General features: G+C 40.6%; 6 protein-coding genes across 10 annotated transcripts; all 6 read right to left on the bottom strand.

Moving 5' to 3' along the window:
- Window positions 1-84: 84 nt before the first annotated feature.
- Window positions 85-13,765, bottom strand: LOC129846464 (zinc finger protein OZF-like). The gene is made up of 3 exons (XM_055914404.1): window positions 13,531-13,765; window positions 10,274-10,522; window positions 85-4,377 (listed from the first exon to the last, which is right to left on the bottom strand). The coding sequence occupies exons 2-3, from the start codon at window positions 10,374-10,376 to the stop codon at window positions 3,227-3,229; spliced, it is 1,254 nt and encodes a 417-aa protein (XP_055770379.1). The 5' UTR covers window positions 10,377-10,522; window positions 13,531-13,765; the 3' UTR covers window positions 85-3,226.
- Window positions 13,766-18,474: 4,709 nt separating this feature from the next.
- LOC129846462 (zinc finger protein 658B-like) lies at window positions 18,475-34,518 on the bottom strand. Its single transcript, XM_055914401.1, has 3 exons — window positions 30,300-34,518; window positions 29,465-29,714; window positions 18,475-22,343 (listed from the first exon to the last, which is right to left on the bottom strand). The coding sequence occupies exons 2-3, from the start codon at window positions 29,568-29,570 to the stop codon at window positions 20,938-20,940; spliced, it is 1,512 nt and encodes a 503-aa protein (XP_055770376.1). The 5' UTR covers window positions 29,571-29,714; window positions 30,300-34,518; the 3' UTR covers window positions 18,475-20,937.
- A 9,300-nt stretch (window positions 34,519-43,818) lies between these two features.
- Window positions 43,819-75,034, bottom strand: LOC129846463 (zinc finger protein 501-like). The gene is made up of 3 exons (XM_055914402.1): window positions 74,956-75,034; window positions 50,791-51,039; window positions 43,819-46,930 (listed from the first exon to the last, which is right to left on the bottom strand). Exons 2-3 carry the CDS (start codon window positions 50,891-50,893, stop codon window positions 45,552-45,554), a joined length of 1,482 nt encoding a protein of 493 aa, XP_055770377.1. The 5' UTR covers window positions 50,894-51,039; window positions 74,956-75,034; the 3' UTR covers window positions 43,819-45,551.
- LOC129846460 (zinc finger protein 239-like) lies at window positions 63,426-92,658 on the bottom strand. 3 transcript variants are annotated; one of them, XM_055914396.1, is made up of 4 exons: window positions 91,808-91,904; window positions 85,500-85,557; window positions 84,662-84,910; window positions 82,708-84,002 (listed from the first exon to the last, which is right to left on the bottom strand). In XM_055914396.1, exons 1-4 carry the CDS (start codon window positions 91,850-91,852, stop codon window positions 83,275-83,277), a joined length of 1,080 nt encoding a protein of 359 aa, XP_055770371.1. In that variant the 5' UTR covers window positions 91,853-91,904; the 3' UTR covers window positions 82,708-83,274. The 3 variants fall into 3 exon arrangements, with proteins under 3 accessions (XP_055770369.1, XP_055770371.1, XP_055770370.1); XM_055914394.1 differs by lacking the exons at window positions 82,708-84,002; window positions 84,662-84,910; window positions 85,500-85,557 and adding exons at window positions 63,426-66,719; window positions 71,894-72,145 and having other exon boundaries at window positions 91,808-92,658; XM_055914395.1 differs by lacking the exon at window positions 85,500-85,557 and having other exon boundaries at window positions 91,808-92,649.
- On the bottom strand, window positions 72,067-115,005 carry LOC129846461 (zinc finger protein 658B-like). 3 transcript variants are annotated; one of them, XM_055914398.1, is made up of 3 exons: window positions 112,117-114,989; window positions 105,838-107,438; window positions 72,067-72,145 (listed from the first exon to the last, which is right to left on the bottom strand). In XM_055914398.1, exons 1-2 carry the CDS (start codon window positions 112,442-112,444, stop codon window positions 105,871-105,873), a joined length of 1,896 nt encoding a protein of 631 aa, XP_055770373.1. In that variant the 5' UTR covers window positions 112,445-114,989; the 3' UTR covers window positions 72,067-72,145; window positions 105,838-105,870. The 3 variants fall into 3 exon arrangements, with proteins under 3 accessions (XP_055770373.1, XP_055770375.1, XP_055770372.1); XM_055914400.1 differs by lacking the exon at window positions 72,067-72,145 and having other exon boundaries at window positions 104,505-107,438; window positions 112,117-112,363; window positions 114,917-115,005; XM_055914397.1 differs by lacking the exon at window positions 72,067-72,145 and having other exon boundaries at window positions 104,505-107,438.
- Window positions 115,006-120,683: 5,678 nt separating this feature from the next.
- Window positions 120,684-124,591, bottom strand: LOC129846465 (zinc finger protein 658B-like; the record flags this gene model as incomplete). The annotated part of the gene is made up of 1 exon (XM_055914405.1): window positions 120,684-124,591. A coding segment is annotated over one exon (1,437 nt), but the record flags the coding sequence as incomplete, so codon positions are not given.
- Window positions 124,592-130,172: the final 5,581 nt, after the last annotated feature.

Raw genomic sequence — 130,172 nt, 5'->3', positions numbered from 1 at the left:
GGCACTCAGCCCATAAGAACCATTCATACTGTCAGATCTAATATGAAGAACTGAATACTAAAGAGAAGAAGAGGTTGACCAGTACATATTCATGTAACTTTATTTTTCATTGGCAGATCAATAAAAGTTTGCTTCAATGCAGTTATCCAAAGACATTCATGATCAGTAATTAAAATAACTAATCTAGTTTTAAAGACAATTAATAAACACATGTATTCATTTCATAAACTGTGTATCATTAAATAAAGTTGTAAAACAATCCCCCCCAAACTAATGGTGAAAAGTGATCATCACACCATCTCTATCTGATACATGTTAGGGGCGGAAGGTAGCCTCGTGGTTAGAGCATTGGGCCAGTAACCAAAAGGTTGCTTGATCGAATGCCCGAGCTGACAAGGTAAAGATCTGTTGTTCTTCCTCTGACCAAGGCACTGTTCCTTGGCCATCATTGTAAATAAGAATTTGTTCTTAACTGACTTGCCTAGTTAAACAAAGGTTCAATTAAAAAAAAAAGTGTATACTAGCTCCTTCCCACAGAATACTGCAGAGGGACAACCTGGTCTCAGAGCAAAAAGTATTATATTATATAAAAAACATCCATGCCACTCCATTTAGTATGTTAGGTAACATTACATTGGACTACCAATATAAACTGAACTAAAATATAAACTAAACATGTAAAGTGTTGGTTTCATGAGCTGAAATAAAATCCAGCAATGTTCCATATGCACAAAAAGCTAATGTCTCTCAAATGTTGTGCACAACTTTGTTTATATCCCTGTTAGTGAGCATTTCAGCCTTTGTCAAGATAATCCATCCACCTGACAGGTGTGGCATATCAAGATGCTGATAAAACAGCATTATCATTACACAGGTGCACCTTGTGCTGGAGGACAATAAAAGGCCACACAACACAATGTCATAGATGTCTCAAGTTTAGGGAATGTGCAATTGTCATGACTGCAAGAATGTCCACCAGAGCTGTTGCCAGAGAACTCAATATTTATATATCTACCATAAGTCACCTCTAACGTCCTTTTAGAGAATTTGGCAGTACATCCAACCGGCCTCACAACTGCAGATCACATGTAACCACGGCAGCCCAGGACCTCTTCACCTGCAGGATTGTCTGGGAGGGGGGGGGGGGGGGGGCGCCGAGTAGTATTCCTGTCTGTAATAAAGACCTTTTCTGGGGAAAAACTCATGCTGAGTGGCTGGGCCTGGCTCCCAAGTGGGCCTATGCCCTCCCAAATCCCACCCATGGCTGAGCCCCTGCCCAGTCCTGTGAAATCCATAGATTAGGGCCTCATTTATTTCAATTGACTGATTTCCTTATACGAACTGTAAATCTTTGAAATTGTTGCGTTTAGATTGTTATTCAGTATAATACGACGTATCGTATGTTATGAATTACAATTCGAATGTTATTTTACGCATTGATATTCATACAATATGTTACGAACTTGTAATATGTATGATATGTTACGAATTCCAATTTGTTCTTGCTAACTTTAGCTAGGTTACGGGTGAGGGGTTTAACTTCTTGTGGCTGCAGGGGCAGTATTGAGTAGCTTGGATGAAAGGTGCACAGAGGTGCCCAGAGTAAACGGCCTGCTCCTCAATCATAGTTTCTAATATATGCATATTATTAGTAGTATTGGATGGAAAACACTCTGAAGTTTCTAAAACTGTTTGAATTATGTCTGAGTATAACAGAACTCACATGGCAGGCAAAAACCTGAGAAAAAATCCAAACAGGATGTGGAAATTATTAGGCTGGTCGATTTTCAACCAAGATCCCATTGAAATCACAGCGAGATATGAATGAGTTTTCACTTCCTACGGCTTCCACTAGATGTCAACCGTCTGTAGAACTGAAGGGGGGTCGAATGAGAGAGGAATTAGTCAGGTCTGCCACGACCTGACCATTCTTTGACCATGCGCGTGCGTTCACATAAAAGAGGGAGCTCTGATCCATCGCTCATCTGAAGTCAATGTAATTCTCCGGTTGGAACGTTATTCAAGATTTATGTTAACAACATTCTAAAGATTGATTCAATACATCGTTTGACATGTTTCTACTGACTGTTACGGAACTTTTGGACATTTCGTCAGCTTTTAGGGAACGCGCTTCGTGACTTTGGAATTGTTTACCAAACGCGCTAACAAAAGTAGCTAATTGGACATAAATAACGGACATTATCGAACAAATCAAGCATTTATTGTGGACCTGGGATTCCTGGGAGTGCATTCTGATGAAGATCATCAAAGGGAACATTTATCATGTAATTTCCGGTTTCTATTGACTCCAACATGGCGGCTAATTTGACTATTGTTCTGAGCGCCGTCCCAGATTATTGCATGGTTTGCTTTTTCCGTAAAGTATTTTTGAAAATCGTACACAGCAGTTGCTTTAAGGAGAGGTATATCTATAATTCCATGTGTATACCTTGTATAATCATCTACATTTATGATGAGTATTTCTGTTGAATCGATGTGGCTATGCAAAATCACTGGATGTTTTTGGAACTAGTGAATGGAACGCGCCAATGTAAACTCAGATTTTTTTATATAAATATGAACTTTATCAAACAAAACATACATGTATTGTGTAACATGAAGTCCTATGAGTGTCATCTGATGAAGATCATCAAAGGTTAGTGATTCAGTTTATCTCTATTTGTGCTTTTTGTGACTCCTATCTTTGGCTGGAAAAATGGCTGTGCTTATTGTGGTTTGGTGTGACCTAACATAATCGTTTGTGGTGCTTTCGCTGAAAAGCATATTTAAAAATCGGACAATTTGGTGATATTAACAACAAGATTACCTTTTAAATGGTATAAGACATGTATGTCTGAGGAATTTGAATTATTAGATTTGTTTTTTTGAATTTGGCGCCCTGCACTTTCACTGGCTGTTGTCATATCGATCCCGTTATCGGGATTGCAGCCCTAAGAAGTTTTAAGGTAGAGTTAAATGGGTTTAGGGAAAAGATTAGATAACATAGCTAAAAAGTAATAAGTAGTTACAAAGTTGCTATGAGCTATAATGCTAAAGTCCTCCTTGATAAGATTCAAACACGCAGCTTTTGGTTAGACGTTTGACTTACCCACCCCTCCACAGAGCAGGAGTAAGGCTTCTCCCCTGTGTGTATACATTGGTGTGTTAAGATGCTATGGTGAGAGAAACTCACCCAAAAGTCAGAGCAGACGTAAGCAGGCTTCTCTCATTCGTGTGTTCTCTGATGAACTTTTAGCTCATTTGATGTTTTGAAGCATTTTACACAGTCAGAGCAGAAGTAACGCTTCTCTCCTATGTGTATACGTTGGTGTGTTTTTAAGGTGCCCAGATGAGAGAAACTCGCCCCACAGTCATAGCAGAAGTAAGGCTTCTCTCCTGTGTGTAAACGTTCATGTGATTTTAAGGTGGAAGGGTGAGAGAAACTAGTTCCACAGTCAGGGCAGACGTAAGGCTTCTCTCCTGTGTGTGTTCGCTGATGAGATTTTAGCTCATATAATGTTTTAAAACATTTTCCACAGTCAGAGCAGACGTAAGGCTTCTCTCCTGTGTGTATACGTTGGTGTTTTTTTAAGTGGGTACGTTGAGAGAAACTCGCCCCACAGTCAGAGCAGAAGAAAGGCTTCTCTCCTGTGTGTATACGTTCATGTGTTTTTAAGCCGGAAAGGTGAGAGAAACTAGTTACACAGTCAGGGCAGACATAAGGCTTCTCTCCTGTGTGTGTTCTCTGATGAACTTTTAGCTGAGCGGATGTTTTAAAACGTTTTCCACAGTCAGAGCAGGAGTAAGGCTTCTCTCCTGTATGTATACGTTCATGTGATTTTAAGTTGGAAAGTGTAGAGAAACTAGTTCCACAGTCAGGGCAGACGTACGGCTTCTCTCCTGTGTGTGTTCTCTGATGAACTTTTAGCTGAGCGTATGTTTGAAAACGTTTTCCACAGTCAGAGCAGGAGTAAGGCTTCTCTCCTGTATGTATACGTTCATGTGTTTTTAAGTTGGAAAGGTGAGAGAAACTAGTTCCACAGTCAGGGCAGACGTAAGGCTTCTCTCCTGTGTGTGTTCTCTGATGAGATTTTAGCTTATTTGATGTTTTAAAACGTTTTCCACAGTCAGAGCAGACGTAAGGCTTCTCCCCTGTATGTATACTTTCATGTGATTTTAAGTCGGAAAGTTGAGAGAAACTCGCCACACAGTCAGAGCAGGAATACGGTTTCTCTCCTGTGTGTTTTCTTAGGTGTATTTTTAGCTTCGATAGAAATGGGAAAATCTTCCCACAATGTGGGCAGTGGTGAGACCTCTTAGCTCTGTGATCTTCCTGCTGTTGCTCTCTGGATGTAGAGAATGTCTCAACATGGTATCCTGTGTGAAAATCAGAAGAACCAGTCAGTTGGTGTGATATACATGTCAATGAAATGTAGTTTATGAAGCACTTTCTACATCAGTAGTTGTCACAAAGTGCTGAACAGAAACCCAGCCTAAAATCCACAAAGAGCAAGCAATGCAGATGTAGAAGCAGTGGCCACAAACTCTCTAGAAAAAAGGAACCTAGGAAGAAACGTAGAGAGGAACCAGGCTCAGAGCGGTGACCATTCCTCTTCTGGTCATATCGGGTGGCTAGAGCAACCGAAAGGTTGCAAGATCAAATCCCCGATCTGACAAGGTAAAAATCTGTCGTTCTGCCCCTGAATAAGGCAGTTAACCCACTGTTCCTAGGCCGTCATTGAAAATAAGAATTTGTTCTTAACTGACTTGCCTAGTTAACCTGTTTGGGCGCATGTCCAAACGCTAGAGGGACACCTACGACAACATCCGGTGAAATTGCAGAGCGCAAAATTCAAAATACAAAAATCGTAATATTAAACATTCATGACAATACAAGTGTCTTACATCATTTAAAAGCTTCTTGTTAATCCAACTGCGTTGTCAGATTTGAAAAAGGCTTTAGAGAAAGCATACCATGCGATTATCTGAGGACAGCGCCCCACGTCAAAATACTTTTTCAACCAGCACAGGCGTCACAAAATCAGACAGCAATTAAATAAATCACTTACCTTTGAAGATCTTCCTCTGATTGCAATCCCAAGGGTCCCAGCTACACAATGATAAACGATAAAGTCCTTCATTATATCCCAAAAATGTCAGTTTAGATGGCGCGTTTGATTCAGTAATTCACTCATTCAACATGCACACAAACCAATCCAAAAAGTGAAAGTCAAACGATGTTTCCAATTAATCCTCGGGTATTCTAATATCTAAATAAACAATAATATTTAGACGGAGAATAGTGTGTTTAATAGCGAAGATAAATAACGAAGAGCGCACTGTCGTTGATGCACGCAACATGACTACTTTTCTAATGGGGGACACCTTGGAAAAACTACAAATACCTGAAACCCATTCTAAAGACTGGTGATATCTAGTGGAAGCCATAGGAACTGCAATCTGGGTCCTATCTATTTGTATATCCCATAGGCAAGCACTGAAAAAACCTGTGACCTCAAAATAAACATTCCGAATGGATTTTCCTCAGGTTTTCACCTGCCATATCAGTTCTGTTATACTCAGACATTATTTTAACAGTTTTAGAAACTTCAGAGTGTTTTCTATCCAATGCTATCAAGTATATGCATCTCCTAGCTTTTGGGCAGTTTACAGGCAGTTTACTTTGGGCACGTCAGTCATCTGAAATTCCGGACAATAATCAGTATGCTAAGAAAGTTAAAAAAAGGTAAAAAAAATAAATACACTACCATTAGTGGTGAAATAAATGAATAAATTCTAAAGATTGGGGTCACTTACAAATGTCCTTGTTTTTGAAAGAAAAGCATTTTTTTTGTCCATTCAAATAATGTCAAATTGATCAGAAATACAGTGTAGACATTGTTAATGTTGTAAATGCCTATTGTAGCTGGAAATGGCTAAAGATCTCATACAACGCTGTGTACTACTCCCTTCACAGAACAGCGCAAACTGGCTCTAACCAGAATAGTGTCTAGAAGGCCAGCATCCCGGAGTCACCTCTTCACAGTTGACGTTGAGACTGTTGTTTTGCGTGTACTATTTAATTAAGCTGCCAGTTGAGGACTTGTGAGACATCTGTTTCTCAAACTTGACAGTCTAATGTACTTGTCCTCTTGCCCAGTTGTGCACCGGGGCCTCCCACTCCTTTTACTATTCTGGTTAAAGCCAGTTTGCGCTGGTTAAATTAAAAAATATATATATTCTCATCAATCTACAAACAATACCCCATAATGGCATCACAATACCCCATAATGACTGAAATATGACATTTACGTAAGTATTCAGACCCTTTACACAATAGTTAGTTGAAGCACCTTTGAGTCTTTTTGGGTATGAAGCTACAAGCTTGAAACACTTGTATTTGGGGAGTTTCTCTCATTCTTCTCTGCAGATCCTCTCAAGCTCTGCCAGATTGGATGGGGAGCGTCTCTGCAAAGCTATTTCCAGGTCTCTCCAGAGATGTTTGATCGGGTTCAAGTCCGGGCTCCGGCTGGGCCACTCAATGACATTGAGACTTGTACCGAAGCCACTCCCACGTTGTATTGGCTGTGTGCTTAGGGTCATTGTCCTGTTGGAAGGTGAACCTTCACCCCAGTTTGAGGTCCCGAGCGCTCTCAAGTAGGTTTTCATCAAGGATCTCTCTATACGCTATGCGCTGACTGCAGCACATTTCCAGCCTAGATGAGGTTGAGGAGCTGCTGTACAAAGATTTAATCCATTGATTTGGACGCCTCCGTCGTCCTTTCAAATGTGTAAGGTTTCTCATTTCCGATTGCCCTGTCTTTTATGTAGATGAAGCGTATTTTGCCATTGAGATCTGGAAAGTATTTGCGTGGGCTGCCTGCTTCTCTCTCACTGCTAGCATCTGAGAAGATTAGCATCTGTCTGTTCAGCCATGCTTTGTCTGTTTCTGTTCTTTCTTCTTTCTGCCCATGAAGTCGTGCGGTCGCCTTCTGTTATAATCAACAGACACAGCCAGGGTTGCCAGGTCCAGTGTAAATGTCTAAGCGAATGACCACTCAAAACCCGCCCACAAGGCTTGAAAACGTTTTTATTTTTTTATTGCAGCAAATGAGTTGCCACATTTATCCAATAGGTGTCTCCATAATGACAATCTACACTGATTGCAAAAAACATGAAAGGACACCTTAATATTGAGTTGCACCCCCCCTTGGCCTTTGAACAGCCCCAACTCATCTGGACATGGTGTCAAAAGTGTTCCATAGGGATGCTTCGCCATCTGGCAGTCGGACGGACGGATCTGGGTTTGGCGAGTGCCGGGAGAATGCTTCCTGCCCCCGGTGCATAGTGCCGGCTGTGGGGTTTGGTGGAGGAGGAATGACGGTCTGGGGCTGTTTTTCATGGTTCGGGCTAAGCCCCTTAGTTCCAGTGAAGGGAAACCTTAATGCTACAGCATAAAATTACATTCTAGACGATTCTGTGCTTCCAACTTTGTGGCAACAGTTCGGGGAAGACCATTTCCTGTTTCAGCATGACAATGCCCCCGTGCACAAAGCGAAGTCCACACAGAAATGGTTTGTCGAGATCGGTGTGGAAGAACTTGACTGGCCTGCACAGAGCCCTGACCTGAGGAGCAGCCACAGACCGTTGTTCCTCGTCCACCGAACTTTGCAGTTGGCCCTGTGCATTGGGGCGGGTGGTGTTCTCCTGGCGTCCGCCAATCCCAGATTTGTCTGTCTGACTGACAGATGGTGAAGTGTAATTCATTACTACAGAGAAAGCGTTTCCACTGCTCCAGAGGCCAACACTTTACATGTGGTGTTTATATTTTTTTGTTCAGTATAGTATGATATGTTACCTTTGATATGGTTACATAAGACAGAAGGTGGAACAAACTCCCTCACGACGCCAGGTCAGCGGAGTCAATCACCACCTTCCGGAGACACCTGAAACCCCACCTCTTTAAGGAATACCTAGGATAGGATAAAGTAATCCTTCCAACCCCCCCCCCCCCCTTAAAAGAGTTAGATGCACTATTGTAAAGTGGTTGTTCCACTGGATATCATAAGGTGAATGCACCAATTTGTAAGTCGCTCTGGATAAGAGCGTCTGCTAAATGACTTAAATGTAAATGTATACTTTGCTACGTTCATCTGTCCCTTGATCCTGAAAAGTCACCCAGTCCCTGCCGCTGAAAAACATCCCCACAGCAAGCTGCTGCCACTACCATCCTTCACCGTAGGGATGGTGCCAGGTTTGCTCCAGACATGACGCTTGGCATTCAGGCCAAAGAGTTCAATCTTGGTTTCATCAGACCAGAGAATCTTGTTTCTCATGGTCAGAGTCCTTTAGGTGCCTTTTGGCAAACTCCAAGCGGACTGTCATGTGCCTTTTACTAGGCAGTGGCTTCCGCCTGGGCACTCTACCATAAAGTCATGATTAGTGGAGACCTGCAGAGATGGTTTTCCTTCTGGAAGATTCTCTCATCTCCATAGAGGAACTCTGGAGCTCTGTCAGAGTGACCATCGGGTTCTTGGTTACCTCCCTGACCAAGGCCCTTCTCCCCCGATTGCTCAGTTTGGCCGGGTGGCCAGCTCTAGGAAGAGTCTTGGTGGTTCAAAACTTCTTCCATTGTAGAATGATGGAGGCCTCTGTGTTCTTGGGGACCTTTAATGCTGCAGAAATGTTTTGGTACCGGTCCCCAGATCTGTGCCGACACAATCCTGTCTCGGAGCTCTACGGACAAATCCTTCCACCTCATGACTTGGTTTTTACTCTGACATGCACTGTCAACTGTGGGACATTAAATAGACAGGTGTGTGCCTGTCCAAATCATATCCAATCAATTGAATTTACTACAGGTGGACTCCAAGTTGTAAAAACTTCTCAAGGATCATCTCATAGCAAAGGGTCGGAAAATGTATGTAAATAAGCAATTCTTATCATTTTTTTTTTTTTTTTTTTACATTTGCAAGAATTTCTAAAAACCTGTTTTGGCTTTGTCATTATGGGGTATTGTGTGTAGATTGACGAGGAAAAACATGTAATCGATTTTAAAATAAGGCTGTAACGTACCAAAATGGGAAAAATGGGAAGGGGTCTGACAGTGCCCACGGAAAGTATTCAGAACCCTTGACTTTTTCCACATTTTGTTTTTTTACAGCATTATTCTAAAATTAAATAAAAAAATATCTTCAGCAATCTACACACAATACCCCATAATGACAAAGCCAAAACAAGTTTAGACATTTTTGCAAATTTATATATATAAAATAAAAAAAAGAGCCTCAAAATTGAGTTCAGATGCATCCTGTTTCCATTGATCATCCTTGAGATGTTTCTACAACTTGATATATAAAACATTTTAAATATACACTACTGTTCAAACGTTTGGGGTCACTTAGAAATGTCCTTGTTTTGAAAGAAAAGCACATTGATTGTCCATTAAAATAACATCAAATTCATCAGAAATACAGTGTGGACATTGTTATTGTTGTAAATGACTATTGTAGCTGGAAACGGCAGATATTTTATGGAATATATACATAGGCGTACAGAGGCCCATTATCAGCAACCATCACTCCTGTGATCCAATGGCATGTTGTGTTAGCTAATCCAAGTTTATCATTTTAAAAGGCTAAATGATCATTAGAAAACCCTTTTTGAATTTATGTTAGTACAGCTGAAAACTGTGGTGCTCGTTAAAGAAGCAATAAAACTGGCCTTTGCAACTCTGCCTAGAAGGCCAGCATCCCGGAGTCGCCTCTTCACTGTTGCCGTTGAGACTGGTGTTAAGTGACCCCAAACTTTTGAATTGAGCTCAGGTGCATCCTGTTTCCATTGATCATCCTTGAGATGTTTCTACAACTTGATATATAAAATATTAAATATATATGTATGAGATATAAATCATCAGGATGTGGTAGTCTACTGGTTATGTTCATCACTTCTCCAATCGTTGTTGAGATCTGATATTCTGTGCAACAAACAAATTATAATTCAATATTGACAGTGATGATGCCATGGCCTATTTTGAAATGAGGTATGCCTAACTTGGTGATTGAGGGTATTAAACATTTGCAACGTTTTTGAGACAATGTGTGGGAAAAGGCAGGCGTTACAAGTTTTAAAATGTTTTGCTTCGCTGTGAAGTCTTGAGATGTTCAGGGATGTGTGATGTCAGAATTACAGAATTCAACCTAGCAATAGACTGGGTCATAACTTATGGAGGTCTAATATATGAAGATAACTTATAGAGAGAACCTGCTCTTACCATGACTAACAGTTGTCCCAATCTTCTCCTCCTCTTCTTCATCTTTAATGTTGACATTCAGCTCCAGTGTTTGACTGCAGTCTTCCAGCTTCACTGATGCCATCTCTGGATCCTGCAGTGCAAACTGGGCTCCATCGTCACAATCAGGACCCAGTGACTGTAGGTTTCTACTCAGTGTGGAAGGAAAGTGGCAGGATGGGTTCGTGCTCACTGTTGATGTTACCGGCCTCAGACTTAATCTGAGTCGGCCTGTAGTAATAAAGACAAACAGACACAAAAGTTATTTTCTTGACAGTTCTGGCACTTTATTCTGTAAAAATATTTTCTCTTTTTTCTTATTCAATTATCTAATTTCAGTAGATCAGGTAGCTAATCCTTGACAAAACATTCATTCACATTAGACACAAAGTACACATTTTAAATTGCACAACATAAGAGCACTTAATCTATAGTAGATTTCTTAAATTCACATAAATGCATAAATGACTCAAAAACCATTTAGCACAAGGTTGCAGTATGTTTCAGGCAGCACTATGCACTATTTTCCTGAATAACCTTGTCTCTTACTACGGGACCAATCATGGAAGCTCCATTAGTCTGACAGTAGGTCCTCTTACTACGGGACCAGCCATGGAAGCTCCATCAGTCTGACAGTAGGTCCTCTTACTACGGGACCAGCCATGGAAGCTCCATCAGTCTGACAGTAGGTCCTCTTACTACGGGACCAGCCATAGAAGCTCCATCAGTCTGACAGTAGGTCCTCTTACTACGGGACCAGCCATGGAAGCTCCATCAGTCTGACAGTAGGTCCTCTTACTACGGGACCAACCATGGAAGCTCCATTAGTCTGACAGTAGGTCCTCTTACTACGGGACCAGCCATGGAAGCTCCATCAGTCTGACAGTAGGTCCTCTTACTACGGGACCAGCCATGGAAGTTCCATCAGTCTGACAGTAGGTCCTCTTACTATGGGACCAACAATGGAAGCTCCATCAGTCTGACAGTAGGTCCTCTTACTACGGGACCAATCATGGAAGCTCCATCAGTCTGCACTGTAGTTCCACCAGTCTGTCTTACAGCCTCTGCATATGATACATCATGACGGATTCTATATCTCTGAGCATCTCTCTGCACCTGGCATCCACCAAATGCTGCTCTGTGTCCTCCGCACAATTGCAACACTTAACCGTCACATTGCTCCAACATTCACCGTAATCATGTTCCCCAACACACTTGGCACATCTTTTCACTCAACAGCTACATGTCCCATTCTTTGGCATTTAAAAACACTGTGATGATTGACTGTTGCTGCTCCAGTTTCAACTGTTCTGTTATGGAACCCTGACCAGTTCACCGGACGTGCTACCTGTCCCAGACCTGCTGTTTTCAACCCTCTAGAGACAGCAGGAGCGGTAGAGATACTCTCAATGATCGGCTATGAAAAGCCAACTGACATCTACTCCTGATGGGCTGACCTGTTGCACCCTCGACAACCACTGTGATTATTATTTGACCCTGCTGGTCATCTATGAACATTTGAATATCTTGGCCATGTTCTGTTATAATCTCCACCCAGCACAGCCAGAAGAGAACTGGCCACCACTCATAGCCTGGTTCCTCTCAAGGTTTCTTCCTAGGTTCTGGCCTTTCTAAGGAGTTTTCCCTAGCCACTGTGCTACTACACCTGCATTGCTTGCTGTTTGGGGTTTTAGGCTGTGTTTCTGTACAGCACTTTGTGACATCAGCTGATGTCAGAAGGGCTTTATAAATACATTTGATTAATAGTTGATTGATGAGGCTGGGTCAACTTCTCTGACATGGAAGCTAAGGAATCCTATTCTGTACTTTTCCAGACAAAACCTTCTCAAACCTCAACAGCACTGATAAGCTTTCACTTCTTTAACCCTCTTCCTACTGATCAACCTTTAGGCTTCAACCACTCTGTCTCCTTCACATGTTCTTTAACAATATCATCCATGGACATAGATATTGGGACCTCAGAGATTACTCCCTTCAATTTAGCATGAGCTCCAGGGTCATGCCTTCTGAGCTTCATCCTATTATGATTTTCCAATTGAAGAATCTTCCCTTGCTGAACCTGACCAGCACAAGATATTAACAATCTACCATTTTTTATTTCACCTTTATTTAACCAGGTCGGCTAGTTCAGAACAAGTTCTCATTTACACGGATGCAGCCCAGTTTAACTTCACCTCTCTTTTTATGGCCTTGGTTAATCAGATAGGGTGTAAATGAGGCCCTGTGGTCTCCTCAAACACCATCCCAACTTTCCACTGTGACACATTATTACTCTAGCTCCCTACCTTGGGCCTCTTTAGAGTTTCTATACTACATGCACCTCTGCTTCCAGTACCATTATCTCTGTTCTTCCTATGTCTTTCCACTACAGACCATTCACATACTAGACCCTCATCCTCCCGCTCCATATCATCACAACTGTCCCCCACATTGATCGCATTCGAGCACAGCTGTTGCTTCTCAAACTCTCTCCATTTCCATTGTTTCAGGGGTGTAAAACTCATCCCATTGACAGCCGAGCCTCACAGGTTTTCGTTTCTTCATTCAATTAAAACCTAGACAATCAGACGAGGGGAGTTCCTTTCTAATTAGTGTCCTTAATTAATTAATCAAGTACAAGGGTGGAGCGAAAACACGCAGACACTTGGTCCTCCATGGAATGAGTATGACACGTGCTCCGATTCATCCGCATTAATCGACGCCATTCCATGCAGTTGGCCTCTCTCTCCAAATGGTGAAGGATAACTTCAGTTAGCTTCCCTCTATTTTGACACCACGAGCAAACTCCTAGAAAGACTACTGAAACCGTTGAAGCCGCCATTTGACGAGCCTCGTCCGAACCATCCTGATCTCGCGAGCTTACATTAACGAAACAGTGTATGTAAACTCGCGAGATCAGGATGGTTCGGACGAGGCTATTTACCAGCTCAGAGACAACATTTTACACAAAACCAAGAACATGTAAAAACTAACTAAAATAAATGGAATCTTTATGAAATGACTGACGAAATTATGTTCATACACTCATACAAATCCAAAGTCCAGCTACATGACTTGTAAAATCGTTGCAAATCACGTTCTTCACTCACTCGGTTTGACCCCAAAACAACACATACAATTTAAAACTTTACCAAACGTGTTAATACCTTCACGGACTTGCTACCTAGCATATTATATATTCTTTCGACATTAGAAAGTTTAAACGTGCTATTACATACCTACAATGATACAGTTGAAACGGACACAACCACCATCGACATAACACAGTTCTGTCGTTTTCAACCCGGAACTTCCTGTTCCCCTCTACCACATGGCAACAGCGTCATCTTCTTCTCTGGTATACTGACATTTACACAAATATAACGTGTCTACCGCCACCTACTGTACGGTTAGTAAACTGTAGAAAGAAATACATGTCCATTGCGGAAGCAACGACATCAAAACAAAATACAAAAATAAAAACATCCCACTGCTTCAGTCACAGTCCTATTCAAATCACATCCCTACACAGTCTCATGGGCCTCGTGGGGAGGAACATCTTCAGTCACAGTCCTATTCAAATCACATCCCTACACAGTCTCATGGGCCTCGTGGGGAGGAACATCTTCAGTCAGTATTCCCTGCAATCAGTGGTGTAAAGAACTCAAGTAGTATTTTACTGCGTGGCTTTCCTTAATAGGAAAGGACTCAAGTATCTTTACTTTTACTCAAGTATGACAATTGGGTATTTTTCCACCACTGTCTGCAATGCTTCCAATGTTAATTCCTGAACTCCCAAAAACCTTTCAGCTGCACGTACAATTAATCTTTACAATCGGTATCCTTCAACTGGTGAACGACGTCAGGAATCTCAACAGGTTGCAGGTCATCCACTGCCATAGCTTCCTCAGCACCAATCACTCTTTCAACTATTCCCCGCGCCTCCCAGTAGGAGAACTACTGTACAGTTTCTTGATGTGGACGTTCCTTGATATAATAAAAATGGATACATGCCATTGGTCAGTTCCGGTGTTATGAAACTGATGGAGAATATTTGTTTAAAAATATATATATATATTTAACTAGGCACATTGCATACATAACAGGTTAAGATTAATTAAAGTGGTAGTTAGGTGAATTAGCATGGCAGGTTAGGAGACTGAGGTTAAGGTTAGGAAAAGGGTTAGGCCTAGCTACAATTGTCAACAAGTGTTGTTCCCAACGCAAAAGAAACGGCCACAAACCAATGGGGAGCATCAATTGGTGTAAACTTGATATCATGAAACACCCGATATCAGAGAACGCCCCTAATTGCGGTCTGCAATTACACCCTTCTCGGATCAAGGGGCCAGGCTTCCAGTCTATAAGCATGCTTTCCACTGTGCTCAGAGGGCATTTTCCGTACTGCAGTTCAGCTGAAGCACGGCCCAATTCCCATTGAGGCCACATAGCAAAGTATTTTTTTTTATTTTTAAGACAATTTAGGTATCAAGTTAGTAAATAAAACATATTTTGAATTATTCAAGTAATTGCCTTAGAGTCAGATTTTTTCCCATCAATCACAGCCAAAGTTAACTATTTTAGATTCATGCTGTGAGGTGGGTGAGCTTATGCCACATGCAGATGCTGAAGGGAAAACACACCTCTTGATCTGCGTGTTTATAATGTAGGTCAAGGTGCAGCCTCGTCTCATAGACTAGATGTAACATAGTAAATATAAATCTGGGACTCTCAAAATAGTATGATATGTAACGTTTTTATGGTTACATAAGACAGACAGTTACTTAATAAATGGAATTTGGTGGTGCTGTACTGTAACAGCGAGCTGAGCCAGTTGAAAGTATTGACGCCAGGGATATATTGTTGGTGACTGTGTTCCTTCAATAGTTTTGTGTTTTTTTATTCATTTATTGCTGGTACCCTCCTACCTGAGAGGCATGAGGCCTGTGTGGCGTTGCACTGTTAAAATCATCCCAGTGTGGAGATGAAACACATGTGTGTTGCAAAGCCACATGCTCTGTCCTCTCTGATCTACCTAGGTGTTTTAATGTGGGTAATACAGAGATAATACTAATACCGAGAGAACCACTGCTCTACCTAGGTGTTATAATGTGGGTAATACAGAGATAATACTAACACAGAGATAACCACTGATCTACCTAGGTGTTTTAATGTTGGTAATACAGAGATAATAATAACACAGCGATAACCACTGCTCTCCCTAGGTGTTTTAATGTGGGTAATACAGAGATAATACTAATACTGAGAGAACCACTGCTCTACCTAGGTGTTATAATGTGGGTAATACAGAGATAATAATAACACAGAGATAACCACTGCTCTACCTAGGTGTTTTAATGTGGGTAATACAGAGATAATACTAATACAGAGATAACCACTGCTCTACCTAGGTGTTATAATGTGGGTAATACAGAGATAATACTAATACAGAGATAACCACTGATCTACCTAGGTGTTTTAATGTTGGTAATACTAATACAGAGAACCATTGAACATGCATTTTCCATTACGCCATTATGTTTATCACTTCAGTTCCTTAAAAGCATATACAGGGAATTATACAAGAGCCCTTGACTTTTTCCACATTTTGTTGCTTTACAGCCTTATTCGAAAATTGATTAAATGCATTTTTTTACCCCTCATCAATATACACACAATACCCCATAATGACAAAGCGAATTTATCAAATTTTGTTTATCAAATGTATAAAAATGAATAGCTTATTTGCAAAAGTATTCAGACCCTTTGCTCAGATTCCAAATTGAGCTCAAGTGCATCCTGTTTCCATTGATCATCCTTGAGATGTTTCTTCAACTTGACTGGAGTCCACATGTGGTAAATTCAAATGATTGAACATGATTGGATAAGAGAAAATCTGTAATTTCGATTAAGACATTAATGAGCGAGCTACGACGGACGTAGTCAATATAACTATTTGTGCGGCCCTTTTGAAATGCAAAGCGACAGAATTCAGAACATGGACTGTTCTTACAGTGTTCTCCCTGTACGCCAAGTCAGAACCGTAGGATAAATAAAAGGAATACACGCAGACAATGAAAATTCTTGCAATATTCAATGATTACATTTCTCAAAAACAGGTTATAGGCTACATGTGAACCACCAAGTCAGAACAGTAGGCAAAATTAAGAGGTGAAAATAGACCAAATTATTAAGGTGAGGCACATGGGCTACTAACATTTTACTACACAACATACACTTAGTATTACTTTCTTAGCTACAGTATACACATCTCCCTGGCATATTACATAATTTATGCAGCAGCAGACAAGACATTTTTTGACTCACCTTGTTGTGTTGTGCTCACTTGAACAGGAAGGTGGTGCGGCAGTCCTTCGTGGGCATATTTTGTCATCAAAGTCTGGCATTCTCTGGATTTATGGTGCTTTCAAAACTGGGAACTCGAAGGGAAAAAAATGGAATCATGATGACGTCAGTGATCTTCAGGTAGTAGCTGTAGAAAGAGGCCCGAGTTCCCAATTTACAATTCCGAGTTGGATGAAAGTTTAAAACGTATATTCCCAGTCGTGGATTGTTTTCCCCCCCGAGTTCCCAGTTGTCTTGAACTCACTCAAGTCAGATTTTGCAGTACCGAGTTAAGTTGATTTGAGGGCGGCACAAATCAAGCTTTATTGCCAGCATGCCAATGTTGAATGTTTACAATTTTAAACTAGGAAAAGAGCCCCTTAATCTTAGACTTGGGACCACAGAGCCACTCCAATGAATAGCAGGCTAATGATTGCTTTGCAAAGCTTGCAGTTAGCCACTGATTCCTTCCAAACCACTCATTGTTGAATTCGCCATTTCCAACTTGTGTAATGTTTGTCCAATGGCCGATGAGCACCGATACGCTTTATCTATAATTTCTCATTATTTCTCTTCATATGACAAAGATTAAAAAGGATTTGCCAGTAGATTGTCAACTTGATTCATGATGATGACTGCTAGCTCAGATTTTGAAAGTAAGATGTTGACATGATCAGTCCAATCAAAGCGACTGTAGATATCACATGATTTGACGTTATTTTATCTGTGGACAATGACCTTAAGGCTTCTTGGATGGGCACTTCTAATGTAACTCTATGGCAGCACCCAAGGGGCTTGAATTTTAAAGTTCTACCCTTAGACCTGGCAGTGACATATTGTCCCCATGAATGACAGAACACTGAGCAAATCACGGCACAATTCTGTCGAGTATTTTCTGCTAGCTTGCCCCACCTCCACAGAAGGCAATGAGCTAGGCTGAAACACCTGCATTTTGGAGCTGCCTTACTCAAGAAAACAAAAAGAGACCATGTTTGTATACGGCTTTATTAACAACTCAATTACATGTTTTTTACATTGGTTGCAAAAAGATCATTTTTTCTCACTTTTTTCTCGCTAAAACTGTGGGGCTCAAAACAGATGGCCCACCTGCCCTGAATGATGGGTCGCCACTGAACTTATCTAGAATACTGCAGTCCGTCTGGGTGTTTAACCTTCCCAAGTTCCCCCATGTCACCCTGCTCCTCCGTACATTCCACTGGCTTCCAGTCAAAGTTCACATCCACTACAAGACAATGGTGTTTACTTACGGTGCAGCAAGAGGAACTGCCCCATCTCTACCTTCAGGCTATGCTCCAACCCTGTATCCCAACCTGAGCACTCAGTTCTGCCACCTCTGGTCTCATGGCCGTCCCACTGCTACAGGAGGTCAAGCTCCCTCTCAGCCCAGTCAAAGCACTTCTCTGTCCTGGCTACCCAATGGTGGCACCAGCTTCCCTCTGATGCAAGGACAGCAGAGTCCCTGCCCATCTGACCGAAAAGGTCTGAAACCCTACGTCTTTAAAGAGTATCCCCTCAAAATACTAATACAAATAATAATAATAATGTGACACTGACTAATTGAGGAGAAATGTATTTACTGTGATATGTGGTTGTCTCACCTGGCTATCTTAAGATGAACAAACTTAATATGCTGGTGACAACACAGGGTCAGAGAGAACTCCTGACTGTAGTCATACAAAAACACTCCCAGCACTCAGCCCATAAGAACCAATCATACTGTCAGATCTAATATGAAGAACTGAATACAACCATAAGAACCATTCATACTGTCAGATCTAATATGAAGAACTGAATACTAAAGAGAAGAGGTTGACCAGTACATATTCATGTAACTTTATTTTTCATTGGCAGATCAATAAAGTTTGCTTCAATGCAGTTATCCAAACACATTCATGATCAGTAACTAAAATAACTCATCTAGTTTTAAAGTCAATTAATAAACACATGTATTCATTTCATAAACTGCGTATCATTAAATAAAGTTGTAAAACAATCCTCCCCAAACTAATGGTGAAAAGTGATCATCACACCATCTCTATCTGATACATGTTATGGGTGGAAGGTAGCCTAGTGGTTAGAGCGGGCCAGTAACCAAAAGGTTGCAAGATCGAATCCCCGAGCTGACAAGGTAAAAATCTGAACCCACTGTTCCTAGGCCACCATTGTTAATACGAATTGGTTCTTAACTGACTTAACTAGTTAAACAAAGGTTCAATAAAAACAATTAAAAAGTGTATACTAGCTCCTTCCCACAGAATACTGCAGAGGGACAACCTGGTCTCAGAGCAAAACGTTTTATATTATACAAAAAACATCAGTGCCACTCCTTTTAGTATGTTTGGACTATCACAGTAAATAAACTAAAATATAAACTAAACATGTTTAAAGTGTTGGTTTCATGAGCTGAAATAAAAAAATCCAGCAATGTTCCATATGCACAAAAAGCTAATGTCTCTCAAATGTTGTGCACAACTTTGTTTATATCCCTGTTAATTAGCATTTCAGCCTTTGTCAAGATAATCCATCCACCTGATAGGTGTGGCATATCAAGATGCTGATAAAACAGCATTATCATTACGCAGGTGCACCTTGTGCTGGGGGACAATAAAAGGCCACACAACACAATGTCACATTTGTCTCAAGTTTAGAGAATGTGCAATTGTCATGATGAATCCAGGAATGTCCACCAGAGCTGTTGCCAGAGAACTCAATATTTATATCTCTACCATAAGACACCTCTAAAGTCCTTTCAGAGAATTTGGCAGTACATCCAACAGGCCTCACAAATGCAGATCACATGTAACCACGGCAGCCCAGGACCTCTTCACCTGCAGGATTGTCTGGGAGGGGGCTGAGTAGTATTTATGTCTGTAATAAAGACCTTTTGTGGGGAAAAACTCATGCTGATTGGCTGGGCCTGGCTCCCAAGTGGGCCTATGCCCTCCAAAGTCCCACCCAAGCCTGAGCCCCTGCCCAGTCATGTGAAATCCATAGATTAGGGCCTCATTTATTTCAATTGACTGATATCCTTATACGAACTGTAAATCTTTGAAATTGTTCCATTTAGATTGTTGTTCAGTATAATACGACTTGTAGGACATATCAGATGTTAAGAATTACAATTCATATGTTATGTTACGCATTGCTATTCATACAATATGTTACGAACTTGTAATATGTATGATATGTTACGAATTCCAATTTGTTGTTGCTAACGTTAGCTAGGTTAGGGGTGAGGGGTTTAAGGTAGAGTTAAATGGGTTTAGGGGAAAGGTTAGCTAACATGCTAAGTAGTTGCATGCTAAGCTAACATGCTAACATAGCTAAAAATTAGTAAGAAGTTGCAAAGTTGCTAGTTAGCTAAATTGCTAAGTCGTCATTGATGAGATTCAAACACGCAGCCTTTGGCTAGACGTCTATAGTCTTTGGTGTGTTAAGTTGCTATGGTGAGTGAAACTCACCCAAAAGTCAGAGCAGACATAAGCAGGCTTCTCTCATGCCTGTGTTCTCTGATTAACCTTTTTCTCTCCCCTGTGTGTGTTCTCTCATGACCTTTTAGCTGAGTTGATGTTTTGAAACATTTTACACAGTCAGAGCAGAAGTAAGGCTTCTCTCCTGTGTGTATACGTTCATGTATTTTTAAGTGGGAAAGTTGAGAGAAACTAATTCCACAGTCAGAGCAGAAGTAAGGCTTCTCTCCTGTTTGTTTTCTCTGATGAACTTTTAGCTCATTTGCTGTTTTGAAGCATTTTCCAGTCAGAGCAGGAGTAAGGCTTCTCTCCTGTGTGTATACGTTGGTGTGTTTTTAAGGTTCCGAGATGATAGAAACTCGCCCCACAGTCAGAGCAAACGTAAGGCTTCTCTCCTGTATGTATACGCTCATGTGATTTTAAGTAGGAAAGTCGAGAGAAACTAGTTCCACAGTCAGGGCAGAAGAAAGGCTTCTCTCCTGTGTGTGTTCTCTGATGAACTTTTAGCTCATTTGATGTTTTAAAACATTTTCCACATTCAGAGCAGAAGTAAGGCTTCTCTCCTGTGTGTATACGTTCATGTGATTTTAAGTTGGAAAGTTTAGAGAACCTAGTTCCACAGTCAGGGCAGGAATAAGGCTTCTCTCCTGTGTGTGTTCTCTGATGAACTTTTAGATCAGTTGACGTTGTGAAGCATTTTCCACAGTCAGAGCAGAAGTAAGGCTTCTCTCCTGTGTGTATACGTTCATGTGATTTTAAGTTGGAAAGTTTAGAGACCCTAGTTCCACAGTCAGGGCAAGAATAAGGCTTCTATCCTGTGTGTGTTCTCTGATGAACTTTTAGCTGAGTTGATGTTTTGAAATATTTTACACAGTCAGAGCAGAAGTAAGGCTTCTCTCCTGTGTGTATACGTTCATGTGATTTTAAGTTGGAAAGTGTAGAGAACCTAGTTCCACAGTCAGGGCAGGAATAAGGCTTCTCTCCTGTGTGTGTTCTCTGATGAACTTTTAGCTCATTTGATGTTTTGAAGCATTTTCCACATTCAGAGCAGAAGTAAGGCTTCTCTCCTGTGTGTATACGTTCATGTGATTTTAAGTTGGAAAGTTTAGAGAACCTAGTTCCACAGTCAGAGCAGAAGTAAGGCTTCTCTCCTGTGTGTATACGTTCATGTGATTTTAAGTTGGAAAGTTTAGAGAACCTAGTTCCACAGTCAGGGCAGGAATAAGGCTTCTCTCCTGTGTGTGTTCTCTGATGAACTTTTAGCTCATTTGATGTTTTAAAACATTTTCCACATTCAGAGCAGACGTAAGGCTTCTCTCCTGTGTGTATACGTTCATGTGATTTTAAGTTGGAAAGTTGAGAGAACCTAGTTCCACAGTCAGGGCAGGAATAAGGCTTCTCTCCTGTGTGTGTTCTCTGATGAACTTTTACATCAGTTGACGATGTGAAGCATTTTCCACAGTCAGAGCAGGAGTAAGGCTTCTCTCCTGTGTGTGTTCTCTGATGAACTTTTAGCTGAGTTGATGTTTTGAAGCATTTTACACAGTCAGAGCAGAAGTAAGGCTTCTCTCCTGTGTGTATACGTTCATGTGATTTTAAGTTGGAAAGTGTAGAGAACCTAGTTCCACAGTCAGGGCAAGAATAAGGCTTCTCTCCTGTGTGTGTTCTCTGATGAACTTTTAGCTGAGTTGATGTTTTGAAATATTTTACACAGTCAGAGCAGAAGTAAGGCTTCTCTTCTGTGTGCATACGTTCATGTGATTTTAAGTTGGAAAGTTTAGAGAACCTAGTTCCACAGTCAGGGCAGGAATAAGGCTTCTCTCCTGTGTGTGTTCTCTGATGAACTTTTAGATCAGTTGACGTTGTGAAGCATTTTCCACAGTCAGAGCAGGAGTAAGGCTTCTCTCCTGTGTGTGTTCTCTGATGAACTTTTAGCTGAGTTGATGTTTTGAAGCATTTTACACAGTCAGAGCAGAAGTAAGGCTTCTCTCCTGTGTGTATACGTTCATGTGATTTTAAGTTGGAAAGTTTAGAGAAACTAGTTCCACAGTCAGGGCAGGAGTAAGGCTTCTCTCCTGTGTGTATTTTTAGGTGTATTTTTAGCTTTGATAGAAATGGGAAAATCTCTTCACAATGTGGGCAGTGATGAGACCTCTTCGCTCTCTGATCTTCCTGCTGTTGCACTCTGGATGTAGAGAATGTCTCAACATGGTATCCTGTGTAAACATCAGAAGAACCAGTCAGTTGGTGTGATATACATGTGAATCAAATGTATTTTATGAAGCCCTTTTTACATCAGTAGTTTTCACAAAGTGCTGAACAGAAACCCAGCCTAAAATCCCCAAAGAGCAAGCAATGCAGATGTAGAAGCAGTGGCCACAAACTCTCTAGAAAGCAGGAACCTAGGAAGAAACCTAGAGAGGAACCAGGCTCAGAGCGGTGACCATTCCTCTTCTGGCCATCCCGGGTGACAGGTAGCCTAGTGGCTAGAGCAACCGAAAGGTTGCAAGATCGAATACCCGAGCTGACAATGTAAAAATCTGTCGTTCTGCCCCTGAACAAGGCAGTTAACCCACTGTTCCTAGGCCGTCATTGAAAATAAGAATTTGTTCTTAAACTGACTTGCCTAGTTAACCATTTTGGGCGCATGTCCAAACGCTAGTGGGACACCTACGACAACATCCGGTGAAATTGCAGAGCGCGAAATTCAAAATACAAAAATCGTAATATTAAACATTCATGAAAATACAAGTGTCTTACATCATTTAAAAGCTTCTTGTTAATCCAACTGCGTTGTCAGATTTGAAAAAGGCTTTACGGAGAAAGCATACCATGCGATTATCTGAGGACAGCGCCCCACGTCAAAATACTTTTTAAACCAGCACAGGCATCACAAAATCACAGACAGCAATTAAATAAATCACTTACCTTTGAAGATCTTCCTCTGATTGCAATCCCAAGGGTCCAAGATACACAAAGAATGGTACTTTGTTCGATAAAGTCCTTCATTATATCCCAGAAATGTCAATTAGATGGCGCGTTTGATTCAGTAATTCACTCATTCAACATGCACACAAGTTACCGGTAAAGTTCATCCAAACAAGTCAAACGATGTTTCTAATTAATCCTCAGGTATTCTAATATTTAAATAAACAATAATATTTAAGACGGAGAATAGTGTGTTCAATAGCGAAAATAAATAACGAAGAGCGCACTCTCACACCTTGGAAAAACTACAAATACCTGAAACCCATTCTAAAGACTGTTGACATCTAGTGGAAGCCATAGGAACTGCAATCTGGGTCCTATCTATTTGTATATCCCATAGGCAAGCACTGAAAAAACCTGTGACCTCAAAATAAACATTCCGGATGGAATTTCCTCAGGTTTTCACCTGCCATATCAGTTCTGTTATACTCAGACATTATTTTAACAGTTTTAGAAACTTCACAGTGTTTTCTATCCAATGCTATCAAGTATATGCATATCCTAGCTTCTGGGCAGTTTACTCTGGGCACGCCAGTCATCCGAAATTCAGGACAATAACCAGTATGCTAAGGAAGTTAAATAAAGGTGAAAAAATAAAAAATAAAATAAATACACTACCATTAGTGGTGAAATAAATGAATGAATTCAAAAGATTGGGGTCACTTACAAATGTCCTTGTTCTTGAAAGAAAAGCAATTTTTTTGTCCATTCAAATAATGTCAAATTGATCAGAAATACAGTGTAGACATTGTTAATGTTGTAAATGACTATTGTAGCTGTATTATTAATTATCAATTTGATGTTATTTTAATGGAGAAAAAAAAGTACTTTTCTTTCAAAAACAAGGACATTTCTAAGTGACCCAAAATATTATATGGCATCACAATAACCCATAATGACATCGCAATACCCCATAATGACAAGGGCAAAAACAGGTTTCTAGAAATAACTGAAATGTTACATTTACGTAAGTATTCAGACCCTTTACACAATAGTTAGTTGAAGCACCTTTGAGTCTTGTTGGGTATGAAGCTACAAGCTTGAAACACTTGTATTTGGGGAGTTTCTCCCATTCTTCTCTGCAGATCCTCTCAAGCTCTGCCAGGTTGGATGGGGAGCGTCTCTGAAAAGCTATTTTCAGGTCTCTCCAGACATGTTTGATCGGGTTCAAGTCCGGGCTCGGGCTGGGCCACTCAATGACATTCAGAGACTTGTACCGAAGCCACTCCCACGTTGTATTGGCTGTGTGCTTGGGGGGGGGGGGGGGGGGGGGTTCATCAAGGATCTCTCTATACTTTGCTACGTTCATCTGTCCCTTGATCCTGACTAGTCACCCAGTCCCTGCTGCTAAAAACATCACCACAGCATGACGCTGTCACCACCATGCTTCACCGTAGAGATGGTGCCAGGTTTGCTCCAGACATGACGCTTGGCATTCAGGGCAAAGAGTTCAATCTTGGTTTCATCAGACCAGAGAATCTTGTTTCTCATGGTCAGAGTCCTTTAGGTGCCTTTTGGCAAACTCCAAGCGGACTGTCATGTGCCTTTTACTGAGGAGTGGCTTCTGTCTGGGCACTCTACAATAAACGCACGATGAGTGGAGTGCTGCAGAGATAGTTGTCCTTCTGGAAGATTCTTTCATCTCCATAGAGGAACTCTGGAGCTCTGTCAGAGTGACCATCGGGTTCTTGGCCACCTCCCTGACCAAGGCCCTTCTCCCCCGATTGCTCAGTTTGGCTGGGCGGCCAGCTCTTCCATTGAAGAATGATTGAGGCCCCTGTGTTCTTGGGGACCTTTAATGCTACAGAAATGTTTTGGTACCGGTCCCCAGATCTGTGCCGACACAATCCTGTCACGGAGCTCTACGGACAAATCCTTCAACCTCATGACTTGGTTTTTACTCTGACATGCACTGTCAACTGTGGGACCTTACATAGACAGGTGTGTGCCTGTCCAAATCATGTCCAATCAATTGATTTTACCACAGGTGGACTCCAATGAAGTTGTAGAAACATCTCAAGGATTATCTCACAGCAAAGGGTCTGAAAACGTACGTAAATAAGCAATTGTTATATATATTTTTTTACATTTGCAAGAATTTCTAAAAACCTGTTTTGGCTTTGTCATTATGGGGTATTGTGTGTAGATTGACTAGAAAAAACATGTAATCAATTTTAGAAAAAGGCTGTAACGTACCAAAATGGGAAAAATGGGAAGGGGTCTGACAGTGCCCTCGGAAAGTATTCAAACCCCTTGACTTTTTCCACATTATGTTTTGTTACAGCCTTATTCTAAAATTAAATAAAAAAATATCCTCAGCAATCTACACACAATACCCCATAATGACAAAGCGAAAACAGGTTTAGACATTTTTGCAAATTTATAAAAATTAAAAAAACAGAAAAACAAGACAGACTCAAAATTGAGTTCAGATGCATCCTGTTTCCATTGATCATCCTTGAGATGTTTCTACAACTTGATGTATAAAATATAAAATATACACTACCGTTCAAACGTTTGGGGTCACTTAGAAATGTCCTTGTTTTGAAAGAAAAGCACATTGTTTGTCCATTAAAATAACATCAAATGGATCTGAAATACAGTGTGGACATTGTTATTGTTGTAAATGACTATTGTAGCTGGAAACGGCAGATATTTTATGGAATATCTACATAGGCGTACAGAGGCCCATTATCAGCAACCATCACTCCTGTGATCCAATGGCATGTTGTGTTAGCTAATCCAAGTTTATCATTTAAAAAAAAGGCTAATTGATCATTAGAAAACCCTTTTGCAATTGTTAGTACAGCTGAAAACTGTGGTTTTCAGCAATAAAACTGGCCTTTGCAACTCTGCCAAGAAGGCCAGCATCCCGGAGTCGCCTCTTAACTGTTGACGTTGAGACTGGTGTTAAGTGACCCCAAACTTTTGAATTGAGCTCAGGTGCATCCTGTTTCCATTGATCATCCTTGAGATGTTTCTACAACTTGATATATAAAATATTAAATATATATGTATGAGATATAAATCATCAGGATGTGGTAGTCTACTGGTTATGTTCAACACTTCTCCAATCGTTGTTGAGATCTGATATTCTGTGCAGGCCAAAACGAGACGTAGGCCTATATCATATTTCTCAAATCCTTTTCAGGCTAAATTCCAGTCGATCACGGAGAGAACAGTAATGTCTAACTACACTGGAAAAAATATATAAACGCAACATGTAAAGTGTTGGTCCCATGTTTCATGAGCTGAAATAAACAAAATCTCAGAAATGTTCCTACACACAAAAAGCTTATTTCTCTCAAATTGTGTGCACAAATATGTTTACATCCCTGTCAGTGAGCATTTCTCCTTTGCCAAGATAATCCATCCACATGACAGGGGTGGCATATCAAGAAGCCGATTAAACGGCATAATCATTACACAGTCGCACCTTGTGCTGGGGACAATAACAGGACACTTTAAAATGTACAGTTTTGTGACACAACACAACGCCACAGATGTTTCAAGTTTTGAGGGAGCGTGCAATTGGCATGCTGACTGCAGGAATGTCGACCAGAGATGTTTCCAGGGAATTGAATGTTAACTTATATAGGATACGGGGCAGCATTCGGAATTTTGGATGAAAAGCGTGCCCAAATTAAACTGCCTGCTACTCAGGCCCAGAAGCTAAGATATGCATATCATTAGTAGATTTGGATAGGAAACACTATGAAGTTTCTAAAACTGTTTGAATCATGTCTGTGAGTATAACAGAACTGATTTGGCAAACAAAACTCCAAAGACAAACCATTCAGAATTTTCATTTTTGAGGTCACTCTCATTTTAATGATTTTCATTGGGAATCCAGATTTCTAAGCAACTTTCTTGCAGTTCCTATCGCTTCCACTGGATGTCAACAGTCTTTAGAAATTGGTTGAGGTTTTTCCTTTGAGATATGAAGAAGTAGCACTGTTCAGAATGAGGTTAGAGGGAAGTGTAATCTTTGTTAGAGGAGCTTAACCTAAAGGGTCGCTACACATTATTTTCCTCCGGTATTGAACACAGTATATCCCGTCTTAAATTGTATCGATTATTTACGTAAAAAAATACCTAAAGTTGTATTAGGAAAATAGTTTGAAATGTTTGGACAAAGCTTACAGGTAACTTTTGTAGTCATGTTGCGCGAGTTGGAACCAGTGTTTTTCTGGATCAAACGCGACAAATAAATGGACATTTTGGATATATATCGACGGAATTAATCGAACAAAAGGACCATTTGTGATGTTTATGGGACATATTGGAGTGCCAACAGAAGACGCTCGTCAAAGGTAAGTCATGAATTATATCTTTATTTCTGCGTTTTGTGTCGCGCCTGGAGGGCTGAAATATGATGGTCTGCGTTTGTTTGCTGGGGTGCTATCCTCATATAATAGCATCGTTTGCTTTCGCCGTAAAGCCTTTTTGAAATCTGACACGTTGGCTGGATTCACAACAAGTGTAGCTTTAATTTGGTGTATTGCATGTGTGATTTCATGAAAGTTTAATTTTTATAGTAATTTATTTGAATTTGGCGCTCTGCATTTTCACTAGATGTTGGGTATGTTGGCCGCTAGCGTCCCACATATCCTAGAGAGGTTAATTCCTCTACCATAAGCTGCCTCCAACGTCGTATTAGAGTATTTGGCAGTACGTCCAACCGGCCTCACAATCGTAGACCACGTGCAATAACGTCAGCCCAGGACCTGAGGTGGGTCTGTCTGCCAAGTGGGTGGGGCTATGCCTTCCAAGGCCCACCCATGGCTGCACCCCTGCCCAGTCATGTGAAACCTACAGGTTAGGGCCTAATTCATTTCAATATATATATATATTTTTTTTAATTACATTTAACCTTTATTTAACTAGGCAAGTCAGTTAAGAACAATTCTTACTAACAATGACGGCCTTCCGGGTAACAGTGGGTTAACTGCATTGTTCAGGGGCAGAACGACAGATTTTTACCTTGTCAGCTCAGGGATTCGATCCAGCAACCTATCGGTTACTGGCCCAACGCTCTAACCACCAGGCTACCTGCCGCCCCTTATATGAACTGTAACTCAGAAAAATCGTTGAAATTGTTGCATGTTGTGTTTATATTTATGTACAATAAACATTCAAGAAACTGGTGAAGAGCTACAAAAGGAAGTAAATAGCCCTATTAGACTGAAAGTTAATGGAATTTCATCAAACTTATGAGCTCCTGAGTGGCGCAGCGGTCTAAGGCACTGCATCTCAGTGCTAGAGGCATCACTACAGACACCCTGGTTAGATTCCAGGCTGTATCACAACCGGCCGTGATTGGGAGTCCCATAGGGCGGCGCACAATTGGCCAAGTGTCGTCCGGGTTTGGCCGGTGTAGGCCGTCATTGTACATAATAATTTGGTATTAACTGACTTGCCTAGTTAAATAAAGGTTAATAATAATAAGGCTCTCCATGAGCATTAGCTGCTACTTCACTCAATCCTGTTTTAAAAAGTCTCCCTGTGTGACATTCCTTGAGACCAACCAGAAATGTTTCCTTGGCCAAATATTCCCAGATTTTCATAAAATCAGCCAAACATGTTCTCTCATTTCTGCATCACCAAATGTTGCGCGAGACAAAAGAGTAGGCTAGGTGAGCATCAATCACTAGTTCGGTGCAGCAGACTGCAGGGGTGTAGTGCTGCAAGAGCGATGAGCCGCCACAATGGTGTTTGTTTAGTAAAGGCAGATCAATGTCTTGGACGATCACCTACTGATCACCTACTGATTAATTAGTAGTCCACATAACCAAATATTATAGCATAACATTACTGTTACAACAAAAACAACACCTCATTTCTCACGAGATTTTAGAATGGTTTGCTGAATCGTCTCAAACTCAACAGCGCGCCATTAGGCAGAATGTGCTTTAATTAAAACAAAATACAGGAAGTCTATATAATTTAACACCATCTGCTCTAATTTGCTAACCAAACAGTAATTCAAGAAGATTTAAATGCATATTCCCATGAAATTGATTGAGATCAAACGATTGGCATGCAGACACAGCTTGGTCATTTCACTGGTCATTTCACTGGTAAAACGCGAAGAATTATAATTCAATATTGACAGTGATGATGCCATGGCCTATTTTGAAATGAGGTATGCCTAACTTGGTGATCTTCAGACAATGTGTGGGCAAAAGCAGGCGTTACAAGTTTTTAAACGTTTTGCCTCGCTGTGAAGTCTTGAGGTTTTCAGGGATGTGTGATGTCAGAATTACAGAATTCAACCTAGCAATAGACTGGTCATAACTTATGGAGGTCTAATTTATGAAGATAACTTATAGATAGAACCTGCTCTTACCATGACTAACAGTTGTCCTAATCTTCTCCTCCTCCTCTTCTTCATCTTTAATGTTGACATTCAGCTCCAGTGTTTGACTGCAGTCTTCCAGCTTCACTGATGCCATCTCTGGATCCTGCAGTGCAAACTGGGCTCCACTGTCACAATCAGGACCCAGTGACTGTAGGTTTGGACTCAGTGTGGAAGGAGAGGCAGGCTGGGTTTGTTCTCACTGTTGATGTTACCGGCCTCAGACTTAATCTGAGTCGGCCTGTAGTAATAAAGACAAATGGACACAAAAGTTATTTTCTTGACAGTTCTGGCACTTTATTCTGTATAATTATTTTATATTTTTTCTTGTTCAATTATCTCATTTCAGTAGATCAGGTAGCTAATCCTTGACAAAACATTCATTCACATTAGACACAAAGTACACATTTTAAATTGCATTACATAAGTGCACTTAATCTATAGTAGATTTCCTAAATTCACATAAATGACTAAAAAAACATTTATTACAAGATTGCAGTATGTTTTATGTTTTATGCACAATGTACTATTTTCCTGAATAACCTCGTGTTCACTGTATTATTTCACTCACAAAAAACAATTATATTTCCTGTTCACAACACAGTAAGAATTATCAGGGGTCGTACAGTGGCAAGTGAAATTCAAGGACTTTTTCAGGCCCTAATATTTATTTACTTTAAGCCCCTTGTGCAAACCCTGAATAATAGATAAATATAGAAACTGTATGTGTCTGAATATTAGTACACATGTAAAAAACTGATAATCATTACATTCAGCTCCAAAACTGTAGAGCAACTGAAATGTTCTCTCTCTGATGAGGCACTACCTGCACTGAAGTCCGTTGATGCAGACCTCCTATGGTATCATGGCGGTCCGCAAACAAACATTTAAGGTCCATGTCTGTCTAATTCTGTACTAAGAAAATAAACCAAGAAATCCCTATTAACTTCTACCACAACCTCCCCTTCCCCAAAAACCCATCCCACACCCCCAATAAACTTTATCAATAGATCCCTTTCTGTGTTTGCAAACATTGGGGTCTATATCATGCTGAGACAATCCACCCCCAGGTTATCCAGCTTATCAAAAACCATACCGACAGTAACATCTGTTACCCCCAACAACTCTGCTGCAGTTTAAAAGATAACTTTCAAACTGGTATTTCTGCTTTACACAATCCAAGATGTTGATAACCTTACCAATGAAAGCTATGAAGTATATTTTATTCAATATTAAAGTATCCTTTGTCACAGCGTATTTATGGGAGCAAGATTTCTGAACAACCCTCGAAACCATGTCAGGACTAATAGAAAGAGCAGTTCTGACAGTAGGTCCTCTTACTACAGGACCAGCCATGGAAGCTCCATCAGTCTGACAGTAGGTCCTCTTACTACGGGACCAGCCATGGAAGCTCCATCAGTCTGACAGTAGGTCCTCTTACTACAGGACCAGCCATGGAAGCTCCATCAGTCTGACAGTAGGTCCTCTTACTACAGGACCAGCCATGGAAGCTCCATCAGTCTGACAGTAGGTCCTCTTACTACAGGACCAGCCATGGAAGCTCCATCAGTCTGACAGTAGGTCCTCTTACTACAGGACCAGCCACTTGGCACATCTTTTCACTCAACAGCTACATGTTCCATTCTTTGGCATTTAAAAACACTGTGATGATTCTCCGTTGCTGCTCCAGTTTCAACTGTTCTGCCTGCGGCTATGGAAGCCTGACCTGTTCACCAGACGTGCTGTTTTCAACTCTCTAGAGACAGCAGGAGCGGTAGAGATACTCTCAATGATCGGCTATGAAAAGCCAACTGACATTTATTCCTGAGGTGCTGACCTGTTGCACCCTCGACAACCACTGTGATTATTATTATTTGACACTGCAGGTCATCTATGAACATTTGAACATCTTGGCCATGTTCTGTTATAATCTCCAGCCAGAAGAGGTCTGGCCACCCCTCATAGCCTGGTTCCTCTCAAGGTTTCTTCCTAGGTTCTGGCCTTTCTAGAGAGGTTTTCCTAGCCACTGTGCTTCTACACCTTGCTGTTTGGGGTTTTAGGCTGGGTTTCTGTAAAGCACTGTGACATCAGCTGATGTAAGAAGGGCTTTATAAATACATTTGATTGGTTGATTGATGAGGCTGGGTCAGAATCTCTGACATTGAAGCTAAGGAATCCTATTCTGTACTTTTCCAGACAAAACCTTCTCAAACCTCAACAGCACTGATAAGCTTTCACTTCAAACACTCTGCCTCCTTCACATGTTCTTTAACAATATCATCCATGGACATAGATATTGGGACCTCAGAGATTACTCCCTTCAATTTAGCATAAGCTCCAGGGTCATGGCTTCTGAGCTTCGTCCCATTATGATTTTCCAATTGAATAATCTTCCCTTGCTGAACCTGACTAGCACATGATATTAACAATCTACCATCTTAAATGTCTTCACCCTTAACTCGGACACCAGCCAGCTTCAGCTCGGGCCAATACCTGCCAGTCTGCAGGCGCGACATCAACCCAGAGAATATAGGACTGCTTTTTCTCTACCACATCACCGGATTCCTGACGCAAGCTCTGGACAATTACACCGGATCATCGTCGCTAGCTAGCTGCAACCAAGTGGCTACTACTGGCTAATACCTCTGTCCCGAAACAAGCACCAGTTAGCCTTGAGCTAGCCTCGAGCTAGGCCCATCTGCCGGCTAGCCGAAGAGGTCTACCAGCGAATTCTTGGGCTACAATACCTCTTTTGCCAATTGGACTGGACCCTTTATTGCCGACACGGAGCCCCGCCGATCCATCACGACTGGTCTGCCGACGTAATTGTCCGAGGTGGTTTCAACAGGCTTTTCCATTGCGACGTTTCTGAATACCCATCTGCTAATTATTAGCTGTCTTATCGGCTGCTATCTAAATAAGTATACCGGACAATTTTTTTCTTGGGTCACTATATCTATTTTGCCAATTGGATCGATCCCCTCTACCACACGGAACCCCACTAATCTACCGACGGAAACGAACGAGGTGACCAAAAAAAAAAAACAGACCTCCATCCTATGTTATCTTGCTACCGATAGCCAGCTACCCGGCCAGCTGTCTGGATCGCCGTGACCCCAACCAACCTCTACTCACTGGACCCTTATGATCACTCGATTAAGCATGCCTCTCCTTAATGTAAATATGCCTTGTCCATTGCTGTTCTGGTTAGTGTTTATTGGCTTATTTCACTGTAGAGCCTCTAGCCCTGCTCACTATATATCCAACCTCTCAGTTCCACCACCCACATATGCGATGACATCACCTGGTTTCAATGTTTCTAGAGACAATATCTCTCTCATCATCACTCATTACCTAGGTTTACCTCCGCTGTATTCACATCCTACCATGCCTTTGTCTGTACATTATTCCTTGAAGCTATTTTATCGCCCCCAGAAACTTCCTTTTACTCTCTGTTCTAGACGTTCTAAACGACCAATTCTCATAGCTTTTAGCCGTACCCTTATCCTACTCCTCCTCTGTTCCTCTGGTGATGTAGAGGTGAATCCAGGCCCTGCAGTACCTAGCTCCACTACTATTCCCCAGGCGCTCTCTTTTGATGACTTCTTTAACCGTAATAGCCTTGGTTTCATGCATGTTAACATTAGAAGCCTCCTCCCTAAGTTTGTTTTGTTCACTGCTTTAGCACACTCTGCCAACCCAGATGTTTTAGCCGTGTCTGAATCCTGGCTTAGGAAGACCACCAAAAATTCTGACATTTTCATCCCTAACTACAAGATTTTCAGACAAGATAGAACGGCCAAAGGGGGCGGTGTTGCAATCTACTGCAAGGATTGCCTGCAGAGTTCTGTTTTACTATCCAGGTCTGTTCCGAAACAATTTGAACTACTACTTTTAAAAATCCACCTCTCTAAAAACAAGTCTCTCACTGTTGCCGCCTGCTATAGACCACCCTCTGCCCCCAGCTGTGCTCTGGACACCATATGTGAACTGATTGCCCCCCATCTATCTTCAGAGCTTGTGCTGCTAGGCGACCTAAATTGGAACATGCTTAACACCCCAGCCATCCTACAATCTAAGCTTGATGCCCTCAATCTCACACAAATTATCAATGAACCTACCAGGTATCACCCCAATTCCGTAAACACGGGTACCCTCATAGACATCATCCTAACCAACTTGCCCTCCAAATACACCTCTGCTGTTTTCAACTAAGATCTCAGCGATCACTGCCTCATTGCCTGTATCCGTAATGGGTCAGCGATCAAACGACCTCCACTCATCACTGTCAAACGCTCCCTGAAACACTTCAGCGAGCAGGCCTTTCTAATCGACCTGGCCGAGGTATCCTGGAAGGATATTGATCTCATCCCGTCAGTAGAGGATGCCTGGATATTTTTTTTAAATGCCTTCCTCACCATCTTGAATAAGCATGCCCCATTCAAGAAATTTAGAACCAGGAACAGATATAGCCCTTGGTTCTCTCCTGACCTGACTGCCCTTAACCATCAGAAAAACATCCTATGGCGTTCTGCATTAGCATCAAACAGCCCCCGTGATATGCAACTTTTCAGGGAAGCTAGAAACCAGTATACACAGGCAGTTAGAAAAGCCAAGGCTAGCTTTTTCAAGCAGAAATTTGCTTCCTGCAACACAAACTCAAAAAAGTTCTGGGACACTGTAAAGTCCATGGAGAATAAGAACACCTCCTCCCAGCTTCCAACTGCCCTGAAGATAGGAAATACGGTCACCACCGACAAATCCACTATAATTGAGAATTTCAATAAGCATTTTTCTACGGCTGGCCATGCTTTCCACCTGGCTACCCCTACCCCGGTCAACAGCACTGCCCTCCCCTCTGCTACTCGCCCAAGCCTTCCCCATTTCTCTTTCTCCCAAATACAGTCAGCTGATGTTCTGAAAGAGCTGCAAAATCAGGACCCTTACAAATCAGCCGGGCTAGATAATCTGGACCCTTTCTTTCTAAAACTATCTGCTGAAATTGTTGCCACCACTATTACCAGCCTTTTCAACCTCTCTTTCGTGTCGTCTGAGATTCCCAAAGATTGGAAAACAGCTGCGGTTATCCCGCTCTTCAAAGGGGGAGACACTCTAGACCCAAACTGCTACAGACCTATATCTATCCTACCCTGCCTTTCTAAGGTCTTCGAAAGCCAAGTCAACAAACAGATTACCGACCATCTCGAATCCCACCATACCTTCTCCGCTATGCAATCTGGTTTCAGAGCTGGTCATGGGTGCACCAAGGTCATAAACGATATCTTAACCGCTATCGATAGGAAACAGTACTGTGCAGCCATATTCATTGACCTGGCCAAGGCTTTTGACTCTGTCAATCACCACATCCTCATCGGCAGACTCGACAGCCTTGGTTTCTCTAATGATTGCCTCGCCTGGTTTACCAACTACTTCTCTGATCGAGTTCAGTGTGTCAAATCGGAGGGTCTGTTGTCCGGACCTCTGGCAGTCTCTATGGGGGTGCCACAGGGTTCAATTCTTGGACCGACTCTCTTCTCTGTATACATCAATGATGTCGCTCTTGCTGCTGGTGAGTCTCTGATCCACCTCTACGCAGACAACACTATTCTGTATACTTCTGGCCCTTCTTTTGACACTGTGTTAACAACCCTCCAGGCGAGCTTCAATGCCATACAACTCTCCTTCCGTGGCCTCCAATTGCTCTTAAATACAAGTAAAACTAAATGCATGCTCTTCAACCGATCGCTGCCTGCACCTGCCCGCCTGTCCAACATCACTACTCTGGACGGCTCTGACTTAGAATATGTGGACAACTACAAATACCTAGGTGTCTGGTTAGACTGTAAACTCTCCTTCCAGACTCACATCAAGCATCTCCAATCCAAAGTTAAATCTAGAATCGGCTTCCTATTCCGCAACAAAGCATCCTTCACTCATGCTGCCAAACATACCCTTGTAAAACTGACCATCCTACCAATCCTCGACTTCGGTGATGTAATTTACAAAATAGCCTCCAAAACCCTACTCAATAAATTGGATGCAGTCTATCACAGAGCCATCCGTTTTGTCACCAAAGCCCCATATACTACCCACCACTGCGACCTGTACGCTCTCGTTGGCTGGCCCTCGCTTCACACTCGTCGCCAAACCCACTGGCTCCAGGTCATCTACAAGACCCTGCTAGGTAAAGTCCCCCCTTATCTCAGCTCGCTGGTCACCATAGCAACGCCCACCCGTAGCACGCGCTCCAGCAGGTATATCTCTCTGGTCACCCCCAAAACCAATTCTTCCTTTGGCCGCCTCTCCTTCCAGTTCTCTGCTGCCAATGACTGGAACGAACTACAAAAATCTCTGAAACTGGAAACACTTATCTCCCTCACTAGCTTTAAGCACCAGCTGTCAGAGCAGCTCATAGATTACTGCACCTGTACATAGCCCATCTATAATTTAGCCCAAACAACTACCTCTTTACCTACTGTATTTATTTATTTTGCTCCTTTGCACCCCATTATTTCTATCTCTACTTTGCACCTTCTTCCACTGCAAACCAACCATTCCAGTGTTTGTTTTACTTGCTATATTGTATTTACTTCGCCACCATGGCCTTTTTATATTTTTATTTATTTATATATATATATCTTGTTTGCCTTCACCTCCCTTATCTCACCTCACTTGCTCATATTGTATATAGACTTATTTTTCACTGTATTATTGACTGTATGTTTGTTTTACTCCATGTGTAACTATGTGTTGTTGTATGTGTCGAACTGCTTTGCTTTATCTTGGCCAGGTCGCAATTGTAAATGAGAACGTGTTCTCAATTTGCCTACCTGGTTAAATAAAGGTGAAATAAATAAAATAAAAATGTTTTATTTCACCATTATTTAACCAGGTAGGCTAGTTCAGAACAAGTTCTCATTTACACGGATGCAGCCCAGTTTAACTTCACCTCTCTTTTTATGGCCTTGGTTAATCAGATAGGGTGTAAATGAGGCCCTGTGGTCTCCTCAAACACCATCCCAACTTTCCACTGTGACACATTACTACTCTGTTCTTCCTGTCTTTCCACTACAGACCATTCACATTCTAGGCCCTCATCCTCCCGCTCCATATCAGAAATGTCCCCCACATTGATCGCAATCCAGCACAGCTGTTGCTTCTCAAACTCTCTCTCAATTTCCATTGTTTATGGGGTGTCAAACTCATTCCATTGAGGGCCGAGTCTCCGCGGGTAATTTTTTTTCTCCTCCTTTTAATTATAACCTAGACAATCAGATGAGGGGAGTTCCTTTATGATTAGTGAGCTTAATTCATTAATCAAGTACAAGGGTGGAGCGAAAACCCGCAGACACTTGGTCCTCCATGGAATGAGTTTGATACGTGCTCCGACTCATCCGCATTAATCGACGCCATTCCATGCAGTTGGCCTCACTCTCCAAATGGTGAAGGATAACTTCAGTTAGCTTCCCTCTATTTTGACACTCCACCACACAGCCTCATGTCGCCATTTCACCGCGAGCAAACTCCTAGAAAGACGACCGAAACCGTTGAAGCCGCCATTTGAAGAGCCTCGTTCGAACCATCCTGATCTCGCGAGCTTACATTTACGAAACAGTGTATGTAAACTCGCGAGATCAGGATGGTTCGGACGAGGCTATTTACCAGCTCATTAACAACATTTTACACAAAACCAAGAACATGTAAAAACCAACTCAAATAAGTGGAATATTTATGAAATGACTGACGAAATTATGTACATACACTCAGGCAAACCCAAAGTCTAGCTAAGTGACTTGTAAAATCGTTTTTAATCACGTTCTCACTCACTCGGTTTGACCCCAAAATAACACATACAATTAAAACCTTTACCAAACGTGATAATACCTTAACGGATTTGTTACCTAGCATGTTATATATTCTTTCGACATTAGAAAGTTTAAACGTGCTATTACATACCTACAATAATACAGTTGAAACGGAAACAACCACTATCGACATAACACAGTTCTGTCGTTTTCTACCCGGAACTTCCTGTTCCCCTCTACGACATTGCAACAGCGTCATCTTCTCTGGTACACTGACATTTACACAAATATAACGTGTCTGCCGCCACCTACTGTACGGTTAGTAAACTTTAGACAACGATACACGTCCAATGAGGAAAAGGGCAGGGGGAACAACATCAAAACAAAATACAAAAATAGATAAGTAAAAACTTCCCACTCCTTCAGTCACAGTCCTATTCAATTCACATCCCTACACAGTCTCATGGGCCTCGTAGGGTGGAACATCTTCAGTCACAGTCCTATTCAAACTACAGTGTAGGAAAATTGGAAAATTGTTCAATTCACACATCCCTACTGCATCTGATCTGTCGGACTCACTAAACACAAATGCTTTGTTTGTAAATGATGAGTGTGATCTTAAATTTAATCTGGAGTGCCAGAGTGCGCTTGGGCGTCCGTAAATTCAGAGCGGTGTCAGATTGTCAGTTCGTATCGCTCTCGGAGCGTTCAGAGCCACACTGGACGCTCTGGTGGAGGAGTAGGGTTTTATTTATTACATTATTTATACTTTTACTTTTGATACATAAGTATATTTTAGCAATTACATTTACTTTTGATTCTTGTGTATATGTCGAAACCAAAAACTTTTAGACTTTTACTCAAGTAGTATTTTACTGGGTGGCTTTCACTTTTACCTTGATAAGAAAGGACTCAAGTATCTTTACTTTTACTCAAGTATGACAATTGGGTACTTTTTCCACCACTGCGTGCAATGCTTCCAATGTAAATTCCTGAACTCCCATAAACCTTTCAGCCGCACGTACAATTAATCTTTACAATCGGTATCCTTTAACTGGTAAACGACATTATGAATCTCAACAGGTTGCGGGGCATCCACTGCCATAGCTTCCTCAGCACCAATCACTCTTTCAACTATTTCCCGGGCCTCCAAGTAGGAGAACTACTGTACAGTTTCTTGATGTGGATGTTCCCTGATATAAAAAAAAATTGATAAATGCCATTGGTCAGATCCGGTGTTATGAAACTGATGGAATTTATTTTTTTATTGAAGTAGGCACATAGCATACATAACAGGTTAGGATAATTAAAGTGTCAGTTAGGTGAATTAGCTTGGCAGGTTAGGAGTCTGAGGTTAAGCTTAGGAAAAGGGTGAGGGTTAGGGATTTGTTTACCATGCAGGTTTGGATAACTAACATGACGGTTAGGAGACTGAGATTAAGGTTAGGAAAAGGGTTAGGCTTAGCTACAATGCTACATCTGTCAACAAGTGTTGTTCCAATGCAAACGAAACGGCCACGGACCAATGGGGAGCATCAATTGGTGTAAACTTGACATTATGAATCTCAACAGGTTGCGGGGCATCCACTGCCATAGCTTCCTCAGCACCAATCACTCTTTCAACTATTTCCCGGGCCTCCAAGTAGGAGAACTACTGTACAGTTTCTTGATGTGGATGTTCCCTGATATAAAAAAAAATTGATAAATGCCATTGGTCAGATCCGGTGTTATGAAACTGATGGAATTTATTTTTTTATTGAAGTAGGCACATAGCATACATAACAGGTTAGGATAATTAAAGTGTCAGTTAGGTGAATTAGCTTGGCAGGTTAGGAGTCTGAGGTTAAGCTTAGGAAAAGGGTGAGGGTTAGGGATTTGTTTACCATGCAGGTTTGGATAACTAACATGACGGTTAGGAGACTGAGATTAAGGTTAGGAAAAGGGTTAGGCTTAGCTACAATGCTACATCTGTCAACAAGTGTTGTTCCAATGCAAACGAAACGGCCACGGACCAATGGGGAGCATCAATTGGTGTAAACTTGATATCATGAAACACCCGATATCAGAGAACGCCCCTAATTGCGGTCTGCAATTACACCCTTCTCGGATCAAGGGGCCAGGCTTCCAGTCTATAAGCATGCTTTCCACTGTGCTCAGAGGGCATTTTCCGTACTGCAGTTCAGCTGAAGCACGGCCCAATTCCCATTGAAGGCCCCATAGCGAAGTCAATAAAAAAAATACAATTTAGTTATCAAGTTTGTAAATAAAACATCCTTTGAATTATTCAAGTAATTGCCTTAGAGTCTGATTTTTTCCCATCACTCACAGCCAAAGTTAACTATTTTAGATTCATGCTGTGAGGTGGGTGAGCTTATGCCACATGCAGATGCTGAAGGGAAAACACACCTCTTGATCTGCGTTTTTATAATGTAGGTTAAGGTGCAGCCTCGTCTCATAGACTAGATGTAACATAGTAAATATAAATCTGGGACTCTCAAAATAGTGTGATATGTAACCAGAAAAACTTACCTAAGACAGATGGTTACTTAAGAAATTGAATTTTATTAAGCATGGTGGTAGAAATGCTAATTAATTACTTAAAAAACATACAATGTGATTTTCTGGATTTTTGTTTTAGATTCCGTCTCTCACAGTTGAAGTGTACCTATGATAAAAATGACAGACCTCTACATGCTTTGTAAGTTGGTGTCACGTTCTTGACCTTATATCCCTTTTTTTGTATTTATTTAGTATGGTCAGGGCGTGAGTTGGGGTGGGTTGTCTATGTGTGTTTTTCTATGTCGGGGTTTTGTGTTCGGCCTGGTGTGATTCTCAATCAGAGGCAGCTGTCAATCGTTGTCCCTGATTGAGAATCATACTTAGGCAGCCAGCCTGGGTTTCACTTTTGGTTTGTGGGTGTTTGTTTCCTGTGTCAGTGTTTGTGCCACACGGGACTGTTACGGTTAGTTCTTTTGTTATTTTGTATTCTATCTTGTTTTCGTGGATATTAAAATCATGGAAACTTACCACTCTGCATATTGGTCCTCCGATCCTTCTCGCCTCTCCTCGTCCGAAGAGGAGGAAGAGAGACTGCCGTTACAGTAGGAAAACCTGCAAAATCGGCAGTGTTTCAAATACTTGTTCTCCCCACTGTAGGTGTTTTAATGTTGGTAATACTAATACAGAGATAACCATTGGACATGTATTTTCCATTATGTCATTGTGTTTACCACTTCAGAACCTTACATCTGTTTGAAGCATATACAGGGCATTATATAAGAGCCCTTGACTTTTTCCACATTTTGTTACGTTACAGCCTTATTCGAAAATTGATTAAATGCATTTTTTCCCTTGTCAATATAAACACAATAGCCCAAAATGATAAACCGAAAACAGGTTTTTAGAAATTTTAGCAAATTTATACCTTATTTGGTAAGTATTCAGACCCTTTGCTCTGAGACTCCAAATTGAGCTCAAGTGCATCCTGTTTCCATTGATCATCCTTGAGATGTTTCTACTTGATTGGAGTCCACATGTGGTAAATTCAAATGATTGGACATTATTGGAAAAGGAACACACCTGTATATATAAGTTGTTAAAAGTTAAAAGAAAGAAAAACCCTGGAATGAGTAGGCGCGTCCAAACATTTGAGTGGCACTGCACATCTACATAGATTACAGTATCTTCCAATGGATAATAATGAGTTGACAGTGCATGTCAGAGCAAAAACCAAGCAATGAGGTCAAAGAAATTGTCCGTCGAGCTTCGAGACAGGTTTGTGGCGAGGCACAGATCTGGAGAAGAGTACCAAAACATTTCTCAAATCTCTGTTGGCTGGGCTCCCCACTTGTGCCGTCAAACTCCTGCCCCACGTTGGGCGCAAACCTTTTAAGGGCTCCAAAGTGGCACAGGGGTCTAAGGCACTGCGTCTCAGTGCAAGAGGCATCACTACAGTCCCTGGTTCGAATCCAGGCTAAATCACATCCGACCGTGATTGGGAGTGCCATAGGGACGCGCACAATTGGCCCAGCATCGTCCGGGTTTGGCCGGTGTCGGCTGTCATTGTAAATAAGAATTTCTTCTTAATTAACTCATTAAATAAAACAAAAGAAAGTGGGATGCATGCCAGCAAAGCCACTACACAACACATTACTAAACTATACATTAATTGCACTATAATGGAGAGAAAGGGTGCCCACAAAAAGTTACATAAAGCTGACCGAACAGCATAGTCCCAACAACTTACCACCGCTACACCTGGCTATCAGCGGAGCCTTGTCTGGCAACGAAACAGTTCATTCAGCCTCATTTAAAAAAAAAACATGGCTGACTTGCGTAAACAAATGTGGTTTCTACTGACAATTGATATGTACAAACTATGGCATAAGGGGACGACAAGCGGATAAGAGGCAAACCGTAATTTTGATTAAGACATTAATGAGAGAGCTAAGACGGACGTAGTCAATTTAACTATTTGTCGCATAGCGACAAAATTCAGAACATGGGCCGTCCTCCCTGTACGCCAAGTCAGAACCGTACAATAAATAAAGGGGCATATATGCAGACAATGAAAACACTTACAATATTCAATGATTACATTTCTCAAAAACAGGTTATAGGCTACATGTGAACCACCAAGTCAGAACAGGAGGCAAAATGAAGAGGTGAAAATAGACCAAATTACAAAGGTGAGGCACATGGTCTACTAACATCTTACTACACAACATACACTTAATATTACTTAACTACATCATTTATGCAGAAGCATATAAGACATTTCTGGACTCACCTTGTTGTGCTGTGCTCACTTGAACAGGAAGGTGGTGCAGCAGTCCTTCGTGGGCATATATTGTCATCAAAGTCTGGCATTCTCTGGATTTATGGTGCTTTCAAAACAACAGGCAACTCAGGAAAAAAATGAGGACGTCAGTGATCTTCAGGTCATAGTTGCAGAAAGAGACCCGAGTTCCCAATTTACAATTCCGAGTTGGATGAAAGTTTAAAACGTATTTTCTCAGTCGCAGCTTCACAATTTTGAGCGCGGCACAAATCAAGCTTCATTGACAGCATGGCCAATGTTGAATGTTTACCGTTTAAACGAGGAAAAGAGTCCCATAATCTTAGACTTGGGACCACACAGCCACTCCAATGAATAGCACGCTAATGATTGCTTTGCAATGGTTGCAGTTAGCCACTGATTCCTTCCAAACCACTCATTGTTGAATTTGCAATTTCCAACTTGTTGTGTACTGTTTGTCCAATGGCCGATGAGCATGGATACATTTGATCTATAATTTCTCATTATTTCTCTTCATATGACAAAGAATAAAAAGGATTTGCCAGTAGATTGTCGACTTGATCCATGATGAAGACTGCTAGATCAGATTTTGAAAGTATGATGTTGACATGATCAGTCCAATCAAAGCGACTGTAGATATCACATGATTTGAAGTTATTTTATCTGTGGACAATGACCTTGAGCCTTCTTGTATGGGCACTTCTAATGTAACTCTATGGCAGCACCCAATAGGCTTGAATTTTCAAGTTCTACCCTTAGACTTGGCATTGATATATTGTCCCCATGAATGACAGAACACTGAGCCAATCACAGCGCAAAGCTCCGTATTTCTGCTGGCTTGCCCCACCTCCACAGAAGGCAATGAGCTAGGTTGAAACACCTGCATTTTGGAGCTGCCTTACTCAAGAAAACAAAAAGAGACCATGTTTGTATTCAGCTTTATTAACAACTCAATTACATGTTTTTTACATTGTTTGCAAACAGATCATTTTTTCTCGCTAAAACTGTGGGGCTCAAAACAGGTGGCTCACCTGCCCTGAATGATGTCCCACGTCACCCTGCTCCTCCGTACATTCCACTGGCTTCCAGTCGAAGCTCACATCCACTACAAGACAATGGTGTTTACTTACGGTGCAGCAAGAGGAACTGCCCCATCTCTACCTTCAGGCTATGCTCCAACCCTGTATCCCAACCTGAGCACTCAGTTCTGCCACCTCTGGTCTCATGGCCGTCCCACTGCTACAGGAGGTCAAGCTCCCTCTCAGCCCAGTCAAAGCACTTCTCTGTCCTGGCACCAGCTTCCCTCTGATGCTTAGGACAGCAGAGTCCCTGCCCATCTGCCCGAAAAGGTCTGAAACCCTACGTCTTTAAAGAGTATCCCCCCAAATTACTAATAATACTAATACGAATACAAATAATAATAATAATGTGACACTGACTAATTGAGGAGAAATGTATTTACTGTGATATGTGGTTGTCTCACCTGGCTATCTTAAGATGAATGTACTTAATGTGCTGGTGACATCACAGGGTCAGAGAGAACTACTGACTGTAGTCATACAAAAACACTCCAGGCACTCAGCCCATAAGAACCATTCATACTGTCAGATCTATTATGAAGAACTGAATACAGCCATAAGAACCATTCATACTGTCAGATCTAATATGAAGAACTGAATACAACCATAAGAACCATTCATACTGTCAGATCTAATATGAAGAACTGAATACTAAAGAGAAGAAGAGGTTGACCAGTACATATTCATGTAACTTTATTTTTCATTGGCAGATCAATAAAGTTTGCTTCAATGCAGTTATCCAAACACATTCATGATCAGTAACTAAAATAACTAATCTAGTTTTAAAGACAATGAATAAACACATGTATTCATTTCATAAACTGTGTATCATTAAATAAAGTTGTAAAATAATCCCACCAAACTAGTGTTGAAAAGTTATCATCACACCATCTCTATCTGATGCATGTTAGGGGTGGAACGTAGCCTCGTGGTTAGAGCATTGGGCCAGTAACCAAAAGGTTGCTAGATCAAATCCCTGAGCTGACAAGGTAAAGATTCTGTTGTTCTGCCTCTGACCAAGGCAGTTAATCCACTGTTCCTAGGCTATCATTGTAAATAATTTGTTCTCAACTGACTTGCCTAGTTAAACAAAGGTTCAAAAATTAAAAAGGGTATACTAGCTCCTTCACACAGAATACTGCAGAGGGACAACCTGGTCTCAGAGCAAAACGTTATATATTATACAAAAAACTTCAGTGCCACGCCATTTAGTATGTTTGGACTATCACAGTAAATAAACTAAAATATAAACCAAACATCTAAAGTATTGGTTTCATGAGCTGAAATAAAAAATTACAGCAATGTTCCATATGCACAAAAAGCTAATGTCTCTCAAATGTTGTGCACAACTTTGTTTATATCCCTGTTAATTAGCATTTCAGCCTTTGTCAAGATAATCCATCCACCTGACAGGTGTGGCATATCAAGATGCTGATAAAACAGCATGATCATTACACAGGTGCACCTTTTGCGGGGGGACAATAAAAGGCCACACAAAATAATGTCACATTTGTCTCAAGTTTAGGGAATGTGCAATTGTCATGATGAATGCAGGAATGTCCACCAGAGCTGTTGCCAGAGAACTCAATATTTATATCTCTACCATAAGACACCTCTAACGTCCTTTTAGAGAATTTGGCAGTACATCCAACCGGCCTCACAACTGCAGATCACATGTAACCACGGCAGCCCAGGACCTCTTCACCTGCAGGATTGTCTGGGAGGGGGCTGAGTTGTATTTCTGTCTGTAATAAAGACCTTTTGTGGGGAAAAACTCATGCTGATTGGCTGGGCCTGGCTCCCAAGTGGGCCTATGCCCTCCAAAGTCCCACCCAAGCCTGAGCCCCTGCCCAGTTATGTGAAATCCATAGATTAGGGCCTCATTTATTTCAATTGACTGATATCCTTATACGAACTGTAAATCTTTGAAATTGTTGCGTTTAGATTGTTGTTCGGTATAATACGACTTGTAGGACGTATCAGATGTTAAGAATTACAATTCATATGTTATGTTACGCATTGCTATTCATACAATATAATACGAACTTGTAATATGTATGATATGTTACGAATTCCAATTTGTTGTTGCTAACGTTAGCTAGGTTAGGGGTGAGGGGTTTAAGGTAGAGTTAAATGGGTTTAGGGGAAAGGTTAGCTAACATGCTAAGTAGTTGCATGCTAAGCTAACATGTTAACATAGCTAAAAATTAGTAAGAAGTTGCAAAGTTGCTAATTAGCTAAATTGCTAAAGTCCTCCTTGATGAGATTCAAACACGCAGCCTTTGGCTAGACGTTTGACTTACACGCTCACCCCTCCACAGAGCAGGAGTAAGGCTTCTCCCGTGTCTAAACATTGGTGTGTTAAGTTGCTATGGTGAGAGAAACTCACCCAAAAGTCAGAGCAGACGTAAGCAGGCTTCTCTCATGCCTGTGTTCTCTGATGAACTTTTTTTCTCCCCTGTGTGTGTTCTCTTATGAACTTTTAGATGAGTTGATGTTTTGAAACATTTTACACAGTCAGAGCAGAAGTAAGGCTTCTCTCCTGTGTGTATACGTTCATGTCTTTTTAAGTTGGAAAGTTGAGAGAAACTAGTTCCACAGTCAGAGCAGAAGTAAGGCTTCTCTCCTGTGTGTGTTCTCTGGTGAAGTTTTAGCTCAGTTGCTGTTTTATAACATTTTCCACAGTCAGGGCAGGAGTATGCCTTCTCCCCTGTATGTATACGTTCATGTGATTTTAAGTAGGAAAGGTGAGAGAAACTAGTTCCACAGTCAGGGCAGAAGAAAGGCTTCTTTCCTGTGTGTGTTCTCTGATGAACTTTTAGCTGAGTTGATGTTTTGAAGCATTTTACACAGTCAGAGCAAAAGTAAGGCTTCTCTCCTGTGTGTATACGTTCATGTCTATTTAAGTTGGAAAGATGAGAGAAACTAGTTCCACAGTCAGAGCAGAAGTAAGGTTTCTCTCCTGTGTGTGTTCTCTGGTGAAGTTTTAGCTCAGTTGCTGTTTTATAACACTTTCCACAGTCAGAGCAGGAGTATGCCTTCTCCCCTGTATGTATACGTTCATGTGATTTTAAGTAGGAAAGTTGAGAGAAACTAGTTCCACAGTCAGGGCAGAAGAAAGGCTTCTCTCCTGTGTGTGTTCTCTGATGAACTTTTAGCTCATTTGATGTTTTTAAACATTTTCCACAGTATGAGCAGGAATAAGGCTTCTCTCCTGTGTGTGTTCTCTGATGAACTTTTAGCTCCTTTGATGTTTTGAAGCATTTTCCACAGTCAGAGCAGGAGTATGGCTTCTCCCCTGTATGTATACGTTCATGTGATTTTAAGTGGTCAAGTTTATAGAACCTAGTTCCACAGTCAGGGCAGGAATAAGGCTTCTCTCCTGTGTGTGTTCTCTGATGAACTTTTAGCTGAGTTGATGTTCTGAAATATTTTACACAGTCAGAGCAGGAGTATGGCTTCTCCCCTGTATGTATACGTTCATGTGATTTTAAGTGGTCAAGTTTAGAGAACCGAGTTCCAGAGTCAGGGCAGGAAAAAGGCTTCTCTCCTGTGTGTGTTCTCTTATGAACTTTTAGCTGAGTTGATGTTTTGAAGCATTTTCCACAGCCAGAGCAGGAGTAGGGCTTCTCTCCTGTGTGTATTTTTAGGTGTATTTTTAGCTTTGATAGAAATGGGAAAATCTCTTCACAATGTGGGCAGTGATGAGACCTCTTAGCTCTCTGATCTTCCTGCTGTTGCTCTGTGGATGTAGAGAATGTCTCTACATGGTATCCTGTGTAAACATCAGAAGAACCAGTCAGTTGGTGTGATATACATGTCAATCAAATGTATTTTATGAAGCCCTTTTACATCAGTAGTTGTCACAAAGTCCTTTACAGAAACCCAGCCTAAAATCCCCAAAGAGCAAGCAATGCAGATGTAGAAGCACAGTGGCCAATAAAAATTCTCTAGAAAGCAGGAACCTAGGAAGAAACCGAGAGAGGAACCAGGCTCAGAGCGGTGAACATTCCTCTTCTGGCCATCCCGGGTGACAGGTAGCCTAGTGGCTAGAGCAACCGAAAGGTTGCAAGATCGAATACCCGAGCTGACAATGTAAAAATCTGTCGTTCTGCCCCTGAACAAGGCAGTTAACCCACTGTTCCTAGGCCGTCATTGAAAATAAGAATTTGTTCTTAAACTGACTTGCCTAGTTAACCTGTTTGGGCGCATGTCCAAACGCTAGTGGGACACCTACGACAACATCCGGTGAAATTGCAGAGCGTGAAATTCAAAATATAAAAATCGTAATATTAAACATTCATGAAAATACAAGTGTCTTACATCATTTAAAAGCTTCATGTTAATCCAACTGCGTCATCAGATTTCAAAAAGGCTTTACGGAGAAAGCATACCATGCGATTATCTGAGGGCAGCGACCCACGTCAAAATACTTTTTAAACCAGCACAGGCATCACAAAATCACAGACAGCAATTAAATAAATCACTTAACTTTGAAGATCGTCCTCTGTTTGCAATCCCAAGGGTCCAAGCTACACAATGAATGGTACTTTGTTCGATAAAGTCCTTTATTATATCCCAAAAATGTCAGTTTAGATGGCGCGTTTGATTCAGTAATTCACTCATTCAACATGCACACAAACAAATCCAAAAAGTTACCGGTAAAGTTCATCCAAACAAGTCAAACGATGTTTCTAATTAATCCTCAGGTATTCTAATATCTAAATAAACAATAATATTTAAGACGGAGAATAGTCTGTTCAATAGCGAAAATAAATAACGAAGAGCGCACTCTCGTTGATGCGTGCAACATGACTACTTTTCTAATGGGGGACACCTTGGAAAAACTACAAATACCTGAAACCCATTCTAAAGACTGTTGACATCTAGTGGAAGCCATAGGAACTGCAATCTGGGTCCTATCTATTGTATATCCCATTGGCAAGCATTGAAAAACCTGTGACCTCAAAAAACTAAAATTCCGGATGGATTTCCTCAGGTTTTCACCTGCCATATCAGTTCTGTTATACTCACATACAATATTTTAACAGTTTTAGAAACTTCAGAGTGTTTTCTATCCAATGCTATCAAGTATATGCATATCCTAGCTTCTGGGCAGTTTACAGGCAGTTTACTTTGGGCACGTCAGTCATCCGAAATTCAGGACAATAACCAGTATGCTAAGGAAGTTAAATAAAAGTAAATTTAAAAGAAATGAATAAATACACTACCATTAGTGGTGAAATAAATTAATGCATTCAAAAGATTGGTGTCACTTACAAATGTCCTTGTTCTTGAAAGGAAAACACATTTTTTGTCAAATTGATCAGAAATACAATGTAGACATTATTAATGTTGTAAATGACTATTGTAGCTGGAAACGGCTAAAGATCTCGTACAACGCTGTGTACTGCCCTGCAAACTGGCTTTAACCAGAATAGAAAGTGGAGTGGGAGGCCCCGGTGCACAACTGGGCAAGAGGACAAGTACATTAGTGTCTAGTTTGAGAAACAGACGTCTCGCAAGTCCTCAACTGGCAGCTTCATTAAATAGTACATGCAATACAACAGTCTCAACGTCAACCGTGAAGAGGCGACTCCCGGATGCTGGCCTTCTAGACACTATTCTGGTTAGAGACTGTTTGCGCTGTCCTGTGAAGAGAGTAGTACACAGCGTTGTACGAGATCTTCAGTTTCGTGGCAATTTCTCGCATGGAATAGCCTTCATTTCTCAGAACAAGAATAGACTGACGAGTTTCAGAAGAAAGGCCTTTGTTTCTGGCCATTTTGAGCCTGTAATCGAACCGACAAATGACCCAGATCCTCAACTAGTCTAAAGAAGGCCAGTTTTATTGCTTCTTTAATCAGAACCACAGTTTTCAGCTGTGCTAACATAATTGCAAAAGGGTTTTCAAATGATCAATTAGATTTTTAAAATGATCAACTTGCATTAGCTAACACAACGTGTCATTGGAACACAGGAGTGATGGTTGCTGATAATGGGCCTCTGTACACCTATGTAGATATTCCAATAAAAAAAATCACCCGTTTCCAGCTACAATAGTCATTTACAACATTAACAATGTCTACTGTATTAATTATCAATTTGATGTTATTTTAATGGAGGGAAAAAAGTACTTTTCTTTCAAAAACAAGGACATTTCTAAGTGACCCTAAATGTTTCAACGGTAGTGTATGTATTCATTTCAGTAGGCTGTATGGGAATGGGAATAAAACTATTCTAAAACTGGGTAGGAGTCAAAAACTAAAAAGAGGCAAAAGTCGTGAAAATGATGAGCTATATCATCCTCCACTCAACATCACAAGAGTTAGTAACTATACAGACTCATTTCATAGAACTTCAAAACACTGGGCACTCTACATAGAGGAAGAGTTCCATAGAGGAACTCTGGAGCTCTGTCAGAGTGACCATCGGGTTCTTGGTTACCTCCCTGACCAAGGCCCTTCTCCCCCGATTGCTCAGTTTGGCCGGGTGGCCTGCTCTAGGAAGAGTCTTGGTGGTTCCAAACTTCTTCCATTGAAGGATGATGGAGGCCTCTGTGTTCTTGGGGACCTTTAATGCTGCAGAAATGTTTTGGTACCGGTCCCCAGATCTGTGCCGACACAATCCTGTCTCGGAGCTCTACGGACAAATCCTTCCACCTCATGACTTGGTTTTAACTCGGACATGCACTGTCAACTGTGGGACCTTAAATAGACAGGTGTGTGCCTGTCCAAATCATGTCCAATCAATTTAATTTACCACAGGTGGACTCCAAGTTGTAGAAACATCTCAAGGATCATCTCATAGCAAAAGGTCTGAAAACTTAAGTAAATAAGCAATTCTTATCATTTTTTACATACATTTGCAATAATTTCTAAAAACATGTTTTGGCTTTGGCATTATGGGGTATTGTGTGTAGATTGACGAGGAAAACATGTAATACATTTTAGAATAAGGCTGTAACGTACCAAAACGGGAAAAATGGGAAGGGGTCTGACAGTGCCCTCGGAAAGTATTCAAACCCCTTGACTTTTTCCACATTGTTATGTTACAGCCTTATTCTAAAATTAGATAAAATATCCTCCGCAATCAACACACAATACCCCATAATGCCAAAGCTAAAACAGGGTTAGAAATTTTGGCAAATTTTTACAAATTAAAAAAACAAGACAGACTCAAAATTGAGTTCAGTGGAAACAGGATGCACCTGATCATCCTTGAGATGTTTCTACAACTTGATATATAAAATATATATGTATGAGATATAAATCATCAGGATGTGGTAGTCTATTGGTTATGTTCATCACTTCTCCAATCATTGTTGAGATCTGATATTCTGTGCAGCAAACAAATTATAATTCAATATTGACATTGATGATGCCATGGCCTATTTTGAAATGAGGTATGCCTAACTTGGTGATTGAGGGTATTAAACATTTTCAACGTTTTTGAGACAATGTTTGGGCAAAGGCAGGCGTTACAAGTTTTAAAATATTTTGCTTCGCTGTGAAGTCTTGAGGTTTTCAGGGATGTGTGATGTCAGATTTACAGAATTCAACCTAGCAATAGACTGGTCATAATTTATGGAGGTCTAATTTATGAAGATAATTTATAGATAGAACCTGCTCTTACCATGACTAACAGTTGTCCTAATCTCCTCCTCCTCTTCTTCATCTTTAATGTTGACATTCAGCTCCAGTGTTTGACTGCAGTCCTCCAGCTTCACTGATGCCATCTCTGGATCCTGCAGTGCAAACTGGGCTCCACTGTCACAATCAGGACCCAGTGACTGTAGGTTTCTACTCAGTGTGGAAGGAGAGAGGCAGGCTGGGTTTGTACTCACTGTTGATATTACCGAATTCACACTTAATATGAGTCGGCCTGTAGTAATAAAGACAAACGGACACAAAAGTTATTTTCTTGACAGTTCTGGCACTTTATTCTGTAAAAATAGTTTCTCATTTTTCTTGTTCAATTATCTAATTTCAGTAGATCAGGTAGCTAATCCTTGACAAAACATTCATTCACATTAGACACAAAGTACACATTTTAAATTGCACAACATAAGTGCACTTAATCTATAGTAGATTTCCTAAATTCACATAAATGCATAAATGACTCAAAAACCATTTAGTACAAGGTTGCAGTATGTTTCAGGCAGCACAATGTACTATTTTCCTGAATAACCTTGTCTTCACTGTATTATTTCACTCACAAAAAACAATTGTATTTCCCGTTCACACCATAGTAAGAATTATCAGGGATCGTACAGTGGCAAGTCAAATTCAAGGACTTAAGTACTTTTTCAAGCGCTAATATTTATTTACCTTAAGCCCCGTGTGAAAACCCTGAAATATAGATAAATATAGAAACAACTGAATGTGTCTGAATATTAGTACACATGTAAAGGACTGATAATCATTACATTCAGCTTCAAAACTGTAGAGCAACTGAAATGTTCTCTCTCTGATGAGGCACTACCTGCACTGAAGTCCGTTGATGCAGACCTCCTATGGTATCATGCAAGATTTCTGAACAGCCCTCGAAACCATGTCAGGACTAGTAGAAGGACCAGTTCTGACAGTAGGTCCTTTTACTACGGGACCAGCCATGGAAGCTCCATCAGTCTGACAGTAGGTCCTCTTACTACAGGACCAGCCATGGAAGCTCCATCAGTCTAACAGTAGGTCCTCTTATTACATGACCAGCCATGGAAGCTCCATCAGTCTGACAGTAGGTCCTCTTACTACAGGACCAACCATGGAAGCTCCATCAGTCTGACAGTAGGTCCTCTTACTACAGGACCAGCCATGGAAGCTCCATCAGTCTGACAGTAGGTCCTCTTACTACAGGACCAGCCATGGAAGCTCCATCAGTCTGACAGTAGGTCCTCTTACTACAGGACCAGCCATGGAAGCTCCATCAGTCTGACAGTAGGTCCTCTTACTACAGAACCAGCCATGGAAGCTCCATCAGTCTGACAGTAGGTCCTCTTACTACAAGACCAACCATGGAAGCTCCATCAGTCTGACAGTAGGTCGTCTTTCTAGGGAGTTTTCCCAAGCCACTGTGCTACTACACCTGCATTGCTTGCTGTTTGGGGTTTTAGGCTGTGTTTCTGTACAGCACTTTGTGACATCAGCTGATGTAAGGGCTTTATAATTACATTTGATTGGTTGATTGATGAGGCTGGGTCAAAATCTCTGACATTGAAGCTAAGGAATCCTATTCTGTACTTTTCCAGACAAAACCTTCTCAAACCTCAACAGCACTGATAAGTTTTCACTTCTTTAACCATCTCTTTCCTACTGATCAACCTTTAGGCTTCAACCACTCTGTCTCCTTCACATGTTCTTTAACAATATCATCCATGGACATAGATATTGGGACCTCAGAGATTACTCCCTTCAATTTAGCATAAGTTCCAGGGTCATGGCTTCTGAGCTTCGTCCCATTATGATTTTCCAATTGAATAATATTCCCTTGCTGAACCTGACCAGCACATGATATTAACAATCTGCCATCTTAAATGTTTTATTTCACCATTATTTAACCAGGTAGAATAGTTCAGAACAAGTTCTCATTTACACAGATGCAGCCCAGTTTAACTTCACCTCTCTCTTTATGGCCTTGGTTAATCAGATAGTGCGTAAATCAGGCCCTGTTGTCTCCTCAAACACCATCCCAACTTTCCACTGTGACACATTATTACTCTGTTCTTCCTGTCTTTCCACTACAGACCATTCACATACTAGGCCCTCATCCTCCCGCTCCATTTAATCAGAACTGTCGCCCACATTGATCGCAATCCAGCGCAGCTGTTGCTTCTCAAACTCTCTCTCAATTTCCATTGTTTATGGGGTGTCAAACTCATTCCATTGAGGGCCGAGTCTCCGCTGGTAATTTTTTTTCTTCTCCATTTCAATTATAACCTAGACAATCAGATGAGGGGAGTTCCTTTATAATTAGTGACCTTCATTCATTAAACAAGCACAAGGGTGGAGCGAAAACCCGCAGACACTTGGTCCTCCATGGAATGAGTTTGATACGTGCTCCGATTCATCCGCATTAATCGACGCCATTCCATGCAGTTAGCCTCTCTCTCCAAATGGAGTAGGATAACTTCAGTTAGCTTCCCTCTATTTTGACACTCCATCACACAGCCTCATGTCGCCATTTCACCGCGAGTAAACTCCTAGAGAGAGACGACCGAAACCGTTGAAGCAGCCATTTGACTAGCCTCGTCCGAATCATAGTGATCTCGCGAGCTTACATTTACGAAACAGTGTATGTAAACTCGCGAGATCAGGATGGTTCGGACGAGGCTATTTACCAGCTCATAAACAACATTTTACACAAAACCAAGAACATGTAAAAACGAACTCAAATAAGTGGAATCTTTTTGAAATGACTGACGAAATTATGTACATACACTCATACAAACCCGAAGTCTACCTAAGTGACTTGTAAAATCGTTTTTAAACACGTTCTTCACTCACTCGGTTTGACCCCAAAATAACACATACAATTTAAACCTTTACCAAACGTGAAAATACCTTGACGGATTTGTTACCTAGCATGTTATATATTCTTTCGACATTAGAAAGTTTAAACATGCTATTACATACCTACAATGATACAGTTGAAACGGACACAACCACTATCGACATACCAACACAGTTCTGTCGTTTTCTACCCGGAACTTCCTGTTCCCCACTACGACAGTACAACAGCGTCTTCTTCTCTGGTACACTGACATTTACACAAATATAACGTGTCTGCCGCCACCTACTGTACGGTTAGTAAACTTTAGACAAAGATACACGTCCAATGAGGAAAAGGGCAGGGGGAACAACATCAAAACAAAATACAAAAATAGATAAATAAAAACTTCCCACTCCTTCAGTCACAGTCCTATTCAATTCACATCCCTACACAGTCTCATGGGCCTCGTAGGGTGGAACATCTTCAGTCACAGTCCTATTCAAAATACAGTGTATGATATATATAGGAAGATTGTTCAATTCACACATCCCTACTGCATCTGATCTGTCGGACTCACTAAACATAAATGCTTTGTTTGTAAATTATGGGTGTGATCTTACATTCAAGCTGGGGCCTGTTGCACAAAACTAGGATAAGGGATTAAGCCAGGATATCTTGGTGATCCTGGCTCAATTGATCTGTAATCCGGTTGCACTAAAGATGGATAGGGGGCAGGAGGATATGTTATGGTATAAATTACCATGGAGATTTATTCTGTGGAGCTAGCCTGCTCCAGACCAGGCTAAATTCGAGGATCTATTTAATCTCATCCCTAATGTCAGTCAGCAGTCACCACAAATGGAAACCAATAGTTATTTCACTGCTCACTATACATTATCACATATAACTAGACCCACTGTCATTATTTAAACGTTTGTGATCATTAATTTCAATGATTTTGGATAAAAAATAATTTTTAGATGATGTTGCTATCATTAGATAATTTACAGTTTCCCATAGACTATAAGGCTATATATAAAATGATAGAATATTACGGCCACAGAGGGGAAAAAAACACAAGTAATAATATTGTAACCAGTTGTTTTAAAGGAGGACAGTTGTTAAAATGACAGATGTGGGGCATTTCGTGAAATTGTACTTCAGTATGGTTTCATAAACAAAGACATGCCAGAATATTAAGTATCACATTGTCATAAGTATCAAAACAATATGTAGCTTTTCTGCAGAAAGAACCAGCCTCATAAATTTATGACTTTATCCTTTTTCTTCAGTGTGGCCCTAGTACTCTGTCATATAAACAAATACACATTCCATATGAATATAAAAACACAATGTGTAACATTATGTTCCTTTATTGAATAAGGACAAAACAAAGCAGGTAAACCATCAGCTCCTTTCGAAACTGAAGTCACAGTGACTCTACAAGATGGAAAGCACAGAATCCAAGCATATTATACAAAATGATACATACACATTCAAAGGTCTGTATATAACACACCCTGCATGTCTGCACACTAAAATAAATGCAGGACAAATCCATACACATCAACTGAACAGACAAATGAATGGATGCAGTAGCCTCCCTGCAGCCTTGTATTACACACAGTATACCGCACAAACATCATAAGAGGCCAAATTCGTAAAAAAACGAACCCAAAAAAAACCAAATTCCTCTGCCACCGCAGGACATATTTAACCAAAATTGAAAGCACACATACTAACTAAAATAATTCAACACATATTGGTCCCTCAGCAGCCGACCACTGTCGTCATCAGGGAAGATTGCCGGATTGTCCCAGTCCATGGCTGGTGGCACTCTGGGGGCCCTCTCCTTCCTCAGGCAGGCCACATTGTGGAGGACAGCACAAGCCACAGTAATATCACATGCCCTAACAGGGCTGACCCTTAATTTGTGAAGGCAGTGAAAGCGTGCCTTCAGGAGGCCAAAGGTCATTTCAACTCTGGCCCTGGTCCTGGCATGGGCATGGTTGTAGGCCTGCTGTGCTTCCTGGGGGTCTGTGAAAGGTGTCAGGAGAAAAGGCTGGCAGCCATACCCCCTGTCTCCCAGCAACACACCTGTCAACACAAAATCTCATCATTACTACCTCATAAACACAGTGATATTCTTGACACAGCCATGATGGTTATAAATAGGGGTTGTGTGGCTTACCTTGTGATAGGCACTGATAGATTTCAGAGGCCCGAAAGATTCTGGAGTCATGGACTGAGCCAGGCCATTTTGCCACAACATTGCTGATCACACAGTCAGCATTGCAGACCATCTGAAATCATAAGATGAGGAATATTACACCAATCAATGCACATCACTGGCAATGCAGAGTGTTCGTCAATGGACAATATCAAAAAGTTATGTTCACCTGAACATTAATGCTGTGAAAGGATTTCCTATTCACAAAATTGGCCTCATGGGCACCTGAGGGGGCTTTTATCCTTATGTGTGTGCAGTCCACTGCACCAATGACATTGGGGAAACCTGTCACACAAAGTAATGAGTATCCTACTATGTGTTAACAGTTGTCCTGTAATTTGTAGATCCTCTTACCTGCAATCCTATAGAACTCCTCTTTGATGTCACAGAGTCTTCTGTGGCCAGGGAAGGAGATGAAGACATCTGCTAATGCTTTGATAGCCAGACACACACTCCTTATTGTGCGGCAAATTGTGGCCTTGTTCAGCATCCCCCACTGAGTACAGGAAGGCTCCACTAGCAAAAAAGCGCAAGGCCACACAAACCATTTGCTCCACACTCAGTGCATGGCTCCGTGCAGTGCGGTGCTTAATCCTGGGACCCAGTAGTCTGCATAGATACCTGATGCCATCTGCAGAAAACCTGTATCTTTCATATAGATGGTCATCAGGGAAGGCCAGTGGGTCCAACCGGTCCCTGAAGACCCTTTCTCGCCTGAAGGCTCTCCTCAGCACAAGTGCTTCTTCATCCACCACTTCTCGCACGAATGGGCATGCCATTGTCAGAGCAGAAAGGAACACACAATTTTGGGCCTTCATATAGGCTAGTGGCCACACCTGGTGCTGGGGGGGTGGGCAAAAGAGGGCGATGCCTTATAATGATGACTTGGTTGTACTGATTGCTGGGAAAATAAAAAAACCTTAGAAAGATGCCACCGTCCTGTGTGCTCACAATAAGAGCTCATATGTCATGGCTCACTTGACTTTACGAGAATATACCTAATTTTTATTTTGAGCTGTGTCATCTTCTTGGAGCTGGGGGAGGAAAGAAAAATAATGATTAATACATTTGTGTTACAGTTAGCATACAGTGTACATTGAAGGCATATCTCACCTCCCTCTCAAGTTATTTTATTTCAAGGTCCAGTTTCCTAATTGTCCTCTTTTTTATTTCGGACTCCAGTGCAAGATTTTCCATCTTTTTCTTCTTGTACTGAATGTCTATGTCTGCCAGTTCTATTTGGCGCCGGAGGTGGTTGCCATTCAACTTTCTGATAGCTTGTGAGCTCTGTGAACACAATACAATTAGCGCAGCTGGAATTTGGCAGGATGTGGTGTCCTTTTATTAATACGCACTATGTTGCCAGGCTGGTTTTCCCACTGTATAGCATCTGGGTCCTGTAAAAGAAATTCGATTTTTTGATTTTGATGAGGACTCCTCACCATTGTAGAGTAAATAGTACTTTCACAGTTTTAACATGATACCTCATGCCTTCTGGAATCCAGAGAGATGGTCTCCTCCTCATCATCGTCTCCATCATGTGCTGTTGCTGCTGCACTGGGGCCTTCACCCTATCACATTTAAATCGGATTCATATTGAAGCTAGTAGACAAGACATGCCAGGCCTACAGTATGCCTTTGATGGAGTACTCACTGGATCAGCATCGTCTGGTGCTTGTGCTGGTGGCTCTAACAGGAACACAGTGCTGCCAGACACTGCAAGGCAATAGGTAAACCAAAGTCAGACAGTCCAAATTGATTCAATATGAATGTGGTTGTATCCCATGTAGAGATGGAAGGACATACCTTGAATGAAGCGGGTGGCATCTTGGGAGGAACCTATGCTCGTCTCTTTCCCCCCAGGGATCCCCTCTAAGACGGGCCTGCCTTTATTTAGCTCCAAGGCCATGTCCTCTGCTGGGGTAAGGTCAGCCTTTGGTGACCCACCACCCGTGCCTTGTCTGTGGGTATTCTTTTTCACTGCTAAAACAGTACAGACAATGTGTGAGCAGGCACCTTCTGGGTACAATATATGCTTGTGCTTTGTTAAATATTAGTCAGGGACCATACCATTCTGCAGAATGTTCTTGTATTTGATTTTGACCTGCTGCCATGTCCGTTTTGGCCCGTTCATGTTTAATCTACACACACACACACATTTAATGGAGTCACACTGCAAAAAATTACTTGGTATTTTTGTCTTGTTTTCAGTAAAAATATCAAAAAATTTATCATAGCTTTATACAGTGTGATGGAGTTACTTTACACAATTTCACTCATATCTGCAGTGCATTTCAATTAAAAATTTAACCGTTTCATAATTACAGTACAACTGCATTTTTGGAGATGTGAATTAAATATTTGAATTGTAATTGTGATGTTTCAGCGGAGCGGTGACTGTGTAATTGTGCACTACTTACGCATTCAGGCGGTCTGCAATACTTTGCCACGCTTTTTCTCTTTGCTTTATCACTGTGGCGGTGTTGCCTTTCTTCTTAATTATATCTTTTACCTCCTCGTATGCCTCCATGAGGATTTGTGCTTCCGACGGGGAAAAGTACGCGGCTCTAGTTGCCATGGTAAATCAGTTAATCTGTGATCTGTGGCGGGGTCTATTTGAGTGAGCCGTGAGCGCGCACCTATCCAGGATTGGTTTCACCTGGCTTAATGAATCCGTGTCTGCTCATCCTGGCTTGGTCTTTGTGCAACCAATTAAGCCTGGACGCACATGTTTTGGCTTCATTGAGCTCAGCTGAGTCATTTATCCCGGATGTCTTAATTCTACTTTTGTGCAACAGGCCCCTGGAGTGCCAGAGTGCGCTTGGGCGTTCGGAAATTCAGAGTGTTGTCAGATTGTCAGTTCGTATCGCTCTCGGAGCGTTCAGAGCCACACTGGACGCTCTGGTGGAGGAGTAGGGTTTTATTTATTACATTATTTATACTTTTACTTTTGATACATAAGTATATTTTAGCAATTACATTTACTTTTGATACTTATGTATATGTCGAAACCAAATACTTTTAGACTTTTACTCAAGTAGTATTTTACTGGGTTGCTTTCACTTTTACCTTGATAAGAAAGGACTCAAGTATCTTTACTTTTACTCAAGTATGACAATTGGGTACTTTTTCCACCACTGCGTGCAATGCTTCCAATGTCAATTCCTGAACTCCAAAAAACCTTTCAGCCGCACGTACAATTAATCTTTACAATCGGTATCCTTTAACTGGTAAACGACATTATGAATCTCAACAGGTTGCAGGTCATCCACTGCCATAGCTTCCTCAGCACCAATCACTCTTTCAACTATTTCCCGCGCCTCCCAGTAGGAGAACTACTGTACAGTTTCTTGATGTGGATGTTCCCTGATATAAAAAAAAATTGATAAATGCCATTGGTCAGATCCGGTGTTATGAAACTGATGGAATTTATTTTTTTATTGAAGTAGGCACATAGCATACATAACAGGTTAGGATAATTAAAGTGTCAGTTAGGTGAATTAGCTTGGCAGGTTAGGAGTCTGAGGTTAAGCTTAGGAAAAGGGTGAGGGTTAGGGATTTGTTTACCATGCAGGTTTGGATAACTAACATGACGGTTAGGAGACTGAGATTAAGGTTAGGAAAAGGGTTAGGCTTAGCTACAATGCTACATCTGTCAACAAGTGTTGTTCCAACGCAAACGAAACGGCCACGGACCAATGGGGAGCATCAATTGGTGTAAACTTGATATCATGAAACACCCGATATCAGAGAACGCCCCTAATTGCTGTCTGCAATTACACCCTTCTCGGATCAAGGGGGCAGGCTTCCAGTCTATAAGCATGCTTTCCACTGTGCTCAGAGGGCATTTTCGGTACTGCAGTTCAGCTGAAGCACGGCCCAATTCCCATTGAAGGCCCCATAGCGAAGTCAATAAAAAAAATACAATTTAGTTATCAAGTTTGTAAATAAAACATCCTTTGAATTATTCAAGTAATTGCCTTAGCGTCTGATTTTTCCCATCAATCACAGCAAAAGTTATTAACCATTTTAGATTCATGCTGTGAGGTGGGTGAGCTTATGCCACATGCAGATGCTGAAGGGAAAACACACCTCTTGATCTGCGTGTTTATAATGTAGGTTAAGGTGCAGCCTCGTCTCATAGACTAGATGTAACATTGTAAATATAAATCTGGAACTCTCAAAATAGTATGATATATTACGTTTTTATGGTTACATAAGACAGACAGTTACTTAATAAATGGAATTTGGTGGTGCTGTACTGTAACAGCGAGCTGAGCCAGTTGAAAGTATTGACGCCAGGGATATATTGTTGGTGACTGTGTTCCTTCAATTGTTTTGTGTTTTTTATTCATTTATTTCTGGTACTCTCCTACCTGAGCGGCATGAGGCCTGTGTGGCGTTGCACTGTTAAAATCATCCCAGTGTGGAGATGAAACACCTGTGTGTTGCAAAGCCACATGCTCTGTCCTCTCTGATCTACCTAGGTGTTTTAACGTGGGTAATACAGAGATAATACTAACACAGAGATAACCACTGATCTACCTAGGTGTTTTAATGTTGGTAATACAGAGATAATAATAACACAGAGATAACCACTGCTCTACCTAGGTGTTTTAATGTGGGTAATACAGAGATAATACTAATACCGAGAGAACCACTGCTCTACCTAGGTGTTATAATGTGGGTAATACAGAGATAACACTAACACAGAGATAACCACTGATCTACCTAGGTGTTTTAATGTTGGTAATACAGAGATAATAATAACACAGAGATAACCACTGCTCTACCTAGGTGTTTTAATGTGGGTAATACAGAGATAATACTAATACCGAGAGAACCACTGCTCTACCTAGGTGTTATAATGTGGGTAATACAGAGATAATACTAATACAGAGATAACCACTGCTCTACCTAGGTGTTATAATGTGGGTAATACAGAGATAATACTAACACAGAGATAACCACTGATCTACCTAGGTGTTTTAATGTTGGTAATACTAATACAGAGAACCATTGAACATGCATTTTCCATTACGCCATTATGTTTATCACTTCAGTTCCTTAAAAGCATATACAGGGAATTATACAAGAGCCCTTGACTTTTTCCACATTTTGTTGCTTTACAGCCTTATTCGAAAATTGATTAAATGCATTTTTTTACCCCTCATCAATATACACACAATACCCCATAATGACAAAGCGAATTTATCAAATTTTGTTTATCAAATGTATAAAAATGAATACCTTATTTGCAAAAGTATTCAGACCCTTTGCTCAGATTCCAAATTGAGCTCAAGTGCATCCTGTTTCCATTGATCATCCTTGAGATGTTTCTTCAACTTGACTGGAGTCCACATGTGGTAAATTCAAATGATTGAACATGATTGGATAAGAGAAAATCTGTAATTTCGATTAAGACATTAATGAGCGAGCTACGACAGACGTAGTCAATATAACTATTTGTGGGGCCCTTTTGAAATGCAAAGCGACAGAATTCAGAACATGGACTGTTCTTACAGTGTTCTCCCTGTACGTCAAGTCAGAACCGTAGGATAAATAAAAGGAATACACGCAGACAATGAAAATTCTTGCATTATTCAATGATTACATTTCTCAAAAACAGGTTAAAGGCTACATGTGAACCACCAAGTCAGAACAGGAGACAAAATGAAGAGGTGAAAACAGACCAAATTATTAAGGTGAGGCACATGGGCTACTAACATTTTACTACACAACATACACTTAGTATTACTTTCTTAGCTACAGTATACACATCTCCCTGGCATATTACATCATTTATGCAGCAGCAGACAAGACATTTTTTGACTCACCTTGTTGTGCTGTGCTCACTTGAACAGGAAGGTGGCGCAGCAGTCCTTCGTGGGCATATTTTGTCATCAAAGTCTGGCATTCTCTGGATTTATGGTGCTTTCAAGACAACTGGCAACTTGAAGAAAAATGGAATCATGATGACGTCAGTAATCTTCAGGTCGTAGCTGTAGAAAGAGGCCCAAGTTCCCAATTTACAATTCCGAGTTGGATGAAAGGTCAAAACGTATTTTCCCAGTCGTAGCTTGTTTCCCCCCCCGAGTTCCCAGTTGTCTTGAACTCACTCAAGTCAGATGTTGCAGTACCGAGTTAAGTTGTTTTGAGCGCGGCACAAATCAAGCTTCATTGACAGCATGGCCAATGTTGAATGTTTACAATTTTAAACTAGGAAAAGAGCCCCTTAATCTTAGACTGGGACCACAGAGCCACTCCAATGAATAGCAAGCTAATGATTGCTTTGCAAAGCTTGCAGTTAGCCACTGATTCCTTCCAAACCACTCATTGTTGAATTCGCCATTTCCAACTTGTGTAATGTTTATGTCCAATGGCCGATGAGCACCGATACGTTTATCTATAATTTCTCATAATTTCTCTTCATATGACAAAGAATAAAAAGGATTTGCCAGTAGATTGTCGACTTGATTCATGATGATGACTGCTAGATCAGATTTTGAAAGTATGATGTTGACATGATCAGTCCAATCAAAGCGACTGTAGATATCACATGATTTGACGTTATTTTATCTGTGGACAACGACCTTGAGCCTTCTTGGATGGGCACATCCAATGTAACTCTATGGCAGCACCCAAGGGGCTTGAATTTTCAAGTTCTACCCTTAGACTTGGCAGTGACATATTGTCCCCATGAATGACAGAACACTGAGCCAATCACAGCGCACAAGCTGCGCGTATTTTCTGCTGGCTTGCCCCACCTCCACAGAAAGCACTGAGCTAGGCTGAAAGACCTGCATTTTGGAGCTGCCTTACTCAAGAAAACAAAAAGAGACCATGTTTGTATACGGCTTTATTAACAACTCAATTACATGTTTTTTTACATTGGTTGCAAACAGATCATTTTTTTCCACTTTTTTACGCTAAAACTGTGGGGCTCAAAAGAGGTGGCTCACCTGCCCTGAATGATGGGTCGCCACTGAACTTATCTAGAACACTGCAGTCCGTCTGGGTGTTTAACCTTCCCAAGTTCCCCCATGTCACCCTGCGCCTCCGTACATTCCACTGGCTTCCAGTCGAAGCTCACATCCACTACAAGACAATGGTGTTTACTTACGGTGCAGCAAGAGGAACTGCCCCATCTCTACCTTCAGGCTATGCTCAAACCCTGCATCCCAACCCGAGCACTCAGTTCTGCCACCTCTGGTCTCATGGCCGTCCCACTGCTAAAGGAGGTCAAGCTCCCTCTCAGCCCAGTCAAAGCACTTCTCTGTCCTGGCACCCCAATGGTGGCACCAGCTTCCCTCTGATGGTAGGACAGCAGAGTCCCTGCCCATCTGCCCGAAAAGGTCTGAAACCCTACGTCTTTAAATAATACCCCCCCCCCCAAAAAAAATACAAATAATAACAATATTAATTCAAATAATAATAATAGTAATAATAATCTGACACTAATATGAAGAACTGAATACAACCACAAGAACCATTCATACTGTCAGATCTAATATGAAGAACTGAATACTAAAGAGAAGAAGAGGTTGACCAGTACATATTCATGTAACTTTATTTTTCATTAGCAGATCAATAAAGTTTGCTTCAATGCAGTTATCCAAACACATTCATGATCAGTAACTAAAATAACTCATCTAGTTTTAAAGAAAATTAATAAACACATGTATTCATTTCATAAACTGTGTCTCATTAAATAAAGTTGTAAAACAATCCCCCCAAACTAGTGGTGAAAAGTGATCATCACACCATCTCTATCTGATACATGTTAGGGGCGTAAGGTAGCCTAGTGGTTAGAGCATTGGGCCAGTAACCAAAAGGTTGCTTGATCAAATCCCCGAGGTGACAAGGTAAAAATCTGTTGTTTTGCCTCTGAACAAGGCAGTTAACCCACTGTTCCTAGGCCATCATTGTAAATAAGAATTGGTTCTTAACTAACTTGCCTAGTTAAATAAAGGTTCAATAAAAAGAGTGTATACTAGCTCTTTCCCACAGAATACTGCAGAGGGACAACGTGGTCCCAGAGCAAAACATATTATATTATACAAAAAGCATCAGTGCCACTCCATTTAGTATGTTTGGTTACATTACATTGGACTACCAATATAAACCAAACATCTAAAGTGTTGGTTTCATGAGCTGAAATAAAAAAATCCAGCAATGTTCCATATGCACAAAAAGCTAATGTCTCTCAAATGTTGTGCACAACTTTGTTTATATCCCTGTTAATGAGCATTTCAGCCTTTGTCAAGATAATCCATCCACCTGACAGGTGTGGCATATCAAGATGCTGATAAAACAGCATTATCATTACACAGGTGCACCTTGTGCTGGGGGACAATAAAAGGCCACACAACACAATGTCACAGATGTCTCAAGTTCAGGGAATGTGCAATTGTCATGATGACTGCAGGAATATCCACCAGAGCTGTTGCCAGAGAACTCAATATTTATATCTCTACCATAAGTCACCTCTAACGTCCTTTTAGAGAATTTGGCAGTATATCCAACCGGCCTCACAACTGCAGATCACATGTAACCACGGCAGCCCAAGACTTCTTCACCTGCAGGATTGTCTGGAGAGGGGAGGGGGGGGGGGGGGGGGGGCTGAGTAGTATTTCTGTCTGTAATAAAGACCTTTTGTGGGGGAAAACTCATGCTAATTGGCTGGGCCTGGCTCCCAAGTCCCACCCATGGCGAGCCCCTGCCCAGTCATGTGAAATCCATAGATTAGGGCCACATTTATTTCAATTGACTGATATCCTTATACGAACTGTAAATTGCTGTTTAGTATAATACGACTTGTAGGACGTATCGTATGTTACGAATTACAATTCGTATTTTATTTTACGCATTGCTATTCATACAATATGTTGCGAACTTGTAAAATGTATGATATGTTACGAATTCCAATTTGTTGTTGCTAACGTTACTTAGGTTAGGGGTGAGGGGTTTAAGGTAGAGTTAAATGGGTTTCGGGGAAAGGTTAGCTAACATGCTAAGTAGTTGCATGCTAAGCTAACATGCTAAGTAATAGCTAAAAGTAGTAGGTAGTTGCAAAGTTGCTAATTAGCTAAAATGCTAAAGTCCTCCTTGATGAGATTCAAACACGCAAACTTTGGCTAGAAGTTTGAGTTACACGCCCACCATTCCACAGAGCAGGAGTAAGGCTTCTCTCCTGTGTGTATACATTGGTGTGTTAAGTTGCTATGGTGAGAAAAACTCACCCAAAAGTCAGAACAGACGTAAGCCGGCATCTCTCATGCGTGTGTTCCCTGATGAACTATTAGCTCAGTTGCTGTTTTGAAGCATTTTACACAGGCAGAGCAGGAGTATGGCTTCTCTCCTTTATGTATCTGTTGGTGTGTTTTTAAGGTATCAAGCCGAGAGAAACTCACACCACAGTCAGAACAGGAGTAAGGCTTTTCTCCTGTGTGTGTTCTCTGATGAAGTTTTAGCTTAGCTGATGTTGTGAAGCATTTTACACAGTCAGAGCAGTAATAAGGCTTCTCTCCTGTGTGTGTTCTGTGATGAACTGTTAGCACAGTTGATGTTTTGAAGCATTTTCCACAGTCAGCGCAGGAGTATGGCTTCTCCCCTGTATGTATACGATCATGTGATTTTAAGTGGGAAAGTTGCGAGAAACTAGTTCCACAGTCAGAGCAGACGTAAGGCTTCTCTCCTGAGTGTGTTCTCTGATGAACTTTTAGATCAGTTGATGTTGTGAAGCATTTTCCACAGTCAGAGCAGACGTAAGGCTTCTCTCCTGTGTGTGTTCTCTGATGAACTTTTAGCTCATATAATGTTTTAAAACATTTTCCACAGTCAGAGCAGGAGTATGGCTTCTCCCCTGTATGTATACGTTCATGTGATTTTAAATGGGAAAGTTGAGAAAAACTAGTTCCACAGTCAAAGCAGACGTAAGGCTTCTCTCCTGTGTGTGTTCTCTGATGAACTTTTAGCTCATTTAATGTTTTTAAACATTTTCCACAGTCAGAGCAGTAATACGGCTTCTCTCCTGTGTGTGTTCTCTGATGAACTTTTAGCTCAGTTGACGTTTTGAAATATTTTACACAGTCAGAGCAGGAGTAAGGCTTCTCTCCTGTATGTATACGTTCATGTGTTTTTAAGGTATAAAATTGGGAGAAACTCTTTCCACAGTCAGAGCAGACGTAAGGCTTCTCTCCCGTGTGTGTTCTCTGATGAACTTTCAGTACATTTGATGTTTTAAAACATTTTCCACAGTCAGAGCAAGAATAAGGCTTCGCTCCTGTGTGTGTTCTCTGATGAACTTTTAGATCACTTGATGTTGTGAAGCATTTTCCACATTCAGAGCAGACGTAAGGTTTCTCTCCTGTATGTACACGTTCATGTGTTTTTAAGTGGGAAAATTGAGAGAAACTAGTTCCACAGTCAGAACAGTAATAAGGCTTCTCTCCTGTGTGTATACGTTGGTGTGCTTGTAAGGTGCCCAGATGAGAGAAACTTGCCCCACAGTCAGAGCAGTAATAAGGCTTCTCTCCTGTGTGTGTTCTCTGATGAACTTTTAGCTGAGTTGATGTTTTAAAACGTTTTCCACAGTCAGAGCAGTAATAAGGCTTCTCTCCTGTGTGTGTTCTCTGATGAAGTTTTAGCTGAGTTGATGTTTTGAAACATTTTCCACAGTCAGAGCAGGAGTAAGGCTTCTCTCCGGTGTGTATTTTTAGGTGTATTTTTAGCTTTGATAGAAATGGGAAAATCTCTTCACAATGTGGGCAGTGATGAGACTTCTTATCTCTCTGATCTTCCTGCTGTTGATCTCTGGATGTAGAGAATGTCTCAACATGGTATCCTGTGAACATCAGAAGAACCAGTCAGTTGGTGTGATATACATGTCAATCAAATGTATTTAATGAAGCCCTTTTTACATCAGTAGTTTTCACAAAGTGCTTAACAGAAACCCAGCCGAAAATCCACAAAGAGCAAGCAATGCAGATGTAGAAGCACAGTGGCCACAAAAAAATCTCTAGAAAGCAGGAACCTTGGAAGAAACCTAGAGAGGAACCAGGCTCAGAGCGGTGACCATTCCTCTTCTGGCCATACCGGGTGACAGGTAGCCTAGTGGTTAGAGCAACCGAAAGGTTGCAAGATCAAATCCCTGAGCTGACAAGGTAAAAGGTCATCCTTGAAAATAAGAATTTGTTCTTAACTTACTTGCCTAGTTAACCTGTTTTCAAAATCACAGACAGCAATTAAATAAATCACTTACCTTTGAAGATCTTCCTCTGATTGCAATTCCAAGGGTCCCAGGCTACACAATGAATGGTCGTTTTGTTCGATAAAGTCTTTCATTATATCCCAAAAATGTCAGTTTAGTTGGCGCGCTTGATTCAGTAATTAACTCGTTCAACATGCACACAAACAAATCCAAAAGGTTACCAGTAAAGTTCATCCAAACAAGTCAAACGATGTTTCTAATTAATCCTCAGGTATTCTAATATCTAAATAAAAAATCATATTTAAGACGGAGAATAGTCTGTTCAATAGCGAAAATAAATAACAAAGAGCGCACTCTCGTTGATGCGCGCAACATGACTACTTTTCTAATGGGGGACACCTTGGAAAAACTACAAATACCTGAAACCCATTCTAAGGACTGGTGATATCTAGTGGAAGCCATAGGAACTGCAATCTGGGTCCTATCTATTTGTATATCCCATTGGCAAGCATTGAAAAAAACCTGTGACCTCCACAAAAAAAAAATCCGTAAGGATTTTCCTTAAGGTTTTCGCCTGCCATTTCAGTTCTTTTATACCCACATACATTATTTTAACAGTTTTAGAAACTTCAGAGTGTTTTCTATCCAATGCTATCTAGTATATGCATATCCTAGCTTCTGGGCAGTTTACAGGCAGTTTACTTTGGGCACGCCAGTCATCTGAAATTCAGGACAATAACCAGTTTGCTAAGGAAGTTAAATAAAGGTAATTCAAAAAAATATATATATATACAAATAAATACACTACCATTAGTGGTGAAATAAATGAATGAATTCAAAAGATTGGGGTCACTTACAAATGTCCTTGTTCTTGAAAGAAAATTTAAAAAATTGTCCATTCAAATAATGTCAAAATGATCAGAAATACAGTGTAGTCATTGTTAATGTTGTAAATGACCATTGTAGCTGGAAACGGCTGAAGATCTCGTACAACGCTGTGTACTACTCCCTTCACAGAACAGCGCAAACAGTCTCTAACCAGAATAGTGTCTAGAAGGCCAGCATCCCGGAGTCGCCTCTTCACAGTTGACGTTGAGACTGTTGTATTGCGTGTACTATTTAATGAAGCTGCCAGTTGAGGACTTGTGAGACGTCTGTTTCTCCAACTAGACACTAATGTACTTGTCCTCTTGCCCAGTTGTGCACCGGGGCCTCCCACTCCATTTTCTATTCTGGTTAAAGCCAGTTTGCGATGTTCTTTGAAGGGAGTAGTACACAGCGTTGTACGAGATCTTCAGTCTCGTGGCAATTTCTCGCCTGGAATAGCCTTCATTTCTCAGAACAAGAATAGACTGACGAGTTTCAGAAGAAAGGTCTTTGTTTCTGGCCATTTTGAGCTTGTAATCGAACCGACAAATGACCCAGAAACTCAACTAGTCTAAAGATGGCCAGTTTTATTGCTTCTTTAATCAGAACCACAGTTTTCAGCTGTGCTAACATAATTGCAAAAAGGTTTTCTAATGATCAATTAGCCTTTTAAAATGATCAACTTGGATTAGCTAACACAACATGCCATTGGATCACAGGAGTGATGGTTGCTGATAATGGGCTTCTGTACACCTATGTAGATATTCCAATAAAAAAAAAAATCCTCCGTTTCCAGCTACAATAGTCATTTACAACATTAACAATGTCTACTGTATTAATGATCAATTTGATGTTATTTTAATGGAGGGAAAAAAAGTAATTTTCTATCAAGAACAAGGACATTTCTAAGTGACCCTAGATTTTTCAACGGTAGTGTATGTATTCATTTCAGTAGGCTGTATGGGAATGGGAATAAAACTATTCTAAAACTGGGTAGGAGTCAAAAACTAAAAAGAGGCAAAAGTCGTGAAAATGATGAGCTATATCATCCTCCACTCAACATCACAAGGGTTAGTAACTACACAGACTCATTTCATATAACTTCAAAAACACTGGCAGTTTGTCTACTTCACTTCTTTAGTCTACTCTCTGATCACTCCAGATAACCCAGTGAATAAAACAAATGCTGGCAATACTGGTGCCATCCAAGTCTCAGTAGCATGAAATAAGATCTACAATTTATTCAAAAAGTATTCAGACCCCTTGATTTTTTCCACGTCTTGTTACATTACAGCCTTATTCTAAAATTGATTAAATCGTTTTTTCTTCTTCTCAGCAATCTACAAACAATACCCCATAATGGCATCACAATACCCCATAATGGCATCGCAATACCCCATAATGGCATCGCAATACCCCATAATGACATCACAATACCCCATAATGACAGGGCAAAAACAGGTTTTTAGAAATAACTGAAATATTACATTTACGTACGTATTCAGACCCTTTACACAATAGTTAGTTGAAGCACCTCTGGCAGCGATTACAGCATTGAGTCTTGTTGGGTATGAAGCTACAAGCTTGGCACACCTGTATTTGGGGAGTTTCTCCCATTCTTCTCTGCAGATCCTCTCAAGCTCTGCCAGGTTGGATGAGGAGCGTCTCTGCAAAGCTATTTTCAGGTCTCTCCAGAGATGTTTGATCGGGTTCAAGTCCGGGCTCTGGCTGGGCCACTCAATGACATTGAGACTTGTACCGAAGCCCCTCCCACGTTGTCTTGGCTGTGTGCTTAGGGTCGTTGTACTGTTGGAAGGTGAACCTTCACCCCAGTCTGAGGTCCCAGCGCTCTCAAGTTGGTTTTCATCAAGGATCTTTCTATACTTTGCTACGTTCATCTGTCCCTTGATCCTGACTAGTCACCCAGTCCCTGCTGCTGAAAAACATCCCCACAGCATGCTGCTGCCATCACCATGCTTCACCGTAGGGATGGTGCCAGGTTTGCTCCAGACATGACGCTTGGCATTCAGGCCAAAGAGTTACATTTCGGTTTCATCAGACCAGAGAATCTTGTTTCTCATGGTCAGAGTCATTTAGGTGCCTTTTGACGAACTCCAAGCGGACTGTCATGCGCCTTTTACTGAGCAGTGGCTTCCATCTGGGCACTCTACATAGAGGAAGAGTTCCAAAGAGGAACTCTGGAGCTCTGTCAGAGTGACCATCGGGTTCTTGGCCACCTCCCTGACCAAGGCCCTTCTCCCCCGATTGCTCAGTTTGGCCGGGTGGCCAGATCTAGGAAGAGTCTTGGTGGTTCCAAACTTCTTCCATTGAAGGATGATGGAGGCCTCTGTGTTCTTGGGGACCTTTAATGCTGCAGAAATGTTTTGGTACCGGTCCCCAGATCTGTGCCGACACAATCCTGTCACGGAGCTCTACGGACAAATCCTTCGACCTCATGACTTGTTTTTTTACTCTGACATGCACTGTCAACTGTGGGACCTTAAATAGACAGGTGTGTGCCTGTCCAAATCATATCCAATCAATTGAATTTACCACAGGTGGACTCCAAGTTGTAGAAACATCTCAAGGATCATCTCATAGCAAAGGGTCTGGAAAAACTTACGTAAATAAGAAATCCTTATCATTTTTTTTTTTTAATTTGCAAGAATTTCTAAAAACCTGTTTTTGCTTTGTCATTAAGAGGTATTGTGTGTAGATTGACGAGGAAAAACATGTAATCAATTTTAGAATAAGGCTGTAACGTACCAAAACGGGAAAAATGGGAAGGGGTCTGACAGTGCCCTCGGAAAGTATTCAGACCCCTTGACTTTTTCCACATTTTGTTATGTTACAGCCTTATTCTAAAATTAGATACAAAAATATCATCAGCAATCTACACACAATACCCCATAATGACAAAGCTAAAACAAGTTTAGAAATTTTTGCAAATTATATATTTTTTTAAACAAGAGACTCAAAATTGAGTTCAGATGCATCCTGTTTCCATTGATCATCCTAGAGGTGTTTCTACAACTTGATATATAAAATATTAAATATCCACTACTGTTCAAATGTTTGGGGTCACTTAGAAATATCCTTGTTTTGAAAGAAAAGCACATTGTTTGCCAATTAAAATAACATCAAATTGAATAGAAATACAGTCAAGACATTGTTATTGTTGTAAATGACTATTGTAGCTGGAAACGGCAGATATTTTATGGAATATCTACATAGGCGTACAGAGGCCCATTATCAGCAACCATCACTCCTGTGATCCAATGGCATGTTGTGTTAGCTAATCCAAGTTTATAATTTTAAAAGGCTAACTGATCATTAGAAAACCCTTTTGAATTCATGTTAGTACAGCTGAAAACTGTGGTGCTCATTAAAGAAGCAATAAAACTGGCCTTTGCAACTCTGCCAAGAAGGCCAGCATCCCGGAGTCGCCTCTTCACTGTTGACGATGAGACTGGAGTTAAGTGACCCCAAACTTTTGAATTGAGCTCAGGTGCATCCTGTTTCCATTGATCATCCTTGAGATGTTTCTACAACTTGATATAGAAAATATTAAATATATATGTATGAGATATAAATCATCAGGATGTGGTAGTCTACTGGTTATGTTCATCACTTCTCCAATCGTTGTTGAGATCTGATATTCTGTGCAGCAAACAAATTATAATTCAATATTGACAGTAATGATGCCATGGCCTATTTTGAAATGTGATATGCCTAACAAGGTGATTGAGGGCATTAAACATTTTCAACGTTCTTAAAACAATGTCTGGGAAAAGGCAGGCGTTACAAGTTTTAAAATGTTTTGCTTTGCTGTGAAGTCTTGAGGTGTTCAGGGATGTGTAATGTCAGAATTACAGAATTCAACCTAGCAATAGACTGGTCATAACTTATGAAGATAACTTATAGATAGAACCTGCTCTTACCATGACTAACAGTTGTCCTAATCTTCTCCTCCTCTTCTTCTTCATCTTTAATGTTGACATTCCGCTCCAGTGTTTGACTGCAGTCCTCCAGCTTCACTGATGCCATCTCTGGATCCTGCGGTGCAAACTGGGCTCCACTGTCACAATCAGGACCCAGTGACTGTAGGTTTCTACTCAGTGTGGAAGGAGAGTGGCAAGCTGGGTTTGTCCTCACTGTTGATGTTACCGGCCTCAGACTTAATCTGAGTCGGCCTGTAGTAATAAAGACAAACGGACACAAAAGTTATTTTCTTGACAGTTCTGGCACTTTATTCTGTAAAAATATGTTCTCTTTTTTCTTGTTCAATTATCTCATTTCAGCAGATCAGGTAGCTAATCCTTGACAAAACATTCATTCACATTAGACACAAAGTACACATTTTAAATTGCACAACATAAGAGCACTTAATCTATAGTAGATTTCCTAAATTCACATAAATGCATAAATGACTCAAAAACCATTTAGTACAAGGTTGCAGTATGTTTCAGGCAGCACCATGTACTATTTTCCTGAATAACCTTGTCTCTTACTACGGGACCAGCCATGGAAGCTCCATCAGTCTGACAGTAGGTCCTCTTACTACAGGACCAACAATGGAAGCTCCATCAGTCTGACAGTAGGTCCTCTTACTACAAGACCAGCCATGGAAGCTCCATCAGTCTGACAGTAGGTCCTCATACTACGGGACCAGCCATGGAAGCTCCATCAGTCTGACAGTAGGTCCTCTTACTATGGGACCAACCATGGAAGCTCCATCAGTCTGACAGTAGGTCCTCTTACTGCACTGCAGTTCCACCAGTCTGTCTTACAGCCTCTGCATATGATACATCATGACGGATTCTATATCTCTGAGCATCTCTCTGCACCTGGCATCCACCAAATGCTGCTCTCTGCGTCCTCCACACAATTGCAACACTTAACCGTCACATTGCTCCAACATTCACCGTAATCATGTTCCCCACCACACTTGGCACATCTTTTCACTCAACAGCTACATGTCCCATTCTTTGGCTTTTAAAAACACTGTGATGATTCACTGTTCCTGCTCCAGTTTCAACTGTTCTGTTATGGAACCCTGACCTGTTCACCGGACGTGCTACCTGTCCCAGACCTGCTGTTTTCAACTCTCTAGAGACAGCAGGAGCGGTAGAGATACTCTGAATGATCGGCTATGAAAAGCCAACTGACATTTACACCTGATGGGCTGACCTGTAGCACCCTTGACAACCACTGTGATTATTATTATTTGACACTGCTTGTCATCTATGAACATTTGAACATCTTGGCCATGTTCTGTTATAATATCCACCCAGCACAGCCAGAAGAGGACTGGCCACCCCTCATAGCCTGGTTCCTCTCAAGGTTTCTTCCTGGGTTCTGGCCTTTCTAGGGAGTTTTTCCAAGCCACTGTGCTTCTACACCTGCATTGCTTGCGGTTTGGGGTTTTAGGCTGGGTTTCTGTACAGCACTTTGTGACATCAGCTGATGTAAGAAGGGCTTTATAAATACATTTGATTGGTTGATTGATGAGGCTGGGTCAAATTCTCTGACATGGAAGCTAAGGAATCCTATTCTGTACTTTTCCAGACAAAACCTTCTCAAACCTCAACAGCACTGATAAGCTTTCACTTCTTTAACCCTCTTTCCTACTGATCAACCTTTAGGCTTCAACCACTCGGTCTCCTTCACATGTTCTTTAACAATATCATCCATGGACATAGATATTGGGACCTCAGATTACTCCCTTCAATTTAGCATAAGCTCCAGGGTCATGGCTTCTGAGCTTCGTCCCATTATGATTTTCCAATTGAATAATCTTCCCTTGCTGAACCTGACTAGCACAAGATATTAACAATCTACCATTTTAAATGTTTAATTTCATCTTTATTTAACCAGGTAGGCTAGTTCAAAACAAGTTATCATTTACACGGATGCAGCCCAATTTAACTTCATCTCTCTTTTTATGGCCTTGGTTAATCAAATAGGGTGTAAATGAGGCCCTGTGGTCTCCTCAAACACCATCCCAACTTTCCACTGTGACACATTATTACTCTAGCTCCCTACCTTGGGCCTCTTTAGAGTTTCTATACTACATGCACCTCTGCTTCCAGTACCATTATCTCTGTTCTTCCTATGTCTTTCCACTACAGACCATTCACATTCTAGGCCCTCATCCTCCCGCTCCATATCATCACAACTGTCCCCCACATTGATCGCATTCCAGCACAGCTGTTGCTTCTCAAACTCTCTCCATTTCCATTGTTTCAGGAGTGTCAAACTCATTCCATTGAGGACCGAGTCTCCGCGGGTTTAATTTTTTTCCTTTCAATTAAAACCTAGACAATCAGATGAGGGGAGTTCCTTACTAATTAGTGACATTAATTCATCAATCAAGTACAAGGGTGGAGCAAAAACCCGCAGACACTTGGTCCTCCATGGAATGAGTTTGATACGTGTTCCGATTAATCCGCATGAATCGACGCCATTCCATGCAGTTGGCCTCACTCTCCAAATGGTGAAGGATAACTTCAGTTAGCTCCCCTCTATTTTGACACTCCATCACACAGCCTCGTATCGCCATGTCACCACGAGCAAACTCCTAGAGAGACGACCGAAACCGTTGACGCCGCCATTTGACCTCCGACCTATCCTGACTATCCTAGCTTACACTAACGAAACAGTGTATGTAAACTCGCGAGATCAGGACGGTTCGGACGAGACTATTTACCAGCTCATAAACAACATTTTACACAAAACCAAGAACATGTAAAAACGAACTCAAATAAGTGGAATCTTTATGAAATTACGTTGAGGAAATTATGTACATACACTCAGGCGAACCCAAAGTCTACCTAAGTGACTTGTAAAATCGTTTTTAATCACGTTCTTCACTCACACTTGACCCCAAAATAACACACACAATTAAAACCTTTACCAAACGTGAAAATACCTTGACGGATTTGTTACATATCATATTATATATTATTTCGACATTAGAAAGTTTAAACGTGCTATTACATACCTACAATAATACAGTTGAAACGGACACAACCACTATCGACATAACAAGACAGTTCTGTCGTTTTCCACCTGGAACTTCCTGTTCCCCACTACGACAGTACAACAGCGTCATCTTCTTCTCTGGTATACTGACATTTACAGAAATATAACGTGTCTACCGCCACCTACTGTACGGTTAGTAAACTGTAGAAAGAAATACATGTCCATTGCAGAAGCAACGACATCAAAACAAAATGCAAAAATAAAACATCCCACTCCTTCAGTCACAGTTCTCTTCAAATCATATCCCTACACAGTGTCATGGGCCTCGTAGGGAGGAACATCTTCAGTCAGTATTCCCTGCAATCAGTGGTGTAAAGTACTTAAATACAAATATTTTAAGTACTACGTAAGTAGTTTTTGGGGGTAAATGTACTTTACTTTTGATATTTTTGACAACTTCTACTTTTACTCCACTACATTCCTAAAGAAAATAATGTACTTTCTACTCCATACATTTTCCCTGACACCCAAAAGCACTCGTTAGATGTTGAATGATTAGCAGGACAGGAAAATTGTTCAATTCAAGCATCCCTACTGCATCTGATCTGGCGGACTCACTAAACACAAATTACTTTTGATACTTATGTATATGTTAAACCAAATACTTTTAGACTTTTACTCAAGTAGTATTTTACTGGGTGGCTTTCACTTTTACCTTGATAGGTAAGGACTGAAGTTATCTTTCCTTTTACTCAAGTATGACAATTGGGTACTTTTTCCACCACTGCCTGAAATGCTTCCAATGTTCATTTCTGAACTCCCAAAAACCTTTCAGCTGCAAATACAATTCATCTACAATCGGTATCCTTCAACTGGTGAACGACGTTATGAATCTCAACAGGTTGCTGGCCATCCACTGCCATAGCTTCCTCAGCACCAATCGCTCTTTCAACTATTTCCCGCGCCTCCCAGTAGGAGAACTACTGTACAGTTTCTTGATGTGGATGTTCCCTGATATAAGAAAAATTGATAAATGCCATTGGTCAGATCCGGTGTTATGAAACTGATGGAATTTATTTTGTATTTTTTATTGAAGTAGGCACATAGCATACATAACAGGTTAGGATAATTAAAGTGGCAGTTAGGTGAATTAGCATGGCAGGTTAGGCGACACAGGTTAAGGTTAGGAAAAGGGTGAGGGTTAGGGATTTGTTTACCATGCAGGTTTGGATAACTAACGTGGCGGTTAGGAGACTGAGATTAAGGTTAGGAAAAGGGTTAGGCTTAGCTACAATGCTACATCTGTCAACAAGTGTTGTTCCAACGCAAAAGAAACGGCCACGGACCAATGGGGAGCATCAATTGGTGTAAACTAGATATCATGAAACACCCGATATCAGAGAACGCCCCTAATTGCGGTCGGCAATTACACCCTTCTCGGATCAAGGGGGCAGGCTTCCAGTCTATAAGCATGCTTTCCACTGTGCTCCGAGGGCATTTTCCGTACTGCAGTTCAGCTGAAGCACGGCCCAATTCCCATTGAAGGCCCCATAGCGAAGTCAATTAAAAAAGACCATTAGTTATCAAGTTTGTAAATAAAACATCCTTTGAATTATTCAAGTAATGCCTTAGAGTCTGATTTTTCCCATCACTCACAGCCAAAGTTAACCATTTTAGATTCATGCTGTGAGGTGGGTGAGCTTATGCCACATGCAGATTTTGAAGGGAAAACACACCTCTTGATCTGCGTGTTTATAATGTAGGTTAAAACTTCTTCAGGCTGCAGGGTGAATATTGAAAAAACTGGAAAATATGTGCACATTTTCAAACGGCCTCTTAAGAAATTTTTGATTTTACAATATGCATATATTTACTACTGTTGGATAGATAACAGTCTATAGTTTCTAAAAAGGAATGAATTATTTCTCTAAGTCGAACAGAACTATTTTTACAGCCATTTTCCCAGCCGAATTGAGATTTCCAAAATGCGATGTGTCTCTTTAAGACCTTGTCTATAAAAGGTCATGACACTTAGGACCGTAGAAACACGTCATACGCCTTCATCTGGGTGTAATGCGGAAGTGAAAGTTGAAAGCAGTCGAATATCTCGTCCATGGACTGAATACCACACCTTCTTGTGAGACCTGCGCAGTTAAAAAAAAATTCAGGGCGGGAGGCAGAATTTGGACTCGGCTCCTGGAAGAAGCTCGATAAAGGTGAATATGATCTCTTGCTACGATATTATTTGATACATGTCACAAAATCATCCTAAAGTATGTTTTTTCAATATACTTTAATTATATTATTGCAATTTATTCTGGACTTTAGACGTGATGTTTTGGAAGAATTTTTTGAAGACAGAAAGATTAGCGCCGCACAGCCGTGGTGCTTGCTAACCAAAGAGGGAAATATTTCGTTCTGGAACCCAACTAAAGACTGTACTGGACATTGGACCCCGTTACAACATTCTGATGGAATATCAACAAAGATAAGGACCCAATTTGGGATGCTTTTTCATATATCTGTCGAACTGTGCTATGCTAACTGTGCTAACTGTGCTACGCTAGCGCTTGACTAGAATCAATGCTGCCGTATGCTAGCTTATGTTGTTAGCTAATATAACGATATATTGTGTTTTCGCTGTAAAACACTTCAAAAATCGGAAATATTGGCTCTATTTACACGATATCTGTCTTTCATTAGCTATCCACCATATGTTTTTCTGAAATGTTTTATGAGGTGTAATTAGTAGTTGACGTTGGTGTCTGTATTTTCTCTGGCTACTCCCGTCTGATTTCAGACTGTAGCTATGCTGTAGCAATGATGGTAGCATCAATGTAAAACTGATTTATAGCTAAAATATGCACATTTTATGAACAAAACATAGATTTATTGTGTAACATGTTATAGGACTGTCATCTGAGGTAGTTTTTTCTGGGTTCTTTAGGTTGGTTTTAGGTTATTTCGGTTGGCTTGTGCATGCTACTTGAATCATAATTCATACATCATAATCATAATCATACGTGTCTGTCCACTTTTGTATTTGGTGGTGAGCTAACATAAATATATGTGGTGTTTTCTCTGTAAAACATTTAAAAAATCGGACATGTTGGCTGGATTGACAAGATGTTTATCTTTCAAATGCTGTATTGGACTTGTTAATGTGTGAAAGTTAAATATTTTTAAAAAATAGATTTTGAATTTCGCGCCCTGCAGCTGTTGTCATTTTCGTTCCGACATCGGGTTTGCAGCCCAAACAGGTTTTAAGGTGCAGCCTCGTCTCATAGACTAGATGTAACATAGTAAATATAAATCAGGGACTCTCAAAATAGTGTGATATGTAACCAGAAAAACTTACCTAAGACAGATGGTTACTTAAGAAATTGAATTTTATTAAGCATGGAGGTGGAAATGCAAATTAATTACTTAAAAAACATACAATGTGATTTTCTGGATTTTTGTTTTAGATTCCGTCTCTCACAGTTGAAGTGTACCTATGATAAAAATGACAGACCTCTACATGCTTTGTAAGTAGGTGTCACGTTCCTGACCTTATTTCCCTTGTTTTGTATTTATTTAGTATGGTCAGGGCGTGAGTTGGGGTGGGTTGTCTATGTGTGTTTTTCTATGTTGGGGTTTTGTGTTCGGCCTGGTATGATTCTCAATCAGAGGCAGCTGCCAATCGTTGTCCCTGATTGAAAATCATACTTAGGCAGCCTGGGTTTCACGTTTGGTTTGTGGGTGTTTGTTTCCTGTGTCAGTGTTTGTGCCACACGGGACTGTTACGGTTAGTTATTTTGTTATTTTGTATTGTATCTTGTTTTCGTGGATATTAAAATCATGGAAACTTACCACTCTGCATATTGGTCCTCCGATCCTTCTAGCCTCTCCTCGTCCGAAGAGGAGGAAGAGATAGACTGCCGTTACAGTAGGAAAACCTGCAAAATCGGCAGTGTTACAAATATTTGTTCTCCCCACTGTAGGTGTTTTAATGTTGGTAATACTAATACAGAGAACCATTGGACATGCATTTTCCATTATGTCATTGTGTTTACCACTTCAGAACCTTACATCTGTTTGAAGCATATACAGGGCATTATATAAGAGCCCTTGACTTTTTCCACATTTTGTTGAGTTACAACCTTATTCGAAAATTGATTAAATGCATTTTTTCCCTCGTCAATATAAACACAATAGCCCATAATGATAAACCGAAAACAGGTTTTTAGAAATTTTAGCAAATTTATACCTTATTTGGTAAGTATTCAGACCCTTTGCTCTGAGACTCCAAATTGAGCTCAAGTGCATCCTGTTTCCATTGATCATCCTTGAGATGTTTCTACTTGACTGGAGTCCACCTGTGGTAAATTCAAATGATTGGACATGTTTGGAAAAGGAACACACCTGTCTATATAAGGTCCCACAGTTGACAGTGCATGTCAGAGCAAAATCCAAGCAATGAGGTTGAAGAAATTGTTCGTCGAGCCTCGAGACAGGTTTGTGGCGAGGCACAGATCTGGAGAAGGGTACGAAAACATTTCTCAAATCTCTGTTGGCTGTGCTCCCCGCCTGTGTCGTCAAACTCCTACCCCACGTTGGGCGCAAACCTTTTAAGGGCTCCGAGTGGCGCAGGGGTCTAAGCCACTGCATCTCAGTGCAAGAGGCATCACTACAGTCCCTGGTTCGGATCCAGGCTAAATCACATCCGACCGTGATTGGGAGTGCCATAGGGAAGCGCACAATTGGCCAAGCATCGTCCGGGTTTGGCAGTCATTGTAAATAATAATTGTTTTTTTAACTGACTTGCCTAATTAAATAAAGATTAAATTAAAAAGTGGGATGCATGCCAGCAAAGCCACTACACAACACATTTCTAAACAATACATTAATTGCACTATACCGGTGAGAAAGTGTGCCCACAAACTGTTACATAAAGCTGACCGAAAAGCATAGTCCAAACAACTTACCACTGCTACACCTGGCTATCAGCGGAGCCTTGTCTGGCAACGAAACAGTTCATTCAGCCTTATTTACTGTCTTCTAAAAAAACATGGCTGACTTGATTAAACAAATGTGGTTTCTACTGACAATTGAGATGTACAAACTATGGCATAAGGGGACGACAAGCGGATAAAAGGCAAAACGTAATTTCGATTAAGACATTCATGAGCGAAATAGGACGGACGTAGTCAATATAACTATTTGCTCAGCACTTTTGAAATGCACAGCGACAAAATTCAGAACATGGGCCGTTCTTACAGTGTTCTCCCTGTACGCCAAGTCAGAACCGTAGGATAAATAAAAGGCATACACGCAGACAATGAAAATTCTTGCAATATTCAATGATTACATTTCTCAAAAACAGGTTATAGGCTACATGTGAACCACCAAGTCAGAACAGTAGGCAAAATTAAGAGGTGAAAATAGACCAAATTATTAGGGTGAGGCACATGGGCTACTAACATCTTACTACACAACATACACTTAGTATTACTTTCTTAGCTACAGTATACACATTTCCCTGGAATATTACATCATTTATGCAGGAGCAGACAAGACATTTTTGGACTCACCTTGTTATGCTGTGCTCAAATGAACAGGAAGGTGGCGCAGCAGTCCTTCGTGGGCATATTTTGTCATCAAAGTCTGGCATTCTCTGGATTTATGGTGCTTTCAAGACAACTGGGAACTCGCGGGGAAAAAATGTAATCATGATGACGTCAGTGATCTTCAGGTCGTAGCTGTAGAAAGAGGCCCGAGTTCCCAATTTACAATTCCGAGTTGGATGAAAGTTTAAAACCTATTTTCTCAGTCGTAGCTTGTTTTTCCCCTCGAGTTCCCAGTTGTCTTGAACTCACTCAAGTCAGATTTTGCAGTAATGAGTTAAGTTGTTTTGAGCGCGGCACAAATCAAGCTTCATTGACAGCACGGCCAATGTTGAACGTTTACAATTTTAAACTAGGAAAAGAGCCCCTTAATCTTAGACTTGAGACCACAGAGCCACTCCACTGAATAGCAGGCTAATGATTGCTTTGCAATGCTTGCAGTTAGCCACTGATTCCCTGACAAACCACTCATTGTTGAATTTGCAATTTCCAACTTGTTGTGTACTGTTAATGTCCAACGGCCGATGAGCACTGATACTTTATCTATAATTTGTCATTATTTCTCTTCATATGACAAAGATTAAAAAGGATTTGCCAGTAGATTGTCGACTTAATTCATGATGATGACTGCTAGCTCAGATTTTGAAAGTATGATGTTGACATGATCAGTCCAATCAAAGCGACTGTAGATATCACATGATTTGACGTTATTTTCTCTGTGGACAATGACCTTGAGCCTTCTTGGATGGGCACTTCTAATGTAACTCTATGGCAGCACCCAAGGGGCTTGAATTTTCAAGTTCTACCCTTAGACTTGGCAGTGATGTATTGTCCCCATGAATGACAGAACACTTAGCCAATCACGGCACAAAGCTCCGTATTTTCTGTGGGCTTGCCCCACCTCCACAGAAAGCACTGAGCGAGGCTGAAAGACCTGCATTTTGGAGCTGCCTTACTCAAGAAAACAAAAAAAGAGACCATGTCTGTGTGCGGCTTTAATAACAACTCAATTACAGGGACAGAGAGAAATCCTGACTGTAGTCATACAAAAACACTCCAGGCACTCAGCCAATAAGAACCATTCATACTGTCGGATCTAATATGAAGAACTGAATACAACCATAAGAACCATTCATACTGTCAGATCTAATATGAAGAACTGAATACTAAAGAGAAGAAGAGGTTGACCAGTACATATTCATGTAACTTTATTTTTCATTGGCAGATCAATAAAGTTTTCTTCAATGCAGTTATCCAAACACATTCATGATCAGTAATTAAAATAACTAATCTAGTTTTAAAGACAATTAATAAACACATGTATTCATTTCATAAACTGTGTATCATTAAATAAAGTTGTAAAATAATCCCCCCAAACTAATGGTGAAAAGTGATCATCACACCATCTCTATCTGATACATGTTAGGGGCGGAAGGTAGCCTAGTGGTTAGAGCATTAGGCCAGTAACCAAAAGGTTGCTAGATCAAATCCCCGAGGTGACAATGTAAAAATCTGTTGTTCTGCTTCTGAACAAGGCAGTTATCCCACTGTATCTAGGCCATCATTGTAAATGAGAATTTGTTCTTAACTGACTTGCCTAGTTAAATAAAGGTTCAATAAATAAAAAAAGTGTATACTAGCTCCTTCCCACAGAATACTGCAGAGGGACAACCTGGTCTCAGAGCAAAACGTATTATATTATCCATGCCACTCCATTTAATATGTTTGGTTACATTACATTTGACTACCAATATAAACTAAACATGTAAAGTGTTGGTTTCATGAGCTGAAATAAAAAAAAACAGCAATGTTCCATATGCACAAAAAGCTAATGTCTCTCAAATGTTGTGCACAACTTTGTTTATATCCCTGTTAGTGAGCATTTCAGCCTTTGCCAAGATATTCCATATTAACATCCATCCATATCAAGATGCTGATAAAACAGCATGATCATTACACAGGTTCACCTTGTGCTGGGGGACAATAAAAGGCCACACAATGTCACAGACGTCTCAAGTTTAGGGAATGTGCAATTCTCATGATGACTGCAGGAATGTCCACCAGAGCTGTTGCCAGAGAACTCAATATTTATATCTCTACCATAAGACACCTCTAACGTCCTTTTAGAGAATTTTGCAGTACATCCAACCGGCCTCAAGTGCCGATCACATGTAACCACGTTGCTAATTAGCTAAAATGCTAAAGTCCTCTGTGATGAGATTCAAAAACGCAACCTTTGGCTAGACGTTTGAGTTACACGCCCATCCTACCACAGAGCAGGAGTAAGGCTTCTCTCCTACGTGTAAATGTTGGTGTGTTTTTAAGCTGCCCAGTTGAAACTCTCCGCACAGACAGAGTCAGACCAGGCTGAGAGGGAAGCAGTACCACCTAGTCAATTGTCAGACTAGTGTCTGACAAATCTCAAATCAAAATGAGAAGCCTCACACAGGGTCAACACTAAGTGCACATCTTTACAGTAGAAGCTAACAAAACAAAGCACACTAAAACTGACAAGGTGCACACTGATCAGTAAAGTAAAGAGAGGCTAACATTATGTAATGCTCCCTTTCCTCTGGACAGTTCTTTCACAGTGAGAAACAATAGGATTACAATAGTGTTCTATACTTTCTTCATTTGATCCAATTCAACGTTACAACTTCTTTTATGAGATGAATTAAGTGATGGAGTGACTTTATTCTTAGCTGGTCAGAGAACTGATGAGGCTTTTCTCCTTAATGTACACGTTGGTGTGTTTTTAAGTTGCTCTGGTGAGAGAAACTCTTGCCACAGCCAGAGCAGACGTAAGGCTTCTCTCTTGTGTGTGTTCTCTGGTGAACTTTTAGCTCATTTGATGTTTTAAAACATTTTCCACAGACAAAGCAGTAATAAGGCTTCTCTCCTGTGTGTGTTCTCTGATGAACTTTTAGCTCAGTTGATGTTTTGAAGCATTTTACACAGTCAGAGCAGGAGTATGGCTTCTCTCCTGTATGTATACGTTCATGTGATTTCAAGTTATCCAATCGGGAGAAACGTTTTCCACAGTCAGAGCAGGAGTAAGGCTTCTCTCCTGTATGTATACGTTCATGTGATTTCAAGGTATCCGATCGGGAGAACCTCTTCCCACAATCAGAGCAGGAGTAAGGCTTCTCTCCTGTATGTATTTGTTGGTGTGCTTTTAAGCTGCTCATTTGAGAGAAACTATCCCCACAGTCAGGGCAGTAGTAAGGCTTCTCTCCCGTATGTATACGTTGGTGTGTTTTTAAGGTATCCAGTCGAGCGAAACTCACCCCACAGTCAGAGCAGGAGTAAGGCTTCTCTCCTGTGTGTATTTGTAGATGTATTTTTAGCTTTGATAGAAATGGGAAAATCTCCACACAATGTGGGCAGTGGTGAGACCTCTTAGCTCTGTGATCTTCCTGCTGTTGCTCTCTGGATGTAGAGAATGTCTCAACATGGTCTCCTGTGTGAACAACATCAGAAGAACCAGTCAGTTGGTGTGATATACATGTCAAGCAAATGTATTTTATGAAGCCCTTTTCACATCAGTAGTTGTCACAAAGTGCTTTACAGAAACCCAGCCTAAAATCCCCAAAGAGCAAGCAATGCAGTTGTAGAAGCACAGTGGCCACGAAAAACTCGCTAGAAAGCAGGAACCTCGGAACAAACCTAAAGAGGAACCAGACTCTGAGGGGTGGCCAGTCCTCTTCTGGCTGTTCCGGGTGACATATAAATTCATGTAAGTCGGCTGTACAATTACAGAACGGGAATAAAACTATTTTAAAACTGGGTAGGAGTCAAAAACTAAAAAGGGGCGAAAGTCAAACACTATGAGCCATATCATCCTCCATTCACTATCACAAGAGTTAGAAACTACACAGCCGTATCACAGAACTTAACTACTTCACATCTTTAGTCTCCTCTCTGATCACTCCAGACAGCCCAGTGAATAAAACACATGCTGACAATACTGGTGTCAAACCATGCAAGTCTCAGTAGCATGAAATAACATCTACCTTCTCATTGAAACAGTTCATCATGAAACAGTTCTACTGTAACTTTTCATACACAGTGGCAAGTTGGAACGAACAACAAACTTAGTTAGATAGAACCTGCTCTTACCATGAGAAACAGATTTCCCAATATTCTCCTCCTCTTCTTCATCTTTAATGTTGACATTCAGCTCTAGTGTTTGACTGCAGTCATCCAGCTTCACTGATGCCATCTCTGGATCCTGCAGTGCAAACTGGGCTCCACTGTCACAATCAGGACCCAGTGACTGTAGGTTTCTACTCAGTGTGGAAGGAAAGAGGCAGGATGGGTTTGTCCTCACTGTTGATGTTACCGGCTTCAGACTTAATTCAAGTCGTCCTGTAGATAAAATGAGAAACGGACACAAAAAGTTATTGTCTTGACAGTTCTGCCACTTTCTTTATTATAACATAATAAAAAATGTATTTTGTTAATTTCTCTCATTTCCATATATCAGGTAATTAATCATTGACAACAAAACGCTCTGGATAAGAGCGTCTGCTAAATGACTTAAATGTAAATGTAAAACATTAATTCACATTAGACAAAGTACACACTTTAAATTGCAGAGGACAGAGAGAGGGAGAGATGACAGAGAGAGGGAGAGATGACAGAGAGAGGGAGAGATGACAGAGAGAGGGAGAGAGGACAGAGAGAGGGAGAGAGGACAGAGAGAGGGAGAGAGGACAGAGAGAGGGAGAGAGGACAGAGAGAGGACAGAGAAAGAGGACAGAAAAAGAGAAAGAGGACAGAGAGAGGGAGAGAGGACAGAGAGAGGGAGAGAGGACAGAGAGAGGACAGAGAAAGTGAGAGAAAGAGAGAGTAATGGACTGACCTGCTGGGAGAGGTAGATATAGGGGGGAGTGTGTGTATGTGTGTGTGTGTGTGGAGAAAGAGTGTGTGATATGAACAATTAATCAAACAGTACCGACCACTCCCCCTCTTTTGTTTTGAGTAAGGCAGCTCCAAAATGAAGGTGTTTCAGCCTAGAGAAATAATGAGAAATTATAGATAAAACGTATCGGTGCTCATCGGCCATTGGACATAAACATTACACACCTAGGAAGAGCAGTGGTTCTCTCTATTAATATTATCTCTGTATTCATATTATCCACATTAAAACACCTAGGTAGAGCAGTGGTTATCTCGGTATTAGTATTATCTCTGTACTAGTATTATCCACATTAAAACACCTAGGTAGAGCAGTGGTTCTCTCTATTAGTATTATCTCTGTATTCGTATTATCCACATTAAAACACCTAGGTAGAGCAGTGGTTATCTCTGTACAAGTATTATTCACATTAAAACACCTAGGTAGAGCAGTGGTTATCTCGGTATTAGTATTATCTCTGTACTAGTATTATCCACATTAAAACACCTAGGTAGAGCAGTGGTTATCTCTGTACAAGTATTATTCACATTAAAACACCTAGGTAGAGCAGTGGTTATCTCGGTATTAGTATTATCTCTGTATTACCCACATTAAAACACCTGGGTAGATAAGTGGTTGCAGTAGCGTGCCGTGGGCCTGGCGCCTGGGCCTTCAGTGAGGTCCTACACAGTCCCACCCGAATTAATCCACCTGTTATTACCATCATTTAGATGCCATGGCTCTAGACACTATACATTTAGACAGAAACGCAGTATAACCAGGCGTTGCGTCACCTTGAAATTGACATTTTTTTCAGAGAATTGCAGGGGAAGAGTACAATACAGTACAGTTCAACTAATAGGCAAGAACATAGTCGAGTGCAACAGAGTTATATTAATATTCTTCTTCTATCCATTTCTGGTCCACAAACTTTGAGCTTTAAGTCCCCCAAAAAATAAATACAGTGTGTTGACTAAACAGCGCATTGTCGCACCCAAAGCAGTTTCACCGTGATGATAAAGACACATAACTATTCACTGAAAATAAAAAACAAAATTTGCAACATAGGCTATTTGCCATTTTATTTTGTTAATATATAGGCTATTTAATATTAACGAAATAAAATGCGAAACATACATACACATTTAATAAAAAATAACATGCATTGTATGCCTACTCACCAAAGACTGATTATTAGACAGTTGCGTGCGCTTAGGGGATCGTGAGAAAAATGCTGCAAGGCCATTGAGGTTGGCAAAGAAGACCTTGCATTCTTTAAGCTTTGAGGCTCCTTGAGTCAGTACTAAATTTAGTCGATGTGCATAGCAGTGAATGAATAAGGCCATCGGTGCCCTCTCCTTAACTTTAGCCTGCACCCCATTGAGTCCAGATGCCATGACTTCTGCGCCATCAAAACACTGTGCCACAACTTTATCCAGACTACATTCATTTTCCTCCAAGAAACGGGAAATAAGAGCGGCAATGTCATCAGCTCGCTTGCCGCTTGTCACATCTTCAAACCGGATAAATCGCTCCTTGACTCCTGTGTCCGTCACATAACGCAGGACGAGTGAGAGCTGTAGCTCCACTCTGGTGTCCCCAAACGTTTTCAAAAGCACCATTGCTTGTAAGTGTGAGCCATTGACAGCGCTCATAGTTGAAACTTTGAAAGTGGCGAACGAACGAACCCCTTTCCGCCTGTGACAGGCAATGTCTAACTTTTCTTGAAAAGTTCGTCTTGAGAATGGCGTTATAATTATATCCTCGACCAAATCGATATCTTCTCCTCCTTCCGCCATTGTGGGTTCAAAAAACATTAGAACGCGAATTAATTCGTTTATCAAATTTAGTTTCCTAGATCTGCATAGACCTGCCCATAGGACCTGCCTCTCAATATTGGTAATCCAATCAAAAGACGTGGACGCCCTAGGCCTGCTAGCTGGCTCCTGTGTAACACTGGAGCCAGCCAGCAGGCGTACAATAGCCAACTCTAAAGCTGATTGGTTGACACAAAATTTTAATTTCCATTCACTTTAAGCTACAAGCGCCCGCACTGTTGATTCTGAAGGCCTGAGGGCAGATTTTAGACCCCTGGCAACACATGATGGCTGAATATGATTGGATAAAAGATCTAACGTAAAGACCAGCCCTCCAAATCTCAACCTGGGGCTGGAAGCAGTGCAACCAAGAGGAAAGCTATGAAATGAAGAGTATAACTCTTACTCTGGGGAATAATTTAATACATATTTGTGGGAAAATATATTTTAAAAAAAGATATATTCTGATGATGTTTAGGCCAGCAGAGAAGGCCTTGCAGGCCCTGACGGCCCACCACTGAGTGGTTGTCTCTGTATTAGTATTATCTCTGTATTAGTATTATCCACATTAAAACACCTAGGTAGAGCAGTGGTTATCTCTGTATTAGAATTATCCACATTAAAACACCTAGGTAGAGCAGTGGTTATCTCTGTATTAGTATTATCCACATTAAAACACCTAGGTAGAGCAGTGGTTCTCTCGGTATTAGTATTATCTCTGTATTACCCACATTAAAACACCTAGGTAGAGCAGTGGTTATCTCTGTATTAGTATTATCTCTGTATTAGTATTACCAACATTAAAACACCTAGGTAGAGCAGTGGTTCTCTCGGTATTAGTATTATCTCTGTATTACCCACATTAAAACACCTAGGTAGAGCAGTGGTTATCTCTGTATTAGTATTATCTCTGTATTACCCACATTAAAACACCTAGGTAGAGCAGTGGTTCTCTCCGTATTAGTATTATCTCTGTATTACCCACATTAAAACACCTAGGTAGAGCAGTGGTTCTCTCGGTATTAGTATTATCTCTGTATTACCCACATTAAAACACCTAGGTAGATCAGAGAGGACAGAGCATGTGGCTTTGTAACACACAGGTGTTTCATCTCCACACTGGGATGATTTTAACAGTGCAACGCCACACAGGCCTCATGCCTCTCAGGTAGGAGAGTACCAGAAATAAATGAATAAAAAAAGAGTATGATATGTTACGTTTTTATGGTTACATAAGACAGATGGTTACTTAATAAATGGAATTTGGTGGTGCTGTACTGTAACAGCGAGCTGAGCCAGTTGAAAGTATTGACGCCAGGGATATATTGTTGGTGACTGTGTGTTCCTTTATTAGTTTTGTGTTTTTTTATTCATTTATTTCTTTTTTTATTTTACCTATCACACTATTTTAAGAGTCCCAGATTTATATTTACTATGTTACATCTAGTCTATGAGACGAGGCTGCTCCTTGACCTACATTATAAACACGCAGATCAAGAGGTGTGTTTTTATTTGTCAAACGGCAGTCAAGCGTCGATCACAATGTCACCAGAATAAGACCCTGGAAATGTATTGGAAAGGAGTATCAAGATAACCTTGCACTTTCACCAAGCTGTGAAGGTAATCCTGTTGTTTAATCTGTAATAAACTGCATGGTTTCCCGAGCGGTAGTGGGAGGACCACACACCGTATCATCGCGTGACTCCAAGTTTACTTCAAGTTTACTCAGCAAACTGGATGCAGTTTATCACAGTGCCATCCGTTTTGTTACTAAAGCACCTTATACGACCCACCACTGCGACCTGTATGCCCTAGTCGGCTGGCCCTCGCTACATGTTCGTCGTCAGACCCACTGGCTCCAGATCATCTACAAGGCTATGCTAGGCAAAGTGCCGCATTATCTCAGTTCACTGGTCACAATGGCTACACCCACCCGTAGCACGCGCTCCAGCAGGTGTATCTCACTGATCATCCCTAAAGCCAAAACCTCATTTGGACGCCTTTCCTTCCAGTTCTCTGCTGCCTGCGACTGGAACGAATTGCAAAAATCTCTGAAGTTGGAGACTTTTATCTCCCTCAACAACTTTAAAAATCTGCTATCCGAGCAGCTAACCGATCGCTGCAGCTGTACATAGTCCATCTGTAAACTACCCACCCAATTTACCTACCTCATCCCCATACTGCTTTTATTTATTTACTTTTCTGCACTTTTGCACACCAGTATCTCTTCTTGCACATGATCATCTGATGATTTATCACTCCAGTGTTAATCTGCTAAATTGTAATTATTCGATTTATTGCCTACCTCATGCCTTTTGCACACATTGTATATAGATTCTCTTTTTTCTACCATGTTATTGACTTGTCTATTGTTTACTCCATGTGTAACTCTGTGTTGTTGTCTGTTCACACTGCTATGCTTTATCTTGGCCAGGTCGCAGTTGCAAATGAGAACTTGTTCTCAACTAGCCTACCTGGTTAAATAAAGGTGAAATAAAAAAATAAAATAAAATAAAACTTCCATATCGTGGTTATTATAGCAAGATTTGTACATAAAGCCGTTTACATCGCCATTTCTCGCATAATACATTTAAACGCCTACGGTGGTAAGCTTGATCACCGACGACGACGAGACAGCCTATAGGGAGTAGGTCAGAGACCTGGCAGTGTGGTGCTAGGACAACAACCTCTCCCTCAACATGAGCAAAACTAAGGAGCTTATCAAGGACTAGAGGAAACAGAGGGCCAAACACGCCCCCCATTCACCTTGACGGGGATGTAGTGGAGCGGGTCGAGAGCGTCGAGTTCCTCAGTATTACCACAATTAACCCTGCAGATTCATCCTGTATTACCTCAATTAACCCTGCAGATTCATCCTGTATTACCACAATTAACCCTGCAGATTCATCCTGTATTACCACAATTAACCCTGCAGATTCATCCTGTATTACCTCAATTAACCCTGCAGATTCATCCTGTATTACCTCAATTAACCCTGCAGATTCATCCTGTATTACCACAATTAACCCTGCAGATTCATCCTGTATTACCACAATTAACCCTGCAGATTCATCCTGTATTACCTCAATTAACCCTGCAGATTCATCCTGTATTACCACAATTAACCCTGCAGATTCATCCTGTATTACCTCAATTAACCCTGCAGATTCGTCCTGTATTACCACAATTAACCCTGCAGATTCATCCTGTATTACCTCAATTAACCCTGCAGATTCATCCTGTATTACCACAATTAACCCTGCAGATTGATCCTGTATTACCTCAATTAACCCTGCAGATTCATCCTGTATTACCTCAATTAACCCTGCAGATTCATCCTGTATTACCTCAATTAACCCTGCAGATTCATCCTGTATTACCACAATTAACCCTGCAGATTGATCCTGAATTACCACAATTAACCCTGCAGATTCATCCTGTATTACCTCAATTAACCCTGCAGATTCATCCTGTATTACCTCAATTAACCCTGCAGATTCATCCTGTATTACATCAATTAACCCTGCAGATTCATCCTGTATTACCACCCTGCACATTGATGCTGTATTACCTCAATTAACCCTGCAGATTCATCCTGTATTACCTCAATTAACCCTGCAGATTCATCCTGTATTACCTCAATTAACCCTGCAGATTCATACTGTATTACCACCCTGCACATTGATCCTGTATTACCACCCTGCACATTGATCCTGTATTACCACCCTGCACATTGATCCTGTATTACCACCCTGCACATTGATCCTGTATTACCACCCTGCACATTGATCCTGTATTACCACCCTGCACATTGATCCTGTATTACCACCCTGCACATTGATCCTGTATTACCACCCTGCACATTGATCCTGTATTACCACCCTGCACATTGACTCGGTACTGGTACTCCTTGTGCTACTATTACTTTCTTTAGAAAATATTTCCCTTTATTTATTAACTATGTATTATTGGAAGCAAGAGTTTCAGTGTAAAGTCTACACATTGTATTTGGCGCATGTGACCAATAAAATGTGATTCAACTCGCAAAAACAAAAACCATTTGTATTTACCATTCACACCATAGTAACAAAAATAGATAACATAGAAACAACTGAATGTGTCTGAATATTAGTACACATGTAGAAAACTGATTATCATTACATTCAGCTTCAAAACAGTAGAGCAACCGTGAAATTGTCTCTCTGATGCAACCTGAAGTCCATCGACTCAGACAGAGTTGCCGCCGCCATTTTATCAGCTCGTAAAAAAACATTACACAACAAAACAATAACATGTAAAACGAACTCAGAAATCTCAAATACATGGATTCTTTATGAATTTATCTGGACGAAATAATGTATTTTCATTCACTCAGACAAACCCAGTCTCTAACGATGTGACTTAACACGTTCTTCACTCACTCGGTTTGACACAACAAAAACGTCATAAAACCTTTACCAAACGTGACAATACCTAGACGGATTTGCTACCTAACATGTTATGACATGTTCGTTCGATATTATAAAGTGTAAACGTGCTATTACATACCTGTAGTAATACATTTGAAACGGACACAAAAGCTATCGTCTTCATAGCACAGTTCTAGTGCTCCTTCTTCTTCTGAGGTTTTAGCGGCAGTTGGCATCCGATGCATGTTGCATTACCGCCACCAACTAGACTGGAGTACAACTCGTTAATACTTCGCTTGGAAAAATAAACAAATACGCGACTATCTACACTCACAAATATACCACCCTACTCCACTATTTAAATCTATTTAGTGCTATCTCAGGCCAACAACCTGAAAGGATGGGACACCACCACTTAACACACCCTGTAACTCTTTTGATGTCAAGTCTCGCACACACAAATACTTCTCTGCAGCTGCCACTAGAACCTCAGTTTTCAGCTACCTACATTCCATTCCTATAGTACAGTTGATAACCATTGCTATAAATGACAAAAATCCAATCTTACCGAAAAATATATCACTTGTTGGTTTAACACCTCTGTACTGGTACAAATCTACTACTCACACCGCTCCTCCCAGAATTCGTCCCCCTTGACCCGTCTTACTCTACTTTCTTCACTGCCTCAGCATATGACAACTTCTGCACTACCCTAACCCTGGAAACCTCAACCTGCCTCTCTCGCACGGGACATTTCTGATCCCCAGCCCCATGGGAACCCCTACAATTAACACATACCACTACTTTCCCCAATGCTACACATTCCTTTGTCTCATGCCCTTCTGCACACTTCTCACACCCAGGAACCTCCCTCCAAAACACTGCTGCCACATGCCCATAACCTTGACACCTGTAACAACGTAATGTATTCAGCACAAAAGCTTGTACAGGATAACTTTTATATCCTAACGTCACTTTTAGTGCTAGTTCTTCTTCAATGTTTTATTTCAGGCTTCACCTATTGGTGTATCTCTACCATCTAGAGTACCGGTAGTGAATAAAACATTTAAATATCAGGCCTCCCGAGTGGCACAGTGGTCTAATGCACTGCTGTTAGCTGTGCAACTAGAGATCCTGGTTCGAGTCCAGGCTCTGTCACAGCCGGCCACGACTGGGAGACCCATGGGGCGGTGCACAATTGGCCCAGTGTAATCCAGGAGAGGGTTTGGCCGGCAGGGATGTTCTTGTCCCATGTGGGTAGTTGTTTTGTGTGTCTTCACCTTACAGAACTGTTTCGTTTCGTTCACTCTCTTGGTTGTTTTATTTGTTATTGCAGTGTTCAGTTTATTTATTAAAATTAACATGGACACTTACCACACTGCGTTTTGGTCCGATCCTTCCTATTCCTCATCCGACGATCGTTACAGGTATGCCATCAAGCCCTGGGTTTTTTCCAGACTGATAGGATTTAATTGCTTCAAAAAGTTCTTCCTCTGTAATTTGGCCTTTGCACTGATCTTTCTGTACATTTGTTAATTTTCCATTTTTTTAATATTATTTGGAAAGAATTCCTTACCATAATCTTCATTCAGCGGGAAAGGATGAGATGGAAAAGAGAACATCTGCCTAAAATAAGTAGCTTCCTCTTTTAAAATATAATTCGGAGAATCATAGATGACTCCGTCTTCAGTAACGAGTTTCTGCAAATTATTTTTGTTAGCGTTCCTGTATTGGAGATTCAGGAAGAATTTTGTGCATTTTTCTCCATATTCCATCCAGTTTGCTTTATTTTTGTAATAGATTACATTAGATCGTTCTTGAATAAGTTCCTCAAGTTCTTTTTGTTTTTCCTCTAACTTATTTTGTATCTCTGTAGTATCCTTTTTATTGCGATCTACCTGTACTATTAGTTCATGGATTTCCCTTGTTAGTCTTGGCTCTTTAGCCAGAAACTGCTTTTTTATTATTGATGAATATTGAATTGAATGACCCCTGAAGGTACATTTAAAGGTATACCAAACAGCAAACGGATTTGCTGAACCTATATTATACTGGAAAAAAATCTGTTATAAATTCTTTTGTCTTAGTTAAAAATAAGTTGTCCTCCAGTAAACTTTGATTAAATTTCCAATATCCACGTCCACGTGGAAAACCTATAAGAGTTATGTGAATGCCAATTAGATGATGATCCGATCGCATTCTGTCTCCTATTAAAACGTTTTAAACCTTTGATGCAAGAGAGAAAGATACAAGAAAATAGTCAAGACGACTAGCTTGATTAAGTCTCCTCCATGTACTGTATATCTCACTAGGTCGGGGTTTTTTAGTCTCCAAATATACACTATTTCTAATGTGTCCATAATATTTCTGATTTCCTTAAGGGCACGGTGATGATAGTTTGTAGAGTGATTAGCTTTAGGGTCCATTGAGGTACTTAACACTGTGTTATAGTCTCCTACCATAATGATTAGATCATCTGTTGCCTGTAAGTTCAATAAATTGGTATAAATGTTCTCGAAGAAATGTGGATCATCCTGATTTGGACCATATACATTAATGAGCCAAATCTCTTTTTCGTCCACTTTCATATTCAAAAGGATCCACCTTCCTTGCGAATCATTCCTGATTATTTGCACATTCTGATCGAAATGATTGTTAATTAATATCATCACACCCTTTCCCCATTCCTTTTCCCACACAACTTCATCTAAGGATGTAGAGTGAGTTTCCTGTAAACAGTATATGTTATATTCCTTTTCTTTTAGCCATGTAAAGAAGGATCTTTTTTTATAATCTGCTAAACCATTACAATTAACTGGCTATACTTATTTCACCCCTTACTGTAACTAGATACTATTCTCAGTCAAAATTGACCATAATTAGTGCTTGTAAAGTTACTGCCATCAGAGGTATTATGAAGGTCAAAACTAGAGCTTTCAAATATCTGATATTTAGAATTCAAGAAATAGGTTCTAGCAATATTTGTTTTATTCCCTTGCCTGTTTGCCTGTGAGCCAATGCCACAGATGTTAGAAAATTGAGACAAGATATTATGTGTGTGGCAAATCTGAGTAGGTTGATGTGTATGATATTGGATGGGATATAGTGAGAGTGTGTACAATGTCTGTATAAGAGTATGACTATAATCTGTGATGTCAATATAAATAATAACTCTGCCAGTGTGCATGGTTGAGTGTCTATGTGTGTAACATGTAGTGCGTATAGCCTTGATATTCATGATGATAATTGTAATCCATATCGTATCACCATCATAGTTGCATCATAATTACCTTTAACATAATTGAAAAATATAACCCAGCATTTCCATAGCAGTTGACGTTTCACATGATCATGAAAGAGACCTTGCATTACTCTAGAGACGACTTCACTACAGTACAAATGTATTCCGTACAATATGTTATTATTCCCCAATGCCCCTATTCTGATATCTTCCCCTTGCTTGTTGTAAACATATATAAACTTGTAGACAAATACATAAAAAAGATAGACAAACAATAAACACATTAAATTATAAAACAGTTCAACGAGAGAGAGAAAGGGAGAGAAGAGATGAGAAAAGAGAGCGAGAGAGAGAGAGAGAGAGAGAGAGATCAGGTGTGTGTGTATGTATAAGTCCGTATGTGTAAGCAAGCATGTAATTGAGTATGTGTGTGTTCATATCCACTTCATAATGTTCAGATCATTTTACAGATCCCATACCTTCTATTTTTTTCTCGTAACCTGAAGTCCCTGTAGAATTTAGTACAGCCACGGTGTTATGGAGCTGTCTTGGAATAGCTGTCCATCTATAAAGAGTTGGTCCACAATGATAAAGGCACGCCTACCATCCTTCCTTTGTTGTCTTTGTACCGGATACAGTCTCTTACGACGTTCGTTTATCTTTCTTAGAAATTGGTCATTAAGACCGAATTTGGTCCCTTTAAACTCCCTTCCTCTGCTTTTGATCAGCTCCTTTTCTTGGTAGTGTTCATATTTTGCGATGATCGGTCGGGGACCCTTGGTCTTGTCGCTCCGAGCTCCAAGTCCGTGTACTCAGTGGAAAGCCACCTTGTTTACAGACTCTATAGGAAGTTTCAAGGTGGATTGCATGAATTCTCTGATCGCGCCCTCTGGATTATTGGATGCGTCCTCAGGAATCCCAGAAAAAAATAGATTTTCACGCATGTCTAGTAGCGACTCCTTCATCACCCTGTTTTCCCTGAGTAGACAATCCATGTTGGAATCGTGGATTTTTACCTTGGCTGTGAGTGTCTTGTTTTCTCTTTGGAGCGTGAGAATTACCCACTGGCTGATCTCCAAACTCCCCCTCAGCCCTGCTAAGTAAATCGTCCGTGTCTGTAGATTAATCTGTTGTTCTTTTTTTTTTGTCGGGTTAAAGTTATTTTGTGAGGTGGTCGGATCTTTCCATGAAGGAGTATATTGTTCCTCCAAAGCGTAAAGCTGTTGATACTCGTCGATTTCCCTCAGGATCTCCTGCAACCAGTTGTTTTACAAAAAGATAACAATGAGTCTTTCCCACAACGACGACAGGTGTCTGTAGTACAGCCAGCTAGCACTCAGTGAATCCACGCAAAACAAAGGAACACAAACTTGCAGTCCCAGCCGTAAAGGCTAACCGCGTCGTGGAATCCTTAGCAACAAAACGTTTGTTCGGATTAAAAACGATTTAATGAAAATGTTTTGATGTAAACAACAAACCGAGTGTAGACAGTACAATGTCCTGTTGCGCGCTCTGATGACTTTTTGACGCTGCATCACCACTTGGTATAGCAACTGTTCGGCATCTGACCGCCTAAACCAAATACTTTTAGACTTTTACTCAAGTAGTATTTTACTGGGTGGCTTTCACTTTTACCTTAATAGGAAAGGACTCTAGTATCTTTACTTTTACTCAAATATGACAATTGGGTACTTTTTCCATCACTGCCTGCAATGCTTCCAATGTTAATTCCTGAATTCCCAAAAACCTTTCAGCCGCACATACAATTAATCTTTACAATCGGTATCCTTCAACTGGTAAACGACGTTATGAATCTCAACAGGTTGCTGGCCATCCACTGCCATAGCTTCCTCAGCACCAATCACTCTTTCAACTATTCCCCGCGCCGCCCAGTAGGAGAACTACTGTACAGTTTCTTGATGTGGATGTTCCTTGATATAATAAAAATGGATACATGCCATTGGTCAGTTCTGGTGTTATGAAACTGATGGAGAATATTTGTTTAAAAAAAAAAATATATATATATATATATATATATATATATATATATTTAACTAGGCACATTGCATACATAACAGGTTAAGATAATTAAAGTGGTAGTTAGGTGAATTAGCATGGCAGGTTAGGAGACTGAGATTAAGGTTAGGAAAATGGTGAGGGTTAGGGATTTGTTTACCATGCAGGTTTTGATAACTAACGTGGCGGTGGGGAGACTGAGATTAAGGTTAGGAAAATGGTGAGGGTTCGGGATTTGTTTACCATGCAGGTTTTGATAACTAACGTGGCGGTGGGGAGACTGAGATTAAGGTTAGGAAAAGGGTTAGGCCTAGCTACAATTGTCAACAAGTGTTGAAACGGCCACAAACCAATGGGGAGCATCAATTGGTGTAAACTTGATATCATGAAACACCCGATATCAGAGAACGCCCCTAATTGCGGTCTGCAATTACATCCTTCTCGGATCAAGGGGTCAGGCTTCCAGTCTATAAGCATGCTTTCCACTGTGCTCAGAGGGCATTTTCGGTTCTGCAGTTCAGCTGAAGCAAGGCCCAACTCCCATTGATGGCCCCATAGCGAAGTCAATTTAAGAAAAAAGACAATTTGGTTATCAAGTTTGTAAATTAAAAATCCTTTGAATTATTCAAGTAATTGCCTTAAGAGTCAGATTTTTCCCATCAATCACAGCAAAAGTTATTAACTATTTTAGATTCATGCTGTGAGGTGGGTGAGCTTATGCCACATGCAGATGTTGAAGGGAAAACACACCTCTTGATCTGCGTGTTTATAATGTAGGTTAAGGTGCAGCCTCGTCTCATAGACTAGATGTAACATAGTAAATATAAATCCTGGACTCTCAAAATAGTGTGATATGTTACGTTTTTATGCTTACATAAAACAGATGGTTACAATATGGGGGCGCTGTTTTCAATTTGTAAAAATTAGTTCCCAAATTAAACTGCCTCGTACTCAATTCTTGCTCGTACAATATGCATATTATTATTACTATTGGATAGAAAACACTCTCTAGTTTCTAAAACCGTTTGAATTATATCTGAGTAAAACAGAACTCAAGTTGCAGCAAACTTCCTGTCAGGAAGTGAGAAATCTGAAATCGGGCACTCTGTTCCAGGGTCATTTTATTAATTTGCCTGTAATCTATGAGTCGACATGCAATGCATACGATTTCCCCTAGATGTCAGTAAGCAGTGAGAATTGGAATGGGGTTGCTAGGTAGATCTGAGGCCGTATAAAGGCTCTTGGAATGGGGGGTGCACTCTTTTCAACGTTCGTCATGACGCGAGACAGACCTCAAGATGGCATTCTGAAAAGCTCTCGTTATAGGCCTTAGATATATCCGGCTCTGATTTTATTCGATATAGGTGTTAAAAACATCATAATGTAGTTATTTTAAACCAAGTTATATCAGTTTATATCAGCATATTGCGATTTTCGGGAATTTTCTTTGTGCTGCGTTATGAAGAGTTGGACACGTCTGGGCCACATAGCTAATGTTTGCTGCTAATTCCTAAGTTGAAGACGACAATCTACAACCGAGCAACGATGATTCTGGACAATGGACAACTTGCACAAGATTCTGATGGAAGCTCATCAAATAGTAAGAACTATTTATGCTGTTAATTCGTATTTCTGTTGAAAAATGTTAAACTATAATTCCGCCATTAATTTCGGCACGGTCTCGCTGTAACGCACGCTGTATGTCGTAGTAACGTTAATTTTAAAAATCTAACACAGCGGTTGCATTAAGAACTAATGTATCTTTAATTTGCTGTCCAACCTGTATTTTTTTGTCAAGTTTATGATTAGTTATTGATTAGTTTAGGTGCCTCTCCCAAGATTTCTCCCGACATTTTGTTTGAAGTTTGGCTACTATTCACATTGTATAACCACGATTTGTGCCGCTAAATATGCACATTTTCGAACAAACTCTATATGTATTGTGTAATATGATGTTATAGGACTGTCATCTTAAGAAGTTTGAGAAGGTTAGTGAAAAAATTTATATCTTTTGCTGGTTTATTTGCTATCGCTAACGTTATGTTGAATGAATGGGGCTGTGTGGTAGGCTATTGTGGTAAGCTAATATAATGCTATATTGTGTTTTCGCTGTAAAACACTTAAAAGATCTGAAATATTGGCTGGATTCACAAGATGTTTGTCTTTAATTTGCTGTACACCGTGTATTTTTCATAAATGTTTTATGATGAGTATTTAGGTATTTCATGTTGGTTTCTGTAGTTATTCTAGCTGCTTTGGTGAGAGTTGTGATGGTGGCTGCAATGTAAAACTATGATTTATACCTGAAATATGCAAATTTTTCTAACAAAACATATGCTATACAATAAATCTGTTATAGGACTGTCATCTGATGAAGTTGTTTCTTGGTTAGTGACTATTTACATCTTTATTTGGTCGATTTTGTGATAGCTACCTATGCAGGAAAAAAATGGTGGGGAAAAAAAGTTGTCTTTTGCTATCGTGGTTAGCTAATAGAAATACATATTGTGTCTTCCCTGTAAAACATTTTAAAAATCAGAAATGATGGCTGGATTCACAAGATGTGTATCTTTCATTTGGTGTCTTGGACTTGTGATATCATGAACATTTTATTATAGGATATCCCTGTCGCTTTAGGCTAGGCTATGCTAGTCAGCTTTTTTGATGGGGGGATCCCGGATCTGGGTTTGTGACTCGTTAGAGGTTAATAAATGGCATTTGGTGGTGCTGTACTGTAACAGCGAGCTGAGAAAGTTGAAACTATTGACACCAGGGATATATTGTTGGTGACTGTGTGTTCCTTCATTAGTTTTGTGTTTTTTATTCATTTATTTCTGGTACTCTCCTACCTGAGCGGCATGAGGCCTGTGTGGCGTTGCACTGTTAAAATCATCCCAGTGTGGAGATGAAACACCTGTGTGTTGCAAAGCCACATGATCTGTCCTCTCTGATCTACCTAGGTGTTATAATGTGGGTAATACAGAGATAATACTAATACCGAGATAACCACTGATCTACCTAAGTGTTTTAACGTGGGTAATACAGAGATAATACTAATACCGAGAGAACCACTGCTCTACCTAGGTGTTTTAATGTTGGTAATACAAAGATAATACTAATACCGAGAGAACCACTGCTCTACCTAGGTGTTTAATGTGACTAATACAGACATAAAACTAATACCAAGAGAACCACTGCTCTACCTAGGTGTTTAATGTGAATAATACTAATACAGAGATAACCATTGAACATGCATTTTCAATTATTTCATTGTTTACCACTTCAGTTCCTTAAATTTGTAGTTTAAAACATATATTGGGCATTATTCAAGACCCCTTGACGACAGCCTTATACGAAAATTGATTAAATGCATTTTTCCCACCTCATCAATATACACACTATACCCCATAATGACAAAGCGAAAACAGGTTTTTAGAAATATTTTCCAATTTATAAAAATGAACAGCTTATTTGCATAAGTATTCAGACCCTTTGCTCAGACTCGAAATTAAGCTCAAGTGCATCCTGTTTCCATTGATCATCCTTGAGATGTTTCTACAACTTGACTGGAGTCCACATGTAGTAAATTCAAATGATTGGACATGATTTGGAAAAGAACACACCTGTCTATATAAGGTCCCACAGTTGACAGTGCATGTCAGAGCAAAAACCAAGCAATGAAATCAAAGAAATTGTCCGTCGAGCTTCGAGACAGGTTTGTTGCAAGGCACAGATCTGAGGAAGAAAACCAAAACATTTCTCAAATCTCTGTTGGCTGGGCTCCCTGCTTGTGCCGTCAAACTACTGCCCCACGTTGGGCACAAACCTTTTAAGGGCTCCCGAATGGCGCAGTGGTGTAAGGCACTGCATCACTACAGTCCCAGGTTCGAATCCAGGCTGAATTACATCCAGCTGTGATTGGGAGTCCCACAGGGTAGCGCACAATTGGCTCAGCATCGTCCGGGTTTGGCCGGGGTAGGCCGTCATTTTAAATAACTATTTGTTCTTAACTAACTTGAATAGATAAATAAAGATTAAATAAAACAATTTTAAAAAAGTGGGATGCATTGCCAGCAAATTCACTACACAACAAGACACTAAACAATACATTAATTGCACTGAAACGGTGCCCACAAACTGTTAGGGCCTACATAAAGCTGTCCCAACAGCATAGTCTCAACAGTTTACCACTGCTACACCTGGCTATCAGCGGAGGCTTGTCTGGCAGCGAAACAGTTCATTCAGTCTCATTCACTGCCTTTAAAAAAAACATTTTCTTGTCAATAGGGGGGCGCTGTTATCACTTTGGAAAAAATCGTTCCCAAATTAAACGGCCTCGTACAATATGCATATTATTATTACTATTGGATAGAAAACACTGTGAAGTTTCTAAAACTGTTTGAATTATATCTGTGAGTAAAACAGAACTCATTTGGCAGCAAACTTCCATACAGGAAGTGAAAAATCTGAAAACGAGGCTCTGTTTCAGGGCCTGCCTATTCAACTGGCTTTTATTTATCGATATGTATGCAATTCATACGCCTTCCACTAGATGTCAACAGGCAGTGGAAGGTGGAATGGGGTGTCTAGCTTGATCTGAGGTCGAATAAGAGCTTTTGGAGTGACAGGTCCGGTATTTTCTTTGTCTTCGACGGCGTGCGAGGGACATCGACATTGCCTTCTGAAAATCGTTCGGTATACACGGCGAATATCTCCGCTCTGATTTTATTTGATTTATTTGATATGATAATAACATCATAAAGTAGGTTTTTTCAACCGAGTTTATCAGTTTATTGGGACTTTTGGAGTTTTCCGTTCTTTGCGCCAAGAGAGGATGGGAATGTTAGCAACCTTGGCTAGCATTGTGGTGCGAATTCGACAGAAGAAATGGACCTTCTAAAACCAAACAACGATTTCTTCTGGAAATAGGACTCCTTGTACAACATTCTGATGGAAGCTCAGCAAAAGTAAGAAAACATTTATGATGTTATTTCGTATTTCTGTGGAATATGTAGAATCCAACAGGGAGGAGATTATGTGAGCGCTGTCTCACAATAATGTATTTTGTATGTTGTAGTAAAGTTATTTTTAAAAATCTAACACAGCGGTTGCATTAAGAACCAGTGTATCTTTCATTTGCCATACAACAAGTATTTTTATGTAAAGTTTATGATGAGTTCTTTGGTCAGATTAGGTGAGTGTCCAAAATATCTCCGGACATTCTGGGAAAATGTTGCTACGTATTCACAATGTACAACCACGATTTGCAGCTCTAAATATGCACATTTTCGAACAAAACATAAATGTATTGTATAACATGATGTTATAAGACTTTCATCTGATGAAGTTGTCCAAAGGTTAGTGATTCATTTTATATTTATTGCTGGTTTTTGCGAAAGCTACCTTTGCGGTGAAAAAATGCTGTTGTGTGTTTGGCTATTGTGGCAAGCTAATATAATTCTATATTGTGTTTTCGCTGTAAAACACTTAAAAGATCTGAAATATTGACTGGATTCACAAGATGTTTATCTTTCATTTGCTGTACACCATGTATTTTTCATAAATGTTTTATGATGAGTATTTATGTATTTCACATTGCCCTCTGTAATTATTCTGGCTGTTTTGGTGCTATTTTTGATGGTGGCTGCAATGTAAAACTATGATTTATACCTCAAATATGCACATTTTCGAACAAAACATAAATGTATTGTATAACATGTTATAAGACTGTCATCTGATGAAGTTGTTTCTTGGTTAGTGACTAATTTTATCTCTATTTTGTCAGTTTTGTGAAAGCTACCTATGCGGTGGAAACATGGTGAAAATATGCGGTTGTGTGTTTGGCTATTGTGGTTAGCTAATAGAAATACATAGTGTTTTCGCTGTAAAACATTTTAAAAATCGGAAATGATGGCTGGATTCACAAGATGTTTATCTTTCATTTGCTGTATTGGACTTGTGATTTCATGAAAATTATATTATATGATATCCCTGTCCCGTTAGGCTAGGCTATGCTAGTCAACTTTTTTGATGAGGAGGATCCCGGATCCGGGAGGGTGATGAAGTATTAAACAAATGTGGTTTCTACTGATAATTGAGATGTACAAACTATGGCATAAGGGGACGAAAAGCGGATAAGAGGCAATCTGTAATTTCGATTAAGACATTAATGAGCGAGCTAGGACGGACGTAGTCAATATAACTATTTGTTCACCACTTTTGAAATGCACAGCGACAAAATTCAGAACATGGGCCGTTCTTACAGTGTTCTCCCTGTACACCAAGTCAGAACCGTAGGATAAATAAAGGGGCATATAAGCAGACAATGAAAACCCTTACAATATTCAATGATTACATTTCTCTAAAACAGGTTATAGGCTAAATGTGAACCACCAAATCAGAACAGAAGGCAAAATGAAGAGGTGAAAATAGACAAAATTAAAGGTGAGGTACATGGCCTACTAACATCTTACTACACAACATACACTTAGTATTACTTTCTTAGCTACAGTATACACATCTCCCTGGCATGTTACATCATTTATGCAGCAGGAGACAAGACATTTTCTCTGGATTGATGGTGCTTTCAAGACAACTGGGAACTCAGTAAAAAAAAATATGACGTCAGCGATCTTCAGGTCGTAGCTGTAGAAAAAGGCCTGAGTTCCCAATTTACAATTCCGAGTTGGATGAAAGTTCAAAAAGTATTTTCTCAGTCGTAGCTTGTTTTTCCCCGAGTTCCCAGTTGTCTTGAACTCACTCTAGTCAGATGTTGCAGTACCGAGTTAAGTTGTTTTGAGCGCGGCACAAATCAAGCTTCATTGCCAGCATGGCCAATGTTAAATGTTTACAATTTTAAACTAGGAAAAGAGCCCCTTAATCTTAGACTTGGGACCACACAGCCACTCAACTGAATACCAGGCTAATGATTGTTTTGCAAAGCTTGCAGTTAGCCACTGATTCCTTGACAAACCACTCATTGTTGAATTTGCAATTTCCAACTTGTTTTGAAATGTTTATGTCCAATGGCCGATGAGAACCGATACGTTTTACGTCTGCTACAGGAGGTCAAGCTCCCTCTCAGCCCAGTCAAAGCACTTCTCTGTCCTGGCACCAGCTTCTCTCTGATGCTAGGACAGCAGAGTCCCTGCCCATCTGCCCGAAAAGGTCTGAAACCCTACGTCTTTAAAGAGTACCCCCCCAAATTACTAATAATACTAATACGAATACAAATAATAATAATAATGTGACACTGACTAATTGAGGAGAAATGTATTTACTGTGATATGTGGTTGTCTCACCTGGCTATCTTAAGATGAATGTACTTAATGTACTGGTGACATCACAGGGTCAGAGAGAACTCCTGACTGTAGTCATACAAAAACACTCCAGGCACTCAGCCCATAAGAACCATTCATACTGTCAGATCTAATATGAAGAACTGAATACAACCATAAGAACCATTCATACTGTCAGATCTAATATGAAGAACTGAATACAACCATAAGAACCATTCATACTGTCAGATCTAATATGAAGAACTGAATACTAAAGAGAAGAAGAGGTTGACCAGTACATATTCATGTAACGTTATTTTTCATTAGCAGATCAATAAAGTTTGCTTCAATGCAGTTATCCAAACACATTCATGATCAGTAACTAAAATAACTAATCTAGCTTTAAAGACAATTAATAAACACATGTATTAATTTCATAAACTGTGTCTCATTAAATAAAGTTGTAAAACAATCCCCCCAAACTAGTGGTGAAAAGTGATCATCACACCATCTCTATCTGATACATGTTAGGGGCGTAAGGTAGCCTAGTGGTTAGAGCATTGGGCCAGTAACCAAAAGGTTGCTTGATCAAATCCCCGAGGTGACAAGGTAAAAATCTGTTGTTTTGCCTCTGAACAAGGCAGTTAACCCACTGTTCCTAGGACATCATTGTAAATAAGAATTGGTTCTTAACTGACTTGCCTAGTTAAATAAAGGTTCAATAAAAAAAGTGTATACTAGCTCTTTCCCACAGAATACTGCAGAGGGACAACCTGGTCTCAGAGCAAAACATATTATATTATACAAAAAGCATCAGTGCCACTCCATTTAGTATGTTAGGTTACATTACATTGGACTACCAATATAAACTGAACTAAAATATAAACCAAACATGTAAAGTGTTGGTTTCATGAGCTGAAATAAAAAAATCCAGCAATGTTCCATATGCACAAAAAGCTAATGTCTCTCAAATGTTGTGCACAACTTGGTTTATATCCCTGTTAGTGAGCATTTCAGGCTTTGTCAATATAATCCATCCACCTGATAGGTGTGGCATATCAAGATGCTGATAAAACAGCATTATCATTACACGGGTGCACCTTGTGCTGGGGGACAATAAAAGGCCACACAACACAATGTCACAGATGTCTCAAGTTCAGGGAATGTGCAATTGTCATGATGACTGCAGGAATATCCACCAGAGCTGTTGCCAGAGAACTCAATATTTATATATCTACCATAAGTCACCTCTAACGTCCTTTTAGAGAATTTGGCAGTATATCCAACCGGCCTCAGAACTGCAGATCACATGTAACCACAGTAGCCCAAGACTTCTTCACCTGCAGGATTGTCTGGAGAGGGGAGGGGGGGGGGCTGAGTAGTATTTCTGTCTGTAATAAAGACCTTTTGTGGGGGAAAACTCATGCTGATTGGCTGGGCCTGGCTCCCAAGTCCCACCCATGGCGAGCCCCTGCCCAGTCATGTGAAATCCAAGTCCTCCTTGATGAGATTCAAACACGCAAACTTTGGCTAGAAGTTTGAGTTACACGCCCACCATTCCACAGAGCAGGAGTAATGCTTCTCTCCTGTGTGTATACATTGGTGTGTTAAGTTGCTATGATGAGAGAAACTCACCTAAAAGTCAGGGAAGACGTAAGCCGGCATCTCTCACGCGTGTGTTCCCTGATGAACTATTAGCTCAGTTGCTGTTTTGAAGCATTTTACACAGGCAGAGCAGGAGTATGGCTTCTCTCCTTTATGTATCTGTTGGTGTGTTAAGGTATCAAGCCGAGAGAAACTTACACCACAGTCAGAACAGGAGTAAGGCTTTTCTCCTGTGTGTGTTCTCTGATGAAGTTTTAGCTTAGCTGATGTTGTGAAGCATTTTACACAGTCAGAGCAGTAATAAGGCTTCTCTCCTGTGTGTGTTCTGTGATGAACTGTTAGCACAGTTGATGTTTTGAAGCATTTTCCACAGTCAGCGCAGGAGTATGGCTTCTCCCCTGTATGTATACGATCATGTGATTTTAAGTGGGAAAGTTGCGAGAAACTAGTTCCACAGTCAGAGCAGACGTAAGGCTTCTCTGCTGAGTGTGTTCTCTGATGAACTTTTAGATCAGTTGATGTTGTGAAGCATTTTCCACAGTCAGAGCAGACGTAAGGCTTCTCTCCGTTGTGTGTTCTCTGATGAACTCTTAGCTCATATAATGTTTTAAAACATTTTCCACAGTCAGAGCAGGAGTATGGCTTCTCCCCTGTATGTATACGTTCATGTGATTTTAAATGGGAAAGTTGAGAAAAACTAGTTCCACAGTCAAAGCAGACGTAAGGCTTCTCTCCTGTGTGTGTTCTCTGATGAACTTTTAGCTCATTTAATGTTTTTAAACATTTTCCACAGTCAGAGCAGCAATACGGCTTCTCTCCTGTGTGTGTTCTCCGATGAACTTTTAGCTCAGTTGACGTTTTGAAATATTTTACACAGTCAGAGCAGGAGTAAGGCTTCTCTCCTGTATGTATACGTTCATGTGTTTTTAAGGTATAAAATTGGGAGAAACTCTTCCCACAGTCAGAGCAGACGTAAGGCTTCTCTCCCGTGTGTGTTCTCTGATGAACTTTCAGTTCATTTGATGTTTTAAAACATTTTCCACATTCAGAGCAAGAATAAGGCTTCGCTCCTGTGTGTGTTCTCTGATGAACTTTTAGATCACTTGATGTTGTGAAGCATTTTCCACAGTCAGAGCAGACGTAAGGTTTCTCTCCTGTATGTACACGTTCATGTGTTTTTAAGTGGGAAAATTGAGAGAAACTAGTTCCACAGTCAGAACAGTAATAAGGCTTCTCTCCTGTGTGTATACGTTGGTGTGCTTGTAAGGTGCCCAGATGAGAGAAACTCGCCCCACAGTCAGAGCAGTAATAAGGCTTCTCTCCTGTGTGTGTTCTCTGATGAACTTTTAGCTGAGTTGATGTTTTAAAACGTTTTCCACAGTCAGAGCAGTAATAAGGCTTCTCTCCTGTGTGTGTTCTCTGATTAAGTTTTAGCTGAGTTGATGTTTTGAAACATTTTCCACAGTCAGAGCAGGAGTAAGGCTTCTCTCCTGTGTGTATTTTTAGGTGTATTTTTAGCTTTGATAGAAATGGGAAAATCTCTTCACAATGTGGGCAGTGATGAGACTTCTTATCTCTCTGATCTTCCTGCAGTTGATCTCTGGATGTAGAGAATGTCTCAACATGGTATCCTGTGAACATCAGAAGAACCAGTCAGTTGGTGTGATATACATGTCAATCAAATGTATTTAATGAAGCCCTTTTTACATCAGTAGTTTTCACAAAGTGCTTAACAGAAACCCAGCCTAAAATCCACAAAGAGCAAGCAATGCAGATGTAGAAGCACAGTGGCCACAAAAAAATCTCTAGAAAGCAGGAACCTTGGAAGAAACCTAGAGAGGAACCAGGCTCAGAGCGGTGACCATTCCTCTTCTGGCCATACCGGGTGACAGGTAGCCTAGTGGTTAGAGCAACCGAAAGGTTGCAAGATCAAATCCCTGAGCTGACAAGGTAAAAGGTCGTCCTTGAAAATAAGAATTTGTTCTTAACTTACTTGCCTAGTTAACCTGTTTTCAAAATCACAGACAGCAATTAAATAAATCACTTACTTTTGAAGATCTTCCTCTGATTGCAATTCCAAGGGTCCCAGGCTACACAATGAATGGTCGTTTTGTTCGATAAAGTCTTTCATTATATCCCAAAAATGTCAGTTTAGTTGGCGCGCTTGATTCAGTAATTAACTCGTTCAACATGCACACAAACAAATCCAAAAGGTTACCAGTAAAGTTCATCCAAACAAGTCAAACGATGTTTCTAATTAATCCTCAGGTATTCTAATATCTAAATAAAAAATCATATTTAAGACGGAGAATAGTCTGTTCAATAGCGAAAATAAATAACAAAGAGTGCACTCTCGTTGATGCGCGCAACATGACTACTTTTCTAATGGGGGACACCTTGGAAAAACTACAAATACCTGAAACCCATTCTAAGGACTGGTGATATCTAGTGGAAGCCATAGGAACTGCAATCTGGGTCCTATCTATTTGTATATCCCATTGGCAAGCATTGAAAAAAACCTGTGACCTCCACAAAAAAGAAATCCGTAAGGATTTTCCTTAAGGTTTTCGCCTGCCATTTCAGTTCTTTTATACCCACAGACATTATTTTAACAGTTTTAGAAACTTCAGAGTGTTTTCTATCCAATGCTATCAAGTATATGCATATCCTAGCTTCTGGGCAGTTTACAGGCAGTTTACTTTGGGCACGTCAGTCATCCGAAATTCAGGACAATAACCAGCATGCTAAGGAAGTTAAATAAAGGTAATTAAAAAATATATTTATATATACAAATAAATACACTACCATTAGTGGTGAAATAAATGAATGAATTCAAAAGATTGGGGTCACTTACAAATGTCCTTGTTCTTGAAAGAAAATTAAAAAATTGTCCATTCAAATAATGTCAAAATGATCAGAAATACAGTGTAGACATTGTTAATGTTGTAAATGACCATTGTAGCTGGAAACGGCTGAAGATCTCGTACAACGCTGTGTACTACTCCCTTCACAGAACAGCGCAGACTGGCTCTAACCAGAATAGTGTCTAGAAGGCCAGCATCCCGGAGTCGCCTCTTCACAGTTGACGTTGAGACTGTTGTATTGCGTGTACTATTTAATGAAGCTGCCAGTTGAGGACTTGTGAGACGTCTGTTTCTCCAACTAGACACTAATGTACTTGTCCTCTTGCCCAGTTGTGCACCGGGGCCTCCCACTCCATTTTCTATTCTGGTTAAAGCCAGTTTGCGATGTTCTTTGAAGGGAGTAGTACACAGCGTTGTACGAGATCTTCAGTCTCGTGGCAATTTCTCGCCTGGAATAGCCTTCATTTCTCAGAACAAGAATAGACTGACGAGTTTCAGAAGAAAGGTCTTTGTTTCTGGCCATTTTGAGCTTGTAATCGAACCGACAAATGACCCAGAAACTCAACTAGTCTAAAGATGGCCAGTTTTATTGCTTCTTTAATCAGAACCACAGTTTTCAGCTGTGCTAACATAATTGCAAAAAGGTTTTCTAATGATCAATTAGCCTTTTAAAATGATCAACTTGGATTAGCTAACACAACATGCCATTGGATCACAGGAGTGATGGTTGCTGATAATGGGCTTCTGTACACCTATGTAGATATTCCAATAAAAAAAAAATCCCCCGTTTCCAGCTACAATAGTCATTTACAACATTAACAATGTCTACTGTATTAATGATCAATTTGATGTTATTTTAATGGAGGGGAAAAAAGTAATTTTCTATCAAGAACAAGGACATTTCTAAGTGACCCTAGATTTTTCAACGGTAGTGTATGTATTCATTTCAGTAGGTTGTATGGGAATGGGAATAAAACTATTCTGAAACTGGGTAGGAGTCAAAAACTAAAAAGAGGCAAAAGTCGTGAAAATTATGAGCTATATCATCCTCCACTTACTATCACAAGGGTTAGTAACTACACAGACTCATTTCATATAACTTCAAAAACACTGGCAGTTTGTCTACTTCACTTCTTTAGTCTACTCTCTGATCACTCCAGATAACACAGTAAATAAAACAAATGCTGGAAATACTGGTGCCATCCAAGTCTCAGTAGCATGAAATAAGATCTACAATTTATTCAAAAAGTATTCAGACCCCTTGATTTTTTCCACGTCTTGTTACATTACAGCCTTATTCTAAAATTGATTAAATCGTTTTTTTTCTTCTCAGCAATCTACAAACAATACCCCATAATGGCATCACAATACCCCATAATGACATCGCAATACCCCATAATGACATCCCAATACCCCATAATGACATCCCAATACCCCATAATGACATCGCAATACCCCATAATGACAGGGCAAAAACAGGTTTTTAGAAATAACTGAAATATTACATTTACGTAAGTATTCAGACCCTTTACACAATAGTTAGTTGAAGCACCTCTGGCAGCGATTACAGCCTTGAGTCTTGTTGGGTATGAAGCTACAAGCTTGGCACACCTGTATTTGGGGAGTTTCTCACATTCTCTGCAGATCCTCTCAAGCTCTGCCAGGTTGGATGAGGAGCGTCTCTGCAAAGCTATTTTCAGGTCTCTCCAGAGATGTTTGATCGGGTTCAAGTCCGGGCTCTGGCTGGGCCACTCAATGACATTGAGACTTGTACCGAAGCCCCTCCCACGTTGTCTTGGCTGTGTGCTTAGGGTCGTTGTCCTGTTGGAAGGTGAACCTTCACCCCAGTCTGAGGTCCCGAGCTCTTTCAAGTAGGTTTTCATCAAGGATCTTTCTATACTTTGCTACGTTCATCTGTCCCTTGATCCTGACTAGTCACCCAGTCCCTGCTGCTGAAAAACATCCCCACAGCATGCTGCTGCCATCACCATGCTTCACCGTAGGGATGGTGACCGGTTAGTTCCAGACATGACGCTTGGCATTCAGGCCAAAGAGTTACATTTTGGTTTCATCAGACCAGAGAATCTTGTTTCTCATGGTCCGAGTCATTTAGGTGCCTTTTGACGAACTCCAAGCGGACTGTCATGTGCCTTTTACTGAGCAGTGGCTTCCATCTGGGCACTCTACATAGAGGAAGAGTTCCATAGAGGAACTCTGAGCTCTGTCAGAGTGACCATCGGGTTCTTGGCCACCTCCCTGACCAAGGCCCTTCTCCCCCGATTGCTCAGTTTGGCCGGGTGGCCAGATCTAGGAAGAGTCTTGGTGGTTCCAAACTTCTTCCATTGAAGGATGATGGAGGCCTCTGTGTTCTTGGGGACCTTTAATGCTGCAGAAATGTTTTGGTACCGGTCCCCAGATCTGTGCCGACACAATCCTGTCACGGAGCTCTACGGACAAATCCTTCGACCTCATGACTTGGTTTTTTACTCTGACATGCACTGTCAACTGTGGGACCTTAAATAGACAGGTGTGTGCCTGTCCAAATCATATCCATCAATTGAATTTACCACAGGTGGACTCCAAGTTGTAGAAACATCTCAAGGATCATCTCATAGCAAAGGGTCTGGAAAAACTTACGTAAATAAGAAATCCTTATCATTTTTTTTTTTTAATTTGCAAGAATTTCTAAAAACCTGTTTTTGCTTTGTCATTAAGAGGTATTGTGTGTAGATTGACGAGGAAAAACATGTAATCAATTTTAGAATAAGGCTGTAACGTACCAAAATGGGAAAAATGGGAAGGGGCCTGACAGTGCCCTCGGAAAGTATTCAAACCCCTTGACTTTTTCCACATTGTTATGTTACAGGCTTATTCTAAAATTAGATAAAATATCCTCCGCAATCAACACACAATACCCCATAATGACAAAGCTAAAACAGGGTTAGAAATTTTGGCAAATTTTTACAAATTAAAAAAACAAGACAGACTCAAAATTGAGTTCAGTGGAAACAGGATGCACCTGATCATCCTTGAGATGTTTCTACAACTTGATATATAAAATATAAAATATATATGTATCAGATATAAATCAGGATGTGGTAGTCTACTGGTTATGTTCATCACTTCTCCAATCGTTGAGATCTGATATTCTGTGCAGCAAACAAATTATAATTCAATATTGACATTGATGATGCCATGGCCTATTTTGAAATGAGGTATGCCTAACTTGGTGATTGAGGGTATTAAACATTTTCAACGTTTTTGAGACAATGTTTGGGCAAAGGCAGGCGTTACAAGTTTTAAAATATTTTGCTTCGCTGTGAAGTCTTGAGGTTTTCAGGGATGTGTGATGTCAGATTTACAGAATTCTACCTAGCAATAGACTGGTCATAATTTATGGAGGTCTAATTTATGAAGATAATTTATAGATAGAACCTGCTCTTACCATGACTAACAGTTGTCCTAATCTCATCCTCCTCTTCTTCATCTTTAATGTTGACATTCAGCTCCAGTGTTTGACTGCAGTCCTCCAGCTTCACTGATGCCATCTCTGGATCCTGCAGTGCAAACTGGGCTCCACTGTCACAATCAGGACCCAGTGACTGTAGGTTTCTACTCAGTGTGGAAGGAGAGAGGCAGGCTGGGTTTGTCCTCACTGTTGATATTACCGAATTCACACTTAATGAGTCGGCCTGTAGTAATAAAGACAAACGGACACAAAAGTTATTTTCTTGACAGTTCTGGCACTTTATTCTGTAAAAATAGTTTCTCATTTTTCTTGTTCAGTTATCTAATTTCAGTAGATCAGGTAGCTAATCCTTGACAAAACATTAATTCACATTAGACACAAAGTACACATTTTAAATTGCACAACATAAGTGCACTTAATCTATAGTAGATTTCCTAAATTCACATAAATGCATAAATGACTCAAAAACCATTTAGTACAAGATTGCAGTATGTTTCAGGCAGCACTATGTACTATTTTCCTGAATAACCTTGTCTCTTACTACGGGACCAGCCATGGAAGCTCCATCAGTCTGACAGTAGGTCCTCTTACTACAAGACCAACCATGGAAGCTCCATTAGTCTGACAGTAGGTCCTCTTACTACAAGACCAGCCATGGAAGCTCCATCAGTCTGACAGTAGGTCCTCTTACTACAGGACCAGCCATGGAAGCTCCATCAGTCTAACAGTAGGTCCTCTTACTACGGGACCAGCCATGGAAGCTCCATCAGTCTGACAGTAGGTCCTCTTACTACAGGACCAGCCACTTGGCACATCTTTTCACTCAACAGCTACATGTCCCATTCTTTGGCATTTAAAAACACGGTGATGATTCTCCGTTGCTGCTCCAGTGTCAACTGTTCTGCCTGCGGCTATGGAAGCCTGACCTGTTCACCAGACGTGCTGTTTTCAACTCTCTAGAGACGGCAGGAGCGGTAGAGATACTCTGAATGATAGGCTATGAAAAGCCAACTGACATTTACTCCTGAGGTGCTGACCTGTTGCACCCTCGACAACCACTGTGATTATTATTATTTGACACTGCTTGTCATCTATGAACATTTGAACATCTTGGCCATGTTCTGTTATAATCTCCAGCCAGAAGAGGTCTGGCCACCCCTCATAGCCTGGTTCCTCTCAAGGTTTCGTCCTAGGTTATGGCCTTTCTAGAGAGGTTTTCCTAGCCACTGTGCTTCTACACCTTGCTGTTTGGGGTTTTAGGCTGGTTTTCTGTACAGCACTGTGACATCAGCTGATGTAAGAAGGGCTTTATAAATACATTTGATTGGTTGATTGATGAGGCTGGGTCAAAATCTCTGACATTGAAGCTAAGGAATCCTATTCTGTACTTTTCCAGACAAAACCTTCTCAAACCTCAACAGCACTGATAAGCTTTCACTTCTTTAACCATCTCTTTCCTACTGATCAACCTTTAGGCTTCAACCACTCTGTCTCCACATGTTCTTTAACAATATCATCCATGGACATAGATATTGGGACCTCAGAGATTACTCCCTTCAATTTAGCATAAGCTCCAGGGTCATGGCTTCTGAGCTTCGTCCCATTATGATTTTCCAATTGAATAATATTCCCTTGCTGAACCTGACTAGCACATGATATTAACAATCTGCCATCTTAAATGTTTTATTTCACCATTATTTAACCAGGTAGAATAGTTCAGAACAAGTTCTCATTTACACAGATGCAGCCCAGTTTAACTTCACCTCTCTCTTTATGGCCTTGGTTAATCAGATAGGGTGTAAATCAGGCCCTGTTGTCTCCTCAAACACCATCCCAACTTTCCACTGTGACACATTACTACTCTGTTCTTCCTGTCTTTCCACTACAGACCATTCACATACTAGGCCCTCATCCTCCCGCTCCATTTAATCAGAACTGTCGCCCACATTGATCGCAATCCAGCGCAGCTGTTGCTTCTCAAACTCTCTCTCAATTTCCATTGTTTATGGGGTGTCAAACTCATTCCATTGAGGGCCGAGTCTCCGCTGGTATTTTTTTTCTTCTCCATTTCAATTATAACCTAGACAATCAGATGAGGGGAGTTCCTTTATAATTAGTGACCTTCATTCATTAAACAAGCACAAGGGTGGAGCGAAAACCCGCAGACACTTGGTCCTCCATGGAATGAGTTTGATACGTGCTCCGATTCATCCGCATTAATCGACGCCATTCCATGCAGTTAGCCTCTCTCTCCAAATGGAGAAGGATAACTTCAGTTAGCTTCCCTCTATTTTGACACTCCATCACACAGCCTCATGTCGCCATTTCACCACGAATAAACTCCTAGAGAGAGACGACCGAAACCGTTGAAGCCGCCATTTGAAGAGCCTCGTCCGAATCATACTGATCTCGCGAGCTTACATTTACGAAACAGTGTATGTAAACTCGCGAGATCAGGATGGTTCGGACGAGGCTATTTACCAGCTCATAAACAACATTTTACACAAAACCAAGAACATGTAAAAACGAACTCAAATAAGTGGAATCTTTTTTAAATGACTGACGAAATTATGTTCATACACTCATACAAACCCGAAGTCTACCTAAGTGACTTGTAAAATCGTTTTTAAACACGTTCTTCACTCACTCGGTTTGACCCCAAAATAAAACATACAATTTAAACCTTTACCAAACGTGAAAATACCTTGACGGATTTGTTACCTAGCATGTTATATATTCTTTCGACATTAGAAAGTTTAAACATTCTATTACATACCTACAATAATACAGTTGAAACGGACACAACCACTATCGACATAACAACACAGTTCTGTCGTTTTCCACCTGGAACTTCCTGTTCCACTCTACGACAGTACAACAGCGTCTTCTTCTCTGGTACACTGACATTTACACAAATATAACGTGTCTGCCGCCACCTACTGTACGGTTAGTAAACTTTAGACAAAGATACACGTCCAATGAGGAAAAGGGCAGGGGGAACAACATCAAAACAAAATACAAAAATAGATAAATAAAAACTTCCCACTCCTTCAGTCACAGTCCTATTCAATTCACATCCCTACACAGTCTCATGGGCCTCGTAGGGTGGAACATCTTCAGTCACAGTCCTATTCAAACTACAGTGTATGATGTATATAGGAAAATTGTTCAATTCACACATCCCTACTGCATCTGATCTGTCGGACTCACTAAACATAAATGCTTTGTTAGTAAATTATGGGTGTGATCTTAAATTCAATCTGGAGTGGCAGAGTGCGCTTGGACGTTCGTAAATTCAGAGCGTTGTCAGATTGTCAGTTCGTATCGCTCTCGGAGCGTTCAGAGCCACACTGGACGCTCTGGTGGAGGAGTAGGGTTTTATTTATTACATTATTTATACTTTTACTTTTGATACATAAGTATATTTTAGCAATTACATTTACTTTTGATACTTATGTATATGTCGAAACCAAATACTTTTAGACTTTTACTCAAGTAGTATTTTACTGGGTTGCTTTCACTTTTACCTTGATAAGAAAGGACTCAAGTATCTTTACTTTTACTCAAGTATGACAATTGGGTACTTTTTCCACCACTGCGTGCAATGCTTCCAATGTCAATTCCTGAACTCCCAAAAACCTTTCAGCCGCACGTACAATTAATCTTTACAATCGGTATCCTTTAACTGGTAAACGACATTATGAATCTCAACAGGTTGCGGGGCATCCACTGCCATAGCTTCCTCAGCACCAGTCGCTCTTTCAACTATTTCCAGCGCCTCCCAGTAGGAGAACTACTGTACTGTTTCTTGATGTGGATGTTCCCTGATATAAGAAAAATTGATAAATGCCAGTGGTCAGATCCGGTGTTATGAAACTGATGGAGTTTATTTTGTATTGAAGTAGGCACATAGCATACATAACAGGTTAGGATAATTAAAGTGGCAGTTAGGTGAATTAGCTTGGCAGGTTAGGAGTCTGAGGTTAAGCTTAGGAAAAGGGTGAGGGTTAGGGATTTGTTAACCATGCAGGTTTGGATAACTAACATGGCGCTTAGGAGACTGAGATTAAGGTTAGGAAAAGGGTTAGGCTTAGCTACAATGCTACATCTGTCAACAAGTGTTGTTCCAACGCAAAGGAAACGGCCACGGACCAATGGGGAGCATCAATTGGTGTAAACCTGATATCATGAAACACCCGATATCAGCGAACGCCCCTAATTGCTGTCTGCAATTACACCCTTCTCGGATCAAGGGGGCAGGCTTCCAGTCTATAAGCATGCTTTCCACTGTGCTCAGAGGGCATTTTCGGTACTGCAGTTCAGCTGAAGCACGGCCCAATTCCCATTGAAGGCCCCATAGCGAAGTTACATTTAAAAAAAAACATTTTTTATCATCAAGTTTGTTAACAAAACATTCATTGAATTATTCAAGTAATTGCCTTAGAGTCTGATTTTTCCCATCACTCACAGCCAAAGTTATTAACTATTTTAGATTCATGATGTGAGGTGGGTGAGCTAATGCCACATGCAGATGCTGAAGGGAAAACACACCTCTTGATCTGCGTGTTTATAATGTAGGTTAAGGTGCAGCCTCGTCTCATAGACTAGATGTAACATAGTAAATATAAATCAGGGACTCTCAAAATAGTGTGATATATTACGTTTTTATGGTTACATAAGACAGACGGTTACTTAATAAATTGAATTTGGTGGTGCTGTACTGTAACAGCGAGCTGAGCCAGTTGAAACTATTGACGCCAGGGATATATTGTTGGTGACTGTGTGTTCCTTCATTAGTTTTGTGTTTTTTATTCATTTATTTCTGGTACTCTCCTACCTGAGCGGCATGAGGACTGTGTGGCGTTGCACTGTTAAAATCATCCCAGTGTGGAGATGAAATACCTGTGTGTTGCAAAGCCACATAATCTGTCCTCTCTGCTCTACCTAGGTGTTTTAATGTGGGTAATACAGAGATAATACTAATACAGCGATAACCACTGCTCTACCTAGGTGTTTTAATGTGGGTAATACAGAGATAATACTAATACAGAGATAACCACTGCTCTATCTAGGTGTTTTAATGTGGATAATACTCATACAGAGATAACCATTGGACATGCATTTTCCATTATTTCATTGTGTTTATCACTACAGTTTTGTAAATTTGTAATTTAAAGCATATACGGGGCATTATACAAGACCCACTTTTTCCACATTTTAATACTTTTTTTACCCTTCATCAATATACACACAATACCCCATAATGACAAAGCGAATATTTTAGCAAATTTATAAAAATGAATACCTCATTTGCACAAGTTTTCAGACCCTTTGCTCTGAGACTCAAAATTGAGCTCAAGTGCACCCTGTTTCCATTGATCATCCTTGAGATGTTTCTACAAGTTGACTGGAATCCACCTGTGGTAAATTCAAATGATTGGACATGATTTGGAAAGGAACACACCTGTCTGTATAAGGTCCCACAGTTGACAGTGCATGTCAGAGCAAAATCCAAGCAATGAGGTCGAAGAAATTGTCCGTCGAGCTTCGAGACAGGTTTTCGGCCAGGCACAGTTCTGGGGAAGAATAGCAATACATTTCTCAAACCTCTGTTGGCTGGGCTCCCCGCTTGTGCCGTCAAACTCCTGCCCGACGTTGGGCGCAAACCTTTTAGCGGCTCCCGGGTGGCTCAACTGTCTAAGAAACTGCATCTCAGTGCAAGAGGCATCACTACAGACCCTGGTTCGAATCCAGGCTGAATCACATCCGGCCGTGATTGTGAGTCCCATAGGGAAGCGCACAATTGGCCCAGCATCGTCCGGGGTTGGCCGTCATTGTAAATAAGAATTTGTTCTTAACTGACTTGCCTGATTAAATTAAAAAGTGGGATGCATGCCAGCAAAGCCACTACACAAAACAATACTAAACAATACATTAATTGCACAATAACGGTGCCCACAAACTGTTAGGTCCCACATAAAGCTGACCCAACAGCATAGTAGCAACAATTTACCACTACTACACCTGGCTATCAGCGGAGCCTTGTCTGGCAACAAAACAGTTCATTCAGCCTCATTTACTGCCTTTAAAAAAAACATGGCTGACTTGCTTCAACAAATGTGGTTTCTACTGACAATTGAGATGTACAAACTATGGCATAAGGGGACGAAAAGCGGATAAGAGGCAATCTGTAATTTCGATTAAGACATTAATGAGCGAGCTAGGATGGAGTCAATATAACTATTTGCCCTTTTGAAATGCAAAGCAACAGAATTCAGAACATGGGCCGTTCTTACAGTGTTCTCCCTGTACGCCAAGTCAAACCGTAGGATAAATTAAGGGGCATATAAGCAGACAATGAAAAGCCTTACAATATTCAATGATTACATTTCTCAAAAACAGGTTATAGGCTACATGTGAACCACCAAGTCAGAACAGTAGGCAAAATTAAGAGGTGAAAATAGACCAAATGATTAGGGTGAGGCACATGGGCTACTAACATCTTACTACACTTAGTATTACTTTCTTAGCTACAGTATACACATCTCCCTGGAATATTACATCATTTATGCAGCAGCAGACAAGACATTTTTGGACTCACCTTGTTGTGTTGTGCTCACTTGAACAGGAAGGTGACGCGGCAGTCCATCGTGGGCATATTTTGTCATCAAACTTTGTCATCAAAGTCTGGCATTCTCTGGATTTATGGTGCTTTCAAGACAACTGGCAACTCGGGGGAAAAAATGGAATCATGATGACGTCAGTGATCTTCATGTCGTAGCTGTAGAAAGCGGCCCGAGTTCCCAATTTACAATTCCGAGTTGGATGAAAGTTCAAAACCTATTTTCTCAGTCGTAGCTTGTTTTCCCCCGAGTTCCCAGTTGTCTTGAACTCACTCTAGTCAGATGTTGCAGTACCGAATTAAGTTGTTTTGAGCGCGGCACAAATCAAGCTTCATTGACAGCACGGCCAATGTTGAATGTTTACAATTTTAAACTAGGAAAAGAGCCCCTTCATCTCAGATTTGGGTAATGTTTATGTAATGTTTATGTCCAATGGCCGGTGAGAACCGACACGTTTAATCTATAATTTCTCATTATTTCTCTTCATATGACAAAGATTAAAAAGGATTTGCCAGTAGATTGTCGACTTGATCCATGATGATGACTGTTAGATCAGATTTTGAAAGTATGATGATGACATGATCAGTCCAATCAAAGCGACTGTAGATATCACATGATTTGATGTTATTTTCTCTGTGGACAACGACCTTGAGCCTTCTTGGATGGGTACATCCAATGTAAGTCTATGGCAGCACCCAAGCGGCTTGAATTTTAAGTTCTACCCTTAGACTTGGCAGTGACGTATTGTCCCCATGAATGACAGAACACTGAGCCAATCACAACACAAAGCTCTGTATTTTCTGCTGGCTTGCCCCACCTCCACAGAAAGCACTGAGCTAGGCTGAAACACCTGCATTTTGGAGCTGCCTACTCAAGAAAACAAAAAAGAGACCATGTTTGTATACGGCTTTATTAACAACTCAATTACATGTTTTTTACATTGTTTGCAAACAGATCATTTTTTCTCACTTTTTTATCGCTAAAACTGTGGGGCTCAAAACAGATGGCCCACCTGCCCTGAATGATGGGTCGCCACTGAACTTATCTAGAACACTGCAGTCCATCTGGGTGTTTAACCTTCCCAAGTTCCCCCATGTCATCCTGCTCCTCCGTACATTCCACTGGCTTCCAGCCGAAGCTCACATCCACTACAAGACAATGGTGTTTACTTAAGGTGCAGCAAGAAGAACAGCCCCATCTCTACCTTCAGGCGATGCTCAAACCCTGAATCCCAACCTGAGCACTCAGTTCTGCCACCTCTGGTCTCATGGCCGTCCCACTGCTACAGGAGGTCAAGCTCCCACTCAGCCCAGTCAAAGCACTTCTCTGTCCTGGCACCCCAATGGTGGCACCAGCTTCCCTCTGATGCAAGGACAGCAGAGTCCCTGCCCATCTGCCCGAAAAGGTCTGAAACCCTATGTCTTTAAAGACAACCCCCCCCCCCCCCCAAAAAAATACAAATAATAACAATAATAATACAAATAATAATAATAGTAATAATACTGTGCCACTGACAAATTGATGAGAAATGTATTCACTGTGATATGTGGTTGTCTCACCTGGCTATCTTAAGATGAATGTACTTAATGTGCTGGTGACATCACAGGGTCAGAGAGAACTCCTGACTGTAGTCATACAAAAACACTCCAGGCACTCAGCCCATAAGAACCATTCATACTGTCAGATCTAATATGAAGAACTGAATACAACCATAAGAACCATTCATACTGTCAGATCTAATATGAAGAACTGAATACAACCATAAGAACCATTCATACTGTCTGATCTAATATGAAGAACTGAATACAACCATAAGAACCATTCATACTGTCAGATCTAATATGAAGAACTGAATACAACCATAAGAACCATTCATACTGTCAGATCTAATATGAAGAACTGAATACTAAAGAGAAGAGGTTGACCAGTACATATTCATGTAACTTTATTTTTCATTGGCAGATCAGTAACGTTTTCTTCAATGCAGTTGTCCAAACACATTCATGATCAGTAACTAAAATAACTCATCTAGCTTTAAAGACAATTCATAAACACATGTATTCATTTCATAAACTGTGTATCATTAAATAAAGTTGTAAAACAATCCTCCCCAAACTAATGGTGAAAAGTGATCATCACACCATCTCTATCTGATACATGTTATGGGTGGAAGGTAGCCTAGTGGTTAGAGCGGGCCAGTAACCAAAAGGTTGCAAGATCGAATCCCCGAGCTGACAAGGTAAAAATCTGAACCCACTGTTCCTAGGCCACCATTGTTAATAAGAATTGGTTCTTAACTGACTTGCCTAGTTAAACAAAGGTTCAATAAAAACAATTAAAAAGGGTATACTAGCTCCTTCCCACAGAATACTGCAGAGGGACAACCTGGTCTCAGAGCAAAACGTTTTATATTATACAACAAACATCAGTGCCACTCCATTTAGTATGTTTGGACTATCACAGTAAATAAACTAAAATATAAACTAAACATGTTTAAAGTGTTGGTTTCATGAGCTGAAATAATAAAATCCAGCAATGTTCCATATGCACAAAAAGCTAATGTCTCTCAAATGTTGTGCACAACTTTGTTTATATCCCTGTTAGTGAGCATTTCAGCCTTTGTCAAGATAATCCATCCACCTGATAGGTGTGGCATATCAAGATGCTGATAAAACAGCATTATCATTACACAGGTGCACCTTGTGCTGGGGGACAATAAAAGGCCACACAACACAATGTCACATTTGTCTCAAATTTAGAGAATGTGCAATTGTCATGATGAATCCAGGAATGTCCACCAGAGCTGTTAACAGAGAACTCAATATTTATATCTCTACCATAAGACACCTCTAAAGTCCTTTCAGATAATTTGGCAGTACATCCAACAGGCCTCACAAATGCAGAACACATGTAACCACGGCAGCCCAGGAACTCTTCACCTGCAGGATTGTCTGGGAGGGGGCTGAGTAGTATTTATGTCTGTAATAAAGACCTTTTGTGGGGAAAAACTCATGCTGATTGGCTGGGCCTGGCTCCCAAGTGGGCCTATGCCCTCCAAAGTCCCACCCAAGCCTGAGCCCCTGCCCAGTCATGTGAAATCCATAGATTAGGGCCTCATTTATTTCAATTGACTGATATCCTTATACGAACTGTAAATCTTTGAAATTGTTCCATTTAGATTGTTGTTCAGTATAATACGACTTGTAGGACATATCAGATGTTAAGAATTACAATTCATATGTTATGTTACGCATTGCTATTCATACAATATGTTACGAACTTGTAATATGTATGATATGTTACGAATTCCAATTTGTTGTTGCTAACGTTAGCTAGGTTAGGGGTGAGGGGTTTAAGGTAGAGTTAAATGGGTTTAGGGGAAAGGTTAGCTAACATGCTAAGTAGTTGCATGCTAAGCTAACATGCTAACATAGCTAAAAATTAGTAAGAAGTTGCAAAGTTGCTAGTTAGCTAAATTGCTAAGTCGTCATTGATGAGATTCAAACACGCAGCCTTTGGCTAGACGTCTATAGTCTTTGGTGTGTTAAGTTGCTATGGTGAGTGAAACTCACCCAAAAGTCAGAGCAGACATAAGCAGGCTTCTCTCATGCCTGTGTTCTCTGATTAACCTTTTTCTCTCCCCTGTGTGTGTTCTCTCATGACCTTTTAGCTGAGTTGATGTTTTGAAACATTTTACACAGTCAGAGCAGAAGTAAGGCTTCTCTCCTGTGTGTATACGTTCATGTATTTTTAAGTGGGAAAGTTGAGAGAAACTAATTCCACAGTCAGAGCAGAAGTAAGGCTTCTCTCCTGTTTGTTTTCTCTGATGAACTTTTAGCTCATTTGCTGTTTTGAAGCATTTTCCAGTCAGAGCAGGAGTAAGGCTTCTCTCCTGTGTGTATACGTTGGTGTGTTTTTAAGGTTCCGAGATGATAGAAACTCGCCCCACAGTCAGAGCAAACGTAAGGCTTCTCTCCTGTATGTATACGCTCATGTGATTTTAAGTAGGAAAGTCGAGAGAAACTAGTTCCACAGTCAGGGCAGAAGAAAGGCTTCTCTCCTGTGTGTGTTCTCTGATGAACTTTTAGCTCATTTGATGTTTTAAAACATTTTCCACATTCAGAGCAGAAGTAAGGCTTCTCTCCTGTGTGTATACGTTCATGTGATTTTAAGTTGGAAAGTTTAGAGAACCTAGTTCCACAGTCAGGGCAGGAATAAGGCTTCTCTCCTGTGTGTGTTCTCTGATGAACTTTTAGATCAGTTGACGTTGTGAAGCATTTTCCACAGTCAGAGCAGAAGTAAGGCTTCTCTCCTGTGTGTATACGTTCATGTGATTTTAAGTTGGAAAGTTTAGAGACCCTAGTTCCACAGTCAGGGCAAGAATAAGGCTTCTATCCTGTGTGTGTTCTCTGATGAACTTTTAGCTGAGTTGATGTTTTGAAATATTTTACACAGTCAGAGCAGAAGTAAGGCTTCTCTCCTGTGTGTATACGTTCATGTGATTTTAAGTTGGAAAGTGTAGAGAACCTAGTTCCACAGTCAGGGCAGGAATAAGGCTTCTCTCCTGTGTGTGTTCTCTGATGAACTTTTAGCTCATTTGATGTTTTGAAGCATTTTCCACATTCAGAGCAGAAGTAAGGCTTCTCTCCTGTGTGTATACGTTCATGTGATTTTAAGTTGGAAAGTTTAGAGAACCTAGTTCCACATTCAGAGCAGAAGTAAGGCTTCTCTCCTGTGTGTATACGTTCATGTGATTTTAAGTTGGAAAGTTTAGAGAACCTAGTTCCACAGTCAGGGCAGGAATAAGGCTTCTCTCCTGTGTGTGTTCTCTGATGAACTTTTAGCTCATTTGATGTTTTAAAACATTTTCCACATTCAGAGCAGACGTAAGGCTTCTCTCCTGTGTGTATACGTTCATGTGATTTTAAGTTGGAAAGTTGAGAGAACCTAGTTCCACAGTCAGGGCAGGAATAAGGCTTCTCTCCTGTGTGTGTTCTCTGATGAACTTTTACATCAGTTGACGATGTGAAGCATTTTCCACAGTCAGAGCAGGAGTAAGGCTTCTCTCCTGTGTGTGTTCTCTGATGAACTTTTAGCTGAGTTGATGTTTTGAAGCATTTTACACAGTCAGAGCAGAAGTAAGGCTTCTCTCCTGTGTGTATACGTTCATGTGATTTTAAGTTGGAAAGTGTAGAGAACCTAGTTCCACAGTCAGGGCAAGAATAAGGCTTCTCTCCTGTGTGTGTTCTCTGATGAACTTTTAGCTGAGTTGATGTTTTGAAATATTTTACACAGTCAGAGCAGAAGTAAGGCTTCTCTTCTGTGTGCATACGTTCATGTGATTTTAAGTTGGAAAGTTTAGAGAACCTAGTTCCACAGTCAGGGCAGGAATAAGGCTTCTCTCCTGTGTGTGTTCTCTGATGAACTTTTAGATCAGTTGACGTTGTGAAGCATTTTCCACAGTCAGAGCAGGAGTAAGGCTTCTCTCCTGTGTGTGTTCTCTGATGAACTTTTAGCTGAGTTGATGTTTTGAAGCATTTTACACAGTCAGAGCAGAAGTAAGGCTTCTCTCCTGTGTGTATACGTTCATGTGATTTTAAGTTGGAAAGTTTAGAGAAACTAGTTCCACAGTCAGGGCAGGAGTAAGGCTTCTCTCCTGTGTGTATTTTTAGGTGTATTTTTAGCTTTGATAGAAATGGGAAAATCTCTTCACAATGTGGGCAGTGATGAGACCTCTTCGCTCTCTGATCTTCCTGCTGTTGCACTCTGGATGTAGAGAATGTCTCAACATGGTATCCTGTGTAAACATCAGAAGAACCAGTCAGTTGGTGTGATATACATGTGAATCAAATGTATTTTATGAAGCCCTTTTTACATCAGTAGTTTTCACAAAGTGCTGAACAGAAACCCAGCCTAAAATCCCCAAAGAGCAAGCAATGCAGATGTAGAAGCAGTGGCCACAAACTCTCTAGAAAGCAGGAACCTAGGAAGAAACCTAGAGAGGAACCAGGCTCAGAGCGGTGACCATTCCTCTTCTGGCCATCCCGGGTGACAGGTAGCCTAGTGGCTAGAGCAACCGAAAGGTTGCAAGATCGAATACCCGAGCTGACAATGTAAAAATCTGTCGTTCTGCCCCTGAACAAGGCAGTTAACCCACTGTTCCTAGGCCGTCATTGAAAATAAGAATTTGTTCTTAAACTGACTTGCCTAGTTAACCATTTTGGGCGCATGTCCAAACGCTAGTGGGACACCTACGACAACATCCGGTGAAATTGCAGAGCGCGAAATTCAAAATACAAAAATCGTAATATTAAACATTCATGAAAATACAAGTGTCTTACATCATTTAAAAGCTTCTTGTTAATCCAACTGCGTTGTCAGATTTGAAAAAGGCTTTACGGAGAAAGCATACCATGCGATTATCTGAGGACAGCGCCCCACGTCAAAATACTTTTTAAACCAGCACAGGCATCACAAAATCACAGACAGCAATTAAATAAATCACTTACCTTTGAAGATCTTCCTCTGATTGCAATCCCAAGGGTCCAAGATACACAAAGAATGGTACTTTGTTCGATAAAGTCCTTCATTATATCCCAGAAATGTCAATTTAGATGGCGCGTTTGATTCAGTAATTCACTCATTCAACATGCACACAAGTTACCGGTAAAGTTCATCCAAACAAGTCAAACGATGTTTCTAATTAATCCTCAGGTATTCTAATATTTAAATAAACAATAATATTTAAGACGGAGAATAGTGTGTTCAATAGCGAAAATAAATAACGAAGAGCGCACTCTCACACCTTGGAAAAACTACAAATACCTGAAACCCATTCTAAAGACTGTTGACATCTAGTGGAAGCCATAGGAACTGCAATCTGGGTCCTATCTATTTGTATATCCCATAGGCAAGCACTGAAAAAACCTGTGACCTCAAAATAAACATTCCGGATGGAATTTCCTCAGGTTTTCACCTGCCATATCAGTTCTGTTATACTCAGACATTATTTTAACAGTTTTAGAAACTTCACAGTGTTTTCTATCCAATGCTATCAAGTATATGCATATCCTAGCTTCTGGGCAGTTTACTCTGGGCACGCCAGTCATCCGAAATTCAGGACAATAACCAGTATGCTAAGGAAGTTAAATAAAGGTGAAAAAATAAAAAATAAAATAAATACACTACCATTAGTGGTGAAATAAATGAATGAATTCAAAAGATTGGGGTCACTTACAAATGTCCTTGTTCTTGAAAGAAAAGCAATTTTTTTGTCCATTCAAATAATGTCAAATTGATCAGAAATACAGTGTAGACATTGTTAATGTTGTAAATGACTATTGTAGCTGTATTATTAATTATCAATTTGATGTTATTTTAATGGAGAAAAAAAAGTACTTTTCTTTCAAAAACAAGGACATTTCTAAGTGACCCAAAATATTATATGGCATCACAATAACCCATAATGACATCGCAATACCCCATAATGACAAGGGCAAAAACAGGTTTCTAGAAATAACTGAAATGTTACATTTACGTAAGTATTCAGACCCTTTACACAATAGTTAGTTGAAGCACCTTTGAGTCTTGTTGGGTATGAAGCTACAAGCTTGAAACACTTGTATTTGGGGAGTTTCTCCCATTCTTCTCTGCAGATCCTCTCAAGCTCTGCCAGGTTGGATGGGGAGCGTCTCTGAAAAGCTATTTTCAGGTCTCTCCAGACATGTTTGATCGGGTTCAAGTCCGGGCTCGGGCTGGGCCACTCAATGACATTCAGAGACTTGTACCGAAGCCACTCCCACGTTGTATTGGCTGTGTGCTTGGGGGGGGGGGGGGGGGGGGGTTCATCAAGGATCTCTCTATACTTTGCTACGTTCATCTGTCCCTTGATCCTGACTAGTCACCCAGTCCCTGCTGCTAAAAACATCACCACAGCATGACGCTGTCACCACCATGCTTCACCGTAGAGATGGTGCCAGGTTTGCTCCAGACATGACGCTTGGCATTCAGGGCAAAGAGTTCAATCTTGGTTTCATCAGACCAGAGAATCTTGTTTCTCATGGTCAGAGTCCTTTAGGTGCCTTTTGGCAAACTCCAAGCGGACTGTCATGTGCCTTTTACTGAGGAGTGGCTTCTGTCTGGGCACTCTACAATAAACGCACGATGAGTGGAGTGCTGCAGAGATAGTTGTCCTTCTGGAAGATTCTTTCATCTCCATAGAGGAACTCTGGAGCTCTGTCAGAGTGACCATCGGGTTCTTGGCCACCTCCCTGACCAAGGCCCTTCTCCCCCGATTGCTCAGTTTGGCTGGGCGGCCAGCTCTTCCATTGAAGAATGATTGAGGCCCCTGTGTTCTTGGGGACCTTTAATGCTACAGAAATGTTTTGGTACCGGTCCCCAGATCTGTGCCGACACAATCCTGTCACGGAGCTCTACGGACAAATCCTTCAACCTCATGACTTGGTTTTTACTCTGACATGCACTGTCAACTGTGGGACCTTACATAGACAGGTGTGTGCCTGTCCAAATCATGTCCAATCAATTGATTTTACCACAGGTGGACTCCAATGAAGTTGTAGAAACATCTCAAGGATTATCTCACAGCAAAGGGTCTGAAAACGTACGTAAATAAGCAATTGTTATATATATTTTTTTACATTTGCAAGAATTTCTAAAAACCTGTTTTGGCTTTGTCATTATGGGGTATTGTGTGTAGATTGACTAGAAAAAACATGTAATCAATTTTAGAAAAAGGCTGTAACGTACCAAAATGGGAAAAATGGGAAGGGGTCTGACAGTGCCCTCGGAAAGTATTCAAACCCCTTGACTTTTTCCACATTATGTTTTGTTACAGCCTTATTCTAAAATTAAATAAAAAAATATCCTCAGCAATCTACACACAATACCCCATAATGACAAAGCGAAAACAGGTTTAGACATTTTTGCAAATTTATAAAAATTAAAAAAACAGAAAAACAAGACAGACTCAAAATTGAGTTCAGATGCATCCTGTTTCCATTGATCATCCTTGAGATGTTTCTACAACTTGATGTATAAAATATAAAATATACACTACCGTTCAAACGTTTGGGGTCACTTAGAAATGTCCTTGTTTTGAAAGAAAAGCACATTGTTTGTCCATTAAAATAACATCAAATGGATCTGAAATACAGTGTGGACATTGTTATTGTTGTAAATGACTATTGTAGCTGGAAACGGCAGATATTTTATGGAATATCTACATAGGCGTACAGAGGCCCATTATCAGCAACCATCACTCCTGTGATCCAATGGCATGTTGTGTTAGCTAATCCAAGTTGATCATTTTAAAAGGCTAATTGATCATTAGAAAACCCTTTTGCAATTGTTAGTACAGCTGAAAACTGTGGTTTTCAGCAATAAAACTGGCCTTTGCAACTCTGCCAAGAAGGCCAGCATCCCGGAGTCGCCTCTTAACTGTTGACGTTGAGACTGGTGTTAAGTGACCCCAAACTTTTGAATTGAGCTCAGGTGCATCCTGTTTCCATTGATCATCCTTGAGATGTTTCTACAACTTGATATATAAAATATTAAATATATATGTATGAGATATAAATCATCAGGATGTGGTAGTCTACTGGTTATGTTCAACACTTCTCCAATCGTTGTTGAGATCTGATATTCTGTGCAGGCCAAAACGAGACGTAGGCCTATATCATATTTCTCAAATCCTTTTCAGGCTAAATTCCAGTCGATCACGGAGAGAACAGTAATGTCTAACTACACTGGAAAAAATATATAAACGCAACATGTAAAGTGTTGGTCCCATGTTTCATGAGCTGAAATAAACAAAATCTCAGAAATGTTCCTACACACAAAAAGCTTATTTCTCTCAAATTGTGTGCACAAATATGTTTACATCCCTGTCAGTGAGCATTTCTCCTTTGCCAAGATAATCCATCCACATGACAGGGGTGGCATATCAAGAAGCCGATTAAACGGCATAATCATTACACAGTCGCACCTTGTGCTGGGGACAATAACAGGACACTTTAAAATGTACAGTTTTGTGACACAACACAACGCCACAGATGTTTCAAGTTTTGAGGGAGCGTGCAATTGGCATGCTGACTGCAGGAATGTCGACCAGAGATGTTTCCAGGGAATTGAATGTTAACTTATATAGGATACGGGGCAGCATTCGGAATTTTGGATGAAAAGCGTGCCCAAATTAAACTGCCTGCTACTCAGGCCCAGAAGCTAAGATATGCATATCATTAGTAGATTTGGATAGGAAACACTATGAAGTTTCTAAAACTGTTTGAATCATGTCTGTGAGTATAACAGAACTGATTTGGCAAACAAAACTCCAAAGACAAACCATTCAGAATTTTCATTTTTGAGGTCACTCTCATTTTAATGATTTTCATTGGGAATCCAGATTTCTAAGCAACTTTCTTGCAGTTCCTATCGCTTCCACTGGATGTCAACAGTCTTTAGAAATTGGTTGAGGTTTTTCCTTTGAGATATGAAGAAGTAGCACTGTTCAGAATGAGGTTAGAGGGAAGTGTAATCTTTGTTAGAGGAGCTTAACCTGAAAGCTCGCTACACATTGTTTTCCTCCGGTATTGAACACAGTATATCCCGTCTTAAATTGTATCGATTATTTACGTAAAAAAATACCTAAAGTTGTATTAGGAAAATAGTTTGAAATGTTTGGACAAAGCTTACAGGTAACTTTTGTAGTCATGTTGCGCGAGTTGGAACCAGTGTTTTTCTGGATCAAACGCGCCAAATAAATGGACATTTTGGATATATATCGACGCAATTAATCGAACAAAAGGACCATTTGTGATGTTTATGGGACATATTGGAGTGCCAACAGAAGACGCTCATCAAAGGTAAGGCATGAATTATATCTTTATTTCTGCGTTTTGTGTCGCGCCTGGAGGGCTGAAATATGATGGTCTGTGTTTGTTTGCTGGGGTGCTATCCTCATATAATAGCATCGTTTGCTTTCGCCGTAAAGCCTTTTTGAAATCTGACACGTTGGCTGGATTCACAACAAGTGTAGCTTTAATTTGGTGTATTGCATGTGTGATTTCATGAAAGTTTAATTTTTATAGTAATTTATTTGAATTTGGCGCTCTGCATTTTCACTAGATGTTGGCCAGTTGGGACGCTAGCGTCCCACATATCCTAGAGAGGTTAATTCCTCTACCATAAGCTGCCTCCAACGTCGTATTAGAGTATTTGGCAGTACGTCCAACCGGCCTCACAATCGTAGACCACGTGCAATAACGTCAGCCCAGGACCTGAGGTGGGTCTGGCTGCCAAGTGGGTGGGGCTATGCCTTCCAAGGCCCACCCATGGCTGCACCCCTGCCCAGTCATGTGAAACCTACAGGTTAGGGCCTAATTCATTTCAATA

This window comes from Salvelinus fontinalis, unplaced genomic scaffold (genome assembly GCF_029448725.1).
Source record: "Salvelinus fontinalis isolate EN_2023a unplaced genomic scaffold, ASM2944872v1 scaffold_0558, whole genome shotgun sequence".
NCBI classification, from domain to species: Eukaryota; Metazoa; Chordata; class Actinopteri; order Salmoniformes; family Salmonidae; genus Salvelinus; species Salvelinus fontinalis.
The sequence above is the reverse complement of the archived record's forward strand: the minus strand, read 5'-3'. Positions and strand labels throughout refer to the sequence as shown.

Bases quoted from the DNA above. Each gene is read 5' to 3' on its own strand.
- LOC129846464 (XM_055914404.1), bottom strand. From the start codon at position 10,376: ATGGCATCAGTGAAGCTGGAAGACTGCAGTCAAACACTGGAGCTGAAT. The intron at 4,378-10,273 runs GTAAGAGCAGGT...ATTTTCACACAG, and splicing joins TGGGACAACTGTTAGTCATG to GATACCATGTTGAGACATTC.
- LOC129846462 (XM_055914401.1), bottom strand. From the start codon at position 29,570: ATGGCATCAGTGAAGCTGGAAGACTGCAGTCAAACACTGGAGCTGAAT. The intron at 22,344-29,464 runs GTAAGAGCAGGT...ATGTTTACACAG, and splicing joins TAGGACAACTGTTAGTCATG to GATACCATGTTGAGACATTC.
- LOC129846463 (XM_055914402.1), bottom strand. From the start codon at position 50,893: ATGGCATCAGTGAAGCTGGAGGACTGCAGTCAAACACTGGAGCTGAAT. The intron at 46,931-50,790 runs GTAAGAGCAGGT...ATGTTTACACAG, and splicing joins TAGGACAACTGTTAGTCATG to GATACCATGTAGAGACATTC.
- LOC129846460 (XM_055914394.1), bottom strand. From the start codon at position 91,913: ATGCATCGGATGCCAACTGCCGCTAAAACCTCAGAAGAAGAAGGAGCA. The intron at 72,146-91,807 runs GTATGTAATAGC...TTATTACTACAG, and splicing joins TTTCAAATGTATTACTACAG to GCCGACTCAGATTAAGTCTG. The intron at 66,720-71,893 runs GTAAGAGCAGGT...TGATGTTCACAG, and splicing joins TAGGACAACTGTTAGTCATG to GATACCATGTTGAGACATTC.
- LOC129846461 (XM_055914398.1), bottom strand. From the start codon at position 112,444: ATGAGAAACTATTTTTACAGAATAAAGTGCCAGAACTGTCAAGAAAAT. The intron at 107,439-112,116 runs GTAAGAGCAGGT...TGATGTTCACAG, and splicing joins TAGGACAACTGTTAGTCATG to GATACCATGTTGAGACATTC.